General features: G+C 49.7%; 7 protein-coding genes and 1 pseudogene across 20 annotated transcripts; 3 read left to right on the top strand and 5 right to left on the bottom strand.

Moving 5' to 3' along the window:
* Window positions 1-8,905: 8,905 nt before the first annotated feature.
* Window positions 8,906-12,033, top strand: LOC120672468 (RWD domain-containing protein 1-like). The gene is made up of 11 exons (XM_039952873.1): window positions 8,906-9,110; window positions 9,239-9,304; window positions 9,446-9,513; window positions 9,721-9,754; window positions 9,888-9,957; window positions 10,120-10,177; window positions 10,542-10,670; window positions 10,926-11,017; window positions 11,181-11,265; window positions 11,419-11,491; window positions 11,586-12,033. Exons 1-11 carry the CDS (start codon window positions 9,104-9,106, stop codon window positions 11,645-11,647), a joined length of 744 nt encoding a protein of 247 aa, XP_039808807.1. The 5' UTR covers window positions 8,906-9,103; the 3' UTR covers window positions 11,648-12,033.
* An 8-nt stretch (window positions 12,034-12,041) lies between these two features.
* On the bottom strand, window positions 12,042-18,278 carry LOC120672467 (NADP-specific glutamate dehydrogenase-like). Of its 4 annotated transcripts, XM_039952870.1 has the most exons (15): window positions 17,353-18,273; window positions 16,143-16,269; window positions 15,853-16,054; window positions 15,354-15,440; window positions 15,217-15,276; window positions 15,011-15,097; window positions 14,493-14,564; window positions 14,313-14,368; window positions 14,149-14,234; window positions 13,619-13,709; window positions 13,385-13,542; window positions 13,213-13,304; window positions 12,855-12,935; window positions 12,665-12,738; window positions 12,198-12,578 (listed from the first exon to the last, which is right to left on the bottom strand). In XM_039952870.1, exons 1-15 carry the CDS (start codon window positions 17,960-17,962, stop codon window positions 12,503-12,505), a joined length of 1,959 nt encoding a protein of 652 aa, XP_039808804.1. In that variant the 5' UTR covers window positions 17,963-18,273; the 3' UTR covers window positions 12,198-12,502. The 4 variants fall into 4 exon arrangements, 2 of the variants coding, with proteins under 2 accessions (XP_039808804.1, XP_039808805.1); XR_005674140.1 differs by adding an exon at window positions 15,591-15,709 and having other exon boundaries at window positions 12,042-12,578; window positions 13,385-14,234; window positions 17,353-18,278; XR_005674139.1 differs by lacking the exons at window positions 12,198-12,578; window positions 12,665-12,738 and having other exon boundaries at window positions 12,865-12,935; window positions 13,615-13,709; window positions 17,353-18,274.
* Window positions 18,279-23,494: 5,216 nt separating this feature from the next.
* On the bottom strand, window positions 23,495-71,610 carry LOC120672312. Of its 9 annotated transcripts, none has more exons than XR_005674054.1 (14): window positions 71,486-71,610; window positions 71,008-71,258; window positions 40,947-41,363; window positions 40,039-40,371; window positions 38,949-39,101; window positions 38,530-38,697; window positions 37,451-37,816; window positions 35,188-35,718; window positions 25,992-26,201; window positions 25,466-25,708; window positions 25,147-25,236; window positions 24,897-24,935; window positions 23,799-24,796; window positions 23,495-23,756 (listed from the first exon to the last, which is right to left on the bottom strand). XR_005674054.1 is itself a non-coding variant. In XM_039952639.1 (13 exons), the coding sequence occupies exons 2-13, from the start codon at window positions 71,218-71,220 to the stop codon at window positions 23,858-23,860; spliced, it is 3,702 nt and encodes a 1,233-aa protein (XP_039808573.1). In that variant the 5' UTR covers window positions 71,221-71,258; window positions 71,486-71,610; the 3' UTR covers window positions 23,511-23,857. The 9 variants fall into 9 exon arrangements, 7 of the variants coding, with proteins under 7 accessions (XP_039808573.1, XP_039808574.1, XP_039808575.1 ...); XR_005674055.1 differs by having other exon boundaries at window positions 23,495-23,710; XM_039952639.1 differs by having other exon boundaries at window positions 23,511-24,796.
* Window positions 71,611-73,533: 1,923 nt separating this feature from the next.
* Window positions 73,534-76,688, top strand: LOC120674789. The gene is made up of 5 exons (XM_039955911.1): window positions 73,534-73,576; window positions 73,711-74,030; window positions 75,916-76,098; window positions 76,348-76,444; window positions 76,534-76,688. Exons 1-4 carry the CDS (start codon window positions 73,534-73,536, stop codon window positions 76,420-76,422), a joined length of 621 nt encoding a protein of 206 aa, XP_039811845.1. The 3' UTR covers window positions 76,423-76,444; window positions 76,534-76,688.
* A 1,260-nt stretch (window positions 76,689-77,948) lies between these two features.
* LOC120676625 (probable high-affinity nitrate transporter 2.4) lies at window positions 77,949-81,005 on the bottom strand. Its single transcript, XM_039957939.1, has 2 exons — window positions 79,678-81,005; window positions 77,949-78,656 (listed from the first exon to the last, which is right to left on the bottom strand). The coding sequence occupies exons 1-2, from the start codon at window positions 80,850-80,852 to the stop codon at window positions 78,368-78,370; spliced, it is 1,464 nt and encodes a 487-aa protein (XP_039813873.1). The 5' UTR covers window positions 80,853-81,005; the 3' UTR covers window positions 77,949-78,367.
* A 1,761-nt stretch (window positions 81,006-82,766) lies between these two features.
* LOC120676650 (cysteine-rich receptor-like protein kinase 2) lies at window positions 82,767-87,091 on the bottom strand. 3 transcript variants are annotated; one of them, XM_039957970.1, is made up of 7 exons: window positions 86,034-87,091; window positions 84,959-85,900; window positions 84,727-84,863; window positions 84,370-84,580; window positions 83,817-84,051; window positions 83,545-83,695; window positions 82,767-83,324 (listed from the first exon to the last, which is right to left on the bottom strand). In XM_039957970.1, exons 2-7 carry the CDS (start codon window positions 85,845-85,847, stop codon window positions 83,034-83,036), a joined length of 1,914 nt encoding a protein of 637 aa, XP_039813904.1. In that variant the 5' UTR covers window positions 85,848-85,900; window positions 86,034-87,091; the 3' UTR covers window positions 82,767-83,033. The 3 variants fall into 3 exon arrangements, with proteins under 3 accessions (XP_039813904.1, XP_039813902.1, XP_039813903.1); XM_039957968.1 differs by having other exon boundaries at window positions 84,959-85,958; window positions 86,034-87,090; XM_039957969.1 differs by having other exon boundaries at window positions 84,959-85,958; window positions 86,044-87,090.
* Window positions 87,092-92,192: 5,101 nt separating this feature from the next.
* On the bottom strand, window positions 92,193-97,596 carry LOC120674003 (annotated as a pseudogene).
* A 9,203-nt stretch (window positions 97,597-106,799) lies between these two features.
* On the top strand, window positions 106,800-107,366 carry LOC120672096. Its single transcript, XM_039952390.1, has one exon. The coding sequence runs from the start codon at window positions 106,800-106,802 to the stop codon at window positions 107,364-107,366; it is 567 nt and encodes a 188-aa protein (XP_039808324.1).
* The last annotated feature ends 16,674 nt before the right edge of the window (window positions 107,367-124,040 follow it).

The following is a 124,040-nucleotide window of genomic DNA, read 5'->3' as shown; positions in this document are numbered from 1 at the left end:
TTTGTGTTAATAGGTATATAAATACTTGTTCTTAATCTTTTTCTTATCTGATGCTTAAAAGCTTGTATTGCTCTGAAATTTTTGTGGTAGTTGAATCATGTTACACTAGCTTTGCTATAAAAATTTCATGATCAGTTCTCTTGTGTAGCTATTTATTTGATTTAATCTTTGTTTAGTAGACTTTAATCATGATAAATAGTTTCTGTTATTGTTAAATCCTGAAAATATTCCTGAGTGTTGATCTAGAATATCTTAACTTGTCCAGGAAGTTTGAGCATCAGTTAATGGCTAGAACAGGAGCTAAAATTTAATCTTTCTAAACTGATGTCTGTTTTGTTTATTTTCTCAGAATTATTTCTTTATAGATAAAATCGTGAGAAATTCACAGTAGATAAATCATCCCTGTGTAGATCTCCTGTTAAATTTTGAGCTTCTACTTTACTATATTTTAGTCTGTATAATTCAAGCTTGTGCTAGGTGTTGCCTGCATAAATGATTTATTGTGATTAAATGGTTACATGTCTTCATATGATTTTTGCAGGGTAGCTTAGTATGTTCATGTTCTGTTTAGTGTAATTTTGGTATAAATTATTTCTATTTGTACTCTGAGTTGTTGATTTATTTGTAAACCGTGACTTAATTGTATAGGAAATCACCCCCACTTGTTTATGAAGTTAGTCAACTTCATTTGTGCTGTTGATTATGATGCCTTGTGTAGTTAAATTTGTTATTTAACTACTCTATAAACGATTGCCCATGTTTGTTTTTAATGTTATTCTTGCATTACATATAGATACGACTACTTTGTCAGACGGGACGTACGAGTTGATTCCGGAGTCTGACGGAGGTGATCTCGACGCTCAAGTAAACACTGCGGAACTAACTGAAGCCCCGAACCAAAGTTCGGAAGAGCCTAGCGCTGAAATAGTTAGCAACTACCGAGAAGGCAAGCCCCGGACATAACCTATACTTCAAATAAATTTCATTTACTGTAATATTTTACTTGTGCATTTACAGTTCATAGGAGTTGAATTGAAACTCTAGATGCATGATCCTAGGAACCTATGTACTGAACACTAGACTTGAGTTCGAATAATTGCTAAGCTTATAGGACCGGTAAAAGTCGAGTGATTGCCTGTCACTCGCGAGCTTTGTAGGAATTTCCTGTTTATCTTCTGTTATCAATATAAGGACTACGGACGGGGTTGTGTTCGATATCATGACCTTATGTGATACCCCGTCTGTGTTGATGAACTTGCTAAGGTCGCGGTGTGTGGTAGTGCTGGTTAAGTTTTTTGAAAGTACTAGTCACATGCCGTAAATATGGTACGCGGCAAGCCTAGTAGCCGATTGGACCGGGGAGTGGATATACCTGACACTCTCTCTTAGAGATAGGTTTTATTTTATGTTGCGCAACACCACGACTTCTAGGGACAAGGGTGGACCGAGCACGGGTGGACCTTGGAGCCCTGTAGTCGGGGAGAGTGTTCCTATCCACGAGCCGGAAAGAAAGGTCAACGGTTGTTTGGGAATGACCCGACGGTATTCCAGACGTGTGTGCTAGGTTACCCTTGCAAGGTTGAATTTCGATTCAGAATCGTCCGCCTCTCACGATGAAATGAGACTGCTTGATCTCTTTGCCACACAGAGTAATAAGAGCAACAATATTCTTATTAATCTTGATGTTTGCTTAGAAGTTCCACCATGTTTGGTTAGTAGATGCATACATAGAATGGTTAATCAACTAGAATCTTGAGGCTAAAACTTGAAAGTAAGGACCTACTCTTTATTGCTTTTCAGCAAAGGAAAAACCAGAGCCTTACAAAGCCTTGCATAGTCTAGCTAAGGTGGGCTACTTATACCCGTTGTCGGTTAAGTCTTGCTGAGTATTAGAATACTCAGCCTTGCTGTTGAAACCCTTTTTCAGGTATGAGTTTTGAGGATCAGATCGCTAGCTTAACCTATCCTTGCTCGTTGCCTCTTGGCTGGTCCGTAGAGTGGGATACGTCTTCGGCCGGCAATGACCATGACGAGTGATACCATGCTTGGGCTAGCCTAGTATCCTTTTTGCGATGTGTTGTAGCCGTCGTGTTTTATCTTCCGCTGTTTAAACTCTGAACTTACTCTTATGTTTTGTATAACTGTTTTACTTAAGTTGGTTTTGTAATAATGGTTTGAACTATTTTGTAATCACTACTGAACTTGCCTGTGTTGTAAAATTTGTGGTTGTAATATCTCTGGACTCGCCTTCGTGCGAGGTATGCTTGTTCGATCCGAGAATCGGTGGTTGTATCGGGACGCTACCCGACAGACCAAAAATTGTGCCGTTTGAAGTGCGTTTAAGCTAATGTTGCCTTTATGGTGATGGTTTACGCACTTGAGCCGGGATAATTTAGGCGGTTCTGCCACAACAGGGACCTTCCTCATGGCTCCGTGAAGCTCCCAAGCCCGCCCATTTCCACCCCGACCTCGCCGGAGCCGCAGAACGCCCTCGCCGGCTCCATGGCCGCCGGTCCTCCATAGGCCGCCGCGGAACCCCCTGCGCCGCCCCTCCTCGGCTCAAATCGACCCCCAAAATTGCTTCCTCGTGGTCCGCTGAACCTCCACGGCAAGCTCCCCGCCGCCCAAAGCCGCCAGAGCGGCGCCGCCGCCGTTCGCCACCGCCGGCGAGCCGCTGCTCCACCGCCGACCCCGCTCCCGGCCGCCCCCGACCTCAACAAGACCACCTCCGAGTAGCTCTCGCCTCCCTCTTGCCTTCTCCCCACCTAACCCCCGCCGCCGGCGAGCTCCCTTGCCGGGAACCAGCCCGCCGCCGCCTCCTCTGTTCCTGGCTCCAGCCAGGGGCATATGTGCGAGGCCCCAAATCTTTCCAGGGGCCTAGATGCAAGATCTTGTTTTCTTTTCTTTTTGTTTTCAAAAACAGCAAACTCGTAAATTCGTTTAAAAATCGTAGAAAAATCATAAAAATGCAAACTCAACTGTTCTGGAATCCTTGAAAAGATATCTACAACTTTTGTTACATGCACTTTTTCATTTGCTCAACATTTTTTCTTTATTTAAAACACAAGGAAAATATAGCTTTTATTAGATCTCAAGTTTCATGTATAATCTGTTTGCCATTTTTTGTCAGTGTGTTACATGTTAGATTCATAACCTTGTGTAAAAGTTTCGTAGTCAGTTCTCATGCCTAGCTATAGATTTACTTAGGTCTTGCTTTATGCCTAGGTTAAATAGTTTTATTTATCCCAGTTGTTCTGATATGATTCATGAGTTGAAACTTTTACAGTTGCTCTATGGAGATTCTTGTATTCTTCAGAAAAAGTTTGGCAATTTTTAGTTAAGTCAAACTGGTCCAAATAATTTATGGTGGGAAGAAATGTACTAAATCATGAAAACTAGTTCCTGTGCCTGCAAAAATCTAATATTTTCACTACAGTCTTTACTTAAGTTTGGAACCATTGTTATTTTTCATGCCTTGTGTAATGCTTAGATAAGTCTGAAATTTTTACCATAGACTTACCATAAGTTTAGGAGCACTCAGTAAAAATTGTAGCATCTTTACTTGTAGGGTTTGTTCTGTATAAATGAATCTTAATCTTAGCAGTAGCTGTTTAATGTATTTTTAATAATTAATATGCTCAATGAAAATAGCTGAAAATTTTATGGCAGGTTTGTACTTAAGTAATTGACTCTTCATAAAAATTTCCTCTTCATAAGCTATACCCATCAGCTGTTTGGAATTTTCCATGCTTGCACTTGAAAATAACCTTTCTAAAAATAACAAAACCCTCACTTACTTAATAAGAAATAGTTAATCTAGATAATACTCTATAAATGATTACCCTAGGAGATGTAAAGAAAATATTTTACAACTCTATAGTGAATTAAATTAAGTTTGTTACCTTCACCACAACTCACGCATATGCATTCATGTAGATTTGACTACTCTCGCTGACGGTACGTACGAGTTGGTGCCGGAGTCCGAGAGTGAGCAGCGTGAAGCTCAAGTTAATCTAACTGAAATTACTGAAGACCTGAACCAAAGTTCAGAAGAGCCCAAGGCTAGCTCCGCTCAGGAAGGCAAGCCCCGGAGCATGTCCCGTCTATTTTTAAATTTTTGCAACTTATTGTTATTCCTATCTACTTGTGCATTTAAGTTTATAGGAATTACTTGGAACCCTAGTTGCATAACCTTAAGTACCTATGTTTGAATACTAGCATGTATAGGTCGCTAGTTGGCTATGCTAATGGTTTGGTAGAAGTCGACTGATTTCCTGTCACTCGCGAGAATTATAGGAGTTGGATGTTTACTACACACTGCAATATAAGGTTTACGGGCGGGGTTGTTGTACTTGTGATACCCCGTCTGTTTAGTGAAAATGGATAAGGCCGTGGTGTGTGGTAGTGGTGGTTAAGCGTTTGAACGTACTAACCACATGCCGAGAAATATGGTAATCGGTAAGCTTAAGTACCTGATCGGCCCGGGGAGTGGACTTTTCCCTCACCCTCTTTGAACGTTGTTTCTCATGCGGCCACATGCGGGTGCAAGCGTGGTCACGACCCGGCGTCGACCATGGCGTGGGGCTCTTGTAGTCGAAGGGGGTGACCCTGATCCACGAGCGGAAAAGAAAGGGGAAATGTTGCGTGGGGACTGGGTTCCCATGCGTGTGCTTAGGTCTGCCTGGCCAGGTTAACAAATTCGATTCGAATCGTCCGCCTCTCACAGATATTGGGACTGCTTAACCCTTTTGCCACATAGAGTAAGAAGTGGAACATTGATTATGAGGAATATGGTTGAATGATGAAAAATAATTGTTTTTCACCATGTGTGCTATTGGATAGATGCTAATGTAGAATAGTTAATCGAACTAGAACTTGAAAGCTAAAATCTGAAAATAAGGACTTACTCTTTATTGCTTTTCGACAAAAACTTCCCCAAGCCAAAAGCCTTGCATTTCTAGTTAGAGGGCTAAGTATATCCTAGTCGGGTAAGCCTTGCTGAGTATTAGTATACCCAGCCTTGCTTGTGGCTCAACTTTGTTTTCAGGTGATATGTTTGAAGATCAGATAGCTAGCTTGACTTGGCCGTGTACCTTACCTCCTGGTTGGTCGGTGGAGTGGGATACGACTCCGGCCAACGATGATAATGCCGAGTGATGTCATGTACGGGCTTCATCATGACATCTTGTATCGTCGTTTAGAACTCGCTTTGTTTCCACTGCAGTTGAACTCTGAACTACTTTTCAATTGAACTTCAAGTACCTTTCTGAGATTTCAAACTTGGTTTGTAATAATTAAGTTAAGACTATGTAATGCAATGTATTGGTGAAATGTTATACTCTCTGGGCTCACCTTCGTGTGGGTTGCATGTAAGCTTTGGGTTCGATCGATGCTCAGGTGGATTCTTCGGGACTTTACTCGACAGCCCTGCCGGATTACTCCGTTTGAAGTGCGTGTTAGCCGGGATTACCTTCAGGGTGATGGTTAGCGCACTTGAGCCGGATTAATTTGGGTGGTGCTGCCACAGTAGTATTGTTGTGTTGCAATAAAGTCTTGTTTTTGTAAGTTTTGATCTTCCGATTAAGGTATATATTTACTTAGTGTATAAGTGTAATCTATCGAAGGTTGACTCTATCACCTGGTATCACAAAGGGTCTGGACTTTATTGTAGGCTGGCTCAGCCACCCAAAAGTGAAAAGATAGCTCTGCCATCAAAAGGATCTCATACACTAAGTAACTAAAAGTTTGAGAGGCTAACCGACCCTAGAATGAGCTGGTGTGTCACAAGTGTGGTTCTCAAATTAGTGGGTATTCAGGCCACCCTAATTTCCAACAACATCAATAAATTCAGGTACCAGCTATTAATTAGTTGAAAAGTCATAAATTTGTAGTGCTAATAAAAAAATCACTTACATGCGTGAACACAAAGACTTTAATCTGAAGACAAACTGAAAAGGTTGTGCCAAAGCTGTATAGAACACAGATACCGTTAAACAAAGTTGAGAACAAATTAAATGATTATGATTTTCTATTCATATAAATTCGAATGACTCTTCTTCATTATAGGGTCACGGAGGGTGTGACTTAAACATATCTTTTCTACGTACCATAATTCGATGTTTTTGACACTATATTCCTGCACATCTATTAATTTATATGAATAGGAATTTTTCACAAACATGTGTCCACTGCTGGCCTGATTTTCAAGGACTGAAAAGTGTTGTAGTTTGTAGAATGGTATATTCTTATGTTTATTGCACAAATGTGCCAAAAAGATAGTATGATTAGTGTAAAGTGAACACTGCACAACTGGACATATCAGATAGTTCCATCGCTTTTTTTCTTGGAAGAAATTGAGAGCACTTCGAATTCTATTTGCAACTGATGTATTAGTTTCACTATAGTAATCAATTAGAGCATTAGCTGGGAAACGCCCACCTCTCACCTATACATCATAAAAGATTCTACATGGAACTAGCTAGAAGGATCTATAAGGCCGCTTAATTATATGTACTAATGTACTTGCTCTAACATAAGTAAGGGAGCCTCCCAGCTTGTTCATCCTCTTGTCCTTTCATTAATGTGAAGTCATGCTTAGCCTGCATCGTACCTCCATTTCTACTTTAAATTTAAATTTAATTTTGAATGAGGAACATCATATTTAAATTTTTGCATCTTTACATTGCTGGTTTCTTATGTTGTGATTGGTAGGCTGCATAAGAGCCTACCTAGGTTTGCATAGTGCACGCTTGGATGTCCGGTTGTGCAAATGGCCTGTTAGATAGGGTCCGGTTGTGCAAATGGCCCTATACAGGTCGCATAGTGGTAAACACAAATGAGGCTCATCTCTGGTTGCACAGGCTGCATAGTGCCCGCCAAGTTTTGGCTCCAGCCTAGATATAACAGTGCAGCCTCGAGAGCAATGCAGCCATCCAAAAAAAATCTTATGCAGGCCAAGACAAGATATGCAACCATCCAAACAAACCCACAAAATACTACATAAACCTGGCTTGAGCTGGCGTGCATAACTCCTTGTCAGGCTAGAAGTAGACTAAGTAACCAATCACACGAGTTCTTTATAGGGAACTTATATAGGGAAGGTATATCTTAGAGAATTATAATTCTCATATATCATATAAGGTAGAGGAATACATAAAGTTGAACATAATCACTCTGTTCGTTTGGTTTGTCAGTCAATCAGCCAGCAGTTCTTTCTCTCACACCAAATCAGTATCCACCACCAGCCACCAGCAAACCAACAGTATTTTTTTCTTATAACAAATCAACACCAGCCACCAACCACAGCCAAGCGAATAGAATGAATAAAATAATAAAATAAAAGACTGAAAGTTTGGTTGAAATTGTTCATTTGGAAATTTTTCCGACAAGCTAATTATGGCTCCGCTCTTTAGTTTAAGAAGATAGATTAGTTTGGTAGGACCGGTTGAATCTAATTTTTCTCATTATTTGACCATCCATAATAGCCTGTAAGTATTTAAAAAATGATTTTTGCATTTTTAATTGTCAAAATAAACAAAACCGACCCTAATGGATATGTGTGGTAAGGAAAAATGGACCCGAAATGAAATGCTGGAGATGGTTCCTTTTGGGTATCTTTCAATATATAAGTATAAATAATAAGAAAAAATAGAAAGAAGGATTGATTTGTAGTAATAAATGTCTTTCACATACAACTAGAAAAAAGGAAATTCGATAAGCTAATGATGTTTTCCATCTTTCATAATACGGTTATTAACCATCATGTTAATTGGGATTATCCGCAAAAAAATATGGTAGTGTGTGTTAGGAGTGTCCAAGCGATGGACTTGATTTTACCCAAGATGATGAAAACGTAAGCTCACGCTCCGGCCCACCTAAACAATTGACAGAGGGAAAAAGTCCTTTCCGCCTCCCTCAACTTTGGACCGAATTTGTTTTTCCTCCCTAAACCACAAAACCAGTTATTTAGACTCCTCAAACTTCCGAAACCGTTCGCGCGACCTCCTTTGAGCGGTTTCAGGGTGATGTGGCAGCGGTTTTCTCTTTTTCTTTTATATTTATTTTGACTGAATCTTTGAAAAATCATATTAAATTATAAAATAGAAAATCCAATTTTGTTAGACTCCACATGAGTAGATATATGCAGTGAAAATATTATATAGTATACTTTAGTATAAATTTTTTACTGTAATTTTATATATATACTTTTCTGTAATTAATTTATAAATACAGTTTCCGTTGTCTAATTATGGTGAAATTTTTATGGTTGTCTAATCTTTATATGGTGGAGCTGTAGTAAAAATTTTATGATTATAGGATTATGTATGACTGAGATATAGATTTATCTAAAGTTTATCTATTGATTCGTCTAAATTTATCTAAGTTTATATAGATAAATCTATATTTCAGTCATACATGATCTCATAATTATAACATTTTTACTACAGCTCCACCATATAATAATTAACCCACTATAAAATTTTTACCATAATTAGACAACGGAAACTATATCTATAAATTAATTACAGAAAAATATATATATAAAATTACAGCAAAAAAATTATACTAAAGTATACCATATAATATGTTTACTGTGTAGATCTACTCATGTGGAGTCTAACAAAATTGGATTTTCTATTTTATGATTTTTTTGTGATTTAATATGATTTTTCAAATATTTAGTCAAAATAAATATAAAAGAAAAAGAGAAAACCGCTGCCACGTCACCCTGAAACCGCTCAAAGTAGGTCGCACGAATGGTTTCGGAAGTTCGAGGAATCTAAATAACCGGTTTTGTGATCTAGAAAAAAAAAACGAATTCGGTCCAAAGTTGAGGGAGACGGAAATGACTTTTTCCTTGACAGAGTGACACAAGTTTCCCTTGCCTGGACCCATCAATTGGCCCGGCCCATCCGCAGTGGAGCGAGCCACCTTAGGCCCCCGAAAGCTTTCTTCACTCCCCATCTCCTCCTCCTCCTCCTCCTCCGGCGACGCAAGCATCTGCCGCCGCCCGCCCGCCTACTGCGCCGCCGCAGAGGTCTCATCCTCGCCTTCCTCCGAAGGGCAGCCGGAGCTCCCAGAAGCGCAGCCATAAGCACAAATCATGTCCGGTACGGGCTAAATCCTGAAGCCCTCCTTTCTCCCTTCTTCCACCCGCCAGGCCCTTCCCCTTCCCCGCTTTGCTCTGCTGCTAACTGCTTCTTTGCTTTCGTATGGTTGCGATGGGTGGCGCCCGAAGACTACGAGCAGGAGCAGGAGATGGAAGTGGAGGCGCTGCAGGCCATCCTCATGGACGACATCAAGGGTTCGTGATGTCTACCTTTGTTCCCCCCGTCTTTAGTTCCCTGCTTCCTCCAAGCTTTTGTTTCTGGGAAGTCGTCCTGCGGATGCAAATTTCTTGTGCCGAATTTAATATTTGTCCCGTTGAGTGCTGGTGCTGATGCAGAGATCGACCCCAGCGAGAGTGGGATCGCCACCACCGCCCGGTGCTTCCAGATCCTTCTCTCCCCTCAGGTATTACTCCCAACCGAGTCCAGCGTCTGACATGGCACACAGCTCTCTTAGGATTCTGCGACTGATGCATGTAGTGAAGTTGAGGGCTGTACGTTTAAGCTCTGCAAGTTGGAGAGACTGTTGTATTATAAGTGCTACATTTGCTACTCTTTTGATGTTTATTTCCCAATTTAGTTACTGGCCCTTTCCTGTTTACATTGTTGCCAGGATGATGATTTTGACGAGTCTGCTTATGTTCCAGGTAAAACTAAATTCATAGTTAGACACATATCTGGTCCTGATGATCTGATATAAAATTCTAAAGACAAACTTTGCAAATACACCATACGTTTATCTGATTTAGTGTGATTGTGTTATCTGGCCTTGATTTGCAGTTCAATTGGCTCTGATCTTTGCGCATACTGAGAAATACCCAGACGAACCTCCACTGCTGAATGTCAAAAGGTTTTTCTATTAACCTTGTTGGCCAGCATGGCATAAAGCAAACTCAGACATCATGCGAGCGATACATTTCTAGTCATGGTTTCAGTTCATGATACCCTTGGTATGAGGTGTTTACTTACTGTATTCCCAACTCTTGCATTGGATTGGAACGCATTCATGCAGTGTGCGTGGAATTAAACCAGATGATCTTGCATCCCTGAAGGAAAAGCTTGACCAGGAGGTATGCAAATACTCAGCTCCAAGTTTGGTGTTAATCTCATATAGCTAGAATTTTCAACTGTGTGCAACAATTGAAGCTCATTCTTTTTTAAAAAAAATAGATAGTTAAGGATGAGCCAAATAAGTATGGGCAGTAATTTATATTCTTCAGGCAGAAAACTATAGTTGTTGTCAACCTCTAGTTTGTTATACTATCGTGGCTTTCTAGGATTTGTAAAGTGGTCATTGTGGATTAGTTTCACTGGTATCGTACGTGCTCAAATATGACCAGAGCATGTTTCAAGCTTATTATTACTTTGTGAGGAATATTCATTATCTGTCACCTGATATGTCATCTCATATTCTGTTGAGCCTCCCATCATTAGGCAACAGAGAATCTTGGCATGGCTATGGTCTATACTCTCGTTTCATCAGCCAAAGAGTGGCTAAGTGAGAAATACGGTCAGAACGGAGGTGACGAGGAACCTGAAGAAACTGAAGAGAAAGAAGAGGAGGTATACATATTTCCTTATATGCTCTGCATTTCCTTTTCTATGTAAGAACTGGGTTCGGCTCTGTGTGTGCGTGTGCGTGTGGGATTTCCTGTTGGGTATTTAGTGCTTCACCGCTTGTCCTGCTGAGCCACTTAAATGCGAATTTCAGTATATCTTACATCTTGTATTATGGAATCGTGTATTATTTCTTTTTTGGTGAGTACCATTGCCGCACAGGATATTTATAATTGAAAATGTGTTTTCTCTCCATCTTAGGTCATTGTACCCCATGGTGAAGCTGTTACTGTGGAGAGCTTCCTGGCATGGAGAGAACGTTTTGAAGCTGAATTGGCCCTACAGCGTGCTAAGTAAGCATCCAGTAAATTAGTTTCAAGTTAGCTTTCTCTCAGTGACTACATGGGATCTCTTGTAAACATGATATGTTTCCTTTCGATGGCATTTGATTCCCAACTTCTAAGAGTACCCAAATGTGTGCTTAGAGATAATGTTTCACATTTTCCTGACCTGCAGACTTATGCCAGATTCAGCCCTTACAGCCCCAAAGGAAAAGAAACTCACAGGAAGACAGTATTTTGAAAGTGGAAGGCATGCAGTGGTACGTTATCCGAGATTAGAAGTTTTCCCCCTCTTACCTGAATATAATTGCAGTATAGTTACAGATATGCGTAACTGTTGCTGCCTATCATATCCTCCATTTGTTTGTGTATGTTTCTTGAAGTTCTACCTTTCATGGAACTATCTTTTTCAGAAAGGAGCAAGCACAGTTGCAGATGAAGATGAGGAAGAGGAGGAAGACATTGAATTTGACGATGATTTTGAAGGTACAACTTTCTAGGTCAAAACTATTTGTTTACATACATTAGATTTAATTTGCCAGTAAACCCTCACTTACAAACCTGTTACTATAATATACAGATGATGAAGAGGACATGCTTGAGCATTATTTAGCCGAACAATCAGGGAAGCCAACAGCTTAGGCTATAAGGCCAAACAGAAGTACCTTCATGGGCTGAATTTACTTAGGAAATCCAATGTGGTAGTATGTTGTGGGTGAAGCACCAGAGCTCGCTATTTTGTGTGATTCTCATCATTTGGTTGCCTCCTGGTGGACCTCTTTAAGCTTCTATCCAAGGCAAGGTTTACTAATATAAGCTGAGGGTGTTGGAAGGTCAAGCTGCATCTACATAATGTACTTTGCTGTATAACTTCTGGTCAGGTGTAACATGTATGTTTACTGTGGAGTGTTGCAAAATTTTGGAGAGACCTTGATGATAATATATGAAATGCTATTATTTTTGCAGTTCGAACTTAATCACCATGTAAAAAGATTGAAATGGATCTCTCAAAACTATGACTTCTTTCAGATTCATCTTTGAGCTCAATAGTTTATCAAAGTTCGATTTGTCTTGCCTTATGGGGATTCAACAATTACATATAGCAGGTTCATCGGAGTCATTGCTAGATCTACCTGTAGATTTACATCTGTTACACAATTGTCAACCTATCAGTGGACTAACAAGTATGGGCTATGCATACAAAAGAATTGCTTCTATTTACTTCCCATTGAAATTGATGTTTATAACAATGGATAATACATCGGGGATCTACAACCTGAGCTGGCTTTCCTTCCAGATCAAGGGAAGCTCTTGTGAGTCACCCATTTTCTAGCATAAGCCAAGGGTGAATTCCAAGTACTTTGCATTTTGGAGTGCTCCACGATTTATAGTAGCACAAGCTGAAGGTGTCGAAGCACTTAGCAGAAAATTATATTTTCCCCCTGCACAGTTGCAGGACACTCTAGTTGTAGCTCCTTGACTAAATCAAAGGTCTAACTAGACACATCCTTGATCGGTCATGGCTTGGGCAATATTATGGAAAGCACAAATGTTGGCACCATGCACCAATGACCTGCATAAGGAGTGGTAGAGATCAGTTTCTGGTCTGAACCAGGCGATAGTATCATCCGTTTTATTTCAAAGCACAAGAAAACAAACTCAGGGTTCTCTTTCATGATTCCATAATCTTGAGCAGCTTTGATTGACCTTTCGTATGTTTGCTTTATTGCATCCTGCTTAAATCCAACAGAAAAAGAAAACGAAAAACTCAGAAGACATCAGAATTTGGAAAACAATAAATAAAAGGAAACACATAGGCCCAGTGGCAACAGTCTGCAGCAGGCTTTACCTGGATTTTATTCTCAAAATCCTCCACCGACAACTGCATCAAATTAAACTCGGGGTTCAATTCAAGTTCTCCAAAGGCTACCTGGTTATTGTTCGAAACAAGCAGAAACTGTGAGTGAATAGAAAAACACGCAACAGTTTCAAGCCCTATGTACAATAATACAGACATATAATGATCTCAGCCTATATGTAATTGTCATTAACGTCGTGTGACAGTTGGAAATTGCAGCAACGACAGGCTTGGAAAATGGTGCACTTGAATTTTTTGGTATTGTAAAACAAGGCACAAAACTGCTCTGCCATCATATAACTCCAGGACAAATGAATGGATTTGTAAGAGAAGTCAGGCAGTGCATTACCCCACCAGCAGCAGTTGCCTTTGCTGGAGCAACAAGGACTTTTGCCTTTCTTAGGATATCAACTGCTTGAACGGTGCATGGCATATTTGAACCTGCAGTTGGCAATTCTTTTTATCAGCAGATGATAAGTAACAAAAGAGCAATCGAAATGACGAAGTTCAGGAGTTCATACACTCTATAAGAACACGGCAACCTGATTTAATTATTGCGACAGCCTCCCCTTGGTCAATTTCATTATGTGAGGCACAAGGAAATGCAACATCACACTGCTCACTCCATGGTTTTGCATCATCTATATACTTGGCATGTGGATATGATTTCAAGTACTCCCTGTTTGATTAAATGGAGAAATATCTCAAAACTCCAACATATATGAACTATACACAAGGGAAAGGCATGTACCCACTTGAGGCTCTTTTGCTGAGCCTTAATATCCCTAAGAAGTGAATATTTCATATAATCGAACCCATCTTCATCTACCAAATAGCCCTTTGAATCTGCAACAATATATGATAACCGACAGTTGGGCCTTCATTAGAAATGCTAGTTATTGTAATATGACTATTTTTCTGTAGTAGGTGCATCCATAATCTACCTACTCGTTTGGTATAATTCCTTAAAACAAACCGAACTTCGAAAGTCATTTGTACAGTTGTTCAAAGAATGCTAACAAAGGCAAACCTATAAATAACATACGTGTGTATTACCTGTAAGTTTTTATTTTGAAAGCATAAATGAGCACTACTAAATTGTACATGTTACTGATGTGAAATTGTGGAGTTGTGGATAGGCAAAGTGGCAAACACATATGAGTAATTATGATAAATCTGCTTAAATACAGGTATCTCTGATACCAATAATAATAACATGCTCTTCCAAATCATGATACCTCAGGTATGTCCTATGTTTAATCCAAAAGATTTTGAGTCTGGTTACCTGAGACTGTAACAGGAATGGCTCCACATGACAGAAGCTTTTCCAAAACATGCATTGCTATCTTTCCAGAACCACTGATCACGCATCTGCAAATAACATGAACGGTGTGAAGATACATGGTTAAATTATAACATTGATAAACCAAACAGATCTCTGTAAGAAACCTTAATCCTTTAAGCTCTTTGTTCATTTCAGCAAGTAAAAGACGTGCAAAAAATACCTGCATGAATACAACGGATTCATCATATGGTCCAATCAACAAAAGCAGAACAAATATTACTTGTGAAGTAACTATGGCACCCACAACTAGCTGCAATCAAAAGAAATTTAACGTAGCAATTTACCAGCCCATATCCAGTAGCTTCTGTTCGAAAACTTGAACCAGACCAGAAGATTTTAGGTCCTGTAAAATTTCCCTGCATAAGCACGACAGTTGAAATCTACAGACAAGAGGAAAGTGATGAACCAAAGGAGAAGCAGAAACAAAACAAATAGCCACAGAGAAGGCAGAAGGAGCCAGCTATTGGTATGTTCTCCAAACGACAATGGAGCAGTAACCCCCCACACATCAGCTGATTTAGATTACGTCAAAAAAAATTGTTTGATTGGACAAGTGCCCTATTGTTGCCCGCAGGGAGACAAATTATCAAAAGCAAGAGTCTAACATAATTTTGCAATAACCTAACTACGGAACATCAGTCCCTTTATTTTGTTTCTTTGGACAACAGTCCTTCTGATGTGTAGTGATTCTAGATGTCTAGTGAGTCTGACGCTAACAACCAGGGTACAAAATATAAAAGACACCTGCAGCAGCAAATGGGCATTATTTTTTATATCATTAACTTCAGAACCACCAGTGTACCTGAAAATGACCAGAAAGGCATCTATACTGCCCAAAAAGGTAACCCATTTCCCTTGGACCAACACCAATGTCTTCAGCGGGAAAATCCTGCAAAAATATGTTGAAGTATGAGCTACTGATATAGACTAAGAACTGTCACTGATTCGTTAACTAGTATAAAAATGGATAAATCTAGTGACTGGGTATCATGTTTGATTGGCAAGTACCTGATCAGGGCCCAAATATCTATATAGCTCATCCATGAAACTTTGACAAAAACGCATTATCTAGCATGAAGAAGGTTCAGATTTGCATGCGATAAAAAATATTATTGTCCACAGGAAATAAAGTACAGCACACATACCTCATTATCACTTTTACCCTTTGGATCAAAATCACTTCCTCCAGCAGCACCTCCAAGTTTATATAACGACAAAGCATTCTTCAAAGTCTGTATAGAAGAAAATCAATATTGGAAAGGCATGTTAAAGTACCGCCATAAAGAATGCAAACATCAAAACTCATATAACTTGGTCCATCTGCATGCTACTGAATGCTATCTTCTTTTGGCACATTTGCATGGGTTGGGAGGAATTTATACCTCCAGTATTAAGCAAATCGCACCCATGGCTTTAGAGGCAAATGTGACTTAGTCAAGGTTGCAAGTTTACATCACTGCATGCACTTGCGTAGTTTTGCTATTGAATGGTACTTCAATGCCTGGCATCAATCATTACTTTGATTTTAATAACGACTATCATTAGAAACAAAAAAAAGAACCAAAATAGCTAACATAATTAAAACATGTTGTAGCATAAAATTAATTAACATGAATAGTGCATTTTAGACAAGTATAATATTACATGTTCAAAGGCCAGAAACTTTGCCACACTTAAGCTCATGGATGGGTGAAACCGAAGACCACCCCTGCATGGACCTAATGCCTGACTGAATTGCACACGGAAACCTCTATTGACATGTGCTTCACCTCTGTCATCAATCCATGGTACTCTGAAGATAAAGCATCTCTCAGGTTCCAACAAACGCTCCAAAATTTGAACATATCTGAAACATTGCCATATGAAACCATGTTACATTCAAAGTTTAGGAATATTATTTCTAAGGAAAGAGTGAGGGAGAGTTCAAAAGTTACTGAGTGTTCTTCACCAAAACTGGTTCCAAGGAATGAACCACCTCCTGGATTGACTGTATAAATTCAGCTTCATAGGGATCCCTCCTTAGGACAGATTCAAGTATTGATGCAGCTGTTTTCGACAAAGCTGGAATGGACCATGCAAAAATGCAGATAAAAATTTGAGAGTAAAGTCATATGTCATGGAGTTGTTGATCATTTCAAGGGGTGAGATAGCATAGTGTTTTTTTTTGTTTGACAAAAATGGACCACACTGAGATACAGGGTACAAAGGAAATGAAAGCGCAGATGATATCAGCATATAGCATGTAGTTACTAATAAATTGTAGTAACTTCAAGGAAAACTGATAACTCCACTCCTTAGAGAACGGAACCTGGAAAGCATTAGTTCCTTCAAGCTACGTTCATATTCTACTAGAACATAAAAGCACTTGCCCAGCTGTGTATTGATGGCACAGATCCAAGCATTTCCTTAGGATTGGACATGCTACACATAGCATGATAAAACATGTCGGGACAAAGTTTATCTTGAAATCATGTTATCTGCTTCTCACAATGCAGTATCCAAGATTAAAACGGCAAGTTACATATTTTGGAATATCGAAATGATATACTAGTTTTATAAACAAATTTATTACACATTGCCAAGTTTTTACAACTGTCCACATGTGAAACAACAGTATAATTGCGGACTGGAAGCTTATCTTGCAAATCATGTTATCTACCTCTCACAATGATACATGATTAAAACTGAAAAGTGTAGTTCCTCAAATACCCAAATGATAGTCTTAGGAACAAGTTTTATTATGCACTGCCTAATCTTTACAGCAGTCCAAAAGTGAAACAGCAGTATAATTGTGCACTTGAAGATTATCTTGAAATTCATGTTATCTACTTCTCACAATGGAGTATACCATGGTTCTCATGGCGTCACCTAGGTGACAAGGCACTTCCTTTGTTTTGGGCTAAGGCATCGCCTTAGCCCACCTAGGCGGCTAGGCGGTGGTGACTCACCACACCTCGGCTTACCGCCGTAAGAACCATGGAGTATACACAATTAAAACTGAAAGTTCATATATTTCCTGGAATATCCAAATGATACGCCAGTTTTAGGAAAATTTTATTACACATTGCCTACTCTTTACAACTGTCCGGAGGTGAAGCAGCAGTATAATTGCAGAAGCTGAGTCAACAAGCCGACAACACCAACCTTTGACATAGACCGGCCTCTCGATCTCGGGGGGCTGCAACTTCTCCTTGGAGGCCATCTGCAACCGAAGGGCCTCCTTATGCAGCAAGCTATTGTTGTGCTCCTCAAGCGCACTCATCTGCATGTTCCTGCTTCCCTCATTGCCATACGGGTTCCGCCGGTGCTTCCGGCCGTACTCCTTGCACACCGAGCAGAAGATCCTGGGGGTGTTGTCGTGCACGGCGACATAAGCCCACTTGTAGGTATCCGCCCACTCCTCCCGCCATTTCTTCACCACCTTCTTCTTCTTCTTGGTGTGCGCCGAAGGCAGCCGGAGTATCCCGTCATGCTCCTCCCCGTGCGGCAGTGGTGGCTGCGGCGCCGGAGGCTGCGCATGCCCGTCCACGGCGCCAGAGCATGGGATAAGGAGGGTCTTGTGTTCGTCGGTGGGGACGACGTTGTCGTGGTGCCCGGAAGCGACGGCGACGAGGTCTGCGCCGGAGAAGGAGGGGTCGTCGCCCGGGCCGATCTCGAGGTCAATCTCCTCGCCCATGCCGCGCACCATGAGGTGGTGCTGGTGCTGCCGCTGCGCCTGCCGCATCAGGTTGATCTCATCCATCGCAGAGTTCATGCACGCGCTCGCTGCAACATGTGGTGAGGCGAGGCGAGAGCGAGGCTCAACTCGCCGCCGGCGCCAGCCGGGAACCGAGGAAATCCGGTTCCGATTGGCGCGACCGAAATGGGGGATTTTGGCGCTAGGGTTTTGGGAATTGGTGGGTCCGGTGGATGGCGAGGAGGCTGGTGCCGAAGATGGCTTCGCTCAAGCGCGGAGGAGGAGGCGTCGGGGCGTCCGACGACCGCGGCGGAGACAGCGGCCGGCGAGAGCGAGCCGAAACTGCCGCGGCGGCCGCTGGGCGAGCGGCGGGGCTAGTGTTCCGACAAAGCCGCAGCAAACGGTTACACGACAATGGCAGCGGCCGTGCGGGACCCGCGAATCCTGACCGTCGGTTGGCTCCAAACGGTCGAGATCTGCCGATAACCTAACGGCGTGTAGTGTGGTATATATTCTAATCTTGGTGAGTTTTGATGTAAATTTATACTGGTAGGTAACAGTGGTTGTTTTAAGAAGCAATTTAAAGTCATGTTTAGAGGAGCTAAATTTGAATGCTAAATTTCAGCTAGCATTTATATACTCCCTCATTCCCTAAATATAGTGTTCTGAAGTTTTTAGGATAGATTATGGGTACGTAGAAAAGACTCTCCTACCCCTAATTATTAAGCATTGGGATTTTATTTGAGTAACTAAATATATGCTAATTAAAGTAGCATGTCATTTCTCACGCTAGGGGCAGACCCAGAATTTGAGAGTTGGGTATTCAAAATTTCAAAAGATGTAATTTCTTTTGACAGCTCAAATTTCATAAATTACAATGATAAATTTTAAAACAAAGATCGAATTTATCACTAGTCCTCTCACATTGGGCTCTGTCTTGATTTCGCTCAGACCTGCTTCTGCTTGCTCGTCCATGCCCTACATGTGCACAACTGCTAGAGCAGCGGAGCTGTGGAGGCCCTACCACGCTAGGCAAAACAACAGCGCCACGCCCTGGCCGCGTGCTCCACGTTGTGCACGCCTGAGCCTGCGTCCCTGCTTGGCTGCGGCGCTGGCCTGGCCGTTGTCCGCATCTCATGGCCCGCCCAGCTACCACGCCTGTGCTGCCGATGGTCTGCCCGGCCGCATAGCCCCTACTGTCATTCGTCCTTGCGACCGACGAGTCCCTACCTTCATCTGGCCTTGTCGATCGCGCCCTTGCCGACAGGATCGCCGATTTGAGGAGCTAGGGTTGTAGTCTGCGGCTGTGGATTGGGAAATTGAGGGGCCGAGGAGGCACACGGTCTGCCGGCCGTTAGATGGGAAGAGGTGGGATATAGGCTACTATAATTTTCAACACCAAGCAGAAACTAGAAGTTTAGAAGCCCATTATATTGTGTAACATTCTTATTTTTATTTATATACATATGTTGCATTGCATATATTATATATAAAAAGTTATGCTAAAAATAATGGGTATTCACTTGAATACCCTTACTACCATGTAGGCTCGCCACTGTCCCATGCACCTCTCCCCATATGCACCTCTCTCTACATGGTTGCATGCACGTCTTTCTATTGGAAAAGATCTGGAAATGATGCATAATTAAAATGATTGAATCTACTCTCAACCCAGGATGTTTTACATTTGAGTACAAAATTTGAACTATAGAATGCCTTACATCTCAAGACGAAGGGGGTATAAGCTAAATTTTTTAAATTTTAACTAAAGTTTAGCTATCTTATCAGTATTTCTATTTCAAAGATCTTATGCTAAAGTTTAACACTTTTACTTATTAGCATTTGGATCCGAACAAACTGTAAATGTAAAAAAGAAAGGTGGCCGGGGTTTGGACGCCTATGCACTTATTGTAATTTTCACTGGTGGAAAACCAAATTGTCCCTCCTAAAAAAAAGTATTCCAGAATAAATGGGCAATAGTTAGGAGAGGTGCACCAGCGGCGAGCGGAAGCAAAGGTTATTAGATACCGAAGGAAAGCCCGGCCAGAACCACACGTGCAAGTTCCCCTACATGTGGCTCGTCCGTGATAACTTCTTCGGATTTGCTTGAACTAGCGGACCAATCACTGAGTGGTTAGTACCTCCAGCATGAGCAAACCTTTTCTGAACTGGTTAGGAATGGGCGCCACTATCCCAGCCCGGATCCAGCCGGGTTCTATTGAGCATGTGGTTAGTACCTCCAGCATGAGCAAACCTTTTCTGAACTGGTTAGGAATGGGCGCCACTATCCCAGCCCGGATCCAGCCGGGTTCTATTGAGCATGTCCTCTTCCCAACAGTTGTACCTTGTCTTGGGGCGTCTTTCTTTGGCTTTACTATCAAGCCCGCCGGAAAAATCAAAGTCTTTCTCTTCCCGCCCCGGGTCATGGTGAGGCGAAGGTACGTCCATAGAAGAGGAAATCGCAATGCATCTTGCTCAGCAGGCGTAGTTTGGAGTGGGAGTGTTGCGGGAGTAAGATAAGGAAAGTGGCCTAAGAGAGGAAGCCAAACAAACCAACTTGGGCCTTTTGAGCGCTGCTAAGCTAATATGCGCCAGAGAAAGAAAAGGAGGTAACTATTCGGTCCAGAGCATTGATTCCCCATAACGAATAGGCTAACTCTATCTCTCAATTGCCTATCCTGTGCTCGAGAAGGGCCCCCAGTTCCTTGACAGCACCTTGAAGTGCATTTAGCTGTATAACTTTAGACTGGGGATATTCCCCACTCCATGGCATCTTTCGCTCATCCATTCAGCCCGCCCGCCCAGACACGGCGCCCTTTCACATTATTATATGCCGCCCTTTCTTTCCTCCCGTCCCTTCATGCATGAAGATCGTCGTATGTATGTTCGACTTTGGTTGCCGGTGCAATAGAATTGGCGGGGGTATATTATGGCAGATCAGTCACCTGGGCAAACCAACCCTCCTCCAAGAAGAATTGTGCTATGCCCCCCCCATATCCCTATAAAAGCGAAAAGAGCTTCCTGGTGATCCCTAGGTTGCAGCACGTCCGGTCATTAACTCCTCGCTAGCTGCCGCTGTTTCTAGGACCGACCGACGCCTCACCTGCATGCACAGGTACCTACGTAGTGTAGTGTCGGTCGCACATTCATAATAGCATTCGGACTCATGTGCCTTCCTGAACCAGGGGAGTTCCCTTGCTCCTGCTGCGTATGATTAGCCACCCTTGCGGCGGCAAAAGGATTAGGACGTCCCCCATGCTAAGGTTCCCTGCGGTCCGGCCGCATTAGGTTAGGGACCTGGGCGATAATAGCTCCTCCGCATCCCAAGCGCGCTGCCCTCCTAGGCTCGCAACACTAAGTAATCCAAGCCAACCCACATTACTAATGGTGGATAATCATCTTTCTTAGAGGTACTAAATACAACTCCATGAATAAGCAAAATGAAGGTTTCGTTAATGAGAAACCTGCGCCAAAAACTACTTTTTTGCTCTCCACTCCAACCACGGGACATATCTTCTGGACAACTGGTGTCCCCCACTGTACAATGCCCAAGGAGTTCCTCCTGCAAACAACTTTTGAAATATGTTTTTCTCGTTCTAATTGGAGATTTTCCTGCAAATTTGCCTCTGCAAGTACATATGAATATATGATACAAGTTAAGAGTTTTTGATGTTCTTACCCCTATTTCGAAGTCAAATAATGATTTTATTCTCACTTTTGCGATTTTCCTGCCCTTTGAAAATGAAGGCAAATAGTTCACCCCTGTTTTTAACCTTGTTATTTGGACGCTCATAAAAAAAATAAACAAAGTAAAAAAAATATTCAGAGCAATAGGAAAAGACTATGGTACTTCTAATCTTAACCTAAAAGCTTTCCCCTCCATCCCCAAACTCTCATGATTCCTGCTCTCCTCGTTAGAACCCTAGCAAAGCGGTGGTAATAGCAGCGACAGCTCGAACGCGCTCGCGGCAGACCAGCGTGGGCTCGCATGTCCACCTAGGCGCGCGGCTTGCACGGCAGTCTGCCGCGCACGACAACCTTCCTTGGGTGCACTTGCCGCGGGCCGCCCTGTCCCGCCACTAGGGATGAAAACGGTCGGGAAAACTCCTTAACCATTCCCGCAACCATATTTTTTGGTCGGGAACAGAAACGGTAACGGAAAAGTCGGACGGGAAAACGAAATCGATATTACTGGATATCGGGAACGGAATATTCCGATCGGAAACATACCGATTACGGTCGGGAATCGGAAAATCGAAACGGGAACACTACATATATGGGCGCTTCAAACATTTCCCAAATGACAATGATGTCAGTTAATAGATCAAAATTTTCTTATATAAATTGGCTAGTCAAAAATATTTACAAAAGAAAGAACACAAGTTGAAAATGAGAAAGGAAGCCGCTGCTCACATCCCGTGAAAGCATGCAGATGTAGCAAACTTGCTCCCAACATCATTGTGGGCCACAAGACCACTAAATGGGTTGAAGACAAAGCTAGCAGGCGAGGCTGCACAACGCCTCTTTTGCAGCAGACTGCTGGTCTGCTATTGTGCTCCTGCCTTTAGTCCCATATACCGCCAAGCCAAGAAGTGCAAGAGGCAAAGACACTCTATATAACAAGGCTCTGGAGCTGCTGCCCTCCTGACCATGAATCAGAGCTCGCCGTCGTTGACATCCGTCACTGGGGGAAGCTTGAGCTTGATTCATCCACCTGCCATCCACGGAACCCACAGCCACCAGCAGCTATTGACTAGCAGAAACGGGAAAACCGGATAAGCAATACGAGAAATTCCCGGCAGAATATGAGATCCAACTAAACGGTCAGGAAAATAGGCTACCTGTTTTCGTTCCTGTTACTGACTGTTTTCTTGTAATTTTTTTCCTGTTTTCATTTTTTCTAATAATACGATATATGGTCGGTATATTCGAGATACGGTGTCGGTCGGTACGGGATCTTCCCGTTCCTTCTTTCATCCCTACCCGCCACTGGCCATGGCCCCCTCAGCTAGCCATGGCTCGGTTTTGGCCTGCCAAGCCTCCTTTGACCGGTAGGCTCCGCTGGCCAGAGGCTGTCACGATTTAAGAGTGCTTGGTGTCAAAAGAAGGGTGAAATCACGCAAGGCTAGGGGCGAAAGTGGGACAGAAAATTCCTGCACTTACCGTATCATTTGTTGTATTATAATACTATTGCCGATCGTTTTTGTTTTTAGAAAATATAAAAGTTATCATTTACAATTGATTTTATAGTCTTTTTAACCATATTTGGTTTTATTAATTTCATAAATACGGGAAAATTCCAATCCAACTGCTTTCGTTTTTCATATTGTCATACTCATACCACTTCAAACTGTTCCCAATCATTTTCATCCCTACTTAAGGCGTATCTGTCTTTTTGTTACATATTTAACATCGTTAACTCATAACAGAATAGGGGCAAACTAGAGCTTCATTTTCAAAAAGTGAGGCCAAAATCACACAGAGAAGGGGCAAAATCACCATTGACACTCAAAACAGGGGCAAAACTCTAACCCATGGAAGTGCGCACCCCCCCCCCACCCACCCACCAACCCATAACATCCCTTGCAGTCCTGACACCCGGTACAACTGTTTGAGTCAAGTATCGCCTCATGCAAGTGAAACAAAGTAAAAAGAAAGATAAACAAGACCAGCATCCTACAGGATTGTTATCATCTACCACGCATTTGCTGTTTGAAGATCCTGTTTCATCAGAAATTGTCGATAACAAGTTCAATGAGAGAACTGTAGCTAATTTCTTGAATCTTGACTGCCCTTGTCAGAGCCTTCTGATCCTGAGGCAGGGTTCTTCAAACAACAAATCCTTCAAGTTTCAGAACAGCAATCCACTTCCCTCAACAAAAAAGAAGAAGAAGAAGAACAGCAATCCACTTACAGAGCAAAAGAACCGATTCTAGGATATACTGCAGTGAAGATGCTGATAGCCAGGCCCCACTAATTTGAAGTCACCAGCTGCTCATCTGCGCTGAGCTGCTCCACGGCAGATAGTAGCAAGTCCAAACCTTCACAATTCCTACTTTGCTGTCCAGTGTTATCCTTCTGGTGGAGCTTCAGTGTTCTTCTCTCATACTTTCTCATTCCCTCCTTTGCTCTCTCCACACTACACGATGAGCAATACCAACGCCCCTTGGGTATTGAAGTACGCCGAGGCGTTATGCAGTAAAGATGGTAAGCCTCATCACAGCTATCGCACAGAATGGTCAGGTCATCATCTTTGTCAGAGAGACAAACTCTGCAAAGGCAAGATGGGCAGTACCAGCACGGTTTGTCCCGTTGAACATCGCTGGCAATCTGCTTGGACTTCAGGCACCGAATGTGGTAGTACTTGTATGGACAGTGAATGTGGCCACATATCAAGAACCTCTTGTCATCCTCTTCAGGTTTTCCACATATCTTGCATGAGCTACCTGTATCAATCTCTGTCTGTTCTGGGTCATCAACAGAGTTCACACTGGAAATGGCCATTGCTCTTGAGTTATCATTAGGTGCATCTTCACATTTTGGAGACCTGCACACCTCAAGCCTATCGCAGACAACACAATTTCCATGCAAGCAATTTGGACTGTAATTGGCTAAGACCATGTCACCTTCAATTGGTTCAATACATGTAGTGCTGCAGTTTTTACAACACCAGCTTCCGGCTGAAATGGATGGATCATGAGGCTCGATACATGAAATGTGGCAAGATAGCATGCACCTACTGCATTTGAGAATGCTCCCAACTCTTGCTTCTTTGCCACATTGGTTGCAGGTACTATGAAGATCAGAGAGATCTGAAGGTCCTGGTTGATCCAATTGGTTGCCCTGTGAGGTTGAGGGTACCAATGCATCTGATTGAACTAAGCCAGGTTCTGAGCTGGTCACAGTAGCTTCCTGCAATGGAGGTAGTGTAAAATTGAACAAGGTGAGGAAAGGCATTATTTAAACGGCAGATCCGATAAAAATAGCAAAAGGTTGGCAACAAAGCACACACATTGGGCTGACCATCAGTTGATCCCCTCTCTCTTCCAACCTAGAGAATGTAAAACCAGATTCCAGATTTTAATACAATGAATGTACAAGCAAGACAAAACTGAACCAATTAAATAAATGTATATTATATTCACGACATTTTTATTGGAATTTAAAAGCACAAAATGAGAGAAGTCGTTCAGAAATTTCAAGGGAAATATGAGAAGCATATTGAGAACTCAATATAAAAAAAACATGAATCAAACACTTACCAGCTTTTCATAGGATTCTTCTGTGAGGCTTGATAGATTATTTGCTATGTGAATAATATCTTGACAAGCCATTTTAAGATCTTCCCATAACTGTAACAATATCAAAAGTGCTGATTAACATACCACTATGAAAAAAGTTATGAAATATATGCTCACCAAAAATAAAATGTATACTCAGAGTTACGCAAAAACATGCATCATGTTATGCAAAAATGCTATTAGATGCAAAAGAGTATATCAGCTTACTTAGATTGCAAAATTTCAAGTGCATGATACAATACTAGAAGAAATATCAACCGAAAACTCGTGAAGCTATTACCAGTTTGAGATCGTGCATGAATAATTCAGGTTCACGCCCATAGTTTCCATTTTTCATTCTTGAATCTATCACACCAAAATCAAAATATCTAGTTCTTTCCTCATCTTGATGTACAGTTCTGCAAAGCACACTGCACAACAAAGCAAAGTCCTCCGACCTTAAAATGTTCATAAGAACATTCTGGCACTTAGCAGTGTTTGCAATCACTGTTTTATCAGAATCCATTTCCAATTTGCCAGGTACCTGGTTTCAGCCAAGAAAAAGATTACTGAAGATGGTATCAGGGTGATTTATCCTTTAAAATAGATTATTACAGATACGGTATTCCTAACAAATAAACAATTACAGGGGAAAAAATGCAAGAAGAGTGTTGATGACCTTATGTTCCATCAAAAGAATAAGTAGAATATGATATTTCATTGTTTGTAGTATAGGGGGTCAATAGATTACTAAAAGCCAGCAGAATATAAAAATGCAAGAATGTCTGATTTTGAAATTTTGAATGTTTGTTGTTCTTCCCACTTACTGTGCCAAATTCAGCGCAGCCATATAGAAGTGCATCACGGATGCATGTCGCAATTCCAGCATCGCCTTGTACATCAGGCAAATGCAAACGCAGTACTCTGTCCAAAACATATCTCCAGCATTCACTAGTTCCACAGTCACTTCTTTGCTCCTCAGAGTTGTTTGTGTCACCAAATAATCCATTCCTGTGAAGTCCTTCTTCCATTATTGGCTGCACAATGAACATTTTCAGTACTTAACAGGTTAGTTCAGTGGAAATGTTGTTAAAGAACAACAACAATGAAGTCTTTTTATCCCAAGTAAGTAGGGGTAGGTTGCGCGTGAAAGCCAACATGAGCCACCAGCAAAAAGGAAAACATTATAATAATATGAAAGGCATAGATAATAGTAATATTTCTAAGGGATTTAAAGACTAGTCATGTTCAGGCACACGGATTGCTGACTTCCACATGCTTCTACCTAGTGGCGGAACGTGAGCCATATGGAAAGAGGGACCAATTAGTGTTAACTGAGCTAACCTATCGATGGACAACTGTGCTGGCATACCCTATTGTAAATAAGTTTTCTTGGCCAAGGTGGATCCAGTACCCCGTTTTGCCTCTAAAGAGGTCCACCAGTGCTTCTACCTGTTGAAATATAAGTGAATTCACGCCAGACCACAGGTACTTCGACCTCGCTGATTGGTGGAATGCTTCACGAAAGAAACTCCAGAAGGCTGAGCGTAAGTGCTTCGACTCGCTGGTCGTCCTCGTCTCGTGGTTGCTCTGGAACGAGCGTAATAGACGCATTTTCGACAAGGTGTCAACTTCGGTCGCCGACCTATCCACTGCTGTGAGGGAGGAGGCGTCTAGTTGGGTGTTAGCGGGTTTCGAACAGCTGCAACCCGTTGTGTCGCCATTGGCTAGTTCAAGTGGCTAGTTCAAGTGGTCGCCAATTGTTATTGCTGTAACGTTTGAACTTTTTATTTTGATGTGTACCGTTGAGCATTGGACCTCTCCTCCAATGTTCGAGTTGTAAAGGACATTTTTTCTTCTCCCTCTTAATGAAAAATGTGCTCAGGCACGGTCGCGAAAAAAAAATATATAAGTGAATTGCCCACCTCTCCCCAAAAGGTCTCAATATGGTATCAAAGCTAGAGGTCTCGAGTTCGAATCCTGGTTAGCGTAATTAAATAAAATAATTGATGTTCACTCCTATTCCACGTCTGAGGCCTAAGGGAGCCTCCACGTGAGGGGGAGTGTTGGAATATAAGTGAATTGCCCACCTCTCCCCATTAGCTTAAGCTTTTGGGTTGAACTGGTCGGTGCATGCAACTCAATACTACCTAAGGAATATAATAGATGTTTTAATATTTAACTCCGTTACATGGACGAAATAGTTTGTAGTTAGCCAGTATAGTTTTGAGTTACTACTAGTATCCATGTTTCTAATTATATCAGCTTCCCACCCTTGTACAAGCAAAGAACCAACTACAGCTGGTAATAAGTTCCAGTCGTATGGATAGCTGATACACCCAAGAAGATGCTACAATATGATATATTGCAAACATTCTCTGCGTGAATTCTGGTCCTAGACTCGTAATAGACCAGGAAAGACCTATGCTGCATCTTTTAAGTGCTCATAGCTATTGGAGGGAATAATGGATGTATACCTCCAACACTAGAAGGGTGGGTATATATAATATCTATACAAGAGCCTCTAGATGGGCCTCTATACACATGGGCTCAATATACTCCAACACCCCCCAGTCTGAACTACCGGCGCAGCGGTGTTCAAGACTGGACAACAAGAAAGCTAACATCCCCCCGCAGTCTGAACTACCGACGCAACGGTGTTCAAGACTGGACAAGAATAGAGTACAAATAGAGTACAAAGGGCAAATACCCCCCACAGCCACAACTAGCCACCGGCTACATTGAGGCTGGATCGAAACTCCGAGAAGGTCGAGGAGGGCAGCCCCTTGGTGAAGATGTCAGCAAACTGGGAGGTAGTCGGGACATGGAGTACCCGAACATCGCCGATGGCGACTCTGTCGCGCACGAAGTGTAGGTCGATCTCCACATGCTTCGTCCGCTGATGCTGGACGGGGTTGGTGGAGAGATACACGGCGCCGACGTTGTCGCAGTAGACGAGCGTGCTCTTGGCGAGCGGGCTGTGGAGCTCCGCCAAGAGCTTTCGTAGCCAGGACGCCTCCGCTACACCGTTAGCGACAGCCCGGTACTCTACCTCGGCACTGGAGCGGGAGACAACCGGCTGCCGCTTGGACGACCAGGAGACCAGGTTGCCGCCCAGGAAGATGGCGTAGCCGGAGGAGGAGCGACGAGTGTCCGGGCAACCAGCCCAGTCAGTGTCGGTGTAGACCACCAGCTCAGCAGAGGACGAGCGGTGAAGCACCAGGCCGAGGTCCACATTGCCACGGACGTAGCGGAGGAGACGTTTCAGCGCAGCAAGGTGTGACTCCCGGGGATCATGCATATGGAGACAGACCTGCTGGATAGCATAGGTGAGGTCCGGCCTGGTGAAGGTGAGGTACTGCAAAGCACCAGCCAGACTCCGGTAGGCAGTAAGATCAGCCACCGGATCACCCAGATCAGCAGACAGCTTTGCCTGAATGTCGACAGGAGTGGAGCAAGGCTTGCAATCAGTCATCCCAGCCCGCTCCAGGATATCGAGTGTGTACTGCCGCTGGTGCAGGAGAAGACCAGACAGGCGAGGCTCAACAGTGACGCCCAAGAAGTGGTGGAGCAGACCGAGATCCTTCATAGCAAACTCCTGCTGCAGAGAGATGACACTCTGAAGCAACCGCTAACTAGGGGCTGTGAGCACAATGTCATCAACGTAGAGCAGCAGATAGGAAGTATCATCCCCACGGCGGTAGACGAAGAGAAACGTGTCAGACTTGGCCTCAGTGAACCCCAATGTCAGCAAGAACGTGGCGAACCGAGAGTACCAAGCCCGAGGAGCCTGCTTCAGTCCATAGAGAGACTTGTTGAGCCGGCAGACCATATCCGGACGACTCGAATCCACAAATCCCGCTGGCTGAGAGCAGTAGACAGTCTCTGACAGAGTGCCGTGAAGAAACGCATTCTTCACGTCCAGCTGGTGCACAGGCCAAGAGCGCGAGAGCACAAGCGAGAGGACCGTGCGCACCGTACAGGGCTTCACGACTGGGCTGAAGGTCTCATCATAGTCCACACCAGGCCGTTGAGTGAACCCCCGGAGAACCCAGCGAGCCTTGTAGCGCTCCAGTGTGCCATCAGCCCGACGCTTATGCGTCCAGATCCACTTACCAGTCACCACATTGCAACCAGATGGACGCGGCACGAGGTCCCACGTCTGGTTGGCAAGAAGAGTCACGTACTCCTCTTCCATCGCGCGATGCCAGTGAGGATCCGCCAAGGCGTAGCGGACAGAGGAGGGTACCGGAGAGACCCGCGTCTCTCCCTCGGTGGCGGAGAGAGTCGCAGCCTGAGACGCCATCCGCCGAGTCACCATGGGATGGATATGCCGAGGATCCCGATGGATGACTGGCGGGTGGTACACCTCCGGCTCAGCTCGAGAGGGATCCGGAGGAGGCGGCGGCGGCGGCGGCGACAGCTCCGGCGTCGGCGTCGCAGGAGCCTCCGGAGTAGGAGGCGGCGCTGGTATCGGCGGCGAACGACGCCGGTACACCTGCACCGGCTCAGCGTACCGCTGCGGTGCCGTGGTCGGCGCCGAGCGACGCCTGTACACCTGCACCGGCTGAGCGTACCGCGCAGGTGCAGGTGAAGGCACCGGGGCCACGCGTGGCGCAGCGGGAGACACCGGGTCCGCGCGCGGTACGACCGGAGGTCCGAGGACCGCGCGTGGCGCGACGGCAGGCACCGGGGCCGCGCTCGGCGCAGCAGGGATCACCGGAAACGGTGCCGGCGTGCCGGGAAAACCTGCAGGAAAAGGACAGACAGGTAACGGTGTCTGAACCACCGGGTCAGTCGGAAACAGAGACTCCAGCTCGTAGTCAGAAGAAGGTGTAGAGGAGGTAGAGTAGGGGAAATCCGACTCGTCAAAGACGACGTGTCGGGAGATCAGAACGCGGCGAGAGGTGAGGTCAAAGCATCGGTACCCCTTGTGGTCAGGGGAGTACCCGAGGAACACACAACGAGTCGAGCGGGGCGCCAGCTTGTGAGAAGCGGTGGCGGAGGTGTTAGGGTAACACGCAGACCCGAAGACCCGAAGGTGGTCGTAGCGAGGAGGGGTACCGAATAGAGCGTGGTGTGGAGTGGGAGCAGGAGAAGCAGTGGACGGAAGGCGATTGAGCAGGTAGGTGGCGGTGTGGAGGCTCTCAGCCCAGAAGCGCGGGGGCAGAGAAGCCTGGATCAGAAGGGTGCGCACGACGTCGTTCGTCGTGTGAATCATCCGCTCAGCCTTACCGTTCTGAGGAGAGGTATACGAACAAGACATACGTAGCTGAACACCCCGAGACAGGAAGAAAGAACGGGAGGTGGAGTTGTCAAACTCCCGCCCGTTGTCACACTGGACGACCTTAACGGTGAGGCCGAACTGAGTGGACACCCAGACAAAGAAGTGGAGGAGGGTGGGGAAGGTCTCAGACTTGGCGCGCAAAGAAAACGTCAAAGAGTAGTGCGAGAAGTCATCGACCACCACCAGATAGTACTTATAACCAGAAAGACTAAGTACAGGAGAGGTCCGCAGGTCACAGTGAACAAGGTCAAATACATGCGTCGCATGCGAAGAAGAGGAAAAAGGGAGCCGAACATGACGACCGAGCTGGCACGCATGGCAGAGGGGCTTAGCAGAAGCCCTAATACCAGGAACATCGGTACTACGACTGAGCTGAGCCAGAACGTCGCGGCCAGGGTGACCAAGACGGCGGTGCCAGGTGGTGGAAGACGGCGTCGCGGCAAAAGCGGCAGACCAAGACGGCCAGGGCGAATAAGAAGACGAGAGTGGTGCAGCGGAAGAAGAAAGGCGAAGGGTGTAAAGGGGCCCCGTGCTGTCACACCGGAGTAGCGGACGCCGGGAGGCCGAATCCTTTACAGTGAGGCTAGAAGAATCAAACTCGATGGAACAAGAATTGTCAGCTGTAAACTGACGAATGGAAAGAAGGTTATGAACCATCTGAGGAGCAACAAGGACATTGGGAAGACGAAAAGAGCCAGGAGTAGAACCCACGGCGTTGACAGGAAGGCAAGACCCGTCACCAACCATGATGGAAGAAGGACAAGAGGGGTGTGGGGGTCGGACAGAAGAGAGGATATCGGCATGTGGGGTGGTGTGGAAGGAGGCACCCGAGTCGGCGATCCACTCGGTGCAGACCAGCGGCGTCCGCCCCATGGCGCTGAAGGACTGCGCCAGTGCGGCCTGGTCCCACCCCCCAGGCCAGGTCGGCTGCTGGCTGGGTGGAGCGGGTGGTGTCCAGAATGGCTGGGGCTGAGGACGAGGGCCCCCTCCCTGCGCAGCGGGCGCGACGGCCTGGGCCTGCGTGGCGGGCGCGGCGGGCGCGACAGCCTGCGCGGCGGCGAGGGAGGCGGCGGCCAGCGCGGCCTGCGCGGCGGGCGCGACGGCGGCAACAAAGGCGGCGGCGGTGGCCAGGTCTGCGGGCGCGATGGCGGCCTGCACGGCCTGCGCGGCAGCATAGGCGGCGCGGCCCGCGCCCTGGAGCGGAGGAGGCGCCTGGGCGGCGGCCTGGAACAGAGGGGCGGCCCCCGCACCCTGGAACAAAGGAGCGGCGGCAGATCGGGCCGGGCAAGGCCCCACGCCCGCGGTCGGAGCAGACGGGGCCACGGGGGCGGTCGGGGGGGGGGCACGTGCCCAGCGCGCCCGCAGAGGCAGCAGCTGCAGGGGCTCCGGGCGGCGCGCCCTGCTGCTGGAGGTCGGCGCAGCAGGGGGGCGCAGTAGAAGCGGCTGTTCGTGAGGCGGCGCTGCTCCAGGCGGTGGCAATCGCGGCAGCGGCAGCAGTCCTCCCCGCGTCGGGAGCAGGGGCGGCACGCGGCGCGCCGGATCCTCCCGCGCACCGTGCGCCCTGGGCGACGGACGCAGGAGCAGAGGCGGCAGCAGCAGCGCTCTCCGTGCCGGGAGCAGGGGCGGCGTGCGGCGAGCCGGGAAAGGGGAGGAGGGAAGGTGGCGCCGGTGGCCGGCCAGCCAAGTCGGCGGCGACCGCGGCCCCTGCGCCAGCTCCCGCGGGTGCGGCCCCTGCGGCCTCTGCGCCAGCTCCCGCGGGCGCGGCCCCTGCTGCATCACCAGCAGCGGCGGCTGCGGGAGCAGGGAGGGGCGCTAGGGCCGCCAGGGTCGCGGCGGCGTATGGCGCGCGCGGCAGGTCCCGCGGCAGCGGCCAGCGCGGCGGCGGCCGGGCCGCGCCAAGCCGGCAGGGGCCAGGCGGCGGCAGCAGCATAGGAGGGAGGGCGGCCGGCAGCGGATCCAGCAGCAGAGGAGGCGGATCTGGCGGCTGCAGCAGAGGAGGGGAGGAGAGGGAAGGAGGAGAGAGGAGGGGGCGCCGGCGGCCGGCGGCCGGCCATGGCTGCCGGCGGCGCCTGGGAGAGAGGAGAGAGAGGCTAACCCTAGGGTAATGATACCATATTGGAGGGAATAATGAATGCATACCTCCAACCCTAGAAGGGTGGGTATATATAATACCAATACATGGGCCTCTAGATGGGCCTCTATACACATGTGCTCAATATACTCCAACAATAGCTATATATAAAGCTCACATAATCTAGGGTTAGCTACCTGATATTGTAGGAAAGGTAGGATGCGTATAATGTGGTCGATATATTGCAATGAGCCCTTTGGGCGGTATATATAGGAGTACAAGGCTTGGAGGGCAATGCACCTCCCCTAGAGATAAGGAAGGCTATCACGGGATTACATCAATCCTAAACTACTATATCTGGAGTTGCCTAATATATTCTAACATCCCCCGCAGTCGTAGCGGTAGCAACACGAACGGTCAGACTGGAGAACAATGGAGACGTATCCCCCCTGCAGTCGGAACGCCGGTGCGAAAGCTTTGACTGGAGACTCATGCAGATGATAGCCCTTTAATGCCGTAGTAGCCGAAGTCGAGGTGGACGTGGTCGAAGCCGTGGAGGGGGCGCGGGTCGAAGCGTCGTCGAGGTGCTCGAGTACACAAACTCAGCAGCTTCTTGCCGAAGACAGCAGCAGGACGGTGCGACAGATGACGATGGTAGACGGCGCGGTTTGCGACTTAGGTCACGCTCAGGACAGGGGTGGCGACGGCGCAGGTTGCAGCAAGTGTCGCGCTCAGATCAGGGGTGGCGACGACGTCTTCCTTCAGGAATATCGACGGCGATGTCCGCACGAGAACGGCTCGAGGCGCGGAGGCGGATCGAGCGCCTGCTTGACAAAGACCGGCGACGAGTGGCGCCACCGCCTAAAAAGGCGACGACACCGGTAGGGTGGGCTTGATCACGAACGTCGTCGCTGCAGCCTGGAGGGCGCAGCAACAACCTCGTCCTTCGGGAGTGTCGACGATGAACGACGACGAACGGCAGGACAACGCAAACCGATCTTAGATCGGAAAAGAAAAAAGCAGCAGCAGCAAACGAACCTTGGGTACATTCTCGGGGTACCCCTAGCGCCCCTCCCCCTCCCTTATCCCATCCCCGTGGTCAACACGAGCAGAAAAAGGAGTTGGCCGCCGGCGCTGCCTCCTGTGATTCCGGCGCGGCGGCGCGCCCTCCGCTGATGTGGGGAGCGGCCGGGGCTCGCGCGTGGGTCGGGAGGTGCCCGGCGGAGAGGTGCTGGGGATGCCGAGATGGGGTGGAGCCCCCACGATGGCGCAGCCCGCCGGCGATGGCGGAGGAGCGACGTGGTGGAGGAGCGTGGAGGCCGGGGCGAAGCGGGGTGGCCCCGTTGCAGCTCGTCCCGGCGGCGGATCTCGTCGGGCGGCGCCAGAATCGACCAGCGGCGCGGTAACCCGCCCCAATCTCGCGGCTCCGATGGCGCAGCGGCCTGGCGCACCTCGTGCCTCCTCTGCAGCCCACGCACAGGGCAGCGACGTCGTAGGAGAGAGGGCCAGCACGGGGCCGCGCGCAGGGGGGAGTCGGTGAGGAAGGGGCGACGAGGGAGCCGACGAGATCGCATCACCACGGGAGGTAGGTCCTTCTGCTGTGCTTGTTGACGGCGACGGCGGCGCGGATCAGAGGGATCCGTGGCGCATCCTAGGAGGGCGCTGCCCCCGGCGGAGATCGATCTCCCCGGGGGCGGCGCGACGGCAGCGGAAGCGGCGGCGGCTAGGTCAGGATCTAAAACCTAGGCGTCTGATGCCATGTAGGAAAGGTAAGATGCGTATAATGTGGTCGATATATTGCAATGAGCCCCTTGGGCGGTATATATAGGAGTACAAGGCTTGGAGGGCAAGGCACCTCCCCTAGAGATAAGGAAGGCTATCACGGGATTACATCAATCCTAAACTACTATATCTGGAGTTGCCTAATATACTCTAACAGATATGAACTTGGTTAGGGTAGATGGATGGCTTTTATGGTTTCCTCTTGCTTTTCATAGACAGTTCGTCCTTTAATAGCCATGGCTCATGAGATCTAACAAACTAACCGTTACGAGATAAGGCCTAATGAATACTCCCTCTGTTCCAAAATGTAGGTCGTTTTGACTTTTCTAAATTCATATATTTTCTATGCACTCTTCTTAATATATTGATGCGCAGTTCTCCTGCGCATTCAAGGAAAAAAATAGATTTTGCTATGCACGACATACATTATATCTAGGTACATAGCAAATACTATGAATCCAAAAAAAGCCAAAACGACCTACATTTTAAAACAGAGGAAGTAGGTAGCTAGCTAACTAACTAACCAGAGGATGATGCTAACAAGCTAAGAAAATAATTGCAACACCAGTAAACTGCTACGTGTATCCTGCTGCATTGCCATATGCATGGTCACTCAGCTGCTGGAATGGCCCAAGGCCCAGTCCATAACACTACCTTTTTTATTGGAAAACTCCAAGGGAAACCCCTGAAGCATAAGGGTGCAGCACCCAGGGTTTGAACCCTGGGCGGGAGCACTCCGGCCACTGGCCTTTGCCATTGCACTGTCAGCCCCTTCGCCATAACACTACCTTGTACTACATTCTACCAAATATAGTGTGCGTTTGTGAATAATCTACTCTTCTAAAACTAAAATTAACAAGGTACCAGAGCTCTAAGGTTACACCTTATGTTGCGACTGCCACTGCATCATCTGACCTTGCCCACGGCCAGGTTCTGAAGGGGTTGCAACCTCTTTCCTCTGTTGCTCATGACACACCAGGGGATTAGCACTCTCTTGTGAAATAAGAGTAGTATTGGATGACATTTTGCATGCTTTTGATTCACTGTTAGCTTGCCCAAAAGCCACGGAAGAACATCTGGCATGCATTGCTGCAGTGAGATGGTCCTGATCGAGTTGTGAACTCTTAGAGGAGCACATCACATCACAACTGACATTACCGACAAATGAACCTGATCTTGTTGCTTTATTCTTCTCCTTTGACATCATTTGATCCCTTATCTTTTTGGCAACATCTTTTGGAACATCAGGGCACTGAGGGAGATTCTGCCATCCAACAAGATGCCACTTCAATCTAGATACACCATGATAACCCTCAACACCGCACCACTTGCACTTCCAGTGTCCGTTTTCTTTATCATATATCAGAGAATGTTCCCACGCACTGACACGAAGCCTTGCTGGGTAATTGTGTACCTACAAACTCAAAGAATATGCCTCTTAAGTATGAACTTAAATTGAAGGGTAAATAGCATCCCAAAAGGTAAAGAAATACACCATTCAGTGAAAGAATGAATTCAATTAACGAGTAAGTTGGGGATAACAAACTTTAACAAGCTACTTAGGGAAAAGTTAGACCTGGTTATTTAGGTATTATCTTTTCAATCTGAACGCAGGAAAGTAGGATTATACCGGTTTGGTTTCCAAATATCATGATAAAACAACACACTGCTGCTAAAAAACAGAAAATTCAATGAAAAAATTAGAATCATCTAAAAGTCACTTTAAACCAACAACATTTTAGCTCCAATCAGTAAAATCCTATGATACGCGGATACTTCGCAAAACTCACGTATCGGATACCCGTACTCCACGGATACTCCCGAATACGTATCCCGTAAGTATCGGACTATTTAGGTATTTTCAAATAATAAAAATAAATCGGATACTCGTGGGATACCTGTGGATACCTGTCCGATACCTTCAAACCCTAACAACACCACTCAATCACTTCGTATAAAGGTCCTCCGTTTAGCTGTGCCACCCTCTCATCCCCACTCGCGCAGCCGCAGGCCCGCAGCAGCCTCGCACGGCTCGCGCGGCCCGCGCGGCCGCTAGAGAGGGAGAGGATGAGCCGCGGCCTCCGGAGAGGGAGAGGAGCCGCGGCCGCCGGAGTTGGCCGCTACACAGAGAGAGAGAGAGAGAGAGTGCCGGAGGTTGGGGAAGAAGACGACCGACATCCATTCGTGGAACAGACGAACAGGTAAGATAAGGTTGGTTCTTTTTTCCTTTGCCCCTTCCCTTTTCTAATAATTATAGAACATATGAATATATGAGTTTATGACGCATTATAGTCCCTGGAACTTCTATTTTCTCACATTCTAGTTCCTGAAACTTTTATTTATTTTTATTATATATATATATATATATATTGGCGTATCCCCATATCCTTGTTTTTGGAAAAATGGCGTATCGGAGTATCCCCGTATCGCGTACCGGTATCCGTATCCGCGTATCCGGGCAACATAGGTAAAATCCCATCTAGATCCTGGATCTAATAGTTTGCAGAAGTGTTTAAAAGGAACCAATACACATTTTAATCAGTACCACTTAGCTATAAGTTTTGATGCCACACAAGAAATTTTCTCTTGCAAAAAAAACTTGAAATTCTGAACTGATATACTATGATTAAAGCAACTTCAACTATGGAAGAAAGATTGACAGGCACAAGCTGTAGATCTAAGGGCACCAGCAATGTTGGAATAAGGGTGGTCTTTAGGACCTTATGGGTAGCTGTAAACATTGTGGAGGCAGTTCTCATATCTATGGCACGCTAGAGCCACCCATAGCACTATGGCCTGGCCATAAGGATTAAAAAAAATAGTATCTTCTCTTTCCTGGTGATTCCTCTCACATACTAATCTAGCATGGGACCCATGTATAAGGACTACTTTTACCACAAGCATTGTGATGTGAGAAATAACTATTGACCACTATTACGGGACCCACGTATAAGGTGATCTTGCACATCTCTATAATAAACAGATGAAGGCTAAAAAGCATGAGCTTTTTGACTCATTCCAGTTCCAACTAGGCTTACACACAATGGACTAATATTCTGATTCAAGCACAATGAACAGATAAGTATGAAATCACAGATCAGAAGAAACATGGAAAAAGAATAGCAAATACAAACAGTAAAGGATACCTCACTACATTCATTTTTTACTGATAATTGAGATTGATTCCCAATCCCACATAATGGACCATTATCCTGTCGTCCTTCACTGAACTGGCCAACAATATGTGGCCTGGAAGGAATTCGCTGCTCAGCCTTATTCGTTTTGAGCCTTCTCTTTGACAGAACATGCTGCCTTGCCTTTGCAAAGACTTCTCTAGGAACATTTGGGCACTTAGGGTAACGAAATGCATCAGCTAGATGATAACGGAGCCAAAACTCTGTACCATACCCATCCAATCCACAGTATTTACACCTCCAATGTCTTGTGACTTCATCAACAATAACTATGTGCTTCCTTGTGTTAAACTCACTTTTCCGGCGTGGTTTCAGTATCTACAAACAAGTTTAAAGCTCAGAGCATAGTATATTATCTTTTAAAACAGAGATTCAGTAGCATATTTACATATTAGTTTTCGTTAAAGTAATGAAAGACCTAACCAATAACTCAATAACAGGGGGAAAATAGACAGCTTCCACCTGGGCCAACCATCTTTTATTTTGCTATAAGGTTTCTGAAGGTACCTTGGTCTTTTGTGAATTATCGATATTCTTGTTGGTGTATATGTGAGCCCATGTATAGAGGCCCATCTATAGGATCTATATCCCACCCTTCTAGGGTTTGGAGGAATACATTGAGTCATTTCCTCTAGCAATTCTTATCCAAAATTTTGTTTTTACTGTTGATCACTTGACCCATCCTGCCATGATCCAGTGCCCACTGCTCTTCAGGCTGATTGCAACGCTCAACTGCCTTGCCACTACTGTATTCACCACATTGGCTGCTTCCAGCTTCCAGCTTCTCTCAAAAAAAAAAAGGGTAAGTTTTATGTTTAAAAAATTGGCTAAGTTCCAGTAATATAATTCTTCGTCCACATTATTTCATATCTCCAAAGTGACATAGAAACAAATGCAATCAATTAGCAGGGCCACAGGGCATCCCATTTAATGGCTCAAGAATTATAACTCAATAACAGGGGGAAAATAGACAGCTTTTTCCTGGGCCAACCATTTTTTATTTTCCTATCAGGTTTCTGAAGGTGAATTACCTTGGTCTTTTGTGAATTATCGGCATTTTTGTCCAAAATCTTGTTCTTACTATTGATCACTTGATCCATCCTGCTTTGATCCAGTGCCCACTGCTCTTCAGACTGATCGCAATGCTCAACTGGTTGGCCACTACTGTCTTCACCACATTGGCTGCTTCCAGCTTCCATCTTAAAAAAAGGGTAAGTTTTATTTTTTAAAAATTGGCAAAGTTCCAGTAATATAATTCTTCGTCCACATTATTTGATATCTCCAAACTGAGATAAAAACAAATGCATTCAATTAGCAGGGCCACAGGGCATCCCTCTTAAAGGCTCAAGAATTATAACTCAATAACAGGGGGGGGGGGGGGGGGGGGTAGATAGTTTTCCCCTGGGCCAATAATCTTTATTTTCCGCTAAGGTTTCTGAAGGTGAACTACCTTGGTCTTTTGTGAATTATTGGCATTGTTGTCCAAAGTCTTGTTCTTACTATCGATCACTTGATCCATCCTGCCATCATCCAGTGCCCACTGCTCTTCAGGTTGATCGCAATGCTCAACTGGTTGATCATATTGGTTGCTTCCAGCTGCCATCTTCTCATAAAAGAAGAAGAAAAGAAACGTGTAAATTTTATGCTAAAAAATGACTAAGTTCCAGTAGTACTCGCTCCCTCCCAAATTATAGGCCGTTTTAGGTTTGACCTAAGTCCAACTTGTCTAACTTTGACCAAGCTTATTAAAAAAAATATACTAAAATCTACATATCAAATAAACAAAAAAAAAACTCGACCGGAGAACCACCCCAACGGCATTGCATTAAAAAGGGACCGTATGACCCCGGTCGAGAAAAACCCCCGAACCCTGGCCATACCCACAAGGACCAAACAGAACTTGGGCCGGCGACCACCGTAACACACAGGCTGGCGCAGCGCACCTTAACCTGGGCCGGCAACGCAGCAGCCCGAGCCAGCGAGCTCAGCGAGGGAGGTTTTTTTGGGTGCAAATACCAGGGTTTGAACCTTGGCCAGTGGGCACAACCAACGACTGCCACACCACCGAGCTATCGCTCAGTTTGCTCAATATCAAATAAATGCACTGCCAAGATATATTTCATGGTGTATCTAATGAAACTAGTTTGATGTTTGTAGATATTTGTGCATTTCTCAATAAATTTGGTCGTCAAAACTATAAGTTTGACTTAGGACAAAGCCAAAACGACATACAATTTGGAATAGGGGGGGGGGGTATAACTTTTTGTCCACATAATTTCATATCTCCTAAGTGAGATAGAAACAATGAATTCAATTGGCAGGAATGTAGGACATCCCCCTTAAAGGCTCAAGAACTAAGATTTGATGTTAGCTACTTAGCAGGAAAAAACTTGAAAAAGAAACGAGAATTTGCCATCGAAGTCTCCCCTTTTTCTTTCCCCATGACATGTACTGCATTAACTATCAATGGAATGATAAACATGTAAGGTGTAGAAAAGGAATCGGATGGGCAAGGAAATAGTTATATATGCGTGATATACCTCATTAGCATTTCTTGAAGGTTGTTGATCATTTTTATATTTTACAGTCCAATCCCCTTCAACTTGTGTGTCGGAAACTTCATCCTCATCAACACTAAAGATATAATTATTCAAAAGAAGGCGTGTTGCTCTTTTCTCTTCAATGAAGTTTGATACTTTCTTTGAAATTTCCTTTGGAACATTCGGGCAGCTGTCATCAATGAGATGAGCCTTCAAAGTAGTTACACCACCACTTCGACACAGAGAACAGAACTTGCATTGCCAGCGTCTTTTATTTCCATCAAGATCCACAGCATGCTCCCAACCAATATCCCTTGCACGCAAAATCGGCACCTGTGAACCAATGTGAAAGGTAACACTCAGCATTCGCCACGGAAAACAAAAAGGAGGTAATGCTCAGCAGAAACCAAAAGTTTGTTGAAGGTCTAAAAATAGTCGTACAACACCTTATATTATACAAGGATTGTATGAAAGGTTTGCAGCAAGTAGCTAACACTAAGTAATATCTCCCTTCGGTGCTAGTCATAGAAGGATAAAATTTAGACATTCAAAATCTCATAGTTACAAAGTCATACTTTATTTTACTAACACTATTCTTTTCGCAAATGATCAATGCATTGTGGTTCAGCCAAATAGGATAACCCTCCTTTACATTTGGCCACTTCTTTCTTTTCAAAGATTTAAATCATTTGCTACATAGCTGCATATGTTGTTAAGTCTAAGTGAAATAAGTGGCAGGCAGGTTCATCAGTCACTTATTCTAATCTGTACATATAATAGAAAAAATGCACAGCAAATCCAGACCCCCCCCCCCAACCACCACACAACGCACAAGAATCGAAGCAGTATATGACAATAAACAGAAAACAAACCAAATAGGGAAAAATGCTTATTGTCTGTTTGTATACCCTGGGATAAGTAGGATCCTGATCAACCATACTCGTTTGGTTAGTGACTTCTTCAAGAACATCACTGCTCATTGCAGCTGGCAGCACTGAGTCAGAAGGTAGAAGATCCTCCTCAACATTTGCATCATCAGAAGAGCTCTTAGTCTTTACACTGTTGCCACCATTTTGAGCAGTTCGCTTCCGCCGCCTCTCTCGTTTCTTCCGCAAATGCTCCCTTATTTCCTCAACAACATCTGCTGGAACTTTGGGGCACATTTTGACATCTAAATCACCAGCTAGATGCCGTTTGAGTCTAGATACACCACCACCATACCTAATTAGGCCACAATACATGCACTTCCAGTGTTGTCTATTTTCATCGATCATTATGCCATACTTCCATCCCATATCCCTACTTTTCCAAAAAATATCTTTACTCTGCAAAATTATAAAGTTCAAATCATGGCGTAGAAGAGGTAAGATGTAATTCTAGCCATAAGTACCCGAAGTTCAGCAGATCAGCCAAGACATAGGAACTAAATGGCCTAAAGTAAAATTTATATGGCACGAGAATCTTAACAAATGATGAAGTAAAATTAATACAGAAAGGCTAAGGCTATGAAAAGTTCCTACATTATAGAATTCTATTTTGCCCAAAAGCTGACTAGCAAAAGGTACCCCTCAAGGCTTTTTTTCTTCAACATGGTAAATGTACCAGCTACAAATTGCATCATTCGAAGGCAAAAGCAAAGTGTTCATCAGCAAAATGGTAGCTGAATAGAAAAAAATAGTACATCTTCAAAAGAAATTGCTTATGGGACATTGTGATATCAAAAAATGCATGGAAGGCTGACAAGAGATTTTTGCCTCAACCCAGAGCAATTCCCCTCTCTCATTATGCTGACGAAGTTAATGCAGCCATATTATAACTAACCTGCCAATACGAACTATGAGAAATTCTGTTCTATCAATGCATCTAGCTATGACAAGAAAACTAAATACTCCCTGTATCCCAAAATATAGCTATCTTTAGATATTGTTTCCAAGAACCTTTTAAACTTTAACGATGGATATTAAAGAAGAATCATAAAGATTAATAACATAAAATGATATTTGTTGATTCAAAATGAAACCAACTAACATAACATGTAACCTTTTCAATTTAAAATTAATTATTTGAAGATATTATTGGTCAAAGATTAAAATGTTTGACTTTGACCAAGTATTTAAGTTGTTATATTTTGGGACGGAGGTAGTAGAAAACGGCTTCTTTACTGAAAAGGGAAAATTAGGAAAAACATAAAGCCAGGAATCAATGCTAAAAATGAAAACAATGTGGTTCTTTAAGAAAAAAAAACAGAGATTCTCCCAAAATAATTGAACATATAGAATAATTTAGTCCTATTGGGAATCAAAGAATCCACATCCTAGAAGCAGGAACTTATGCATGAAAGCAATAGAGATTGCGTGGAAAGATTGATTGATTAGGGTAAACAGATGTGTTACATATATAGGCAAGGAGGGGGAGAGGTTTATAGAATATACCAATCAGGATCCCCTTGCCTAACCTAATCACCAAGGCACGGCACAGGAGCCGGCCAAAGCCCAGGCGCAACACACGCCTGGGCTCATCACGCATACACACATACAATGTCTAACAATACAGATCATCAATCAGCTACAGATATTTTTTTAAAAAAATGAATGTATTAAATAAGTATTTTATGTTTGATCCTTAATATCCCATTCTTAGAGGGAGGCAAAGAAAGATGAGAGGACATGCCCTACATTACATCCAGTTTTGTTTGATTCACAACAAACTAATAAGAGCTGAATGTGAATTTTAATCTACACTCCAGTAAAGGAACTACATACATTCTCCTAAACAACATATCAAGATAAACAATACAACTTAGCAACATGAGGAGCACATCATGGATTGCGTTTGACTGGGACGAAAATTCTCGCTTTTTCCATGCTGCTGTGTCCGGGAGGCGCCGGAAAAATTCTATCCATTGTCTTGAACACGATGGCAATCTGTTCTTTGCCCACGATGCCAAGAGCGATTGTCCGTGATTTTTATGTCTCCCTCCTTGGCACGGCACATGACACGTCCTGGCACTTCTGCCTTTCAGACTTGTACCCCTAACTCGACGTCGCCAGTCTTGATCTCGCTGGTCCGTTCTCGGCTGAGGAAATTGCTTATGCTCTGTTCAGTATGGACATGCATTCCAGATTTCCAGTCCAGGTCCTGATGGCTTCAGCCCTTCCTTTTATAAACACTTTTGGGCCTCCGTTAAACTGGCGCTTCTTGATCTACTCGCCGACTTCCACGCCGACACGCTTCTCCTTGATGGTCTTAACAGAGCTCATCTGGTCCTGCTGCCCAAAAGGGATGGGGTCCATTCTGCTGATGCGTTTCGTCCGATCTCTCTTCAAAATTGCCCCATAAAACTCTTTTCCAAGGTGATGCTCAACGGTGCTAGAGGATCAATTCCAGTGTATTCCTCCAAACCCTAGAAGGGTGGGATATATAGTTCCTATACATGGGCTCACATATACACCAACACCCCCCGCAGTCTGAACTACCGGCGCAGCGGTGTTCAAGACTGGACAACAAGAAAGCCAACACCCCCCCCCCCCCCGCAGTCTGAACAACCGGCGCAGCGGTGTTCAAGACTGGACAACGAGAAAGTACACGCAGGGCAAATACCCCCGCAGCCACAACTAGCCACCTGCTACGTTGAGGCTGGAGCGAAACTCCGAGAAGGTCGAGGAGGGTAGTCCCTTAGTGAAGATGTCGGCAAACTGTGAGGTGGTTGGGACATGGAGTACCCGAACATCGCCGATGGCGACCCTGTCGCGCACGAAGTGCAAGTCGATCTCCACATGCTTCGTCCGCTGATGCTGAACGGGGTTGGTGGAGAGATACACGGCGCTAACGTTGTTGCAGTAGACGAGCGTGCTCTTGGTGAGCGGGCTGTGGAGTTCTGCCAAGAGCTGTTGTAGCTAGGACGCCTCCGCCACGCCGTTAGAGACAGCCCGGTACTCCGCCTCGGCACTGGAGCGGGAGACAACCGGCTGCCGCCGCTTGGACGACCAGGAGACCAGGTTGCCGCCCAGGAAAACAGCGTAGCCGGAAGTGGAGCGGCGAGTGTCCGGACAGCTAGTCCAGTCAGCGTCGGTGTAGACAACCAACTCAGCAGAGGACGAGCGGTGAAGAACCAGGCCGAGGTCCACAGTGCCACGGACGTAGCGGAAGAGACGCTTCAGCGTAGCAAACTGTGACTCCCGGGGGTCATGCATATGGAGACAGACCTGCTGAACAGCGTAGTTGAGGTCCGGACTGGTGAAGGTGAGGTACTGCAAGGCACCGGCCAGACTCCGGTAGGTAGTCAGATCAGCCACAGGATCACCTAGATCAGCAGACAGCTTCGCCTGAGTGTCGACAGGAGTGGAGTGGGGCTTGCAATCAGTCATCCCAGTCCGCTTCAGAATATCGAGTGCATACTGCCGCTGGTGAAGGAGAAGGCCAGACGGGCGAGGCTCAATAGTGACACCCAAAAAGTGGTGGAACTGACCAAGATCCTTCATAGCAAACTCCTGCTGCAGAGAGGAGATGACGTGCTGAAGTAACTGCTGACTGGAGGCTGTGAGCACAATGTCATCGACATAGAGCAGCAGATAAGCAGTCTCATCCCCACGGCGGTAGATGAAGAGAGACGTGTCAGACTTGGCCTCGGTGAACCCCAATGTCAGCAGGAACGTGGCGAACCGAGAATATCATGCCCGAGGAGCCTGCTTCAGACCATAGAGAGACTTGTTGAGCCAGCAGACCATGTCCGGACGACTGGAGTCCACAAATCCCGCTGGCTGAGAGCAGTAGACTGTCTCTGACAGAGTGCCATGAAGAAACGCATTCTTCACATCCAGCTGGTGAACAGACCAAGAGCGAGAGAGCGCAAGCGAGAGGACCGCGCACGCCGTAGCGGGCTTCACCACTGGACTGAAGGTCTCATCATAGTCCACACCAGACCGCTGGGTGAAACCCCGGAGAACTCAGCGAGCCTTGTAGCGCTCCAGTGTGCCGTCAGCCCGACGCTTGTGCGTCCAGATCCACTTGCCTGTGACCACATTGCAACCAGACGGACGGGGCACGAGGTCCCACGTCTGGTTGGCAAGAAGAGCCGCATACTCCTCTTCCATCGCGCGACGCCAGTGAGGATCCGCCAAGGCGTCACGGACAGAGGAGGGTACCGGAGAGACCCGCAGCTCCCCCTCGGTGGCGGAGAGAGTCACGGCCTGAGACGCCATCCGCCGAGTCACCATGGGATGGATATGTCGAGGATCCCGATGGACGACTGGCGGGTGGTACACCGCCGGCTCGACTCGAGAGCGAACCGGCGGAGGTGGCGGCGGCGACGGCGACGGCTCCGGTGTAGGCGTCGCAGGAGCCTCCGGAGCCGGAGGCGGCGCCGGTGCCGGTGCCGAACGACGCTGGGACACCTGCACCGGCTGAGCGTACCGCGCAGGTGCAGGAGGAGGCACCGGGGCCGCGCGTGGCACATCAGGAGACCCCGGGGCCGCGCACGGCACGACAGGAGGTCCTGGGGCCGCGCGCGGCGCGACAGCGGGCACCGGGGCCACACGTGGCGCAGCAGGGATCACCGGAAGCGGTGCCGGTGTGCCGGGAAAACCTGCAGGGAAAGGGCAGACAGGTAAAGGTAGCTGAACCATCGGGTCGGTCAGAAACAGAGACTCCAACTCGGGGTCAGGAGAAGGTGTGGAGGAGATGGAGTAGGGGAAATCCGACTCGTCAAACACGACGTGTCGGGAGATCAGGACGCGGCGAGAGATGAGATCAAAGCATCGGTACTCCTTGTGGTCAGGGAAGTAACCAAGGAACACACAACGAGTCGAGCGGGGCGCCAGCTTGTGAGGAGTAGTGGCGGAGATGTTAGGGTAACATGCACACCCGAAGACCCGAAGGTGGTCGTAGCGAGGAGGGGTACCGAAGAGAGCGTGGTGTGGAGTGGGAGACGGAGAAGCAGTGGATGGAAGACAGTTAAGTAAGTAGGTGGCGGTGTGGAGGCTCTCGGCCCAGAAGCGTGGGGGCAGAGAGGACTAGATCAGAAGGGTGCGCATGATGTCGTTCGTCGTGCGAATCATCCGCTCTACCTTGCCGTTCTGGGGAGAGGTATATGGACAAGACATACGCAGCTGAACACCCCGAGAGAGGAAGAAGAAACGGGAGGTGGAGTTATCGAACTCACGCCCGTTGTCACACTGGACGGCCTTAATGGTGAGGCCGAACTGAGTGGACACCCAGGCAAAGAAGTGGAGGGTGGGAAAGGTCTCAGATTTGGCGCGCAAGGGCAAAGTCCAAGAGTAGTGTGAGAAACCATCGACCACCACCAGATAGTATTTGTAGCCAGAAAGGTTGAGAATAGGAGAGGTCCACAGGTCCCTGTGAACAAGATCAAAGGCATGCGTCGCATGCGAAGAAGCAACAACAACAACAACATAGTATTTTTTCCCAAGCAAGTTGGGGTAGACTAGAGATGAAACCCAAAAGAAATAAGTTCAAGGTTCAGGCACATTGATAGCTAGTCTCCAAGCACTTCTATCCAAAGCTATCTCTTTAGATATATTCCAATCCTTAAGGTCTCTCTTAACTGACTCATCCAACGTCAGTTTAGGTCTACCTCTACCCCTCTTTACATTATCGACCCGCTCAAGAACCCCATTACGCACCGGCGCCTCAGGAGGCCTTCGTTGGACATGTCCAAACCATCTCAGCCGATGCTAGGTAAGTTTCTCCTCAATTGGTGCCACCCCGACCCTATCCCGAATAACTTCGTTCCGGACTCTATCCATCCTTGTGTGCCCGCAAAACGACTGCAACATCCGCATTTCTGTTACACTCAGTTGCTGGACATGTCGCCTTTTTGTAGGCCAACATTCAGCACCGTATAACATCGCCGGACGAATTACTGTCCTATATAATTTGACTTTTAGCTTTTGTGGCACCCTCTTGTCACAAAGGATGCTAGAAGCTTGCCGCCATTTCAACCAGCCAGCTGAAATTCTATGCCAAACATCTTCATCAATGTCGCCATCCTTTTGTAGCACCGATCCTAAATACCGAAAAGTATCCTTCTGGACCACCACTTGCCCATCTAGACTAACGTCTCCCCCCTCATGCCTAGTCACACTGAAATTGCACATCATGTACTCGGTCTTGGTCCTACTAAGTCTGAACCCTTTCGACTCTAATGTGCGTCTCCACAGCTCTAACTTCCTATTAACCCCTGCCCTACTCTCGTCAACTAGCACCACATCATCAGCAAAGAGCATACACCAAGGGATCTCACCTTGTATATCCCTTGTGACCTCATCCATCACTAAAGCAAATAAATAAGGGCTCAATGCTGACCCCTGGTGTAGGCCTATGTTAATAGGAAAGTCAGTGGTGTTGCCATCACATGTGCGGACAAACGTCGTTGCATCCTTGTACATATCCTTAATGACTTTGTTGCCATCACATGTGCTTCTCCAAGGCATGCGAAGAAGAAGAGGAAAAAAGAAGCCGAACATGGCGACCAAGCTGGCACGCATGGCAGAGGTGCTCAGCAGGAGCCCTAGTACAAGGAACATCGGTACTATGACCGAGCTGAGCCAGAACGTCGCGGCCAGGTTGACCGAGACGGCAGTGCCAGGTGGTGGAACACGGCGTCGCGGCAAAAGCGGCATGGGCTTGCAATACAAGGTGTACATGTGGCTTGCAATACTAGAAGGTGTACATGCCCGATATGGGCCGCCCAATATGGGCCTACACGCCCAATATGGGCCTCAAGTATACGCACACAGCTATACATTCTATCATGGACGCCGCGTGCGGGTGGCGGCTGCGTGAGGGAGGCGACTGGGAGCTAGGCACTCGGCGGTAGGTCAAAAGCAATAGGATGGTGGTTAGTTGGGCTGGGCCGTATCCAATAATGGGCTGAGACGTTTCTAATCTTGAGTTTCAGGCCCAATTAAACTGGGATACGCGGACACGGCGTGGATACGTATCCTGGCCGTATCCCGCGCGTATCTGTTTCGGATACGTATCCGATACGGGATATGCATGCCCCCTGACGTATCCGTGTTTTAGAGGAAGGAGGCACCCGAGTCGGCGATCCACTCGGTGCTGACCGGCGGCGTCCGCCCCATGGCGCTGAAGGACTGCGCCAGTGCGGCCTGGTCCCACCCCCCAGGCCAGGTCGGATGCTGGCTGGGCTGAGCGGGCATGGTCCAGAACAGCGCGCCCGCGGCCTGCATAGGCGGGGCGGCGGCGAACAGGGGAGTAGCACCGGTGAACATGGCCGCCGACTGGACTGAGGACGAGCCCCCCCCCCCCGACCCTGAAACGGCCACATCGGGATGCGCCCTGCCCATGGGGTGCTGAAGGATGGCCAGGGCGTACCTCCAGGGGGGGCAGGAGCAGGAGTGGGAGCCGGAGTCGGGGTCGGGGTGCCCCGACGGCCTCCACCAGTACCACTAGAAGTAGCGCCGCCAGCACCACCCTCACGTCCGCCCCGACGACGACGCCCGCGGCCTCCCCCACTCCCGGTCTGGCCGGTGAGGAGCACCAAGGAGGGGGTCGGGCCGGGGTCCAGATCCAGAGGGCGGATCCTAGTGGGAGGACAGAGCACCATGCTCGGTGAAGGGGGCGACGGGCTGAAGACGCTCCCAAACGAAGGCAGACGCACGGATGCGCTCCTGAGCATCCGAAGCCTCGGACTTGGCGGCGAGGAAGGCCGCGGCGAGTGCAGCTTCGGCTAGAGCAGCTCGGCCGACGATCGGCGGCCCGCGGAAGGCAGCGGAGGCGAACGGCGCGTCCGCGGGGGGGCATGCCGAGTGCAGGCCATGGAGGGGGAGTAGCATCGGCGGCGTCGGCGCGCGCGGCGACCGCGGCGGCGTCCTCGGCGGCGGTGGCGTCAGCGGTGGCGGCGCCCCCGGCCGGAGCGGGCTCAAGGACGGCCAGGGCGGCGGTCGGAGCACGCCAGGCCGAGACGGCTGCGTCGGCGGCGGTGCCCTCGGCGCGCGCATCGGCCGCAGCTCCCGCGGCCTGCACAGGCGGGGCGGCGGCGAGCAGAGGAGCGGAGGCAGGGGCCGCGGCGGCCAGAGGAGCGGCCTGGGCGGCAGTGCCAGGGGCACCCGCGCCCGCGCCCTGGGCCGCGGCGGCAGGGGCCGCGGCGGCCACAAGCGCGACGGCGGCGGCCAGAGGAGCGGCCTGGGCGGCAGCAGGGGCAGCGGTGGCAGCGGCAGCGTCCGCCGCGCCCGCGCCTGCGCCGGCGGCGGCGTCCGGAGGTGGAGGAGGCGCGCCAGGGCCACCGGCGGCGGCGGAAAACGCGGCGGCGTCGGCGGCAAGGGGTGTGCGGGCGGAGCTGCGGCCAGATCCGCGAAGCAGAGGAAGGGGAAATGGCGCCGGTAGCAGGGGAGAGGGAGGGGGAGGGAGAGAGGTGGCGCCAGCGGCCGGCCGGCCATGGGGCGGCGGCGGCGGCGGCGCCTATAGAGGAAGAGGAGGGGAAACCCCAACCCAAGCTGATACCATGTGTCGGTACCCTGTAGCAGGGATACCCACTCTTGCCGCAGCAAGGCAGGACCCGCGTAGTTATCCATAACTACGCGTAAGGACGGAGTAGCCAAGCCCCACCGGTCAGGATCTTTCCTCACCAGGCCAACGGCCCCGGACCCGCTCCCCGCCTGGGGATGGATCCGGAGACGCCACGTGTCTCTAAGGAAGGGAAGCTCCGAGCTGGCAGCCGAGGCCTCGGACCCCCCCAAAGGGGTCCGGGACCTCTTGCGCCATCCGGACCCCCCCTTTTAGCGTGTGGGGGTCCAGAGCCGCCACGTGCCCCAGTGGCACGGGCGCGGGCTCGTGCGCGAGTCCTCCGCAAGGAGACTCGCCCACCCACCGCATTTAATGCGGGTGGTTGAGGCGTGTTCTGTCGCCGCGGCATACGGGACAGCCTTTGTCAGACCTCACTGTGCACCGCGTATTACCAAGGTGCACAGTGCGGCCGCCTGTGCCGCGCCCGCTCAGAGCACGTCTGCAGCATTAAATGGATACGACGGCACGGCACTTTTCCATCATGACCGCCTACGCCGCTCCCTACAGCCGTTCAGCTACGTGGCAGGCGACGCCACTAGCTACGTCTGGCATCGTCCCGACAAGACGGCGCCTGGACATGATGAAAGAGGGACACCAGGAGCAGGCAAGGGATTACAGAAGAGAGATCCCCGCTGCCTGCAACGCCATGATGTATGAACAGTACGTTAGTTTATACTACACCGTTGGGCCCACTTGTCGGGGACGCAACAGCCATGTACGCGCCTCCCTTGAGATATAAAAGGGAGGCGCTCGCTGCGTCCAGGGGGAGGGGAAGCTCTCCACACACACACACCAGCCCTGGTGAGCTCGCTCGCTCTCGTGGAAAGGCAATACAACACACAGTGGACGTAGGGTATTACGCTCCGACGGCCCGAACCACTCTAAATCTTGCTGTGTTCATCGTGTTCTTGAGTGAGATCTAACTGGAACTAGGTAACCCCCGAGTACACACCCTCTGGGCTAGGGCGGGTGCCTTCCGCCACCCGGCCGTGGTTTGCAGCACCACGACATTTGGCGCGCCAGGTAGGGGGCGTTAGCTGGTCGCAGTTCATCTCCTCTTCGTCCCCATGGTTCGTGTGGACGACGTAGAGATGACGGAGGGTGTGGCGTCCTCCACGCCACACGCCCCTCGTGTTCCTGCTCCAGGGGCAACTGTGCCTGCGGAGCAGCCACCGTCGGTGGCAGCGCGCGCTGCTCGCCGGCAAGAGTCAGGGCGCCCATCAAGGGCCCCCTCACAAGCTGCGAGCGGCGGAGCGCTGGCAGCGGCTAGGGAGTTGCTTCGCAACCCCCCGGCTGAGGCAGCCTCGCCAGACGCCCTGAAGCAGTGGCGGAACGACGTTGACCGTCTCCACCTGGCTCAGGCCTCCCCCAGTTCTGCAAGGACTGGGCAACGACCTCCGCCCGGCAACGCGGTGGTACCTTACCACCAGCGTCAGGGCGGTGCGTCGGCGTCCGTGCGCTCCCCTACTGTGGAGTGCACGAACAGAAGACCTGCGGGCGGAGCTCAACCGCCGGCGCGCGGGAGAGGATGCCCGCGTCTCCGTTGAGAGGGCGCGAGAGCGCCGTCTTAACATTGAGGGCCGTAACCTCAATGCCGACTTGGACGTGGTGGCACCCAAGCCCCCGGTGAACGCCCGGATACAGCCAGGCGCACCAGTTGCTGGGGTGGGCTGCGCTGGCGGACCACCTCCGAGCAGTGGCATGGCCATCCAAGTTCCGCCCCCACGTGCCGGAAAAGTACGACGGTACCACTAACCCGTCGGAGTTCCTGCAGGTGTACGTTACTGCCATCACAGCGGCTGGTGGTAACGGCGCCGTCATAGCAAGCTACTTTCATGTAGCCTTGTCTGGGCCAACCCGGACTTGGCTCATGAACCTCACACCTGGGACGATCCAGTCCTGGGAAGAGCTCTGTGCGAGGTTCACAGCGAACTTCGCCAGTGCGTACCAGCAGCATGGTGTGGAGGCCTTCATCTCGCGCTTCACCAAGGTACGGGGTACCATTCCTCGTATCTCAGATGCATCTATTATCACTGCTTTCCGCCAGGGGGTACGTGACGAGAAGATGCTCGAGAAGCTGGCGACGCACGAGGTGGAAAGCGTCACTACGCTTTTCTCCCTGGCAGACAAGTGTGCCAGGGCCGCTGAGGGTCGTGCATGGCACTCAGCCCCCCATAGCGGAGACGCCAAGGCTGGCGGCTCCAGTGCTACCGCTCAGGGCGGTGGCAAGAAGAAGAAGAACAAGAACCAGAATCGCGGGGAACCGCAATCTGGCGGACCAGTCGTTGCAGCAGTGGCGCCAGTGGCGGCGCCGGCTGCAGCAGCAGCGGCTGGGGGCCAAAATGCACATGGCAAACGCCCTCGCCCGCAAGGTGGGAGCGGAGGTTCATGCCCAGTGCATCCCACCGCTCGCCACAGCGCCGCTGACTGCCGCGAGATCCAAAAGCTCGCGAAGCGGGTCGGTGGGCGGCGTGAGCAGTCCTCCAAAGACGCCTCACCTCCTCCTCGCCAGCGAGCCGGCAAGGAGAAGGTCTCCGACAACGGGGCTGCCGCCGGGGAGAAGGAGCTGGGGTACCAATCCCCCGCTCGAGAGCTGAAGGGCGTCTACCACGACGATGACTCCGATTCCGACAACGGCGACCGCCGCAAGAAGCTGTACGTAATGTACGGCGGAAGCTGGGAGCTTGTCTCCCGACGGGACGTGAAGACCCTTCGCCGAGAGGTCCTCTCGGTGAAGCCGGGGGTCCCGAAAGCGGCGCCGCACCAGAGGTGGATGAACACCACCATCTCTTTCGGGCCATCCGACTGCCCGGAGAATATGGCCGGAGCTGGTGTACTACCTCTAGTCACCGCTCCCGTCATATCCAACGTAAGGCTCTATCACGTGCTGATTGACGGAGGGGCTGGCCTCAATGTCATCAGCTATGCAGCGTTCAAGCAGCTGCAGATCCCGGAGTCCAAGCTGACTCCCTCTCGCCCATTCTCTGGAGTGGGCCCACACCCGGTGTTCCCTCTGGGGAGCATCACATTGCCGGTCACATTCGGGACCGAGGAGAACTTTCGCACAGAGAGCGTTCTGTTTGATGTTGCGGAAGTAAACCTCCCGTTCAACGCCATCATTGGCCGGCCGGCGCTCTACCGCTTCATGGCCATTGCTCATTATGGGTATTTGGTCTTGAAGATGCCTTCCCCTGCCGGAGTCCTCACCGTGCAGGGCGACCGCACCGCTGCCGTCGCTGCAGTTGAGAGACTGCATGCTCTGGCGGCAGAGGCTGCACGTTCCGAGGAGGATCCGTCCACCTCGCAACTCAAGGCGCCTGCAAAGGTTCCCAAGGTCCAACCGTCCGATCCGGACCATGTTCCCGTGAAGACAGTGCAGATTGGAGCGGACTCCACCAGGACCACCCGCATCGCGGGGAACCTGGAGGAGAAATAGGAAGACGCGCTCATCGCTTTCCTCCGGGCAAATGTCGACGTGTTCGCCTGGGAACCGTCATAGATGCCCGGGATCCCCAGGGAAGTGATCGAGCACAATCTGAGGATCTACCCCGACGCCACGCCGGTGCGCCAGAAGCCTCGGAAGCAGTCCGTGGAGCGACAAAACTTCATCCGCGAAGAAGTCCACAAGCTCCTACATGCCGGCTTCATCGAGGAGGTCCACCACCCCGAGTGGTTGGCCAATCCGGTCGTCGTCCCAAAGGCCAACGGGAAGCTTCGGATGTGCATCGACTACACCAGCCTCAACAAGGCATGTCCTAGAGACCCCTATCCTCTTCCGCGTATCGATCAGATCGTGGACTCCACCTCCGGGTGTGACCTTTTGTCTTTCCTAGATGCATACTCTGGTTTTCACCAGATTCAGATGTCTAGAGAGGATAGGAAGCATACTGCCTTTGTAACAGTAGATGGGCTTTATTGCTACATTGTCATGCCGTATGGTCTAAGGAATGCCTTACCCACGTTTGTACAAGCTATGAACAAAACCTTCTGTAATCTAATTAGAGATGTTGTTGAGGTTTATGTCGATGACATTGTGGTCAAGACTAAGGTAGGGTCAACACTAGTGGAGGACCTGTCCCTCGTCTTCGACCGGCTCCGCACCACGCGCACGAAGCTGAATCCCGAGAAGTGCATCTTCGGCGTCTCAGCAGGGAAGCTGCTGGGTTTCCTGGTCTCACATCGAGGCATCGAGGCAAACCCAGCCAAGATCAAGGCGATCGAAGCGATGAGGCCTCCTGGCCGCATCAAGGATGTCCAGAAGCTCACTGGATCTCTCGCTGCTCTTAACCGCTTCATATCGAGGCTAGCAGAGAGGGCCCTCCCCTTCTTCAAACTATTGAGGAGGTCCGGTCCATTTTCTTGGACCGAAGAGGCTGAACAGGCCTTCCTGGAGCTGAAGCAGCACCTCACCTCGCTGCCAGTATTGGTGGCTCCAGAGCCCGGTGAGCCGTTGTTTCTGTATCTTGCTGCGTCTGCGGAGGCAGTCAGCATGGTGCTGGTCGCCGAAAGGACGGAGCAAGCTCGCCAGGGGGACACCAGGGTCTCCCCGGCCAAAGATGGTGAGCCGGACCCCGGACACGGGGGCCCGTCAGCCTCACCTCTGCCTGAAGCCCCGGACCCCGCACAAGGGGGTCCGGACGAGCCTTGTGCTAGTGGGAACCCAGAGCCGCTGGGGGCCCAAGGACCTGATGTGGTGGATAAGGGCGAGCCGGACCCGGTAACCAGGGTCCGGACCGTCCAAAAGCCAGTTTACTACGACAGTGAAGTCCTCCACGAGGCGAAGGCTAGGTATCTTGAGACGCATAAGCTTATCTATGCAATACTTATTGCGTCCAGGAAACTGCGCCACTACTTTCAGGCACACCGAGTTGTCGTAGTGACCTCTTACCCGTTAAGAGCGATCCTGCACAACTCCAACGCCACAGGCAATATCGCCAAATGGGCGGCAGAGCTGGCCGAGTTCCAACTGGACTTCCAGCCACGCCATGCAGTCAAGAGCCAGATCCTGGCCGATTTCATAGCAGAATGGACTCCTTTCCCAAGCAATCCTGGGGGTCCGGTCGTCAACACTGGACCCCCGGAGCCGGAAATCAAGGCATCAGTCTTCACCGAGCCCCACTGGACACTCTTCTTCGACGGGTCCGCCCGCGAAAAGTGGGCCGGAGCTGGTGTGGTCCTCATCAACCCAAACGGAGATCAGCTGAAGTATATGGTGCACCTTGAGTTCAAGGCCACCAACAACATGGCGGAGTACGAAGCTCTGATCTTTGGCCTGACGCAAGCCCTCTCATTGGGGGTCCGGCAGCTCCTGGTGAAGGGGGACTCCCAGCTAATCATCAAACAGGTCCGAGGGAATTGCAACTGCAACAATCCCCAGCTCGCGGCATACCTCATACACGTGAGGAAGCTCGAGAAGGACTTCGACGCCTTGGAACTACAACACGTTCCCCGCGAGCACAACTCAGCAGCAGATGATCTCTCTGCAAGAGCATCTACCTGGGCACCCGTGCCCGAGGGTGTCTTCGAAAGACGGCTGCTGAGACCTACCGCCCTGCCTGCCGAGCTAGGCGAAGGGGATCAAGCTAGCACCTCAAAGCCAGCGGTCCCAGCAGCACTCCACCTGTGGTGCCCAACCTGGGCCGTGTGTCCTATTGAGGATCCTGGTGACCTCGCAGAGCCACACCCACCTACTCAGGGAGCTCCCGATGCATGGATCTCCGAGATCCGGGGCTACCTGAAAGATAACATCCTCCCTGATGACGATGTGTCCGCTGAGCGCATAGTCCGATTGGCTAAACGCTATGCGGTGGTAGAAGGGGATCTCTACCGCCGTGGCGCCAACGGTGTCCTCATGCGGTGCATTTCCCAGGGAGAGGGCCGCGAGTTGCTCGCGGAGATCCATGGAGGCGAGTGCGGAAGTCATTCCTCCTCTCGCACGCTTGTTGGCAAGGCCTTTCGGCATGGCTTCTACTGGCCAACAGCACTCCAGGATGCGGCTGAGCTGGTGAGGTCCTGCAAAGCATGCCAATTCCATGCAAAGCAAATACACACCCGGCTCAAGCTCTGCAGATGATTCCGCCCTCATGGCCATTCGCTGTGTGGGGGTGTGGATATCCTGGGGCTATTCCCCCGGGCTGTTGGCGGGTACCAGTTCCTCTATGTCGCCATCGACAAGTTCACCAAGTGGCCGGAAGTTACCCCTGTGGTGAATATCACTAAGAAATCAGCAGTCGCCTTCCTCAGGTCCATTGTATGCAGATTTGGCGTCCCAAGCCGCATCATCGCGGATAACGGGACCCAATTCAAAAGCAGACTCTTCCAAAAGTACTGTGAGGACATTGGCATCCAGCTATGCTTTGCGTCCGTAGCACATCCTCGCAGCAATGGACAAGTTGAGAGAGCGAATGCAGATATCCTCAGGGGACTCAAGACCCGCACCTACAACTGCTTGAAGAAGCATGGTGCCAAATGGGAGGACGAGCTTCCATGCGTGCTATGGGGCAATCAGACCACACCCAGCCGAGCCACCGGGGAGACTCCGTTCTTCCTGGTCTACGGGGCTGAAGCATGCCTTCCCCCAGAAATTCACCTGGGCTCACCACGGGTCCAGGCCTTTGACGAATCCATGCAGGAACAGCTGCGGCGCGACGACATGGACTTCGTTGATGAGCGAAGGTGGCGAGCAGCAATCCGAAATGCACGCTACAACCAGGCGCTCCGACGCTATCATCAACGGTTCGTGCACGGTAGGGAGCTCCGGGCTGGCGACCTCGTCCTCAGACGGATCCTGAGCCGAGCAGGGCTCCACAAACTTTCCCCCAGCTGGGAGGGGCCCTTCAAGGTTACAGAGGTATGCCGGCCCGGATCCGTTCGCCTCGCCACAGAAGATGGAGTGCCGCTGCCCAACCCATGGAACATAGAGCATCTGCGTAAGTTCTACACCTAGGCAGAGCCGGAAAATAATCCTTTCCTTTGTAATAAGATAGAGTTACCGTGCGGCCCAGAGCGGTTGGGGGCCACCCTCGTAAACCCGACCTCTGGCATCCATCGCACCGTCGGCTAACGCGCGGCCCAGAACGGTAGAGGTCTGACCTCGTAAACCCGGTCTCTGGCATCCATCGCGCAAGCCATCTACATCAAGATTGCAAAGGAAATAATTTCTCTCAGTTCTGTCTTTGTGTCAAAATTTAAATTCGCATGCCGATTCTCAAGTTTTTACCTCTCTAACCCCCGCGGGGACCTCTGCCCTTGTTGCTACAACTAAGATCTGAGCTGAGTTGCTGGACTGCCGTACAGATCCGGACCCTCTTGCTGCTGGAGAGGAGTCCAGACCCTTAGGGACCTACTCTGGAGAGCGGGTGCTTGTTTCCTGGGGTGGTCCGGAGTCCTGTGTAGCCACTTAGCTGGTTCCGTACCCAAAAGCCTACACACTCCACCACCCTGTAACGAGTACTCTAGTACCTGGAGTCGGGTAATTAAGGGCCCGGACCCCGTTCCAACTCAAGAGCTGGTTTCCTAAGTCCAACACGGCATGTCTTGTCCTATGAGCTTCTTCCATATGTCATTTGCATTGGTGAGGCTCTTGACTCTATTGAATTCATTTACATCAAGAGCACTAAAGAGCACATTAACCCCTTGATCATTTAGTGTCTCATTTTCCTCATCTAGGGGTGTCAAACTCTTTGGGTCCAAAATGACATATCCATCATTTACTACTCTCCATAGCTTTCTACTCATGGCTTTGAGATGAGCCGACATCCTAGTCTTCCAATAATCATAATTGTTCCCATCAAAGAACGGTGGCTTCCCAACATGAATCCCATGATCACTAGTCATTGTTCTACTCCAAGATGGTTAAATCCTTAATTAATGGAGTACTTAGCTCTGGTACCACTTGTAGGATCAAGAACACCGACTAGAGGGGGGGTGAATAGGCGGTTTAAAAACTAAACCCAACAACACTAGAGAAATTTAATTAGTAACAAAGGAAAGCCCTATGTCAAGCTATTACAATCTCTAGATGGGTTTGCAACCTAGGGTGACAAGACACGAATTAAGCTCTAGTAAAGTAAATTGCTCAAAGTAAAGACAAGAATAAAAGAGAGCAAGAGTAGTAACCGAGCTTGACACAAGAATATATCCCGTGGTGTCGATGACTTGCCGGTCACCCCTAATCCACGTTGAGGTGGATTCCAAGAATCAACCGCTCCTCTATCAAGAACCTCTTGATCTTGAGCCGGCTTGAATCAAGGAACCGCTCCACACCTCGATTCCACTAGAGTTGCTCTTCACCACTCCGGTGAGGTGAGCACAAGACCTCTCACAACCGAAATCGGGGCTCCTCAACAATCTCCTTGGAGGTGCTCCACGAAATCCACTTCTCCAAGCCGTCTAGGGAGCGGCAACTCCCAAGAGTAACAAGTTGATGACGCTTGCTTGAAGTTTCCCTAATGCCACAAAGCTCAAACTCTTGATGCAATGCACTAGGAAGCTCTCACACTCTTAAAAATGCAATCTCTAAGCAAGTGTGTGTGAGAGAGGGATGCCTTAGCTCTAATGTGTCAAGAATGCTATCCAAATGGCCAAGAGAGTCACCCAATGGCCGGGCATTGGGTATATATAGACATCCCTCCAAAAACTAGCCGTTACACTCTTTTCTGCGAAGTCGCGGACCGTCCGCGATTCAAAAACCGGACTGTCCGCCGTTATAAACCAGTGAGTCAGAGTGCATTTAATGCATGTCAGAACTAGCCGTTAAGCCCTGGCGGACCGTCCGCGCCCCAGTGGCGGACCGTCCGCAGTTAAGAGTTCCAACCCCACCAGAGACTAACAACGTCTCTGGAACAATTTTGAGATTAGCCTGCGGACCGTCCGCGCCTCAGGAGCGGACCGTCCGCAGTTTAACTTTGAAGCCCACACCAGAGAGACACCCTTTCTGGTAAAAAATGAAAAACAGTAGCGGACCGTCCGCCCACCTGGGCCGGACTGTCCGCCAGCCCACCAGAGCCTCTGCAAGCTCTCTGGAACGATCGCGGACTGTCCGCCCCTCTGGGCCGGACAGTCCGCCAGCCCACCAGAGCCTCTGCAAACTCTCTGGAACGGGCGCGGACTGTCCGCCCCTCAGGTGCGGACTGTCCGCCGTTACTCAGAGAGCTCTCGAACTTAGTCTATTTCAAAACTTTTCAAAACGCCGTTAGCCCTCATGCATGCAACTAGATATTTTGAGCAAAATGGCACTAAAGACCCGTCAAGCATGAGTACACAACCCCTCTTGATAGTACGGCTAACTATCCAACAAATCCGGTCACTTTTCATCCACTAAACGCCTTGTGACCGGTAAAATGTAAAAGCCCTATTTTATACCTTTGCCTTGAGCCCCAGCTTTGCTCATCATCTCCAAAACTCCATACGTTCACAACCAAATGTCTTTCATTCGTGAATCAACCTATACTCATCTTCTCAAATGAAATCGTTAATCCACAAACCGTTGTCATTAATTACCAAAACTCGAATTAGGGGCCTAGATGCTTTCACCCTGTCACTGCTGCGAGAGGCCTGGGATGATGAAGCCAGGTCCAGGAAGATCGTGCTGTTTCCTGGAATGGTCCGGAGCCCTGTGTAGCGCCTTAGCCTGGTCCCGTACCCTAAGCCTACACACTCCACCACTCTGTAACAAGCGCTGAGCAACCTGGACCTGCGCATCTAGAGCCCCGGACCTTGTACCAGCCTGGCACTGGTCAGGGATGAGTCCCGCGGGCCTGTTACTAAGCTGTAAATTTGAATTGGTGCACAGGTTAAGTCCGGACTGGTCGTAGCCAGCCTCAAACCATTGAGCCTACCTACCAGGGGGTCCTAGCATCTGCTTCAAAGCCTTCATGCAGATCAAGGTCCAGTCTCAATGGTAGACAGACTCAAAACAACTGAGTCTATCTCCCAGGGGGCCCGGAGCATCCGCTTTGTCCCACACATCACGAACGGATTCTGCATGCGTCAAGCAGCTAAAGTGCAGTATCATTGCTACTATATAAGTGAGCTTGATTCTTTTCTCTGTAGTTCTGTATCCTACACAGGGAACAAGGCGCTTGCTCGTCTTACAAACTATGCAGCCCTATGCCCAACGAGGTCCGGAGTATCTTCTACGCCTCAAGTGGCAGACAGGTCCAAGCAACTGCACCTATCCGCCAGGGGGCCAAGGCGCCGGGGTGCTGCATACCGCAAATCAACAACTGACAAACAGCTAAGTTGAAGTTTCCTCTATTTCAAAAATTTCAGCTAATACAATGTTTGTTACATAGTGCAAAAAGGAAAAAGATACAATCCCAGCCTAAGGGTCCGCAGGCTCTCGCTCGAAGTAGGCGGCGACGAAGTCAACGACCTCCCGCACGTTGTCCCGAGCGGCGGCCTCCATCTCCGCTACAGGGCCATCGACCACGGGCGCCAACGAGATGGTCGGGTCGTGGCTCCGGAGGCATGTCAGGATGTGCTCCGCCACCTGGATTGGGCTCAGCAGAGCTCAGCACTGGGAGGGCGTCAGCTATCAAAGCTGGCGGCTCCGCCACCTGGATTGGGCTCATCCCAAATGGCACCAGTGCGAGGCTCGCTTCGGCTGCCCAGTCAGCGATCCGCTGGGCTCCCGCGCGCTGGTCCTCCTGGTGCTTCCGGACCGCCTCCTGGACCGCATCTCGCACCCGGGTGTCCAGAGCCGCTTTGGCCACCTCCACCTCGCGGGACCTTTCCTCGAGCCCGCGGGATCTCTCCTCGAGCTCGGCCTCCCTCTCCTCCGCCCGGTCCTTCAACTTCTTGAGCGACTCACGCTGGCGCCCGAGTTCCTTTTCTATGCCGGTGGCGTGGGCCTCCCGCTTGGCGAGGGATTTCCGGCCCTCCTCCAAAACCGCCTCGTCGGCAGTCAGCTGGCGGGCTCTCTCCTGCAGTTATTCACGCCATCCCTGCAGAGTCGCAGAGAAGACGTCGAGCTCCTGCCTCCGGACCTCGAGGTCCTCGCTGCGAGTCTCCAGCTCGGACTGTCGAGCCGCGAGGTGGGCCTCGAGGTCGGACCGCTGAGCCGCGAAGCCAATAACCTCCAGAGTGAAATCCTGCTCCCGCTGCGCCAGGGATTTCTCTCGGTTCGACACTGCAAGCTCCCGGTCAAACACCTTCCTAAGGTTGGCTCGGTAGGCCTCTTGGTCCGCCTTGAGCTTTGACCGAGTTTCTGCAGCGCGGGAGGCTTCAGCCTTCGTATGCGCTTCCAGGCGGGTGTGCCAGTCGGAGAGGCGCTGGCGCTCGCTCTCCAGGGCAGACCACTCCCGCCGGAAGGCCGTCTCGGCGGAGGAGGTTGCCTCTTCGATCGACCGCCGGACCTGGAACATCACCTGGGGGAGGGGAGTCACATCCTCCTCCGGGAGTTGGTGCTGCAGGAGCCGCCTGCCAAAGACCACCTCCAACTCCTCCTCTGCAACAGGACCGGAGCTGGAGGTGGGGGCTTCTGCTGCAAGACTTGTCTCCTCCGCCGCCGCCGCGTCGGATGCGGCAGCGCCCAGCACCGGCGTCGCCTCCGCCACCGCCGCGTCGGGTGCGGCTGCGCCCAGCGCCGGCGCCTCCGCCGCCGCCGCGTCGGATGCAGGTGCGCCCAGCACCGGCGTCGCCTCCGCCACCGCCACGTCGGGTGCGGCTGCGCCCAGCGCCGGCGCCTCCGCCGCCGCCGCGTCGGATGCGGATGCGCCCAGCACCGGCGCCGCCTCCGCCGCCGTCGCGTCGGGTGCGGCTGCGCCCAGAGCCGGCATCTCAGCCGCCGCGGCGTCGGGTGCGGATGCCCCCAGCGCCTGCGCCTCAGCCATCGCTGCGTCGGGTACGGCTGCACCCAGCACCGGCATTTCCACCGCCGCTCTGTCTGCTGCCTCTGCCGCAGGTGCCTCCACCGCCGCGGCATTATGCGCTGCTGAGCCTGGAAATGACACGCCTGTCAGCTCCACATCACACACCACTGGGCTGGCATAGGTCGCTGTACCTGAGGGTCCCGCACCCACTGTCGCCGTTGCTGTCAGCGCACCGAGGCCGCGGCCGCCTGGGCACCAGCTGACGAACCGGCGATGGTAGAGGAACCGCTGGGGCGAGAAGCCCTGGTAACAAAGCGGAGAAGCCTTCAGGAAAAAAGCAGAGCACCGGCGTAAAGGAAGAAAGCAGGATAACACTAACCCAGAAGTACCGGGCACCCAGCGTCCTCGGAGCCCCGGCCTCTTCTCCTGCGGCTGCTGCTGCTGCTGTTGCTGCCGGCGGGAGGAATTCCTCGGCGGCGATGGTGGTGATGCGGCTGCCCCAGAGGATGCGTGGGGGCCGACAGCCCGGGAGCTACCCTGGCCCGCGCCCTCAGAAGACCTCTGGCGCTTCGCGGCGGGATCTGAACCAACGCCCGCGCGCGCGCGTAGCGAGGCGGAAGCCGAGCTGACGTGCGCGTATTAAGCGCTGGCGTGGCCGAGCTTATCGGGAACTGCGCCGGTAGTAAATGATCCGTTTACTCCGGCCGCAAGAATGCCCAGCGTCGCGCGCGTGACTAGGTGTACCACTGTGCGTGGGGGCCACGAGTCAATAAGCCGTTGCGATGTGAAGAGGCAGCGGACAATCCGATGGATGGTCAAAGCCGGTCAAGACCTCTGCAGCAAGAAGCTTCAAGCTATGCAGAAGCCAAATCGCAATAGTGGCCCCACCTGCGGGTTCGTACCTCCCCCAAGGTGGGCCCGGGGGCCACTGTCGGTACCCTGTAGCAGGGATACCCACTCTTGCCGCAGCAAGGCAGGACCCGCGTAGTTATCCATAACTACGCGTAAGGACGGAGTAGCCAGGCCCCACCGGTCAGGCTCTTTCCTCACCAGGCCAACGGCCCCGGACCCGCTCCCCGCCTGGGGATGGATCCGGAGACGCCACGTATCTCTAAGGAAGGGAAGCTCCGAGCTAGCAGCCGAGGCCTCGGACCCCCCCCCAAAGGGGTCCGGGACCTCCTGCGCCATCCGGACCCCCCTTTTACCGTGTGGGGGTCCAGAGCCGCCACGTGCCCCGGTGGCACGGGCGCGGGCTCGTGCGCGAGTCCTCCGCAAGGAGACTCGCCCACCCACCGCATTTAATGCGGGTGGTTGAGGCATGCTCTGTCGCCGCGGCATACGGGACAGCCTTTGTCAGGCCTCACTATGCACCGCGTATTACCAAGGTGCACAGTGCGGCCGCCTGTGCCGCGCCCGCGCAGAGCCCGTCTACAGCATTAAATGGATACGACGGCACGGCACTTTTCCATCATGACCGCCTACGCCGCTCCCTACACAGCCGTTCAGCTACGTGGCAGGCGACGCCACTAGCTACGTCTGGCATCGTCCCGACAAGACGGCGCCTGGACATGATGAAAGAGGGACACCAGGAGCAGGCAAGGGATTACAGAAGAGAGATCCCCGCTGCCTGCAACGTCATGATGTATGAACAGTACGTTAGTTTATACTACACCGTTGGGCCCACTTGTCGGGGACCCAACAGCCATGTACGCGCCTCCCTTGAGATATAAAAGGAAGGCGCTCGCTGCGTACAGGGGGAGGGGAAGCTCTCCACACACACACACCAGCCCTGGTGAGCTCGCTCGCTCTCGTGGAAAGGCAATACAACACACAGTGGACGTAGGGTATTACGCTCCGGCGGCCCGAACCACTCTAAATCTTGCTGTGTTCATCGTGTTCTTGAGTGAGATCTAACTGGGACTAGCTAACCCCCGAGTACACACCGTCTGGGCTAGGGCGGGTGCCTTCCGCCACCCGGCCGTGGTTTGCAGCACCACGACACCATGCTAGAGGATCAATTCTAGTGTATTCCTCCAAACCCTAGAAGGGTGGGATATATAGTTCCTATACATGGGCCTCTATACATGGGCTCACATATACACCAACAAACGGTGTTCCAGGGAAGTGGATCACTTGCCAGCATGGTCTGCGGCAAGGAGACCCGCTATCGCCATACCTCTTCATTATTGTTGCCGATGTGCTTCAACGCTTGATTCGCCGTGCTTTGTCCCTTGCCTCTTAGTTTACCCCATCGATCCCTCCCAGTGGCGGATCCAGAAATGGATTTTTTTTGGGGGGGGGGGGGGCTGGAGCCCCCCTAGACCCACCGCTAGATCAACCCCTGACTCCCTCCCTTCCCTGTCCCGTTTTGCAATATGCTGATGATACACTTATTCTTACCCGAGGGGATGTTGAGTCAATGTGTACCTCCAAGAACATCCTTGACGATTTCTCCCTTGCCACGGGCCTCTTTATCAATTTTCACAAATCCACGTTCGTTCCAATGAACTTTGATGACACTGTTGCTGCCGCCATGACGACAGCTCTGGGCTGCCCTACAGCTTCCTTTCCCCAAACTTACCTTTGCCTCCACTTTCTCCACACAAGCTGCGAGTTTTGGACTTTCAACCTCTGATTGATTCCATTGACAAATACCTTGCTGGTTGGAAAGATCGCCTCCTCAACTCTGATGGCAGGATTGTCCTGGCTAATGCAGTGCATGGGAGTCTGCCGGTATACTTCATATCCTCCATCTTACTTCCAAAAACTGTCATTGAAGTTCTCGATGCTCGACAGCGATCGTTTCTTTGGACTGGTGAAGACAAATGCAATGGATCCAACTGTCTTCTCGCTTGAGACAGAGTGCGCGCAGCAAGGACTGTGGTGGCCTTGGCATCAAAAATTTGGCTGACCAAAAGCACTGTCTCCACTGAAATCTGAGCACAAATTTCATGATCATGTCCCCCTTCCTTGGAAAGAATGGTTCCGATCTCACTCCTCGCTGCTGGATAATGCAGGCCTTGACTCATCCTATTTGGCCAAACTCACGAACGAGCTGCCTCTGTATCGTGAGCTAACTTCTGTTAGCATTGGCGATGGTCGCCAAACCTCTTTCTAGCACGACAAATGGCTGCTCAGTGTGTCCATAGCAGACATTTTCCCTACCCTCTTTTCTCATTGCATCCACAAAGACCTTTCAGTGCGTGATACGCTCGATCACCCTCTTGATCGCATCCTTCTTCCCAGGTTGACTCGTGCTGCCACTGAGGAAAAACATCACTTGCTAAACTGTCTCCAACACTTAGCTTTCAGAGAGGAGCCTGATGCTCGCTTCATGACGCTCTTGCCCAATGAAAATCTCAGTTCCAGTGTTGCTTACCGAGCTTCACATTCCAACGACTCCCCTGACCCTAATGCTACTCGATTTTGGAATACCAAACTTCCCTACAAAATTCGCTTTTTTGGCTGGCTTCTTCATCATGGGCGATACTCATGCCAGCATGTTCTACCGAAACAAATGTAAACCTGAGGACTCGAACTGCGAGAGCTGCCCTGGGGTTCTCGAATGAGCTGAGCATATCTTCCTCACTTGTCCTTGCGCTCGAGCTGTTTGGCACCGGTTGGGGATCACCGTTAGTAACGGCACGCATCAGAAACCTTGGACTCTAGGTTGTGAACTCCAGCTGCCACAGTCGGTTCATATGGATGCCATGATGCTCATGTTGTGGCAAATATGGAAAGCTCGCAACACCCTCATGTTGGACAGAGCAGACTCCCTCCCGATGGACATTCTTCGCCGAATGATCAAGGACATGGAATTTTGGAGATGCCACTACAAGAAACTCGGCTTTCATTTTGATAGGTGGCACTCTTTTTTTCCATTCTTGTCTCTAGCTTTTCTTTCTCCACGCCTTTTGGCTTGAGGCCATTGTACCTCTGCCTGGGGTATGCCAGGCACCTGTGCACTTGTACTTCCAACTCTCGAGCAATGAAATGATTGTAAGTGGGGATCCCCACCCCACCACCACCCCCGATATTGTTCGAACAAAAACCGATAGTATAGAAGCAGAAAAAAGCTTACTTGATTGCTATCCCAAAGGGGCATATTTATACTGGTACAAGTCGGTAGACTTACTACTTGCCTGAAATGGTAAAATCTAATTTGACTACTGCTACTTCTGCTGTGTACAGCAGATATACTTACTAGTTAAGGAAAAACTACATGTCACTGCTGACCTCATATACTAATATAGGTCATGGGTGACATCACAGGATTACATGTGCAGCTTATACAATGCTGCTAGCTTAGGAGAGTGCCTTAAGCTAAGACTTACTCATCAATCACCCCCTAAGTCTTGGCTTCTTCTAGTTTTGCAATCTTGATCATGCCAATTTTGCTGCGCAGCTCTTCAAATTGGATCCTTCCCAATGCCTTGGTCAGGATGTCAGCTAGCTGATCTTTAGTGCTGATGTAGCTTACCTTTGTCTTCCCTTGATCAACACAGACCCTGATGAAGTGGTATCTTGTGTCGATGTGTTTGCTGCGCTCATGGAAAACAGGATTCTTGCACAGCTCGATTGCTGCTTTGTTGTCCATCCTTAGCTCAAAGGGAGCAGGTTCTTCATCTTGGAGCTCCCCGAGCAGCCTTGACAGCCAAATGCCTTGGCAGGCAGCCGATGTGGCTGCAATGTACTCTGCCTCACATGAGGAGAGTGCCACAACTCACTGTTTCAGTGAGTACCAGCTGATAGGACAGCTGCCGAGGAAGAAGATACAGCCACTAGTGCTCTTGCGAGTGTCAATGTCGCCAGCCATATCACTATCAGTGTAACCAATCAGCTTGGTGTACTTCTTTCCTTCTTCCTTCTTGTAATGGAGCACATAGGACAGAGTCCCTGCTAGGTAGCGCAGGATGCGCTTTACAGGAGCGAAGTGCTCTGTTGTTGGGGCTTCCATGAAGCGACTGACATAGCCCACAGCAAAGCTGATGTCAGGTCGAGTGTGTGTAAGGTAGCGCAGGCTCCCTACAATGCTTCTGTACAAGGTTGCATCTGCTGCAGGTGCTGAGCTATCCTTGCTCAGCTTGAACCGTGGTTCCATGGGCACTGTGCAGGGATTGCAACCTTGCATTCCACTGGCAATGAGGATCTTGGCAGCATAGGCAGACTGGGATAAGGTGATCTTGTCCTTCTCCTGTTTCACTTCAATGCCAAGGTAGAAGGAGAGCAGTCCCAAGTCACTCATCTTGAATTTTGCCTTCATCTCTGTCTTGAATCTTTCAATCTCCCTTGGATTGCTGCCGGTGACGATGAGATCATCCACATAGACCCCAATTAGGAGCCTTTGATCTCTGCAGCCGCGCGTGTATATGCCATGTTCAGTGGCACACTGCTTGAAGCCGAGTTCCAGCAGGCTGGCATCAAGTTTGATATTCCACGCGCGTGGTGCTTGGCGCAGGCCATACAAGGCCTTGTCCAGCCTGTAGACAAGGTGTTCCTTGCCTTTGATGGTGAAGCCCGGTGGCTGCTCGATGTAGACCTCTTCTCGGAGCTCGCCATTGAGGAAAGCCGACTTGATGTCGAGGTGGTGGAGTGACCAGCCGGCATGTGTAGCTGTGGCGACCAAGAGCCGGACAGACTCAAGTCGGGCCACAGGTGCAAACACTTCGTCGAAGTCGATGCCGGCGCGCTGCACATATCCCTTGGCGACGAGCCGGGCCTTGTGGCGAACAATGTTGCCAGCAGCGTCCTTCTTCACCTTGTAAACCCACCGGAGCCCAATTGGCCGATGCCTGGGAGGGAGTTCAACAAGCCGCCATGTCTTGTTCTCCTCAACTGCCCTGATTTCTTCATCCATAGCTGGCTGCCACTCCACCTTCTTCTCTACTTCAGCAAAGGATGCAGGTTCCAGTGCTGAAACCATGTGCAGCTCGCCTTCAGCCAGCTCGCGCTCCGCCATGCCGGGCAGTGGCGCGTCATCGCCGAGGACATTGTCCAAGCAGCGGAAGCGCACAGGTGTGCCGCCGTGCTCTGCATCAAGCTGGTCTTCAGCATCAGGTGGTGGTGTGGCGAATTCCACCGGAGCTTGATCTGCAGCAGGTGCTGCAGGTGGCGCTGCTGGTGGTGTATGAGCTGCTTGCCCTGCACCCCCATCAGTTGGAGCTGGTGATGCTGCTACTGCTGCTGGTGTTGGAGCAGCAGGTGCAGGAGCATTGTACACCATGGTGGTTGACTCGATGGTGAACTCTTGGGTCCGCCATTCACCATCTGCTGCTTCTTCCACCTTGCTCCAGTCCCAGCCCCTCTTTTCATCGAACACCACGTCTCTCGTGATGTGGACGCGTTGGGACACAGGGTCAAACACCCTGTATGCCTTGGTTCCAGCTTCATAGCCGATGAAGACAACAGCAGTGCTGTGATCTTCCAGCTTGGACTGATGAGGCCGCGTCTTCTTCATGAACGCCAAGCACCCGAAGGTGTGGAGAAAGCTTACGGCCGGCTTCTTGCCGTACCAGGCCTCATATGGTGTTATGCCATTGAGCGTCTTGGTTGGCGACCGGTTCAGGAGGAACACGGCCATTGACACGGCCTCTCCCCAGAACTTGGCGGGCATGCTGCGTTGCTTGAGCAGGCTACGAGCCGTCGCCACGACGGTTTGATTGCGCTGCTCCACAATGCCATTCTGCTGCGGCGAGTATGGTGCAGAGTGATGGTGTTGCACCCCCTTCGCTGCGCAGTAGTCACCAAACTCGAGGGAGGTGAACTCCCCACCATAGTCAGTGCGTAGGATCTTCAATTTCCTCCCGCTTTCAAGTTCTGCTGCAGCCTGGAACCTTTTTATGGCTGCTGGTGCATCGCTCTTCGCTGCTAGTAGAAGCAGCCACATGAAGCGGCTATAATCGTCGACCAGCAGCAAGAAATACTTCTTGCCGCCGGGAGTTGCAGGCGTGATGGGTCCGCAGATGTCACCATGAACCAAGTCGAGGGCGTGCTCAGCACGGAACTTCGCCTGAGCAGGGAACGGCGTCCGCTTCTGCTTGGTCAGGACGCAAGTGTCGCAGAACTGATCTGCGTGCTCGATTGCCGGCAAGCCGTAGACCATCTGCTTCTTCGCCAACTGCTGCAGGGCGTTGAAATTGATGTGGCCGAAGCGTTCGTGCCACTTCCAGGCATTGTTGTTGGCGCGGGCAGCAAGGGATAGAGGCCTGTCGATGTCGAGGTGCAAGGTGTAGAGCCGATTGCAGCCCCGCTCGATCCTGGCCAGTAGCTGCTGATGCTGATCCCAAATGCGCATGATGCCGCGCTTGATCTCCACCGTGGTGTCAATCTCATCAAGCTGCCCAACGCTGATGAGGTTGCTCTTCAGGCGCGGGATGAAGTAGACGCCTGTCAGAGCTTGCTGCTCGACGCCGGAGGTGGAGAAGATGACCGTGCCTTGGCCCTCAATGGTCACCAGCGAACCATCGCCAAAGCGGACCGTGCCGGTGATGCTTTGGTCGAGCTCGGAGAAGACATCTCGCCGGCCAGTCATGTGGTTCGTTGCGCCGGTATCGAGGTACCACTGATCAGCATGACGGTTGCCATCAGTGTTGAGGTGGAGTTGGGAGCGTGGTTCCTCCAGATGGACTTTGAACAGAGCAGGGGTCCTCTGTTTTGGTGAAGCAGCGTCCGCCTCCTCTGTTTTGGAACAGCAGAGCAAAGTGCTCTGTTCCAGCAGTGCGCAGACCTCTGCCATGAGCAGGGCTGGGCCATCATCTTCCTCTTCGGCAAGATTGGCCCGTTCCCGGCGAGGCTTGCGGCAGTCCTTGGCCCAGTGGCCATATCTGCCGCAGTTGAGGCACCGATTGGACTGCCTCTGATCGCAAGGTGGATCGCGAGATGAATCGCAGCGAGGCGCCGTGTTTCTGCCCGAGCCACCTGGCTTCTTTTGCTTGCGTGGCGGTCGGTGATGGCCGGTGTGCCTGGTCCTGCAGCCTCCTGCAGAAGACCCTTCGCCGAAGTTGCGTTCCTTCCAGCGTGCCTCCCACTGTTCCTCAGTGAGGTACAGCTTGCCTCCCGCCTGGGTTTGCTCCGTCGAGGAAGAGGTTGCTGCAGGGCGCTCGTCCACCATCTTCAAGCGCCCGGTCACCTCCTCAATGGTGAGTGTGTCGGTGTCAAGTAGCGTCATGATAGACAGGGCTATCAGCGCATACTTGTCTGGAACAACTCGTAGCAGCTTCTCGACAGCGTTCTGCTCCGAGACTTGCTCGCCATAAATGGACAGCGAGCTCATCATCCCGGAGAGGCGTAAGGCGAAGTCGTCAACCTGCTCACCATCACGGAAGGAGAGCAGCTCCCAGTCACGGCGGAGGCGCTGCAAGGTCATCTTCCTTGCACGGTCGGAGCCAACATGGATTGACTTGATCGCCTCCCAAGCTTCCTTCGCTGTGCGCTTGCTAGCCAGCGGCCGAATCATCTCCGCCGGCACAGCAGAGAGGATGGCGTCTACAGCCATCTGGTCTTCCTGCCGGTCAGCATCGCCATGCTCTACTGCGTCCCATAGTCCCCTGGCTTCCAGCTTCACCCGCATCAGGAGGCTCCAATCCTCATAGTTTGTACGGGTGAGCTGCGGGAATGGGGTGCCGCCGACTTCCTTCACAACACGCTGGACGACCACCTCTCTGGTCTCTCTCAACGTTCTGCCACGCCGGTGTGGTGGAGAAGGGGAACGGCGGCGATAGGTGTGGAACCGGACATCGCCTGGAGCTGAAGTCATGGCTCCTCACTCTCTCGGCAGTAGGACAGGGAAGAGAGCAGCACGGCAAGGAGCACAGGTCTCTCAGAATTTTGTAGCTCTGGTACCAAATGATAGTGTAGAAGCAGAAAAAAGCTTACTTGATTGCTATCCCAAAGGGGCATATTTATACTGGTACAAGTCGGTAGACTTACTACTTGCCTGAAATGGTAAAATCTAATTTGACTACTGCTACTTCTGCTGTGTACAGCAGATATACTTACTAGTTAAGAAAAAACTACATGTCACTGCTGACCTCATATACTAATATAGGTCATGGGTGACATCACAGGATTACATGTGCAGCTTATACAATGCTGCTAGCTTAGGAGAGTGCCTTAAGCTAAGACTTACTCATCAAAAACATGAGGAGCAATACATGCCAGGAACAAATGGACTAAGCCTTATGTAGACAACATATCAAGTATCGACGTTGTCATCAACCTAATTCGAGATGAACATACAAGCAACGAAATAGCAAGCTCTTAACCCTACTCAATAATGATTCGTCATTTTGGTAACCATACTCCAGAAGGCAACTCGAACAAGTTCACGAGGCACTAAAGGAAATATGTGTACTGTATTTATAAAATACATATTACTGATGCCCTGCCTCTATAATGCACCAAGAACATCGTTATATTGCAACCAAACACCAATCATTTCCATGTCATTATTTGATAGATACGATAAGGTGAACAGGGAGACCTGGAGAGCACACAAGTTACAAGCAGAGCATTTACAAATTCAATATAACTGTGCCAGATTGGAGATGCAATCTCTTTCCATTTCAATGTAAGGCATTGCAAGTTTCCTGTAACGTTGAAAAGATTTTACCTGCTGCGCCGGCACATCTCCAGCCTTGTGCTCTGGTTCCGGTTCCGGCTCCGGCTCCGGCTGTGGCTTCACTTGCTGCTGTGGCTCTGATTGCTGCGGCTGCGGCTTCTGCAGCCGGCGCCTCTTGTAGGTAATCAGAGGCGGAGGCACCTGGGAGGAAGAATCCCAGAAATGCACCTTCTTAATCCCTTGGCTCCCCTCACCATCCATCATATTCTCTTACCTGGGTTCTGGCCAAGAAACCAAGAACCTGCATCGGAACAAACCAACAGGACGCCTCAGCCCAAGGCAATTCCGATAATAACACAAGAAGCGAGCATCAACTCCCGGAATCCCAAGCCCAAGAATCCCGAGCAGAAAGATTCAAACCCCATCCCCGAACCCAACCTCCAACAAAGTTCCAAATATTGGGGGAAACAAGGCGGTCAAAACGGCAGGGGAAAAAAAAACACGGTTTCAGGTAAGAGTACCGGAGCCAGGAGCCTCGCTCCTTGCGATGATGCCGAGGCGATCGATGAGGCGCCAGATTCGGGGGTGGGCGAGTGGCCGGGGGTCTCGGAATTCAGTCCATGGGAGGGATGTGCAAATGGACGGGGGGGGGGGGGGGGGGGGGGGGGGGGGGGCGGCGGAACTGCGGCAATGAGACTAGACTAGTTGCTGGGGAGGGGAGGGGAGGAGACGAGAGAGGACTGACAAAATTCCGGCACACCTTGGAGCAGCGTCCGTTTAGGCTATTTTTTTTCCCACATAAGCAAAAAGATTATAAAATAATATTTGAAACTATCTCTTCCAATGCAAAATTTTATACTGCAGTTTTTTAGAATCTATGTTGCATTTAATTTCAAAACACATAGAGTGTTGGTATTCATGTAGAGAGAGTTCCATCTAGATAAAAACTAGTTTCTTCTCCTTCTGCTTAAACTCCATGTCATGCCACCATAGAATCTACATGGCATGCTAATTAATGTGCATAAAACTCCTATGAAACTCCCACTGGGAATAGCCTTACTGCATTTTCTTTCTCTTTTTCTACCTCTTTCCGTAACTTCTTTTTATCTCATGCAACAAATGTGTTATACATAGTTTAAGTTTGTATAATCTGGTGAGTCTCGTTAATTTTATCATATGTTCGAATAGGCGAAAAGGAATTTCATCTTTGCCCAGTTTTGTGTGCATTTGGTTTAGGCTTCAGCACATTCATAATATATAGAATGACGTGATATGATGCAAAAAAAAAAGAGTAGTTTGTTCCTTTGTTCTGTCATGCAATATATTAGTGTGATGCCTGTGATACTCCCCCCATTCCAAAATTTAGGTGGTGTTGGTTTTATCCAAAGTGATTTTTTCCTTTAACATTGGCTAAGTCCAAAGAAGAATATAGTACTGGTAACACCAAATAAATGAACCACCAACAAGAAATATTTCATGGCAGGTCGAACAAAAAAAAAATTGGTGTTATGCATTTTTATAAATGTGGATAAAGTTAGGACAAAATGTAAATAGCTTAGTATATCTCTCTCTTTTTTACTCGTGGCTTAGTATATCTTGGAATAGAGCGAGTGTATCAAAATTGTTATTGACTCTATTTGCTTGCAGAACTTTTAGGAAAGAAAAACATTAGTGATTTTATTAAGTGAAGGGTTCACTGCTGCAATTGCCTAATGAAGAGGGTAGTCATCGCGCCTAGTATTTGTGTTATCGGAGCAATTTTTGCGAGTATTCATAGAACAAAGTATTCCAACTGTTCCAGGTTTGTTCAAACAGCAGGGCGTCCTGAACAAAATAAGTGAAATCAAAAGGCAGACGATATGCATCACCACATCCAAAGAGCTATTGAAAACACATCAGGATACGTGCTGCCTATGCTTCATATCTCTACCGAAACCGAATCCAGATGTTAACTCTCCAGATTGTGAATGACTAGATCGTAATGGCGTAGAACATGGGGTGCATATATATCCCCAAACTTGTGGACGTTCAGGTAAAAGCTGTGCGATGCCTACTCACTTCATTGGGTGCATCTCTTCATGGCCACATCTACTCACTTCAAGCTTCACATCTCAAGACTGACAAGAAGATCAGCTCGGCAATCTCGTTTCGAGGTCTCGAGGATTACAAGCTTCACAGTTTTTGCAGCTTTAATCAGGTTATAGGCTTTGAGCTAATTGGTTTGTCATATAGGAGCATTTAAAAACGGAGGTAATAATAATTAAAGAACCGTGGTTTCCTTTCCTTGTGTTGCTGTGTCTGAAAGTCTTTTCCTGGGACATTACAGCGAGCACCGTGGTTGTTCAATTTGGAAATGATCAGACAAAAGCGAAGGGAAGTTGTAGTGAGAAAAGTGACACTTTTGGCTTGGTTTCCCCTGATTCTTGGCTTCTTTTCGCACATTGTTTCTTGCACTGACACTAAAGTTGCTTGCTTGCCGGACTGTATTTGCCAAGTAGAACTTAAATCAGTCGATGGATCAGAAGCAGTGTGGCGAGTCTTGGAGGCAGGCATCCTACCTCGGTCGGCCTCCCATCGATGCTGCCGTCGCCGCTCCAGGACCCTCCGACGACCAGATCTGGTCAGCGGAGGGGGCGCCCCCCCCCCCCCTCTCGCATGCCGCTTCACCTCGCCTCGTCTCCTCGCGCAAGCCGCCTCCTCGATGGCATTCTGGAGGTCGGAGAGCGGCCTGAGGACGACGACGTCGGCGTCGAGGTAGACGACGTCGGCGTCGAGGTAGACGCCGCCCCAGCTTGGCGACGCTGACGCCACAGGGCCCCCGATCCAGATCCAGGTATCAGGATGGCTTAACTTTCTTGGACGGATTTCTTGGACGCGGATCTGCTTGCTCTGCTGCGTGCTGCTGCTTCCGAGGCTTTTCGTCATTCATTTGCAGAAAGGAGGGAGGGAAGGAGAAGGCCCCGGCCAAGTCCGGAGGTGGAAGAAGAAGAAAGTGGAGCAAGGGCAAGCAGAAGGAGAAGGTCAACACCGTGCTCTTCGACCAGGCCACCACCTACGACAAGCTGCTCTCCGAGGTAATCTACCTATCCTCCTGTAGCTTATACTATGTATTGTGTTGGCTTCGATGTTTGTCAATGTCTGGAATTAGTGAGCAGGAGCACTTACGTCTGTCATCTTGTAATGTTGCCGTTATTTGACACTATCATCAAGCAGCAACATGAATTTCTGATATTGATGCAAGAAGAAATTCTTTCGTTCGTTACTGACTTCCCTAATAGCTTATCTGTAGGAAAAGCATATGCTATTTCAGAACTAAAAATGATGCTGATTCTGCTATTTCAAAAATCAATTCAGGCTTGGTTGTTGGTGGAAGGTATGCATTTATACTTGATGCTATTTATTTTGTGTTCAGTGCCAGCATGTCTTATCCTGTAACGGATTTTGCTTCAAGTGGGGAAAATGTTGTATGTTTGTTTCAATTGTTGAAATCTCATGGCAAATCAACTGTCAAAATTTATTAATTAGAACAAAGAGTCTTCTGTGGGGATTCTAACCCACTGTCTCTTCAATCAGTTTTGCTTGACACCCTTGTCTTATGCAGAGTTGTTTCAATTATAATTCCTTCCATAAGTGCTTGTTGAGAGGTTAAGAGTAGCGCTTGTGCCAGCTGTACAAAATAGGGACAAGAATTTTGATATTTATGGTTAGTTAGCACTCTTTTGGATTACCTGGACACAACATATGGGTATGACCGCACAGTGGCACACTTTCCATGGTATGATGCGTGGATGAGGGATGTATTAAGAACTGTGGCGTTTCCAACTGCCCTCTGTACAGGACATCATTTTATTTCTATATCCATTCAGTTTATGTGAATAGCCCTTCGGGTTGAGCTTCTTATAGTGGACACGGTTCAAAAAGGCGGAATTAGGCGGGCACCTAGGCGCGACTAGGCTCTAGGCGAGGGGTTCCCGCCTGGCCTATGGGGGTAGGCGGACCCCTAGGCGGCGCCAGCTCGTCGGCGCCGGCGAGGGAGGAGGCAGAGGGAGGAGAAGGAGGCAGAGACGAGCGCCGGCGGAGGAGGAGAAAGCAGGGGACAGGCGGCGGCCGAGGTATGGACGGGCGGCGGCGGCGGAGGAGGAGGAGGAGGAGGTAGGGGCAGGCGCGGAGGAGGAGGAGGAAGGCCGGCAGCAGAGGCGCGGAGGAGGCAACGGCGGCGGCGTCGGGAATGAGCGGAGGCAGGGGCGTCGGGAAGACCGGAAGGGGAACGAGAGGAGGAGAGGGGAGGGGATAAGTTGGGCTGTTGGGCTGCTGGGCCGGAGGAGAGGGGAGGGGATAAGGTGGGCTGTTGGGCTGCTGGGTTGTTGGGCTGCTTTGATTGGCTTATTTTTTAACTCAAGGCTTAATTGTCCTCTGTTTTTCTTTTTTTAGAGGTATATGATGTATATGACAAGGTATACGTATGTATATGGCACCGCCTAGCAAACCGCCTTGAAACGCCTAGGCTCGCTTAGGCTCGCCTAGGCTCTAGGCGGTGGGTCACCGCCTAGAAACCGCCTAGCGCCTTTTTGAACATTGATAGTGGATCAACTTTGTTCATGTGTTAACTATTCAACAAGGTATTCTTTGAGTTAGATAAGGTTGTGCTGCTTTACAGTTTGTTAACTTGTGGTAGCCAATTTCAGTATGCTACACTTAGCATTGCCCTGGAAGAATTTAGTATAGGGTGTTTTGGTGTTCGTTGTTGCCTGATATATCAATGATCTCATGTGTGAATGGCAGATTATAGAATGCATGTTGAAATGGACATATGCTTATGACTACTATCTAGATGATAAGGACAACAATGAATTTTTTAAGTACTTGCAAGGTTGTTATTTCCATTGCATGTGCAACGTTATTATTGGGGTTTGCTTGCACAAATTCTTGGAACATCATTAAATTATGATTATTTTACAGGTGACAGTGAGGGTAGTGCTGCACGGCAGCAGAGCAGCGGCGGTGAGGGGAATGCCTCAATGCATGGTAAACGAGCACTTTGTGCAGAATTTATTCTGTAAAACTGAACTTTGTGCAGAATTATGGAAGGAAGAAAAGATAAAAGAATGGCATATCAGAGCAACCAGTAAGCAAGCACGATTGGTGAGCCAGATACCATTCTGTATTCTCTTTTACCATATTGATTTTTTTGCTTTTCATTTGCTGTGAAATGCTCTGAATAAAAGCATGAGTGTTTTTATGTTTACTACAATAGATTCACTCGATTGCATATTACAATTATGCAGAAAAGAAAGGACAAAAGAGTGGTAGCTATTTACAATTATGCATATTACAATAGATTCACTCGATTGCATCTAACTGGCTCACTGCTACTTATATGCATATTTACAGGAGGCAGCAATTAAAACAAGAGAATGGAGTAATATTGCCCAGAACGGCAGGTGTTCATACTCAATGCTTCGATGAAATGAAGCTGTCATTTAGATTGGTGAGTAAAAACGTCATTATAACTTTCTGCTTGAGTGCTGGTTTCATGTCTGGCACCGTCTTGATCAGTTTTTCTTTTCCCATGTGAAGCCTTCAGTTACAGATGCCATTATTTCCTAAACAAGAAGTGTAACAAATGTAATTTGGTCTCGCCTTGAGAATTTTAAGGTATGCTTTGTTTTCGGATGTAGGCATGATCTATATGCAATATTGCCACAAAGCTATGACAGAAATGTTGCCACCTAGACACGATCTTATTCTATTCTTGATTACCATAAAGGAGTACTTAATGGCTATTTAACTTGCGAGGCCATATGAGCAAACTATTAGCCATTGCTGCATTTCTTTTTTTATCCGTGGCGTTAGCATGGGCCCACTTACTAGTGAGACGAAACAGGCCGATTCTGGTACCCGTAGTCCTGGTGGGCCCATGGGTCGGCTGGGCCCATCCACCACTCAAACGCCAGTCCAGGGCCCAGAAGGACACCTACCGCGCGAGCCGGGCTAGGCCCATCATAGGTGTCGCGTGCCTTTGATTCGTTAAAAAAGAGCTAATCACTCTAGTGATTTTGCCATGTCCAATAATTGCCTCTAGTACTCGAAATTTGTGTCTGGTACTCTGGTTTGAGTACGAGATCATCCCATAATTTTAGTGGAATGAAGTCATCTCTATTACTTCCAACAGTCTAAATTGTAGTTCGTTTTGATAAATCTAAATAAATAGTTTTTGTTATGTATTTCTATTTTTACTTTATTTGTAAAGCAAAAGCAATGATTTCTTGGTCCGTCGTCATCGAATCTAGTTGGAATCCTAGTCTGTATCTCTACTGAACATGTAACAATGTAGATATTAACTCTTTAACTGTAGTAATGCACGGATATATGCTAATTCTTCATTTAGATGTATATCTAATAAGTACATGATAAAAATTATTTATCTATATTTGTCAAAATGACCTACAAATATTTAAAGGAACGAGTATTATATTGCTACTAAGAGTGTGAAGCATCTGGCAAACCTCATTGGTAGAGTGTGAGTCTATTTGCGAGCATGTTTTTTACGCTGTAGCTGTGTGCTAACTTCTGTACAGTTTTTAGCCCTCTGGCTTTTCTTATTAATATAACAGGCAATTCTCCTACCGGTTCCGTTTAAAAAAAGTACTAAAAGCTTTTTTACAATGATTGTAAAGTATTAATAGGTATTTTTAGGTACTTTTACATTGAACTTTTTCCTAGCCTTTGATCTATGGAAAATATTTATAAAAATTAAATTAAATTAGTATTCAGTCCCACTTTTTGGTATTTGGTCCCATAATTTGGAAATACTAGACACTTTATCCTAGGTACTTATAGGTATTTTCTACCTTCACCACCGTAGAATTTTATCAGATGTACGGCTCCTATTTTTTTTTAAATTATTGTAAAATTTCTCTAATTATATATGTACTTGAGAGTTGTGAGGGACCGAATTAGATCGATGACTGATGGAGAGGAAACTCATCACATTCTTCAAATGAAACAAATTAAATTTATTCCAATTGAATGATCCATCACCATATCACTTTTCATCCCAAACACAGGTAATAAGCCCAACTACATTCGGCGCTCGTACACCACACGAACACAAACAACCTATTACCTAGCTAATACCCATGCAAAAAAAATTACCTAGCTAATACTCCCTCCGTTCCAAAAAGGATGTGAATCTCAAGTTTCAAGGTTAGATTAGCAGATGTACTACTATATGGTTATCACTTGACATTCCTGCCGATGCTGTTTCGCACCCCCTGACCCTGAAATAGACCATACATGGCTTGTCGACCGTCTGCTAAAATCAACCGACCAAACCATCGATCCCCAAAGAAAAGCACTACACTACATATATACAAATTCTTATGCGGTTTCCATTCCATTCATTCCCTTCTCATTTCAAGAGCATGTAATCTCCATGGTCGTCGTTTGCGGCGGCGGCATCATCGCCGTCATCGTCCTCGTCGTCGCCGCCGGCGGTCGTCGACGGGCCGCAGAACATGCCCCCGTGGCGCGGGAAGTGGACGAGGGCCAGCGGGAGCGTGCACACGAGGCTGGCGCCGCCGGTCAGGGAGATGGCCTCCTCGATGGTGTACCGCGCCCCGCTGAAGAAGAGCCGGTTCGTCACGATCGCGCCCACCGCGCCGCCGCTCGCCGTCATCCCGGACACCACGCCCAGCGACCTGCACCCACAGCCAGCAACAACCAAAGGCGTAAGAATTTTATATATTAACCAAGCCACGCATGTTTCCACTTTAATTTCCGGCAGTAATTTTGTTCTAGAATAACACTATACGTGCTGTGATGTTTTTTCCAGAAACATGCTATGAATCGAAAAAAAGAATTTCCTAAAATCCTTCATATTTTAGAGCACAAAATATAACAAAACTAGATCTTTGGACCAAACTACGCTGGCGAAGTTACTTTTGAGGTGACTGCTTTCCCACAAAAGACAATGATAAAAGCCGCATAAAACCACATGAACATATATAGAAAAAAAGCAGCAAATTGCCACAGACACATTTCGTTGTCTACTGCATATTTCGAGATTTTAAATTTCTCCGTGTTTCTTTCTCTTAGCTAGAAGTTAGAACCAAGAAAATTTGCATTCCACATTACACATTGTCACATTGATGTATGTTTCTTCGTTGCTAGTGACATGTCTTTGTTCAAAGAAACTAACGGCGCTAAAAGCAGCTTCATGGTTTTGGGACCACACTATTTTCCATGGTTTTTAATTTCCTGATGGTTTCTTCTGCTTTAGTGATTATTTTCGTCCATAAATACAAGAAAATATGTCCATATCAGCAACAGTACCTAAGGATTCCATGCTAGATTCTTTTAAGATCCTTGATTAGGATGTGGCCGTGCTTGTTGTGTACTAGTAGTTAGGTGTTGTGATGCTTGGAAAAGAAAATAGCTAGCTGGTGTGGCCACCTTTCAAATGAGAGGTATGCATCAGCTTCAATCTTATGGTTCTTATTGCTCTCACCTCACGCCTTTTGAATAAAAAATCTCTATATTCGTCAAAAAAATCAAGATCATATCTAAATAATCAACAAAAACTATCTAGAATCTATATACATAACTCAGGATGCATCCGAATAATGAAACAAAAAAGAATCTAGCTAGCCAATCGTATTAAAATACAGATAATTGCAGCATGCATATGATGTGTTTTTAAGAAGAAGAAAGTTTTTTCACCTCTTGGAGACGAAGGGGACGATTCCAAAGGTGAGGCCGGACGCGGCCTGCACGAACGCCGCGCACGCCACCATCACCACCATGGTGGCGGCCAGCGACGGCGCCTCCACGGCGCCCATCCTTCCGACGAGCACGCACAGAGCCGCGCCGGCGGTCTGTACGGCCCAGAGCACCCACAGCCTCCCGCGCATCCCGAACAGCCTCGCTACGGCGTCCGACGCGACCCCTCCCGCCGGCCGCGCCACCGCGTTCATGGCGCCGAAGCACGCCGCCGCGGCGCCCGCGGCCTCCATGGGGAGGTGGAACCGTTTCCGGAAGAAGTCGGCCGCCACGTTCTCCATGATGAGCTCGACGCCGTAGCAGTAGCCGTAGGTGAGCGCGAGCACCCAGGCGCGGTAGTCGCCGACGCCTCCCCGCACTACCTTCCAGAAGCTCTTCCTAGTCTTGGCTCCGCCGCCGACGCCGGCGCCCCGCGGGAGATCGTAGGGGAAGGCGAGGACGGCGAGCCCCGTTGTGACGAGCAGCGCGCAGGGGAGGAGGAGGTAGGTGACGCGCCAGGCGACGGTGACGGGGACGCCGAGGCGGAGGACGAGCTCGTAGGCCAGCGGCATGACGAGCTGCGCCGCGGCGCTGCCGACGTTGGCCCAGCCGGCGGCGACGGCGTTGGCGAGCCCGACGGCGGAGGGCGCGAAGATGCCCGACATCCAGTGCTGGTTGGCGACGAAGTTGGCGAGGGAGAGGCCCGTGACGAAGCGCAGCGCGACGAAGCCCGCGGGCGACGACGCGGAGCGGTGGCCGCGACGGCGAGCGGCGAGGAGGCTGGCGACCCCCGACGCGCGGCGCGGGCCGAGGAGGTCGCAGGCGGGGCCCATGGCGAGCCTGCCGACGAGCGTGGCGGAGAGCGACCCCACGGCGGCGGCGGGGGCGTCCGTGGGCGCGAGCACGAGCGCGGGCCGCAGCGCCGGGAGGATGGGCGGCGCGGCGAAGGCCGCGAAGAAGCAGGCGAAGAGGGAGAGCCAGGCGAGGTGGAACGCCTGCGTGTGCGGCGACGACAGCGCGAGCGGGCGCAGCTCCGTGGCCCTGCCCTGGTCGTCGACGCCGCCTGCAGCGCCGGCGCTGCCGTAGCAGCAGGTCTCTTCGTCGGCCAGCTTCTTCTTGCCCATGGTCACCACCATTGCTGACTAGCTAGGTAGGACTCGCTCGTGGAGTCGTGGCCGTACGTGCAGCAAGAGATCTACCCGGCCGCTAGCAGGGGGAACGGAGCTAGTGGTTCTAGCTTTCCAAGCCTGCGGGCGACCAATGGGGTGAGGGGTTTAGATCCGGGAGCGCGGTTTTTAAGCGTGCGCGGTGTAGACTAGCCGGTGGATGCAGGGCGCCGCGTTGCATGGACGAGTGGCTTCTGTAGGTACGTGCCGACCACTGGCTCCCCGGTGCCACGAAAAGGGACTGGCCCTAATCTCATTACCATCTAATTAATCACTGGACATATCATCGATTTGATCCCGAGAAACTTATTAATACTACTATACATGCATCATCACCGTCCAAATGTGACACGTGGATCAATAGATCAAGCGACTGTACATGTCCCCATGAACTGATCCGGTCACTTAGCTTGTTGCCACGCCGCTCATCATGAGTAATAAGCTGTGGGCCCAAAGATCAATGGGACAAAAATACCCCAATGATGCTGGCGTCATGCCCCATGAAACGGCGGCTGGGTGTGCACCATGCGGCAGGGCCGCCGGATCCAGCCGAGAGCGTCACCATGGTCATTATATTTTACTAAGATCCTGTATGAAGGAACTAAAATTGAAGTAACTTTAGTTCCCGTTCGGATTCGAGTGTTAATGGGTGAAAGTGCTAAATTTTAGCACTAGCATTACACACTGGCGGAGCTCAGCGGAGTTACCACTAAATGAACAGTAAATCAACTACTGTTCATTGATTTTCAGGGGAGATTACCATAGCTGGCCACCCCTAATTAGCTACTCAAGCTCCGCCACTGGCATTACATGATGTTAGGGTACATGGGACATGCCTATCCCTTATTCTGCACAGGTATCTGGATCTGATTAAACCCTCATGCATTTACACTTATTGTTACATGCACACTTATTGTTATATACGTGTTTGGCACGCGTGGTAATGGTATGCTTAGATTCCATGCACACTCCTTGAAACGTTCTAAAGGTTCTACTACTGCCATTCTGCCAATAGCCGCCTGGCTACCTCATGCATGCGTGCAGAGCAAGAGTAAAGTATGGGCAGCACTAGTAGCTGCACTCATACCATTGGTTGTTACATTGTCACCATTGAGCAAGTTGCCTTTCATTATTACTTAATAAGCACATAAGCTAAGCTTCCAGAACTCTCTAACCTGTGAGGTGATTACTCTCTATACTAATTCTGTAATTCAACCTAGCGGCCGTGTTGTCGCATCCTAGTCCCGGGTTTGCGGCATTTGGATTTCGTGGGCTTGGAGCCTGGAGTGGGCCCGCGGCTGGTGACTCGAGAAGGCGGCAGGTGGGCCCAGGAGCGGCAGGAACCACTACTTGGACGCCTGCGGTGGGCCAGCTGGGCCCTGTATGACGGGAAGGAGTCTCTCCGCGAGGCCCAGGGGCTACGCCTACGCCCGTGTTCCCGCGTAGCAGCGGGGTTGACCCCAGGGGATCTCGGCCGGGCAAAGCCTGTGTGTGATTCGGATTTCGGAATATACTACCGCTCCTGCCGTCCAATTATTGGTCTTGCTGGAATTCCTGAATCTCCTCTTCTGAATCTGTTCTGCCTCCTGGGATCGCATTTGGGCAATTTTTAAGCAGGAATGACAATTCATAGAAAAAGGTGAAAAATAAAACTTTCTATACGCATGTTTCTACTTCTTACGAGGTTGCCACGGCTTGGAGTCGTTGCCACGTAGGATAGGTTCACCGTTAAGAGCATGCCTAGTGTCGTGTCGATGTCACATCAAGATTCATATCATTATATCAAGCTCTCGTAGCAGCTCCATTCATTATTAATCTGTATCGACCACCGCATGATACTACACCGCAGGAAATTAAAACGTTTCCATCTGCGTTTCGGCAAAAAAAAAAAATTCCATCTGAACCGTGATTGATCTGAGTTCAAACTTCAAAGTGCACCATGATACTACCCAAGAGGATTATCATCATGATCATGGCATGATGAAGGGGCAAATGAAAAGTTTCAACTTGACTGCACCTCACATGGGGAAATGTGCATTCAGATTCAGAAAAACCCATAAAAGCACTGTAGATCCAAGCAATCATCTGAAATTCTGAATACTACTGAACTCAGAATACGAACCGGAGACTTCGTTCATCGGAGACCCAGCTTCATTGCAACAGCGTGGACGCTTCATCTTCATTGCAGCCGGCACCTCCCGCGACGTCGACCTCGAAGAACGGCGGGCCGCCCAGGACGAACCCCGCGTCGCCGCGTGCTCCGTCCCTGTCCCTTAGCAGCTCCACCACTCTCGACATGGCCGGCCGCTCGTCGGGGTTGGCCTGTGTGCACAGCAGCCCGACCTGCACGACGCGCGTGATTTCTTCCAAGGCGCCCACCTGCTGTCGCAGTCTCGCGTCAACGATCTTCTCCACCGTGTTAGCCATGTAGTTATGCCAAACCTGCAACAATCCACAAGAGTAGTATGTCTATCGTCCTTGCTGGTTCAAAACTGCATTCGGCAACATCTTAAATAATATCTCGAAATGTAAGTGTTACTACTTTATTATTTAGCTGTCTAGCATTTTGATGCTGGGAAAAAAAATCCAGAATGTTGCCCAATACAGATCTCATTAGCCAAATCTATGCTTTTATGTCAAGAGAATCAGAGATGGTTCAAACCTCTGCTAAAAGTGAATGCCCAGAGTGAGACCCCGTCGACCCACAACACCGCTTCCCGGTGACGATCTCGATAACCAGCACGCCGAAGCTGTACACATCTGCCTTGTTGGTGAGATGTCCGTGCACAACATACTCTGGAGCCATGTAACCACTGCACATTGAGCCATCTCACTTGATGAGATCTTGTGCAGTTGCCCTCTTGGACAGCTCGCTGTATAACTGAACAGAACACAACACAACAGAAGAGAAGCAGGCAGGCTGGTATTACTTACACTGTCCCAGCGATTCCTGTCGTAAGATGCGTTCTGTCACCGCAGAGGACTCGAGCAAGCCCGAAGTCGGTGATTTTTGGCTTCAGCTTTTGATCCAAGAGGACGTTGCTGGCTTTGATGTCCCGGTGAATGATCCGAGTTTCTGATTCTTCATGGAGGTAGCATAGACCCTCCGCTATGCCATAAATAATATCAAACCTTTGTTTCCAATCCAAATGCCTGTTCTGGTCATCAGCTGGACAAGTAGACAAAGAATAGATGGTAGTCTTCAGTTACTATTCTAGTAGGCATTGAAAGTGGCAAAAGTCGTCATCCTCAAATTGTGTGAGGGTCAACGTAAAAGGAGACGATTGCGGTGACTGATATGGTGTGGAGTTGTTATCTTCTTGAACAAATAAAAAGCTTCATTTCATACTCAGAACTGTTTCTACAACTACATATCATGCTCAAATTATACATCGTGAAACTTCTAATTCAACAGGAAATCAATGTCCATGCAGTATAGGTATACATGAGCACGAAACTACAATGAAATGAGCTTTATATTTATTACCGAATATGAACAGATCTAAGCTCCTGTTGAAGTGGTATTCATATATCAAGAAGCTTTCTGGGCCATCGACACTGCATCCAAGCAATTTCACCAAATTTTTGTGACGCACTTGGCTTATCACATCAACTTCATTGAAGAACTGATCGATACACTGCTTTGTGTTCAGGAACAATCTCTTTGCAGCGACTTCATTCCCACCAGGAAGAATAGCCTGTATGCCAAATAATTACAACCTCTGAGTGACAGGCCATTTGCAGTCTTGCAGGATGCAACATTCTTGCAACAGTTGTACTGCAAAAATGTACAACAAAAATGCAAAAAAAGAAGAAGCAATGTTCTACTTCCATGTATATGTACCTTGTACACAGTACCGTTGCTGCCTTGTCCTATCTTGTACGCTAAATCGAACGAACATGTTGCTTTCTTTAAATCCTTATAACTGAAATTCAGACCTGATTGAGAAATCCTCGCAGGAAGTTCAGAGCCATACAAATCTGCAGTTGCTCAAGTACTATAAGCAATTGAAACAAATAAAAAAACGGATCCAGTTGGGACTAAAGGAAGATTAGAACAAGCATGCAACACTAACCTCTCAGTGATCTTTCGCTTGTCTGACGAGCTTTCTTCTTCTGCCATGCCAATACTGAGAAGATAAGTACAAGAATGACACCAACAGAGGAACTCAGGACTGTCAAAAGAACAACCAGTTTCTTTGAGCTGAACCTTGACACAGAATTCTCTGAGTTCCAAAAAGGTGCTGTCGAATATCTGATGAAGCAGCCAGCAAAGAGTGCACGGCCTTCCTCTGCGGGTGCACACTTGGCAACCGATGCTGCAGCTGCACTGAGGCAGGCTGCACAGCTCGAAGTGTTCAGGTTCTCCCAGCACTGACCAAGTGCATAAGCTGCAACTTCCATTGATCTAAAAGCTGAACTAACTGCAAATCCTTTGTTGCTCTTGACAGCCAAGGTAGTGACATTACTCAACACAGTATTCACAGCAGAACTATAACCCTGCTGGTCTGAGCTGTGGTTACTGGAAGAGCACACACTCGTGTCCAACGAGTCCATGACCTCATCAAAGAAAGAGTAATTTGCATACCTCATGAAGCAGCCATCAAGATATATCCGGCCACCAATTTCAGGATAGCATTTTGGTAGGAGAGACCTTATTTCTGAGTAGCAGAGCGTGCAGTCGACCTTGCTGAGATCTTCCAGACATTGCACAAGCGCATAGAAGGTAATAGGATCTTGCCCAACAGAAGTTATCCCCCATCCCTTTTGCTCAAGATCTGAGTTCACGTTGTCAAAGGCAACGACAAAATTGTTGGCCCAAACTGCTCCAGGACCGTCATCTCGGGTTTTGTTGCAGAACTCACGAACCACCGTTGCCCGAGGATCAGCCAGGGTAGTGGTTGTCGTCCAGGAGGACAAACAAGCAATCATGGCAAGAACAAGAAAATAATAGTAACTTCTCATTGTGGAACCACTGAACCACTCTATTCCTTGCTCAAGTCAGAATTTCATGACCTCTGTGATGCATGCAAGTAAGAATTTAAAGCTTTGCGAGCTCAGAAATGAAAATCAAACCTACAAAGAAACTAAGTATGAGCTACTGATACTCTTAGCTGAAAGTTGAGGGTAGAGAGGTAACTGAAAGGATACCTTCAGCTACCTTGTGTCCTCCACTGAGTTCCCGACTTCCTGCAAACCTCCGCGAGATATTTGTGTACATTTTCCTTCACCCATTTTTTAGAGAGAATTGTGAACATTGGTGACAAAGAGAAGAAGCAATTTCATATGCACTTGACTTCACCACACTTTTCATGAATCTAGAAGAACCCTAGTAGCATTTTTCAATCTTGCAGACAACTATCTGGAATAACAATCAGCATACGTGTTCCAACTGGCCATGGAACCTTACCATGAATGAGACTGTCAGCCAATTTCAACGTGACACCTCACCTTATTTCAATTGACGTTTTGTACTCAGTCAAACTGAATGCTTTGAACATCAGTTAACTATGTGTGGAATCATTTATCCATTTTGACCAGTACGGTTTTCCAGTCATCAAAGCTGAAAACTAGTAGCATGATGAAGACGTTTCATTGAATTTTTAGTGATAACGATAGCTTCCTAGCTTGACATAGAATGGCATCACTCTGAACAAGTCAAGTTCTAAGTGTGCACCAGCAGAGAAAGTTCTAATTATCGTCATAACTACCTTGATCCTATCTGGATCTTTTTACACTTGGGTCTTATTGGTCCGAAACTCGGAATAACTATCTGAAGATATTCCACCTATCATGACATGTTTAGATGATCAACGATAAATATGACAAAGAAGATTACCATTTTAGTGTTACAAGTATGATGCTATCCAATCTCTCTGGCAGTCTGAAGTCTGAACCATGATTCTTATTTTAAAGTGCATCAGAGAAAAATAATGTAAAAAATTGTAAACCATGGAAGACTACCACCTAAGACAAGTCAGATTTAGTAGGAGAGTTCACATTAAATCAACAAGATCAGACCCATGTGTAGCACAAAGAATACACTAAACAGATTTGCATGTTAGACCTACATGTTGGTGTATATTGAGCCCATGTATAGAGGCCCATGTATAGGAACGATATATCCCACCCTTCTAGGGTTTGGAGGAATACAAGCCATTATTCTCTCCTATTCTCCCTCTCTTACATGGTATCAGCCTAGCTCATGGCCGCAGCCGCCGCCTCCATGGCCGGCCGGCCGCCGGCGCCGCCAGGCCTCTCCTTCCCTTCCCTCTCCTCCCTCCCTCCTCCCCTGCTGCAAGATCTGGTGGGGCTCCGGCCGCCTAGCCCTAGCCGTCGGGCTGCCTCCAGGTCGCCGCCGCACCGGCCCGCTGCGCCGCCGCCCTGGGCGCGGCCGCCGGGGGCGCGGGTCCTCCCGCCCCTGCCCTCTCCTCCCTCCCTCCTCCCTCCCCTGCTGCAAGATCTGGCGGGGCCTCTGTCGCAGCAGGCACGGGCCACTGGGGCTTTGCTCCGGCCGCCTAGCCCTGGCCGCCGGGCTGCCTCCAGGCCGCCGCCGCGCCGGCCCGCTGCGCGGCCACCCTGGGCGCGGCCGCCGGGGGAGCGGGTCCTCCCGCCACTGCCCCGGCCTAGTGTGGCGCTGCTCCCGGCGTGGTGCAGCCGTGGCCTGCCGTCGTTCCTGCGCTCGGTACGGCACGGCCGTGGCCTCAGGGGGCCGCCGCCGCCGCGCCCGGGCCGGCCGCCGCCCTTTCCCTCCCCGATTCCCCCGCCGCCGCCGCTACTACCGCTGGCTGGCTGGCTGCGTTGCCCTACTCCGCCGCGCTGGCGGCAGCCGCGGGGCCCGGCGCGGGCGGGCCACCACCACCTCCTCCCGGCCCGCTGCCGACCGCTGCTGCTGCAGGGGGTGCGGGCGCAGGGGGCACGAGCGGCGCCGCCACCGCCGCTGCCACTTCCCTCGCCGCCACGCAGGCCCAGGCCATCGCGCCGCCGCTCAGGCCGCGCGGGCGCCCACCGTGCAGGCCGTCGCGCCCGCCGCGCACGCCGTCGCGCCCAGGGACCTCGCGCGGGCCACTGCCTCCCTCGCCGCCGCGTGGCCTGCATTCGGGATGCCCCCTGCGGACGGGCCGTTCGCCGCCGCCGCCTTCAGCGGGCAGCCGATCACCGCCGACGCTGCTACGGCCGAAGCTGCTCTCGCCGCGGCCCTCCTCGCCGCCAAGACCCACCAAGCTCCGCCCTTTGGAGGCCATCGGGGCACTCCGACCCCGACTCCGGCTCCCACTCCTGCTCCTGGCCCTGGAGGTACGCCCTGGCCATCCTTCAGCAACCCATGGCCAGGGCGCATCCCGATGTGGCCGTTTCAGGGTCAGGGGGAGGCCCTCGTCCTCAGCCCCAGCCGGCAGCTATGCTCGCTGCTGCTGCTCCCCTGTTCGCGCAGTCCTTCAGAGCCATGGAGCGGACGCCGCCGGTCAGCACCGAGTGGATCGCCGACTCGGGTGCCTCCTTCCACACCACCCCACATGCCGGTATCCTCTCTTCTGTCCGACCCTCACACCCCTCTTGTCCTTCTTTCATCATGGTTGGTGATGGGTCTTGCCTTCCTGTCACCGCCGTGGGTTCTGCTCCTGGCTCCTTTCATCTTCCCAATGTCCTTGTTGCTCCTTAGATAATTCATAACCTTCTTTCCATTCGTCAGTTTACATCTGACAATTCTTGTTCCATCGAGTTTGATTCTTCTGGCCTCACTGTAAAGGATTCGGCCTCCCGACGTCCGCTACTCCGGTGTGACAGCACGGGGCCCCTTTACACCCTTCACCTTACTTCTTCCGCTGCACCACTCTCGCCTTCTTCTTCGCCCTGGCCGTCTTGGTCTGCCGCTTTTGCCGCGACGCCGTCTTCCACCATCAGGCACCGCCGTCTTGGTCACCCTGACCGCGACGTTCTGGCTCAGCTCAGTCGTAGTACCGATGTTCCTGGTACTAGGGCTCCTGCTGAGCCTCTCTGCCATGCGTGCCAGCTCGGTCGTCCTGTTCGGCTCCCTTTTTCTTCTTCTTCTTCGCATGCGACGCATGCATTTGATCTTGTTAAATGTGACCTGTGGACCTCTCCTGTTCTTAGCCTTTCTGGTTATAAATACTATCTGGTGGTGGTCGATGATTTCTCGCACTACTCTTGGACGTTTCCTTTGCGCGCCAAGTCTGAGACCTTCCCCACCCTCCTCCACTTCTTTGCTTGGGTGTCCACTCAGTTCGGCCTCACCGTTAAGGCCGTCCAGTGTGACAATGGGCGGGAGTTCGACAACTCCACCTCCCGTTCTTTCTTCCTCTCTCGGGGTGTTCAGCTGCGTATGTATTGTCCGTATACCTCTCCTCAGAACGGCAAGGCTGAGCGGATGATTCGCACGACGAACGACGTCGTGCGCACCATTCTGATCTAGGCATCTCTGCCCCGCGCTTCTGGGCTGAGAGCCTCCACACTGCCACTTACTTGGTCAACCGTCTTCCGTCCACTGCTTCTCCTGCTCCCACTCCCCACCACGCTTTTTTCAGTACCCCTCCTCGCTACGACCACCTTCGGGTGTGCGTGTTACCCTAACACCTCCGCCACTGCTCCTCACAAGCTGGCGCCCCGCTCGACTCATTGTGTGTTCCACGGTTACTCCCCTGACCACAAGGGGTACTGATGCTTTGACCTCACCTCTCGCCACATCCTGATCTCCCGACACATCGTCTTTGACGAGTCGGATTTCCCCTACTCCACTTCCTCCACTCCTTCTCCTGACCTGGAGTCTCTGTTTCCGACTGACCCGGTGGTTCAGCCACCGTTACCTGTTTGTCCTTTCCCTGCAGGTTTTTCCAGCACACCGGCACCGCTTCCGGTGATCCCTGCTGCGCCGAGCGCGGCCCCGGTGCCCGCGGTCGCACTACGCACGGCCCCCGGACCTCCGGTCGTGCCGCAAGCGGACCCGGTGTCTCCTGCTGCGCCACGCGCGGCCCCGGTGCCTTCCCCTGCACCTGCGCGGTACGCTCAGCCGGTGCAGGTGTACCGGTGTCGTTCGGCGCCGACACTGGCGCCGCAGCGGTACGCTCAGCCGGTACAGGTGTACCGGCATCGTTCGGCACTGACATCGGCTCCGCCTCCTGCTCCGGAGGCTCCTTCGATGCCTACACCGGAGCCGTCGCCGCCGCCTCCTCTAGCTCTCTCTCAAGCCGAGCCGGAGGTGTACCACTCGCCAGTCATCCATCGGGATCCTCGGCGTATCCATCCCATGGTGACTCGGCGGATGGCGTCTCAGGCCGCGACTCTCTCCGCCACCGAGGGAGAGCCGCGGGTCTCTCCGGTACCCTCCTCTGTTCGCGACACCTTGGCGGATACTCACTGGCGTCGCGCGATGGAAGAGGAGTACGCGGTTCTTCTTGCCAACTAGACGTGGGACCTCGTGACGCGTTCGTCTGGTTGCAATGTGGTGACCGGCAAGTGGATCTGGATGCATAAGCGTTGCGCTGATGGCACATTGGAGCGCTACAAGGCTCGCTGGGTTCTCCGGAAGTTCACTCAACGGCCTGGTGTGGACTATGATGAGACCTTCAGTGCAGTCGTGAAGCCCGCTACGGTGCGCACGGTCCTCTCGCTTGCGCTCTCGCGCTCTTGGCATGTGCACCAGCTGGACGTGAAGAATGTGTTTCTTCACGGCACTCTGTCAGAGACTGACTATTGCTCTCAGCCAGCGGGATTTGTGGACTCGAGTCGTCCGGATATGGTCTGCCGGCTCAACAAGTCTCTCTATGGTCTGAAGCAGGCTCCTCGGGCTTGGTATTCTCGGTTCACCACGTTCTTGCTGACATTGGGGTTCACCGAGGCCAAGTCTGACACGTCTCTCTTCATCTACCGCCATGAAGATGAGACTGCCTATCTGCTGCTCTATGTCGATGACATTGTGCTCACCGCCTCTAGTCAGCGATTGCTTCAGAGTGTCATCTCCTCTCTGCAATAGGAGTTTGCTATGAAGGATCTGGATAAGCTCCACCACTTCTTGGGCGTCACTGTTGAGCCCCGCCCGTATGGTCTTCTCCTTCACCAGCGGCAGTACGCCCTTGATATTCTGGAGCGGGCTGGAATGACTGATTGCAAGCCCTGCTCCACTCCTGTCGACACTCAGGCGAAGCTGTCTGCTGATCTGGGTGATCCGGTGGCTGATCCTACTGCCTACCGGAGTCTTGCCGGCGCTTTGCAGTACCTCACCTTCACCAGGCCGGACCTCACCCACGCGGTTCAGCAGGTCTGTCTCCATATGCATGATCCTCAGGAGTCACACCTTGCTGCGCTGAAACGTCTCCTCCGGTACGTCCGTGGCACTGTGGACCTCGGCCTGGTGCTTCACCGCTCGTCCTCTGCTGAGCTGGTTGTCTACACCGACGCTGGCTGGGCTGGTTGTCCGGACACTCGTCGCTCCACTTCCGGCTACGCTGTCTTCCTGGGCGGCAACCTGGTCTCCTGGTCGTTCAAGCAGCAGCCGGTTGTCTCCCGCTCCAGTGCCGAGGCGGAGTACCGTGCTGTCGCTAACGGTGTGACGGAGGCGTCCTGGCTACGACAGCTCTTGGCGGAGCTCAACAGCCCGCTCGCCAAGAGCACGCTCGTCTACTTCGACAATGTCAGCGCCGTGTATCTCTCCACCAATCCCGTCCAGCATCAGCGGACGAAGCACGTGGAGATTGACTTGCACTTCGTGCGCGACAGGGTCGCAATCGGCGATGTTCGGGTACTCCATGTCCCGACCACCTCCCAGTTTGCTGACATCTTCACCAAGGGACTACCCTCCTCGACTTTCTCGGAGTTTCGCTCCAGCCTCAACATAGCAGGTGGCTAGTTGTGGCTGGGGGGGGGGTATTTGCCCTTTGTACTTTCTTCTTGTCCAGTCTTGAACACCGCTGCGTCGGTAGTTCAGACTGCGGGGGGTGTTAGCTTTCTTGTTGTCCAGTCTTGAACACCGCTGCGCCGGTAGTTCAGACTGCGGGGGGGGGGGGGGGGTGTTGGTGTATATTGAGCCCATGTATAGAGGCCCATCTAGAGGAACGCTATATCCCACCCTTCTAGGGTTTGGAGGAATACAAACCATTATTCTCTCCTATTCTCCCTCTCTTACACTACATGCCTGTAGCTTTGATTTTTTTAATTAATATTATATCACCATTTTAATCTTTCTTCCAGAAATTCCAAAAGTAATTTCAGTAAAGCTAGAGTCTGGAAACCTGTTCTGAATTGAGATACTGAAAAAACACTAGTCTATGCAAAATTCATCAATGGGTCTTCATTCACTAAGAGTGTCAAATGAATGTATACCGCAAAAGTCATGTGAACTCACTTGTATTTATGTACATTTGTTGTAGGACAAAATCTTATGTACAATTGTAGTTGTGCCCTCCATTCTAGCACTATTTCTGATTTATATAGGCTAGTCGATTTTTTTCAAAATATCTACCTGCTAATACGATCACTTTACATCACACAGAACTGTACAAACTCTTAAATATATTCCTTATAGAAACTAAAGAAAAACATTGCCGAGATTATCTCCCACTTAAGTAAGATCGAGACGAGCCAGTGAAGGAGCAGAATTTGTGGACAACAATTGTGAATGCTCCCCTTCTTGCATGTTCTCAACAGGTTCGACATTCAGAAATGGAGGATCACTTAAGACAATCTCCAAATCATTCCTGTGGTTTCTTAGCAACTCCACCACCTTCCCCATTGTAGGCCTGTCATCAGAATTTGCTTGGGTGCATAGCAGTCCAATCTGCAGTATATGCATGACCTCATCCCTGATACTGTCTTCATAGATGCTTCGATCAACAATCATCTCAATTGTGTTGTCCTTGTAGTGTTTCCATACCTTGAATTTAAAAAGGGTATTCATATTAAACACATTATATGATAGTATATTAGTGGCTGACTGGAACTTGGCATGGTCAGGTAATAAAACTGTGTATTCATTCGAATAATAAATCATGATCATGTTAGACTAAAATTAAGCACCATATTCTCTGGACAATAGGTTACGTGATCAAGAAATCTTTGCTTGCAGTTGGTCAGCAACTCTGTGTAAGTAATTTTTTTTCTGTCATCGTTATGCTCACTTATAAATTGCATTGCATGTATTATAACATTTCATAGTTGCATAGGGATTTACTAGGGCTTCGTACACTTTTTTTGAGCTGATCACTTTATCTTTATCTTGAAGAGTGATGTTTTTCTAAGGTTAAATACATCTGTAGTCCTCTTTCCTTCAACAAAGATGCAAATTTGCATGCTTTGAGCAAAGTGCACTTTGATCCGGAAATCCATGTTTAGAACTTCCATATCTGAAAATGATTCCTGAGACACAGTACTATCAAAATGATTTAAGCATAACAACTAGGACAAGTGCTATCTCAGTCAAGGTTTTTCGTTTTTCCTACTGAAATACATCAACGAACATATTAGTACCTGCTCTACAGTCTCACCCAGAGGCAGAGCAAGGATTTTATTACACCTAGGACTGGAGTAATGTATATGAGACTAGATCCTACAATTCTTTGAACTTATCTTCAAATTTAATGAAGTTTTCATAGAGTGACACCTAAAGAAATAGCCCTAATTTTTAACACGCGGGAGAGTTGCATTTATATTAAGAAGAAACCCTAGTTGCCATAGCTCCGCCGCTGTACATGCCAATATGCTAGTATGAAGCTGCTATGACACAACTCTTTTGTCCAGATCATTACTATGCTATTTTTTTCTAACCATTAGATTTTGAAAGAACTTCAACATGTTTTTAGGATTAAACAGACTTAGATTGATTACAGAACTATGAGAACAAAAATTTCAAAAGTGAGGTTAGTAAGATCACAGTAGAACCTTCGTTAACAAGACCTGTCCTCCATGTGAACCATTTGAGCTGCTACATCTTTTCCCTGTTACAATCTCGAGAACAAGAACACCATAGCTGAAGACATCAGCCTTCTCTGTCAGATGACCATGCACTATGTATTCAGGAGCCATGTAGCCTCTGCAAGAAACTTGGTTTGTGAGTTTAAAATCTCAGATTGCACTGTTGCCAGACAGGACAATGAAATGAATGATTCTGTGAGATCCTTGGCTGTAAATATGGAAAAAGGATCTTACAATGTTCCAGCAACACCAGTAGTAAGATGAGTAACATCTTCTCCAAAAGCTCTTGCAAGGCCAAAATCTGTTATTTTGGGCTTCAACTTATCGTCCAACAGAATATTACTAGCTTTGATGTCTCGGTGGATAATCCGTGTTTCTGACTCCTCATGGAGATAAGAAAGTCCCTCGGCAATGCCTTGAATGATATCGACCCTGATATCCCAGGTTAAATTTCTTCTACGACTTGTATCTGAGAGAATGATACAAGATAATTAGTTATTGTAATTTTGAAATGCCACTGTAATCTTCTATAGAAAACAGCAAAAGCAGAAGAGCATGTTCTAAGCAGGACATCGAACAATCAGATGAATTATTTTATATCAAAACATGAAGGAGAATAGCTTATTCAAATATGAATTATGCTATCTACTTATTTTATTTTTTAATATTAATATGCGAAGAAGGATAGCTTCCAAGTCAGCTAGCAATAGCTTCTGTAGCTTTTCCTGGACCTTGCCACGGAAGTCACAATTTAGAAGATTGGCAAGAAGAGACCTTGTAGGCAGACAAGTCAAATTGTGAGTGAAATCTATTATTACATGGGTGATAAGAATGACAAAATTCCCTTTAGAACCATCAAACAAGATACTACCGCACCCGCAAAAAAAAAACAAGATACTACCGAAAATAATTTCGATCCACGAGTTGAAAAATTCTAAGCCAATGGTAGTCATTTTTTATCATATTTTGGCACTGTTTGAAGAATGGTACCCAAAAATAATAAAAAAAACAATAGTGAGAGACAGAACCACAGTGTGATCTTACCAAACAAGAAGAGATCAAGGCTCTTGTTGAAGTAGTATTCATAAACAAGCAAACTCTCTGGACCATTCATGCTGCAGCCAAGCAACTTAACTAGATTCTTATGACGAACTTGACTTATTAGGTCGACTTCATTGAAAAACTGATCAACCCACTGCCGCGTATTTAGGAATAGTCTCTTGACAGCTACTTCCTTACCATCCAGAAGAACAGCCTACAGATTTGGGATCAATATGTGTTCATGTTTCTTTTTTAACTCATTGCTGACGAAGTCAAACTAAGATTTCAGAACTTTTTATACCTTGTATACAGCTCCGTAGCTTCCTTGACCAAGTTTATTTGATGGATCAAAATAATTTGTTGCTTTTCTTAACTCTTCATATTTGAAATTCAAACTAGATTGTGCAATTCTCACGGAGAGTCCATCTCCATACATATCTGTAGTCAGTTACAAGATATATCAAGAAGAAAATCCACTGAACAGTGAAGACCAAACATTTTTAAACCTCAAACTGACCTATAAATGAGTTGCATCCATTTTTTCTCCTGAGAGTTCTTTTCTTCCATGCCAGAAAAGCAATAATGAGGACAACTGCAAAAGCACCAAGAAAGGAACCCACCAATATCCAAGCGACACCATTGTTTCCTGCATATTAAAGATAGGCAATTTTCAGCAAAAAAAAACAAAAAAGAATGAAAAGAGCAGCAGTACAATAAGGTTAGGAGGGCACTGTTGTGCTGTGTCATTAGTCAAATCAAGAAAATGTCCAGAAAAAAGTAACAACAAGATAAATAAGAACTGGTCATGGGTGAGAAACTGTCCATTTTTTCTTTATCAAAAGAAAATGAGGGTTTCACTTTGGTCAATGGACGAACAATGATATGTAATGTAACAAGACTATTCAATACATATGCACTGACGTTGTGGTAACTTTGTTGGCTTTCTTTCTAGCTCAGTATACCACCTAAACTATTGTTTCAACAGAGACACTGCTTAACGCCTTCATGGTACCAGTGAGAAAACCGGCAAATGCTTTGGTCAAAGGTGATCCAAAACAGGTCTGTTAGTTGCTGGTTTTGATAACATTCCCTGAATTCTAGTAGACCCCAAAAGTGAAACATCTTTTGTTTAGTTATTCCTACACTTGCAGTCAACAAAGTGAGGTTGACTAACCATGGTGGAAACAAACATTCCTTCCGCTTAATCTATTTCAACAGGCCATACAGAATAACTGAATAATGTGATCAGCCACTGAATATAGTCAAAATTGGGTGGCATTGAATTAAATTCAGCAACACTCGTCAGGCATGAAAAGGTCAAAAAAGCATGTCCTAGGGGAATTCTAAGCGAACCCTAGCAGAGCGGAGCAGCCAAACCATTGAACATTGCGATCTGCAGATTTGAAATGTCATACCTGACGAGCCCAAGCCTGTTGTGGTAACTTTGTTGGCTTTGTTTCTAGCTCAGTGTATAATAAAAAAATGTTTTAACAGAGACATTGCCTAACATATTTGCTAGCTAGTAGCTGGTTTTGATAACATTCCCTACAGTCTAGTAGAGCCAAAAGTGAAATATCTCTGGATTTATCCATTCCAACACTTGCAATCAAGAAAGTGTGGTTGACTAACCGTGATTTGAACAAGCATTCCTTCAATTTATTTCAACGACACAGGAGTATTGAATAACGCAATCAGCCGCTGAATAAAGTCAAAATTCAGCAGCATCGAATTGAATTCGTCAACACTGGGGCGTGAAAAGGTCAAGAAAATATCCCCTAGAGAGGAGCATGCAATTCCAAGCATACCGTAGCAGAGCAGAGCAGCCAAACCATTGAATGAAGTGGTTTGCGTATTTGAATTGTCGTACCTGACGAACTCGAGCCCGCCGTGGCGTTGACATTCCAGAAGCGCCGCGTGGAGTAGCGGAGGTAACAGCCGGCAAAGAGCGCGCGGCCCTCCGTCGCCGGCGCGCACGGCGCGACGGCGCCGGACGCGGCGCGGAGGCACTGAGCGCACGCGGTGGCGTTGAGGCTCTCCCAGCACTGCGCGAGCGCGAACGCCGTGGCGCCGCCAGACGCCGCCGACCCGGCCCCGAAACCCAGGCTCCCCGGCGCCACCGCGGCCGCGGTGACGTTCGCCAGCGCGGTGCGCACGGCGGCCGCGAACGCCCGCGGGCCGGCGGCGCCCGTGTAGTTCCCCCCCTCCGCGGCGGAGCTGCAGACGGCGGCGTCCGCGGCGGCGTCGAGGGCCTCCCCGAAGAATGAGTAGTTTCCGTACCTCCCGAAGCAGCCGTCGAGGTAGAGCCGGCCCCCGACGCGCGGGTAGCACTTGGGGAGCAGCGAGCGCACCTCGGCGAAGCAGAGCTTGCAGTCGACGGGGGAGAGGTCGCGCATGCACTGGCCGAGGCCGAAGACGGTGTTGGGTCCCCCCGAGCCGCCGACGGCGGAGGTGCCGAAGCCGTGCGCGCTGACGTTGGTGTTAAGGTCGTCCATGGCGGGCACGAAGTTGTCGGCCAGCGCGGAGGCGGAGACGGCCGTGCCGGGCGCGCAGGCCTGCCCCGCCACGGACGCGCGCGGGTCGGCGGACGCCGCGGGGCAGAGCGCGAGGATGACGGCGAGGACGAGCGCGACGGGGGCCTCGGGCGGCGGCGCCATGGCTCGAAACGGGACGACTGGTCGCGGACGCGGCGTGCCGGGTGGGTGCGGAACGGCGCGGGGTATTCTTTATGGGAGGAGACGATTGGCTGGGCTCGTGCGCGACCGGACCTGGACCCGCCGGAATGGACGGGGGCGGCCGGGCGGGGATGGTGAGGTTGGCTAGTGGGAGTTGGACACGTCAAGGGCGCGGGCGAGCTGAGTTGGAGAGGTGGATGTGGATGTCGCCGTCGCCGTCGCGCGCGCAGAAAGTCCTCCGGGCGGCGGAGCGCGGCGGAGTGAACGTGATCGAACGCACCGGCGGCGGCTGCGTGCCGTTGCCGACCTGCGCGGGCGCGCCGGGCCAATTAATGAGGTGCGACGGGGGATCGTCGGGCGCCACCGTGACGGCGTCAGCGTGGGTCCACCAGGGTTCAACTTTCCGGCGGAAAACCGCCGGAAAACCGGAAAATTTTCCGTTTTCGCTAGTAGCCGGGAAATGGAATTCCGGTATTTTTCGCCATTTTTCGTTTTCAAATTTAAAAATTCAAAAATATTTGTAAAAAATTGGGAAAAAATATGATAAAAAACTAGGTGTTCTTCTGAGCAAATAGGACTAGAACACACTCAAATCTAAGATCATTTGCTAGACTAAAATTAACATTTGAAACCGTAATTTGAATGACTCGTCATTTCATGTGCAAAAATTTGTTTTCTCCCCTCGACTTCAACTAGACTTTGGTGTATCATGATATTGGTGAGGTACCTATTCAATTTCATATGCATACCTACAACTAGGATGATGATCAATCGGCCGGCCCGGGTGGACTATACTCTCATCAGTAGACTAGTAGATCTGGTTTCCTCGTGCTGTCCAATTAGGCTCGTCGTCAATCTTGCTTCGCTTTTGCCTTTTGCATCTGCTTTTATATTATCATCTAGCAGCTCTTTTCTTTTGTATGTAGCGGTGAGATCGAATGAGATGGCAGCTAAAGCCCTCTGTCTGCTGTAGTCTATTATTCTTAACCAGGCCCTCGATCTGGCTCTTCTTCTAGCTTTGTAGCCGGTAACTGTGGAGACTTGGGAGTTTTTTTTTTTGAAGTTGTGGCCATTGCTGATACGTGTTAAATTCCATTGGCAATTCTTCTCCATTGGCAACTGCAGATTAAGTCAGTTGTGGCCTTTGATCTGCCCCCACTTCGTGGAAGAAAGCTTTGCATTGCAATAGTAGGTCGGTGACTGTAACCTTGATTCCAGTGAATTTCCTCCGACGCCATTCCAGTCCCGAGGATAAGAAGAGAAGGTCAAATTCTTGCATCCACAGCATGCATGTGACCAAAATCTTAGGCCACAAGAGAATTGTCACCATCTATAGAGCAGGGGAAAACTTTCCGTTGGAAAACTGCCGGAAAACACACCTTTCAGAATGCTTTAACAATTCTCTATACAAATTGAATCAAACAAAAAATTCAAACACTGTCACATGAATTGATAACCAATTCAAATCATGTTTGTCCTGGATTTAAAACAACTTTCAATTGGATCAACTAATGTCCCTAAAAATTTATAGGAATATCCGCCATAACAAGAATAATAAAAGTCCAGTTGAGGCCTAAGAGAGAAAATGAAAGTTGTCACATGAAATGACAAGACTTTTAATTGGTAGTTTTTGAAATAATTAAATAACTTTCAAACCATTGCTCAAATGAAAAAGTTCCTGAAACAAAAGTTGTAGATCTCGAAAAACTGAACAAAGTTGGTATTCAAAAGTTTTTCATTTGACCTCGGGAACAGTAGGAAAATCACAACTGACATCATTTTCCGGTCGAAATCACCGAAATTTCGGTCCAAATCACCGAAATTTCGGTCGGAATTCACCGAAATTTCGTTTTTTGAATTTGAATTCCCTTTCCGTTCGGAATTAGCGAATTTCGGCGAAATTTCGGCCGAAATTTCGTTTCCGGCAAACGGCGGGATTCGGAAAAAAAAACGAAAAGGTGAACCCTGGGGTCCACCCGCCGCCGTGGTTGGGTTCCCGATACCACTGCAGCGCAGGTCACCCAACGTCACGTGGCAAAAAGAATAGGTGACCCGTGGCAGCTGATCCGTTCGCGCTTATGATTGGAGCGCGCCTCCGTGGCGCGGGGTGGGAACCTCGCCGCCGGCGTGCCACGCCGGCCGCCGGCCTCACCAACCGCTGCCCGCAGCCGCTGTCCGCGCGCGCCACCTGTGGCGGTAGGTCACCACCCAACGTCTACCCGCGAGGGGAAGATGGAGCTCAAAGACGTTGGCACGTTTAGTTTCGTGTTGGTGACACAGAATCGCGCCAACACACTCGAATGCGCTAAAACGCGCAGGAGATTGTCAAAACGATCTGAACCAGCGATGCCCTGGTGGACCGATGTGACCGGTTCCACAGACCGGTCTGACCGGTGTGGAGCAGAGAACCGCGAAGACCTAGAAATGCGAGTTCGGGAGTGACCTCGTCGGAGCTTGCGCGGCTAGGGTTGCTCTGAGGTCGGCAGGCCACTCAGAACGTCTTCAAACGTCGTCGAGACGAAGGAAGAAAGCAATTTAGGGGTGGAAAAGAATACGGTTTGAGAGATAAAAAATAATGCGATATTTTGATTGATTCGATTGGGAATACCTCAATCGGTCTTAGCCTTTATATTTATAGGCCGGGGAAGTCGTACCCCTCTCCAAGTCGGTTTATACAAGAATTTCCAAAATAAAACAAAGCCTACTCGGATTACAACTGGACAGACCGGTCTGACCGGTCGGCCCGACCGGTCAAACCGGCCGGCCTCTAAACTGCCAGAATTGGCTGTCAACATATGCCCCCTTACTTTTTGGTGAGTTTCACAAGCCAAAAAGCAAGAACTATCCTGATGTACATGTTTTATACAGAGCATACAAATCTAAAAATAAAACTAAGTGCGATATCCAATACCGGCCATCTTCGTCCTCATGCACTTTGCCATACGCTAGGATATAACTTCTTCAAGTACCTCCCATTGATAGCTCTTGATAGACGCTCACCTTGCACCGTCTCCATCATATACGAATTACCGGGGATAACTTTAATAATCTTGTATGGACCCTCCCTACTTGGCGAACATTTGCCAAACTTATTGCTTTTCATCCCAAGAGGCAAAATTGTCTTCCAAATCAGATCCCCAACCTGAAAAGATTTAAATTTTACATTTTTATTGTAAGCTCTGGCCACCCGAAGCTTGTCTTTCTCAATCTTCTTCAAATCCTTCAAACGCTTGTCGGTCACCTCATCAATATTTACCAATTATGGTAATCAACAGCAGAGAGGTCATTTTGCTTTGCCAATCTATATGCATCCAGATTTTCCTCAACGGGTAAAACGACATCTTGACCATACACAAGCTCAAAAGGAGTAACCTTAGAAGCACCATGTCTAGATATACGATGAGCCCACAATGCTTCGGATAAGACTTCATGCCACCTCTTAGAATTTTCTTCTATCTTCTTTTTGACAAGTTTGATCAAAATCTTATTACTAGACTCGGCCTGTCCATTGGCCTGAGCATAGTATGTAGATGAATTGAGCAACTTAATCTTGTAAGATTCGGCAAAGGCACGCACCTCTTTTGATATAAATGAAGAACCTTGATCCGTTGTCAAAGTTTGTGGAATGCCGAATCTATGAATAATATGCTCAGTAATAAACTCAATTACCTCCTTATGTGTCATATTCTTCAAAGGAACCGCTTCAGTCCATTTAGTGAAATAATTCGTATCAACCAACACAAAGTGATGCGCCTTTGAAGATGAAGGATTAATTTGTCCAATGAAATCCAACCCCCAACCTCGGAACGACCATGGTTTAATAATAGGATGCATCATCGCAGCAGGCACCAATTGCAAATCACCAAACCGCTGACATTCTTCACATCCTTTATAGTACTTGAAACAATCGGATAGCATGGTGGGCCAATAGAAACCGGCTCTTCTAAGTAACCACTTCATCTTGGGAGCCGATTGATGAGTACCACAAATACCTTTATGAACCTCACCCATAGCAACCCGGCTGGATCCGAGTCTAAACACTTGAGAAGCAAATCTTCGGCAGTTCGACGATAAAGTTAATCATCAATTAAAACGTACTTGAAAGCCAAACGCCGAATATTTCTCTCTGCACCACGAACAGGATCTCTCAAATACGATATAAGAGGAACCCTCCAATCCTGGGCTTCGGCCGAGACAATTGAATCATCTTTTTTGGCCGAATCAGAACCAGCAGCTGCATCACCGGTCAGACCGGTCTGGGCGGTCAGAACGATCTCGCTGACCGATCGGACCGGTGCGCCCAGAATCAGACACTCGGCTTTCGTTTGCATCGGCTTGCGAATATCAAAATATTTTTTTGTAACATTATAGCCAGATGCTTGCTGAGCCAGAGTATTTGCCTTCCCATTCTCTTCCCTCGGAATATGTTTGATAATAAATTCATCAAAGGAAGAAATAATATCGAGGCATTTATCAAGATATGCATTTAGAGAACCATTATAGCACTGGCATTCCTTAGATACTTGCTGCACCACCAGAAGAGAATATCTAAAGGCTTCAACATGCTTCACGCCCATGGATTGCAAGAATTCCAAGCCAAATAGAAGAGCCTCATATTCAACTTGGTTATTTGTGCACTTTTCTTCCAATCGGTTTGAAAATACAAAAACAGCACCATTCGGAGAAATAAGAACAGCACCAATCCCTTCACCATCATCACAAACCGATCCATCAAAGTACAACTTCCATTGTGTGCAAGTAATATAGCCGACTTCTAGATCATGCTTGTCATTAATCCGATGCTCAACAATAAAATCCGCTACAATTTGGTCTCTCATAGATTTTAAAGGTTCACAAGCCAAATCATATTCAACCAAAGCATAAGCCCACTTGCCGATTCTACCACTCAGAATCAGTTTTTGTAACATATGTTTGATCACATCGGTTTGACATACTACTAAGTAAGTATTAGATAGTAGATAATGCCTTAATTTGGTACAAGCATAATAAAGAGACAAACACAACTTCTCAATAAATGTATACCTCGTCTCCGCATCAATAAGTCGTCGGCTTAAATATGTAATGATATACTCTTTCCCTTCGGTTTCTTAAGTCAAAACAGCCCCAATAACTGTCGGGTACCACGATTAGGGACACCCTAATCGGGGTACTAAGATCGCTCTAAAAACGCAAAACACCTGTTAAAACAACTGGGCCCACGAAGGCCCACGACCTGCTTCCTACTCGGGAAAAGGGAAAGGACTCAAAGAAGCCCAGCGTGCGGCCCATTCACATTCCCCTCGAACCCACGAAACGATCTCCGCCTCGCTCGAGGGTCCCTCTCGGGCCCGCTGGACAATCTCCGCCTCGCTCGAGGGTAGCGGATCTACCCTCGAGCGGGTGACTCATCTCCGCATCGCTCGAGGGTCCCCGTCGGGATCCCTCGACTGCACTCCGCATCTCCGCCTCGCTCGAGGGTAGCGAATCTACCCTCGAGCGGGTAGCTCATCTTCGCCTCGCTCGAGGCCACCCCTCGGCACAAGGGACAAACAACCTCGCCGCCCAACTGCTCGCCGTACGAAGGCAAAAGCCAGCCACTCCGCCACGGCTCAAAGGACGGGCGGCGTCAGGCCGCCACTCCCACAGTGGATGTGACCGGGGTCCCATCCGCTGACTCCAGTCGCCATTCCACCATCCCGGATGCTGTAGCAGTGCCTTGGGACCTGCAACACGGGACAAGACAGGCTCGGCACTGCTCCTGTTACTGTTCTGCCGACTCCGACCATTCGGACTCACCTCCCGCTGGGGAAGGGGTCCGGTAACGTCACGTGTCCTTCCGGGAGGGGCGCCCAGTACAAGATGGACGGAGTCCTGGACCTTTCCCTTCAGGGGTCCAGGACTTCCACGTGTCCCCCGGATCTTCTAGTGTGCACACCCACACTCCGACCAGGGGGTCCGGGGCCGTCGCGCCACCACTACCGCTGGAGTGTCCAGAACCCTAGTTCGCAGGGCCCACTGCACACCACCACCACGCCGCCTGAAGGGACACTGCAGGACGACTGGTGCGATCTTCGCAGGGCCAAGGACAACATCCACGACGACTGCGCCGCGCGCCGCCTTCCCACAGTGTATTTCCTACAGTGTTCGACCACTGTACCCCGCGATTCAGGGGAAAACGACGACTTTCATGCCCCACTCATGCACACCGCCCCTCCTTGTGACTATAAAAGGAGGAGGCGGGCTCCCCTTACCCAGGTCGAAACGCTGGACTCTGGCTGGACCTTCTCTGGTTTCTCATTTCCAAGAGGACGTTCAGGGACTACTGAGCACTCATCTCAATCGACTCCACTCCTAGCAGAGACTTGGGAGCTTCCCTCCCTCTCTCGCCTCGCTTGTATCCCCTACTACAAGCACTCCGGGTGCAAGATAATACAGTGCCCTCGTACACACCCTTTGCTGGACGTACGGCCCTGCGGCCGGAACCAGGATAAACCGTGCGTTACTGTGATTGCCTCTTGCATCATCATCTGGAACGAGGAAACACGCAACATTTACTAGTTGGGATCCAGGCCCCCAGGTCGGGACACCGACAGTTGGCGCGCCAGGTAGGGCAGCCGCGTGATATTTTTCTCTCTTTTTCCCATTTGATCTCCAGGGATGGCGGGCAGATCCAACCCATACCCTATGGGTGCTTCGAATCCGCTCCCAGCGGGATTCGTGATCTGGATCGGGAGTCTCGAGTTCGGAGCGACTGGCAACGGTTACCTCATGCGGCTCCTCTCGCCCAGACGCAACCCCATCACCCCGACTTCGCCAGCCCAGCGCAACAGGCGCTCGGGCCAACGTTCGCGACAAGCACGCGCGGGGCGGCGTCGTGCGGCACGCCACAGCTCCCCCACGTGGGTCGAGGCTGGCATGTCGCAACTCAGCATCATGGCCAACGGGGCCACCGTTTCGTCATCACGTGCCCCAGCGCCATCTGCGCCGGCAACATCATTTACTGCGGCACCAGTGTCTCTCGGGGGGGGGGGGGCTCAACCTCGCCGTCGCCCTTCCCTTTTGGGATGCGCAACACCGCCGCTCGCACCTGCGCTTCGTCAACCAGCGCTAGCTTCATCGAGCATGAGGATCTGTCGGGTCATCGTCTCCGGTCGATTCGTAGCTTCATCGCGTCGTCCCCTGACGAATCCTACCCCGAGACGGCGAGCTCGATCGCCGACGACGTCAGCTTATTCATGAACAACTTCACGGCCGAGGAGGCCGAGGACTACTTTGGGGTTCATGACCCCGACGCTCTTCGCTCGTTCCAGTTGGCGACGGCTTACTGCCTCACCTGCTCCGAAGACTCCAGTGAGGGGGATTTCAATCCTTCCTGGGAGTGCTTCATGGCAGACCTCGCGGACGAGCAAAACGACAACGTCCCGAGCAACCACGAGGACGGCGGGGCGGACGCGCAGGCAAACTCACCGGTGGTGCCGCTTGCAGCCCCTTCTTCATCAAGCTCGGCAGCGCGACAAGCTCAGCTGGCACAGCTCAATGAGCTTCAAGCCAAGCTCGACGAGCAGCGTCAACAAACCCAGGAGCTGCGCGCCGCACTCGAGCAGCAGCGTACCGCGCGTGGCGCACATGCCCAGGCGGCGGGACGTGTTACCCGGGAGCGCATCATGGCCGACGACAACATCGACAAATCTCCGGAGCTGAAGACGGTGGGCGAGAAGCTCGTCGCTGCGGCTTACCTACTCCAAGCTATGCCCGAGACATCGACACCTTCGGGCCGCAACCTGCGCCGCGAGGCACAGGAGCTCATCGAGCAAGCTGCTGTGCAGCAGGCCGAGAGTTCTGCGTCTCGAATGCGCTCGAAGGCCCCGGAGCAGCCTGGTGGGACTGCGCACCAGGACTGCGAAGTTTCTGTGCACACACCACCAGCACGGAAGGGCAAGACAGTCGTAGCACCCGGCGCGAGGGCACCCTCGGTGCACGAGCGCATCAGAAGAGTTCCCGTAAGGGAGCGAATCCGCGACACTCGCGGGCACGCCGGCGACGGCGACGCCCGCAACGTCATCGATGACAGGAGGTACACCCCTCGACGGGGTGGACGCTTCGACCCCGAGCACGACAGGGGTGAGTCACCGGAGCCTCCGAGCACCCGGGTGTTCAGCCGGGAGATTCGAACAGCATCTTTTCCCCCGCGCTTTCGACAACCCAACACCCTCGTCAAGTACTCGGGCGAGACTGATCCAGCTAGGCGGTGCGACGGAGGACGCGGTCATCATCCGCAACCTTCCTCTTCATCTCACTGACGCCACACGAACATGGCTCGAGCACCTGCCTGCGGATCAGATCCACGACTGGGCCGACTTGGTCCATTTCTTCGTGGGCAATTTACAGGGCACGTACGTACGCCCTGGGAACTCCTAGGATCTCAAAGGGTGTCGTCAGAAGCCCCGCGAGTCCCTGCGTGACTACGTGCGACGCTTCTCCAAGCAGTGCACCGAGCTCCCCAGCGTCACCCACGTCGAGGTCATTAACGCTTTCCTCGAGGGTACGACGTGCAGAAACCTGGTGCATGAGCTCGCGAGAAGCCAACCCGTCAGCACAAATGAGTTGTTCGACGCTGCCACCAACTACGCCGCCGGTGAGGAGGCTGTTGGTGCTATCTTCGACGACAAATCGAGCAAGCGCAAGGACGATGCGCCTGTGGAGGGCAGCAACGTCAAGCCCAACAACCCCGCCAAGAAAACCGAAGCGGGGGAGGAAGGGAAAGAAGCCGGTCCCACCGAACCAGCACGGGTCGGGGCAGGCAGAGGACTCCGAGGAGGCCTTCGCCGCCGCCCCAGACCGCAAAGGACCTCGAGGCCCCCCTCGAGGTGGTGGTGGCCAATTCGACGACATGCTTAAGAAGCCATGCCCTTACCATAAGGGCCCGGTCAATCATACCCTCGAGCAGTGCGAAATGCTCAAGAAATACTACAATCGCGTCGCGCATCGCGACGAAGACAAGAAGAAGGATGCTGGCGACAAAGGTGGAGATGACGAGGTCCCCCCGGTGGAGAACGCCTTCTTCATCTTTGGAGGAGCAATGACGAATATGACTTCCCGGCAGCGCAAGCGTGAGCACCGTGAGGTCTTCTCCGTCACCAAAGCCACGCCATCCTACCTCGACTGGTCGAAGGATACCATCACCTTTGGCCGAGAGGACCACCCCGATTACGTCCCGCACCCGGGACGGTATCCGCTCGTTGTCGACCCTATCATCGGCAACACCCACTTCTCTAAGGTGCTCATGGACGGAGGCAGCAGCCTCAACATCATGTACGCCCACACCTTGGAGCTCATGGGGATCGGACTGGACAAGCTCCGCCCCAGCAAGTCGCCATTCCATGGCGTTGCGCCGGGGAAGCGAGTCCACCCCCTCGGCCAGATCGATCTGCCCGTCTGCTTCAGCACGGCAGCCAACTTTCGCAAGGAGGTACTCACTTTTGAGGTGGTGGGGTTTCGAGGATCCTACCATGCCATCCTTGGTCGTCCTTGCTACGCCAGGTTCATGGCCGTCCCCAACTACACCTACCTCAAGCTCAAAATGCCGGGTCCGAAGGGCGTCATCACCATCGGCTCTTCATTCGAGCACGCCTACGAGTGCGACGTTGAGTGCGTTGAGCGTGCGGAAGCTCAAGCGGAGGACGAGGCCCTCGCAGCCACCCTCGACAAAATGGCAAGCGAGGCCTTGGACTCCACGCACCGTCACGCTGGGAGCTTCGAACCCGCCGAGGGTATCAAGAAGGTGCCCCTCGATCCGAACCACTCCGACGACAAGGCGTTGCAGATCAGCGCCAACCTCGACGGCAAATAGGAAGTGGTGCTCGTCGATTTCCTCCGCGCCAACGCAGACATCTTTGCGTGGAGCCCCTCGGACATGCCTGGCATACCGAGGGAGGTCTCCGAGCAATCCCTTGATGTCCGACCCAACTCCGAACCGGTGAAGTAGCGCCTGCGACGCTTCGACGAGCTCAAGCGCCGGGCGATCGGCGAGGAGTTGCAGAAACTTCTGGCAGCCGAATTCATCAAAGAGGTATTCCATCCCGAGTGGCTAGCTAATCCAGTATTAGTGAAGAAAAAGAGTGGAAACTGGAGGATGCGTGTAGATTACACTAGTTTAAATAAGACATGTTCGAAGGTTCCCTTTCCTTTGCCACGAATCGATCAGATTGTAGATACTACTGCGGGATGTGAACTCCTATCCTTTCTTGATGCCTATTCCGGTTACCACCAAATCAAGATGAAAGAGTCCAACCAGCTCGCGACTTCTTTTATCACACCCTTCGGCATGTACTGCTACGTTACGATGCCCTTTGGCCTCAGAAACGCCGGAGCCACATACCAGCGGTGTATGCTCCACGTTTTCGGAGACCATCTCGGGCGGAGCGTAGAGGCATATGTCAATGATATCGTTGTAAAATCCAGGAAGGCGGACGACCTGGTTGCCAATCTCAAAATCGCGTTCGATTGCCTACGGGCCAAAGGGGTGAAACTCAACCCCGAAAAGTGCGTGTTCGGGGTGCCTCGAGGCATGCTTTTGGGTTTCATTGTCTCCCAGCGGGGCATCGAACCCAACCCTGATAAAGTCTCGGCCATCACTCGGATGGGACCGATCCGAGACCTAAAGGGGGTACAGAGGGTCATGGGATGCCTGGCGTCTCTTAGCCGGTTCATCTCGCGCCTCGGCGAGAAAGGCTTACCCCTGTATCGGCTCTTGAGAAAATCCGAGCGCTTCACGTGGACCCCCGAAGCTCAAGAAGCCCTCGAAAGGCTGAAGGCATCACTCACTCGTGCCCCTATTCTCACACCACCCAAGTGGTCAGCGCGGTGATCGTGGTCGAAAGACAAGAGGAGGGCCATGCATTGCCCGTCCAGCGGCCGGTGTATTACATCAGCGAGGTGTTGTCTGAAACTAAGACACGCTATCCTCAGATTCAGAAACTGCTCTACGCAGTGGTTCTGGATCGGCGTAAGCTGCACCACTACTTCGAGGCCCATCCCGTCACCATGGTCTCATCTTTTCCTTTAGGAAAGATAGCCCGCAACCGGGAAGCCGAGGGTAGAATCGCCAAATGGTCTGTGGAGCTGATGGGGGAAACTCTTACTTACGCCCCCCGCAAGGCGATCAAGTCCCAAATCTTGGTTGATTTCGTGGCCGAGTGGACGGACGTTCAGCTACCCCCACCACAGATCCAAGGCGAATGCTGGACCATGTTTTTCGACGGGTCGGTGATGAAAACCGGTGCCGGTGCCGGTCTCCTTTTCATCTCACCCCTCGGAGAGCATATGCGATACATGATACGCCTACACTTCCCAGCGTCAAACAACATGGCGGTGTGTGAGGCCCTTCTCAGTGGCCTTCGCATCGCCATACAGCTCGGCGTCAAATGCCTCGACGTACGCGGTGACTCTCAGCTTGTCGTCGACCAAGTAATGAAGGAGTCTAGCTGTCGCGACCCGAAGATGGAGGCGTACTGCAATGCAGTGCGTCGCCTCGAAGACAAATTCGACGGCCTAGAGCTCAATCATGTCCCGCGTAAGTACAACGAGGACGCCGACGAACTAGCGAAGATCGCGTCGGGGCGGACTACCATCCCCCCGAACATCTTCGCTCGAGACATCATCAAGCCCTCCGTCGAGTTCAAGGACCCGACGGAGTCAGGCCCCTCGTCCGCTGGGCCCTCCGGTGGGAACTCCCCGACGGACGAGGTCGAGCCCATGGAAATTGACTTCGAGACCACCTCTGCGGACGAGGCCGAAGCAATGGAAGTCGACGAGGCCTCCGCTTCGCGAGACTGGCGCGTCCAGTATCTAGACTGGATGATTCGAGGGAACCTACCCTCGAACCGCGCTCAGGCGCGGCGCCTCACCAGGCGGGCCAAGTCCTTCGTTCTGATCGACAACGAGCTACACAAGCGCAGCCCCTCGGGCATCCTGCAGCGATGCATCCCCATCCCCGAGGGCAAGGAGCTGATCCGCGACATCCATGCTGGCATTTGCGGCCATCACGCCGCGCCGCGCGCCCTCGTGGGTAACGCGTTTCGACAAGGCTTTTACTAGCCCACTGCGGTCGCCGACGCCACCGACGTTGTGCGGACCTGCGAGGGTTGCCAGTTCTATGCTCGAAAAACACACCTCCCGGCCCATGCTCTACAGACCATCCCCATCATGTGGCCATTCGCCGTGTGGGGACTAGACCTCGTCGGTCCGCTGAAAAAGGCGCCCGGGGGCTTCACCCACTTGCTGGTGGCGGTCGACAAGTTTTCCAAGTGGATCGAGGCTCGACCCATCGGCAAGATCAAATCCGAGCAAGCAGTTCTGTTCTTCACTGACATCGTCTTTAGGTTCGGGATCCCAAACTCGATCATCACCGACAACGGCACCCAGTTCACAGGCAAGAGATTCTTGGCGTTCTGCGACAGCTTCCACATACGTGTGGACTGGTCGGCTGTGGCACACCCACAGACGAACGAGCAAGTGGAGCGTGCCAATGGCATGATCCTCCAAGGACTAAAGCCAAGGATCTTCAACAAGCTGAACAAATTCGGCCGGAGGTGGCTCGCGGAGCTGCCCTCGGTCATTTGGAGCTTGAGGACGACCCCAAGCAGAGCTATGGGCTTTTCCCCGTTCTTCCTCGTTTATGGCGCCGAGACCATTCTCCCCACTGACTTGGAGTACGGATCGCCGAGGCTCAAGGCATACCAAGAGCAATGAAACCAGCGAGCTCACGAAGACTCGCTGGACCAAGTGGACGAGGCCCGAGACATGGCGCTCCTCCACTCTGCGCGCTACCAGCAGTCCTTACGAAGGTATCAAGCGCAGAGGGTCCGGCGCCGAGATCTCAACGAAGGGGACTTGGTGCTGAGGCTTCGACAGGACAGCAGGGGCCACCACAAGCTCTCACCTCCATGGGAAGGACCGTACATAATTGCCGAGGTGCTTAAACCCGGCACGTACAAGTTGGCAAACGAAAAAGGCGAAGTCCTCACCAACGCTTGGAATATACAATAGCTATGTCGCTTCTATCCTTAAAATTTCAAGCTATTCGTACATTGTTCGTACTCGCATTTTCAATTTCCTGAAATAATAAGGAAGTACGCTTTACTTATTGCTTTTTGGGAACCTTCCGGACCCTCGAGGGCTCGGGTGCACACGAACATTGAGGTACGCTCGGCTTTACCCTCCGCAAAGCCGAGCCTCCCTCGGGGGCTACTACGGGGGGAACCCCCGAACGTCCCCAAAAAGACGCCAGTGTTTTTCAAAAAATTTCCGTCTCGACCCTAAGCTTCTCGTATCCTTGGAAAAAAACGGACGCGAGGCGTAAGCAACTACAGTACGGGCCGGCCGAGTCATGGGGCCGCCTACGCCTCCGGGATACTGCACCCCCCTCACCACCCTACGCCTACGTTGCTTACGAACGCAAACTTCCTCGCAGATGTTTATCTAAGTCGCAAACAAAGAACACGGAAATAAAGTAAAGAAACATAGGCTCGAACGCACAAGGCCTCGACGGGCCACATAGTCAATTCAACGAAACAAAATCTCTTATATTCATAGGATGCGATTACAAAGCGTGACTATGATGTAAACACTAATCTATTTACATGGGCTCCGAGGCCAAGTTTTCCTACAGGCTATCATCCCCCCCTTGCGGGCCCTCAGGGGCGTCGAATTCGGCAATGGGAGGGATGTCTGCTTCAAGCTTGCCGGCGAGGACCGTGGCGAACTCCTCCGCGGCTGCATCGGCTTCGTCCATGATGGCCGACGCGGCGTCCGCATCCGCATCATCGGGAACGACGTACCCCGACGACACCCTCTGGAGATCCATGAGGTAATGCGTCGAGGCCACGGCGAGAGCCCACAGGACACCGAGACGGAAGGTGCTCTTGGCGTGTTCGGCGATCCGGCCGCCTAGCGCGCGCAGGCAGCTGATCACCGAACTGCCCGAGACGGCACCCTCCCCCTCGAGCTATTGACACACGCTCACGGCGGTCTGCTCCAGCTCAGCAAACTCCATCTGTGCCGCCGTGAGCGCGGTGTGGACCGCTTCCTTCGCCGCGGTCTCGTCCGCCACCTTCTGACTCAGCTCTGAGCAAAGGAAATCAACGTCAACTACGAAAAGAAACAAATCAACGAAAAACTCGAAGGTACTCACCCGTGATGTTCCTTTGCGCCTCCTCCCACTGGGCTCGGGCGGCCTCTTCGAGCGAGGACAAGGAGGCTTCCTTCTCTTTAAGGGTAGCCCCCATGTTCTGGAGGGCCACCTCCTTCTTCTCGAGGTCCTCGCCCTGTTCCCGGAGGGTGCCGGTGAGCGCAACCACGGCCACCTCTTTATGGAGGAGCTCGGCCTTCTACTGCTCGAGCGTTGTGCTGAGCCGCTGCAGCTCAGCGCTCTGCACCTCAGCCTCGCGAGCTCTCTCCTCGAGCGCCGTCTGAAGGCGTTGCAGCTCGGAAGCTTGCGCCTCGGCCTCCCAGGCCTTCTGCTCCGCTACCGCCCTCTGGGCATCCCGCTCATCGGCAACCCGCGCCAATTCCTCCTCCAGCGCCCGCTGACGCGCCCCCAGATCGGCCATTTTTGTGTTGGCGTCGATATTCTTGAGCACCAGCTCGGCGTTGTGTTGCCCGAGCTGGCTCATCTGGGAGTACAACCGGGTCATCTCGGCGCTCTTTTCGCGCGAGATTTCCCTCAGCTGCTGCAAAGGGGCAGGACGTGGGTGAAGACGTGTAAAAGCTAAAACCGAATCTGAGCAATTTTCGGGGGGGGGGGGGGGGGAGTATTTACCTGGCTGACCTGGTAATCCGCATCCTGGTGGAGCTGGAAGGCGTGGTTGAGGGCTTGCAAGATCTCCCGACCGACGCCCATCTGCTTGTTCCAGGCTTCCTCCTCCTCTTGCTCTTTGCGGAGGAACTCCGAGGGGACCCCGGACGGGATGATCGCCCCGAGATGGCCCCCCTCAGATGTCCCCGCCTCGAGCATGCCCGCGCCGGCCGACGTGAACTCGGCGATGTGCGTGGCGGCGCTTGCCGCAACAGCGGGGCCGATGTCCATCGAGTCCCCGTACTCCTCACTGCTGTAACACTCTAAGTGTCTGCACAGTAGTTGTGTATATTTTATATGCATCATGTCCTTGAATTGCTTGAAAAAGGACCTTTTTGTAATTATAAAAGGTTATATGTGTAATTATGATTTTATGCAAGGTCCTTTCTATAGTTATTTTTGAATATAGCTTTTGTGGAGGGTGTTTTTGCAAAATTTCAGTGCATTTATTGCATGGCAGCCAATTTTGTTTTTAAGTCTAATATTTGAAGTGAATTTGCATTGTAAAAGGCAAAATTCTTAGAATCCAAAATCTCTCTTATGTTTTCAAATTTAGCCCTATATCTTTTGGTCAAATAAATTTTTGCACAACATCAAAGTTGTAGATCTTGAAAAGTTGAACAACTTTCATGTTGGGCACTTTTTCATTTGAGCCCTATTTTGAAAGTTATCGCTGGTTTACAGACTAGTCCCTGGAATTTTCGGAAATTGCAAAATGACCCTTATCCCCTTCCCCCACCTCCCTGCTCTGTTTCTCGCCACCGCCCACCGACAGCGCTGGCGCCCACGCGTCGCGCCGCTCCTCCTCCCCCTCCTGTTGCCTCGCGCTAGAGCCCCCCGGCCGTGCCACGCGCGCCGCCGAGCCCAGAAGCGTCCGCGCCGCCGCCACCTCGCCGTCGCGCTGGCGAGCCCGTTGTAGAAGCCGCCACCCTCTTCTAGCGAGCGCCCGAGCACTACAAGAGCCCCAGAAATCCATTCCTCTCTCTCTTTTGCATTCCCCTCGCTCTCACACCGCAGAACGCTGCCGCCGCCCCGCTTGAACGCCGGCAAGCTCACCCCGCCGCGGAGCCGCCACTGCAGACCCAATCCGCCCGCGCTGACCCCTCCTTTAGCCGCGCCTCGACCTCGCGCAGCTCCCCAGCCCTTTTCCCTCGCCCAAACCCCACCGGAGCCACCCCGCCGCCGTGCTCCGAGCTCCACCGGCCGCCGCTCGCCGTGGACCGACCTCCTCCCGCCCTCATTTCGCGACCCAAGAGCATCCAGAGAACCGCCTCGACTTCCTCTCCGTTTTCCCCAACCTACCCCTCGCCGCCGGTGGGCCCCTCGCCGGGATTTGGCCGGTCAACCGTCGCCTCCCCCTCTAACCCGGCCCAGGGACCTCGGGTTTAGAATTCCAGAAACTTCGGGGGGTTCTTTGAATAGCCAGAGACTCAGATGAATAGTGCCTTTAGGGACTTGTTTGTTATGTTTTGCTGTGAACTTTGAAATTCAATATCAATTCGTAGAAAATTCATAAAATAGCAAATCTTGATGCTTTGGAATCCTCTTGAAGAGATCTATGCAGTAGGATCATAATATGTTAGGCTTTAGTTGCAAGTTTTTGCTGTAGATTTTGATTTGTGTTACTAGTGCATAAATATTAGTTGTTTTTATCTTTTTCTTAAATAATGTTTGAAGCCTTATCTTGCAATGAAATTTTATGGTGAATTACTCATATTAATTTAGTGTTTCTATAAAAATTTCGTGCTCAGTTCTTATGTGTAGATTTTTCTTTGATTTAATCCTTGTTTAGTAGACTTTAATCATGGAAAATAGTTTATGTTCGTAATAAATCATGAAAAGTTTTCTGCATGTTCTTATTGAGTATCTTAGCTTGTCCAGGATGTTTGAGCATCATTTAATGGCTAGATCATGAGCTAAAAATAAATCTTTCTAATCTGTTGTCTGTTTTGTTTATTTTCTCATAGTTATTTTTGTGCAGATAAAATAATGAAAAATTCACAGTAGCTAAATCATCTCTGTGTAGAATTACTGTAAGATTTTGAGCTTTTGTTTTGCTTTAGTTTGACTTGTACAATTCAAACTTGTTCTAGGTGTTGTCTGAATTAATGATTTGTTGTAAATAAATGGCTGCATGTCTTGGCATGATTTTTACAGGGTAGCTTAATATGTTCATGTTCTGTTTATGGTAATTTTTGCTAAATTTATTTCTGTTTGTGCTTTGAGTTGTTGTTTTATTAGCAAACCATGGCGTGCTTGTTATAAGAAACCACCCCCACTTGTTTATGAAGTTAGTCAACTTCATTTGTGCTGTTGATCATGATACCTTGTGTAGTTAGATTTGTTAGTTAACTACTCTATAAATGATTGCCCATGTGTGTTTATAATAATGTTCTTGCATTACATGTAGATACGACTGCCTTATCGGACGGGACGTACGAGCTGATCCCGGAGTCTGACGGAGGTGATCTCGAAGCTCAAGTAAACACTGCTGAACTAACTGAAGCCCCGGACCAAAGTTCGGAAGAGCCTAGGGCTGAAATAGTTAGCAACTACCGAGAAGGCAAGCCTCGGACATAACCTATATTTCAAATTATTATCACTTACTGTTATTTACTTGTGCATTTACAGTTCTTAGGATTTGAATTGAAACCCTAGATGCATGATCCTAGGAACCTATGTACTGAACACTAGACCTGAGTTCGACAACTTGCTAAGCTTATAGGACCGGTAAAAGTCGAGTGATTGCCTGTCACTCGCGAGCTTTATAGGAATTGTTTTGTTTACTTCCTGTTATCAATGTAAGGACGACAGACGGGGTTGTGTTCGATAACATGACCTTATGTGAGACCCCGTCTGTGTTGATGAACTTGTTAAGGTCGCGGTGTGTGGTAGCGTCGGTTATGTTTTTGAAAGTACTAGCCACATGACATAAATATGGTACGCGGCAAGCCTAGTAGCCGATTGGACCGGGGAGTGGATATACCTCCCACTCTATCTTAGGGATAGGTTTTATTTTTATGTTGCGCAACACTACGACTTCTAGGGACAAGGTTCGGTCTTGGAGCCCTATAGTCGGGGAGAGTGGCACTATCCACAAGCCGGAAAGAAAGGTCAACGGTTGTTTGGAAACGACCCGACGGTGTTCCAAACGTGTGTGTTAGGTTTGTCTAGCCAGGTTGAATTTCGGTTCAGAATCGTCCGCCTCTCATGATGAAATGAGACTGCTTGATCCCTTTGCCACACAGAGTAATAAGAGCAACAATATTATTTATCAATTTTGATGGTTGCTTAGTTTTCTACCATGATTGGATAGTAGATGCTTACATAGAATGGTTAATCAACTAGAATCTTGAAAGCTAAAACTTGAAAGTAAGGACATACTCTTTATTGCTTTTCAGCAAAAGGAAAACCAGAGCCTCACAGAACCTTGCATAGTCTAGCTACAGTAGGTTAAGTAGACCCGTGGACGGTTAAGTCTTGCTGAGTATTAGAGTACTCAGCCTTGCTGTTGAAACCCTTTTTCAGGTATGAGTTTTGAGGATCAGATCGCCCATGCTCTTTGCCTCCTGGCTGGTCCGCAGAGTGGGACACGTCTTCGACCGGCAATGACTATGATGAATGATACCATGCTTGGGCTAGCCTGGTGTCCTTTTGCGACGTGTTGTAGCCGTCGTGTTTTATCTTTCGCTGTCTAAACTCTGAACTTATAGTTATGGCTTGTATAACTGCTTTACTTAAGTTGGTTTTATAATAATGGTTTGAACTGGTTTGTAATCACTACTGAAACTGCCTGTGTTGTAAAATTTGTGGTTGTAATATCTCTAGACTCGCCTTCGTGCGGGGTATGCTTGTTCGATCCGAGAACCGGTGGTTGTATCGGGACGTTACCCGACAGACCAAGAATTGTTCCGTTTGAAGTGCGTTTGAGCTGGTGTTGCCTTTATGGTGATGGCCTGCGCACTTGAGCCGGGATAATTTAGGCGGTTCTGCCACAGCACTGCTATCCGGCAGCTCCACCACCGCCGTCGCGCCCCCCTGCGCCGTTGGCACAGGCACTACCGTGACAGTACCCTCGTCCTGGACCTCCGTGGGCCCCGGGACGGGGGCTCCTTCTACCGTCGGCGCCTCTTGCGCCGCCTCCTCCTCCACGACGCCCTCGCCCTCGGCCCTCGAGGGCTCGGGGACGAGGGTGTCCTCCTCTGCTTGGCCGGCGGGGCGCTCCTGCGCGCCCCCGCCAGTTTCTCCCTCCGTATCCGGTCAGGCGGCACTCGCCGCGTCACCCCGACCGGCCTCGACTTCTGCGGTTGCCAGGGTGGCGCCGTCCACGCCGCCCTGACCGACCTCCTCGGCATCGGCAGCCTGAGCAGCCGCTTCGGCACCGCTCTGGCCGGCGTCACTCTGAACGACGTCACCCTCCTCCTGTGCCCGAGCTTGCTGCGCGGCCTGGGCCCCTCGAGCCATGGCCTCCCGTAGCCTCGCGGCCGCCGCCTCGAGATCCACGGCAGGCAGGGGCTGCGGCGCCGTGTGCGGCGTGTTGCGTGCCCCGGTCTTGAGAGCCTTGGCCGGGGCAAGCTACACTGCATCTTTGGGGACGGCCCCGGGGCTGGAAATCAAGAGATGCGAGTTGAGGACAACAGGATCGAGAAATCCACCAAACACGTGACAAAAATGAAATCCAAAATACTTACCCAGATCGAGCGCTCATGCTCCGCTTCCTCGCGGCGCTTCTTCGAGCCTGGGGCATCGTGCTGTCCCTCAAAGACTGCCCTGAGGGCGCCCCCCTCGTGTCAGCCCGGTGGCTCGAGGCTGTGTTTGAAGTGCGTTTGAGCTGGTGTTGCCTTTATGGTGATGGCCTGCGCACTTGAGCCGGGATAATTTAGGCGGTTCTGCCACAGCTGGTATCAGAGCTGCAAGTGTACACCAGTGGTGTTGGAACCTTAAAAATCGTTTTCTGTATAAAATTGGAACAACGAGGTATTTCGGAAAAAACTACGTTGGATTCGTTAAGGGTTGTGCCTAGAACGTGAAGTCCTAGGGGAGTTACGGGAATTACTAGGTGGCTATTTATGTATGGTTTATGTTATCTGACTTCCAGCACTTTACATTTTGTTAAACCATACTCACATGCAACTCTTAATTCCTGTAACGACGCACCTACGTTGAGGTAAGAAGGTAAGGATCCTTAGTCAGCTGAGGGAGTCTGACCTTTTCGTCGGTGATGCGAGCCGAACGCTGCCCTCAAGCAGTGGCTTACTTGAGGTGCTTCCAATATACTGACTATTAGTTGACTATATTGGAAGTAAAGTGTGCTCAGTCAGCTGAGAGAGTCTGACCTTCCCGTCAGCGATGCGAACCGAATGCTGCGCTCAAGCAGTGACCTACTTGAGCTTCTGCCAATATACCAATCTCGGTCGGCTATATTGGGAGTAAAGGAACTCGTGAATACGCCACTGAGTAGCGTATGTTAACGTTGGCCATACGGCGGAAATTGTATGGCTGCCGCTTCTATAGTGAGCGGTAATGTATGGGGACGCTTTCATGAGTGCTGGCATGAAATGTTCATTGGATATATATATATATATGTTCTGTTAATCTTCTGCAGGTACACTAACCGCGATTCGATAAGTTAAGAACGGTTAGAATGTATCGACTAGCTATATAGGGAGAGCCGTATTTATGTTATGCTACCATGCTAACCACGTAAGCCCAACGATAGTTGGCAATTGTTTATTTTGTGAGGACGGTTAGGACGTGCATGCATATTTGGTTGATGTTTGTTGGTTCCTAGTTTTTGAATTTGTTACATGAGCTTTTTAAGGAATTCCTAGTATGAATCCTCATAGATAAGTGCTAGTGTGCTTAAACCATAAGTGAGTTAATTTTGAATTTAGAGAGCATGCTTGTTGCAATGCTTAGATTTTCTTGGTTGAAAAAGTTGGTTTCGAGTCGTGTATTCACTCTAAGCCCCATTTTGGTTGTTATAAGGATCTTTTCATTCCTTAGAATCTCAAATGATAAACCAGTACCAATTGTGGTTTATTATTTTCTGAGTTTGGAACCATATCATCTTTTGAATTAGAATCACTTTTGCTTTACCGCAGTCTTCTTAAATCTTTATTTGAGAAGTCTTGAGATAATCATATTACTCACATTTGAATCCTTTTTGGTTCAGATGGAGGCTTGTCCCCATATCTTTTGGGATGAGAAGGGAAATGCTCATACCGACTGTCTGTACTGGGAGGGTTTTCCAAGGATTCTTTGGGATTCACTTCGTATCTTCCACTACCCAGATCCACCCTAGTACACGGGACGCCAGTTTTCTGAGGATGGAATTAAAAAGAACAGAGTTACAATGACCATTCCTCAGCACCCCACCTTGGAGTGGCCACCGATTGAGATTGAGGTGATTGGGTACCGTCTTGTAGATGCTTTTGAGACAGCAGCTCTCAAAGCAATTACTACTTTTTGTGAGCACCATCCCGAGGAGGTAGCTGCGTATCCTATTGGTTTGTTTCCAGCAGTCAGTGCTGGCGATGCAGAGTGGCAGTTCAGGATCACACACTTTGGGCACTTAATTGGAGATGTAGCGGATGAGACTATTGAGGCAGTAGTCAGATATATGAATGCTCAGTCGCACTACCAGATACTTCAGCAGCGACACATGGACCAGGTAATAGACTTGGCCCAGAGTTTCCAGCGAGGTCTTCGTTTGAAGGATATTCAGATTCAGGGACTTCAGGATGCCGTTGCTGAGAGGGATCAGGCCATTGCACAGTTTGAGCATCAGGCTTTGGAGCATGGTGCTGAGATAGTGCAGCGTGATACAGTGATTGGTTATCTTCAGGGGCAGGTGAATGAGCTTCAAGCAGATTGGGCTGATGCTTTAGCACATGTTGGTATGCTCCAGGAGCAACTAGATGTTCCAGCCGAGCCTGCAGCAGCAGAAGAGGACCCAGAGGAGATTGAGGGAGTTTCTGATTTAGATTCAGAGCACGCCCTTGCTGAGTCTAACCTTCAGCCAGACGACTCTTCTTCCGGCAGTGCCTCTTCTGTGGGCAACCTCGACGACTTCTAGGCACCTAGACTTGTCCTAGATAGTTTGTGTTTTCTCTTGTTGTAGCATATGTACTTAGGGAAGATGATATTGTAAAATATCCCTAGGGAGGAGTACCACTTGTTATATTATATGTGGTAAGGGTGTGATACTAGGTTGTAAGACTACTGCTACTTTGGATGTAATATAAGTAGCGACTACTAGTTTGGAAATCATGATCTTCCTGTTTACCAATTCTCTTCGCTTGTACATTTCTAGGCTGTTTGATGAATACTAAAGATGTTGCAAGTTTTGTGGCATGTGTGCTCATCAAATTTTAGCCTATTGAATTTGTGAGACTAAATTTTTAGTCCAATCACTTCTATGATCTCTGTTGATTAGCAGCATAGCACATAGCGATGAAGAGTGAATTGCTAGATTATCTTCTTTACCCTTTTGCTCTCAGCGTTGAGTATCAATACGATGGAGCATGAAGCTATCTGACAGCTGACCTGTTCTGAGTTTTATGGGTTGCACAAATATGTGTTTTGCATATTGTGCTACACCGCATTTAGTTAAATTCTGCTGATTTAATTTTGGTATCAAATGTATGATCATTGCACGTACCATTGATTTTGGGAGCAAGAAATATGTATCTAATGGATGTCTTCCATAATTACAGATGGTTGGTCATACTCGTGGAACGCCTGATGGCTTCGGTTGTGAAGCTGGCAGTGGATCTCAGCAGCCACCGCCACCCCCGTCGAATCTGGCCGAGTTAATGGCCATGCAAACAGAATTGCTTCGCCAGCTAGTCCAAGGGCTACAAAATCAGCCACGCCAACAGTATGGAGGACGGGAGGCGCAACCAGCGGGTTACCAGGAATTCTTTGGTACCCAACCTCCACTTTTCAGCCGAGCTGATGACCCACTGGACGCCGATGCTTGGCTCCGTACTGTCAATTTCAAGTTTGCTCTGCTAGCGGTACCATGTGCTGATGCAAACAAGGCCCACTTTGCCGCCCAACAACTTCGTGGTCCTGCACGTATATGGTGGGATCATTATTGTGCAATACAGCCTGCTGAACATATCATATCTTGGGAGGAATTCAGAACTGCCTTCAGATCACATCATATTCCTGAGGGACTAATTGAAAGAAAGTTGAATGAGTTTTTGGTTCTAGATCAGGGAACCCGCACTGTTCTACAATACGCACAGACCTTCAATCACCTGTGCCAGTATGCGGGCCATCATGCTGATACTGATGCCAAGAAACGTGATCGTTTCCGTCGTGGCCTCAATACCAAGCTCAAGGAACGTCTAAACTTGGTTCAGCCCAATACTTATAATGAGCTGGTTAATATGGCCATTACTCAAGAGGACTGTATTGCTGCCCATCGTGCTGAGAAAAAGCGGAAGGCACCAACAGGACCCTCGAGTGCTCAGCCACCGAGGTATCGTCTGGTGCAGAACACTCCACCCAGACCTCCACAGAGAAATGCCCCAATGGGCAGGCTTGTCTTTAGGCCGCCTCAGCAACAAGGAGGATTCAGACCTCCAGTGCCGCAGCAGCAGCACCAGCAGCAACAGCAACAATTTGGCCCAAGGCCGAATGCCCCACAGTTCAATAGTGGGAATGGTAATAACCGATGCTTCAACTGCGGCAGTACTTCTCACTTTGCCAAGAATTTTCCGCAGCCCAGATGGAATAATCCAGGGCAAAACTCCAACCAAAACAACAACAAGGGCAAGGGCAAGAGGCAAATGGTGCAAGTCCGGCAAGGACGAATTAACTTCACTACTCTTGCAGACCTTCCAGAAGGAGCACCAGTCATGACGGGTACTTTCTCTATTCACAATAAACCCGCAGTCATATTATTTGATTCTGGTGCAACTCATAGTTTTATAAGTGCCAAGTTTGGAGCAAGAATAGGATTGGACTTTTGTCATACTACGGGATCTTTTATGATAACAACCCCTGGTGGGAAGATAGCTTCCAATCAAATCACTAGATGTGTGCCAATTAAGCTGGGTAGCAAATTGATAAAGACAGATTTGATCTTGTTGAACTTAGAAGGCATGGATGTTATTCTGGGCATGAATTGGATGACTACACATAAAGTACTGTTAGATATCTCTTCCCGAGCTATCGAGATAGATTCACCCCATTAAGGAGCCACCATACTCTATCTACCACAACGAGAGTGCTTTAACTCTTGTGCCTATGCCACAAAAGAAATTAAACTTGAAGATATCCCTGTTGTGTGGGAGTATGCGGATGTATTTCCAGATGATTTGCCTGGAATGCCCCCTGATAGAGATATTGAGTTTGTTATTGAGCTTCAACCCGGTACCGCCCCTATATCTAAGAGGTCGTACCGAATGCCTCCAAATGAGTTAGCAGAATTGAAAGTCCAACTCCAAGACCTTCTTGACAAGGGCTTTATACGTCCAAGTTCTTCACCCTGGGGATGTCCAGCTCTGTTTGTGAAGAAGAAGGACAACAGCTTGAGGCTATGTGTTGATTATCGACCACTCAATGCGGTCACTATTAAAAACAAGTATCCTCTTCCCCGCATTGATATTCTGTTTGATCAGTTAGCTGGAGCTAAGGTTTTCTCTAAGATTGATCTTCGTTCTGGCTACCATCAAATAAAGATCAAGCCTTGTGATATTCCAAAGACTGCTTTCTCTACCAGATATGGACTATATGAATATCTGGTTATGTCTTTTGGTCTTACCAATGCCCCAGCATATTTTATGTACTTGATGAATTCAGTCATCATGCCGGAGCTGGATAAATTCGTCGTGGTAATCATTGACGATATTTTGATCTGCTCCAAGAATGAAGAAGATCATGCTGAACATTTGCGTATCGTTCTTCAACGATTACGAGATCATCACCTTTATGCCAAATTCTCCAAGTGTGAATTTTGGTTGGACAGTGTGAAATTCTTAGGCCACACTATCTCCAGTAATGGTATATCTGTTGATCCAACTAAAGTACAAGAAGTGATGGATTGGGAATCTCCTATTTCAGTTCATCAAATTCGCAGTTTTCTTGGTTTAGCTGGATATTATCGTCAATTCATTACTGATTTCTCCAGAATAGCCAAGTCTATGACGGAGTTATTAAAGAAGGGAGTGAAGTTTGTTTGGAATGATAATTGTGAAGAAGCTTTCCAAACTCTCAAAGCACGGTTAACTACTGCTCCAGTATTGGCTACACCGGACAGTACCAAACCTTTTGATGTCTATTGTGATGCTTCTGGTACGGGACTTGGTTGTGTGCTTATGCAAAACAACCGGGTTATTGCTTATGCATCAAGAGCTCTCCGGAATCATGAGAAGAATTATCCAACACATGATCTGGAGTTAGCAGCTGTCATTCACGTTCTTAAGATTTGGAGACATCATCTTATGGGAACTCACTGTAATATTTACACTGACCATAAGAGTCTTAAATATATTTTCACTCAAGCTGATCTCAACATGAGGCAGAGACGCTGGCTAGAGTTGATAAAGGATTATGATCTAGAAGTGCACTATCATCCAGGAAAGGCTAATGTGGTTGCGGATGCACTCAGCCGCAAGTCACAATGCCATTGTCTATCTGTAGAACCATTCAATGAAACTCTATGCCAGGAAATGATGAAGTTAAACCTAGAAATGGTACCTCAAGGAAGTTTGAACCATATATCCCTTGAGCCTACACTTCACGATAGCATCATCATGGCGCAATTACATGATGAGGGTATCAAAATCATCAAGGAAAAGTTATCACAAGGAGAAGCAAAGTACAAATGTTTCCGAGTGGATCATAGAGGAGTTCTATGGTTTGAATCTCGACTGGTTGTACCCAAGAATCATCAGCTTAGAAAACAAATCCTTGATGAAGCACATCTATCGAAGTTTTCGATTCATCCCGGTGGTACCAAGATGTACCACGATCTTAAACAAAATTTCTGGTGGACTCGAATGAAAAGAGAGATCGCCAGATATGTTTCTGAATGTGATGTTTGTCAAAGAGTTAAGGCTAGTCACTTGAAAGTAGCTGGTACTCTCCAACCTTTACCCATTCCATCATGGAAATGGGAGGACATCAGTATGGATTTTATCGTTGGCCTACCCAGTACTCCTCATAAGCATGATTCTATTTGGGTAATCGTTGATAGACTCACCAAAACTGCTCATTTTATTCCAGTACACACAACTTATTCTGCCAAGAGATATGTAGAAATTTATCTCGATCAGATTGTTCGTTTGCATGGAGTTCCAAAGACAATTATTTTTGATCGTGGGCCTCAGTTTATTGCACGTTTCTGGGAGCAAATGCAAGAATCCATTGGAACAAAATTGATTCGTAGTTCAGCTTATCATCCACAAACAGATGGGCAAACTGAATGAATCAATCAAATCCTTGAAGACATGTTGAGGGCATGTACTATTCAATATGGCAAGAACTGGGTTAAGTGCCTAGCACTGGCAGAGTTTTCATATAATAACAGTTATCAATCCAGCTTGCAAATGGCACCATTTGAAGCATTATACGGTCGAAGGTGTCGAACTCCTTTGAGTTGGTCACAAGCTGGAGAACGCAAAATTTTTGGGCCAGATTTAGTCTCTGAGGCAG

The sequence above is a fragment of the Panicum virgatum genome, chromosome 5N (genome assembly GCF_016808335.1).
Source record: "Panicum virgatum strain AP13 chromosome 5N, P.virgatum_v5, whole genome shotgun sequence".
Taxonomy (NCBI): Eukaryota; Viridiplantae; Streptophyta; class Magnoliopsida; order Poales; family Poaceae; genus Panicum; species Panicum virgatum.
The sequence above is the reverse complement of the archived record's forward strand: the minus strand, read 5'-3'. Positions and strand labels throughout refer to the sequence as shown.

Excerpts from the sequence above, each read along its gene's own strand:
- LOC120672468 (XM_039952873.1), top strand. Across the intron at positions 10,178-10,541 it reads AGGAAAAGCTTGACCAGGAG|GCAACAGAGAATCTTGGCAT; the intron begins GTATGCAAATAC and ends TCCCATCATTAG. Across the intron at positions 10,671-10,925 it reads CTGAAGAGAAAGAAGAGGAG|GTCATTGTACCCCATGGTGA; the intron begins GTATACATATTT and ends TCTCCATCTTAG.
- LOC120672467 (XM_039952870.1), bottom strand. The coding sequence starts at position 17,962 with ATGAACTCTGCGATGGATGAGATCAACCTGATGCGGCAGGCGCAGCGG. Across the intron at positions 16,055-16,142 it reads GTTTTGGTGAAGAACACTCA|ATATGTTCAAATTTTGGAGC; the intron begins GTAACTTTTGAA and ends GCAATGTTTCAG. Across the intron at positions 12,579-12,664 it reads ATCATGAAAGAGAACCCTGA|GTCATTGGTGCATGGTGCCA; the intron begins GTTTGTTTTCTT and ends CTCCTTATGCAG.
- LOC120672312 (XM_039952639.1), bottom strand. The coding sequence starts at position 71,220 with ATGATGGATGGTGAGGGGAGCCAAGGGATTAAGAAGGTGCATTTCTGG. Across the intron at positions 37,817-38,529 it reads ATAATTCACAAAAGACCAAG|ATACTGAAACCACGCCGGAA; the intron begins GTAATTCACCTT and ends ACTTGTTTGTAG. Across the intron at positions 25,709-25,991 it reads GCTGCGCTGAATTTGGCACA|GTACCTGGCAAATTGGAAAT; the intron begins GTAAGTGGGAAG and ends GGCTGAAACCAG.
- LOC120674789 (XM_039955911.1), top strand. The coding sequence starts at position 73,534 with ATGCTGCCGTCGCCGCTCCAGGACCCTCCGACGACCAGATCTG. Across the intron at positions 74,031-75,915 it reads ACGACAAGCTGCTCTCCGAG|GTGACAGTGAGGGTAGTGCT; the intron begins GTAATCTACCTA and ends ATTATTTTACAG. Across the intron at positions 76,099-76,347 it reads CCAGTAAGCAAGCACGATTG|GAGGCAGCAATTAAAACAAG; the intron begins GTGAGCCAGATA and ends GCATATTTACAG.
- LOC120676625 (XM_039957939.1), bottom strand. The coding sequence starts at position 80,852 with ATGGTGGTGACCATGGGCAAGAAGAAGCTGGCCGACGAAGAGACCTGC. Across the intron at positions 78,657-79,677 it reads GTCCCCTTCGTCTCCAAGAG|GTCGCTGGGCGTGGTGTCCG; the intron begins GTGAAAAAACTT and ends CTGTGGGTGCAG.
- LOC120676650 (XM_039957970.1), bottom strand. The coding sequence starts at position 85,847 with ATGAGAAGTTACTATTATTTTCTTGTTCTTGCCATGATTGCTTGTTTG. Across the intron at positions 84,581-84,726 it reads GCAACGGTACTGTGTACAAG|GCTATTCTTCCTGGTGGGAA; the intron begins GTACATATACAT and ends TTTGGCATACAG. Across the intron at positions 83,325-83,544 it reads GGCATTCACTTTTAGCAGAG|GTTTGGCATAACTACATGGC; the intron begins GTTTGAACCATC and ends GGATTGTTGCAG.
- LOC120672096 (XM_039952390.1), top strand. The coding sequence starts at position 106,800 with ATGGACGGAGGCAGCAGCCTCAACATCATGTACGCCCACACCTTGGAG.